Raw genomic sequence first — 134803 nt, forward strand, 5'->3', positions numbered from 1 at the left:
CTAAAAAAAAGAGGAGAGAGAGAAAAAGAAACATGTGGGAGAGAGAGGAGGAGAGAGATAGAGAGAATAGCACGGAAAAAGCACTGGATTGAAGAGCAGTTCATGTCTTCGTAATTTTTTATATTTAGAAATTTATTAAAAATAATATAAAAAATGAATGAATTGTAAAAAAAAAAGTTTGATTTCCTAGAAGAAATCAAATTATTGATTTGGTTTCTTTACTCACTTCCGGCCATTTTTATTAATAACCCAAAAAAAAGGTATTTACCAAAATAACCACAAAATCATAATTTTTCGAAAAATAACCAAACCGCCAGGATTACGGGCGGTCCAGTTCCATAGCAGACCGTTGTTTCAATGGTTCCATAGCAGACCGTTGTTTCGATGGTTGTCGCCACAAAATCATAATTTTTATTGATTTGGATCCTGATATTGAAATGCGCCAAGAACCCCCCCCCCCCCCCCCCCCAAAAAAAATTACGCGCATAGGGACAGCTCCACATCATATGCGCCGTTGTTTCGATGGTTGTCGAACTGAACAACTGGCATGCTGGCTGTACCCAGCAACCTCGGAACTGCAGTATCTCCTGGGTTAGGATTTTATTCTTTCTCATTAGCCATACAAAAATGTGTACCTTCATTGGAGCTCTCAACTTCCAAAGGGTCTTGTAATCCGAAGAGAGAATGCCCCCCTGGTGTAAGGTGTGATATGCCGATGCACACATGAACTGGCGCGACGAATTCCACCTCCAATCCGTTGTCCCTCCGGATCGATGCCGAGTAGAATGGTAACCGGCCTGATAGTTCTTTGAGAAATGATGATTCATCAGCATATGCCGTTAATTGAGCAGCTTCTGTGATACCATAGAGTCTGTGTAGTGTAGAGCCCCACAACCCCATTGGTTTCGCTTCCAGTTCCCAAAGCCACTTCGTGAGGAGTGCATCATTTTGGACCGCCAAATCAATGATACCAAGTCCTCCATTTTATTTCAGTGTACATACTGTTTCCTAATTTACTAGGCAATTGATTCCTTTATAGACTTGCAAGAATCTTATCTTATTGCATGCCCTGAAAAATAGCTTGTTGCAAGGAGATACCCTTACAACAAACTCAAAAACACTTATTGCATGCGTTTACCCTTGCAACAATGCCCTTGTAACAACTTCTCTCATAACTGCTAAGTAGTTGCAAGGACTCCCTTGCAACAGACTTGTTGCAAGCCTATATACCCTTGCAACAAGGGCGCGTGCAACTATTTTCAGAGTTTACCCCGTTTGTAGTATTTGCAAGGGGAGGCAGCATGGGCCCCATCTGGTTATTTGTAAGGGGAGCTTTAGCGGGTCCCACCTAACTATTTGCAAGGATAAGAATCGTGGATCCTACTGGACTATATGCAAGGCTAATAATTGTGGATCCTACTTATAAGAAAACGATCGATTATTCACATCAAGTTGATGAAGGTGGGTAGTTAAGAGTGGTGGCAATTGAATGCATCAATGATTATTAGTAGCAGTAAATAAGGAAGATGGATGGTGTCACACCTCGCGGCCACGGGTCGTAACAGTCCCCCGCCGTAAGCATACAATACCGTGTATGGTTACAATGCAATTAACAATTCAGTCCAAACAATAAGCAATATAAAACAAGTTTCTAAATATATATAAAATCAGAGTACACAGTCTGGTCAGAATATAATACAACAAAAGTATCTCCTCCGGATACCAACCATGAGGTTTACCCTAAAACTATACAACAATATATATATATATATATATATATATATATATATATATATTGTTGTATATATCTAGGGTCATGTGATGGTAACTATAAGGCCTACTACTCGCGTGCCTCTTCGGAATCAATCGCGCCCTTACCTGTAAAATAACTCGAAGGTTGGGGGTGAGAATAAATTCTTAGTGCGAATTTGCCACAGTTTAGACTATTGGACTTGCAATCAAACTCCATATTCAAAAATGAAACCCAAACCATAACAATTCAAACAGATATATTTTCATAAATAACAGAATGCCAATGCTCGACAACAAGTAATCAAATTGAATCACAGTTTACGGAATTTCCAAGATGAATTTCAAACACAACACATATTTGGCTTAACTCGACTCATTAGGGCTTGTAGCAACTACAGATGTTCTTTCGAGCTGGACCCTTTATCAAACCCTCGTCTGTAGGGTTACTGACACCTACAGACGCTCCACCGAGCTGGACCCTTTATCTGACACCCATATGTAATCGCTTGGCCTAACCGTTTATTAAGGTCTAGTTCAAATCATATAAAAAAATCCTCTTTGGAATCATTCCAATGTTCATAATATTCAATTGACCGTCCAAATGCATTAACACGTAGGAGAATGCCACCGAGCCACAGACGTTACACATGTCACCCACGATTTCCAATTCACACATCATAACATAATCACCCTCCCTCGTCCCAACCGGTACTGGGAAACTGATACCTCGCATATTTAGCCTATATTTGACTTGATTTCGTACCAAATTCACGTTCTAAATTGTCAAAATCATGTGCATTTCATTGATATATCCTTAGAATTTGGTACTGCTGAGAGTTTGTTTTTTTCTGCAGGATTGGAGCAAAATAAACGAAGATACGGCGTTTTTGGACTCTCTGGTACGGCCCTTACCAGGCTTGGTACGGCCCTTACCAGGTTTGGTACGGCCCTTACCAGACTTAGCCGATCCAACCTCCCTCCCATCTTGTACGGCCTAGCCGTACCACTTTGGTACGGGCCGTACATAGATGCCGCCTGGCAGAATTCAAATCTTGGCAGAGGCTATTTAAAGCGAGGGATCTCTCCATTTTCGGTAGACACATATTCCATTCCATTCTAGATTGAGAACTGAGAGAAAGAGAGAAAGAGAGCAAAGGAGCAAGGAGAGAAGAAGAAGGAAGAGGAAGAGGCGAAAATCGACGGATCAACCCCTTCTCCACTCCCGATCTTCGATCTAGTTCTATCATGCCTCTCTTTATCTCTTTATTTGTATTTCTGGACAGATCTATGACTTGTGAGTAGTTGATCATTGTTTCTAGGGTTTGTAGATGGATTTTCTTGATTTGTGTTGCTTTTCTTGATTTGGATCTTGTATGAACTCTTTTGATTGTATTGATTGTGTATTTTCTTGTCTTGATTGCTTTGTCTTTCTGTGATTGCATATGGTGTGCCTATAGTGGTAGATCAACCCTAACAAGGTCATGTGACCATTGCATTCTCTCAACCAAACCAATCCCTTTAGGTAGACTTGTTCGAATTGAAGCCGAAAGGTTGAATTCTCCCCTAATTGACAGATTAGAGGATACCTTAGATCTTCAATCAATCAACTAGAGGATCTGGACCAAAACACGAGAGTTGAGGTTTAGAAACCCTAGAAGGTGAAGAATTGACTCCAAAACCTAGATCTTGAACCAACAAACGAGAGTTGAGGTTTAGGAACCTTAGGTATGGTCAATTGAACCTTTCTCAAGAGTTTAATACAAGGTACCAGCAAGAAATGCATCAACTCGAACTTGTAAGCTCTGTTCTGGTAAATCAGTACGGGTCTTACAAGAGTGGTGCAGCCTACCCGTACCAAGCCCCACTCGGCTTGGTTGGACCAGGTTGGTGCGGCCTAGCCGTACCAACTTGGTAAGACCCGTACCACTAGAGGCAAATCAGAGATGAAGTCTGAAACCCTTGAAACATCTTTTATCCTAAATCAAAACACAGTTTATACCTTTCCTTGCACAGTTACTATTCTATTGCATTGTTTGATTGCTTGAGTTGATTCTTTAGGAAGATTAAGTACCAAAACTCTCTCTTTCTCACTTCTAGTTTTTAGTCGAGATAAGTAGATTCTAGATAAAGAAACCGTCCCTGTGGATCGATACCCGATTATACTCCTCGATAGGGTTGTGCACTTGCAACCCTAATCGGAAGGTGTAACCGCGGTTTTAAAAGGTACGCTCCCAAGCGTACCGAAACTTGCGTTGCGCTTTCACGCGAACAAAAACATTGAGGGCCGTTCACCTAATGCGCCAGAAGGATCCTAAGAATCAAAGTCAGCATACAGCCCGACTTTGCAAATTCATTGGATCCAAGTGCTTAACTTCGTAAATCCATTCACATGCATAGTTCGTGGTGACTTTCAAACAAAATCAGATCATAATAGATCGACACAACCAACAACCATACCAGCATGCAAATCACTCAAGTCACATCAATTCGAGTTTAATTTGATTGGGCTATGCAAATGATTTACACAATTTAATGATGCAATCAATCAGATATTCAACATGACAAACGAATAAACAGTTTAATTCCTGAAAATAAAGTATCAAACAAGTCCAAGAATCCCTCACCTGGTTACAACGAGCGTACCGCTTAATTAAGGATCGGGCGTCTCGAATTGCCTCGCGAAGTCTTGCTCGACCGAGCCTACACCTATATTACACATATACTAGGTTTAACCTTGGTTCATAGTCGAGGTGTTTACTCGAGTTGTATTAGGGCTCGTACTTTTCTCAACAACTCCCTATACTTTAGTATCGATTCCTCTATTCCTTACTTCTTACTTAAAACCTTTAAAATTCACACAATTTACTTCTGGGTCCTTTAAACCCTACACAATTCCAATTAGGTAACAAATCATTCACCGTTTCACTACTTTGGTTCTCAGAACGATTCGATTAACCGATTGGTTAAACTCTAATTTGGTCAAAACCTCAAATTAACCGTTAAACGTTCTAGAAATTCAAGATCAAGGGGTAACCTTACCGATTATAAGTCTAATCGGTTGGATTAAACTAGTCAATTCACGATTATGCTCAATTTAGGTTTTGGCACGAAAACCCTAAAAATTGAAATCCCAAATCGAAGGAAAATCGGGAAAAATATTGACAAATAAACAAGCAAGAGGTGTAAAGGAACTAATCCTCGATCAATTCGAACACAAATCTCGAGTTTAAAACGAAAATCTGAGAAATCGAGAAATCTGAGTTTTTCGAGAGAGAGAATGAGAGAAAAGAATACCAAATGGAGGGACTAGACGAGATCCACGTCCAATTTCTCGCTCCCACCTTCGATTTCCCGAGCTTTAGCGTGATTTATAGTGACTTGGAGCTTTCTCTCTCTCTTTGGCTTAATCACACAAGAAATGGGGGTTTGTGGCTGTGGGGAAGAGAGAGAAGATTGGATTTGAGTTTTAGGGTTAAAATCACCCCGAGTGTGGATGCACCCATCCGCAGTGCGGGTCACTTCACCCGCACTCGGCACTTAGTCAGTTTTCGGAGAATACAAATTAACACAGAAATCTCTGAGTGCAGACGCACTCATCCGCAGTGCGGGTCACTTCACCCGCACTCGGCACTTAGTAAATTTTCGACAGAATTTCAGAAAAAGTCTGAGCCTAATGCGTCTGCATTTGAGACGCAGTGCGGGTCAATCCATCCGCACTCAGCACTTAGCCGATTTCAGGAATTTCAGTTCAACACAGAAAAATTCATGAGTGCGGACGCACCCACCCGTAGTGCGGGTCAACCCATCCGCACTCACACCGAATTTCAAAAAATAATCAAAGAAAAATAAAGGCCAGTGCGGGTCAGCCACCCGCACTCACCACCAGTGCGGATGCACTGGACCTATAAAGGTTTAGAACTTTGAAATTTCGACGCGGTTTTGATTCACACTTGACTTACTTATTTAGATAAGTATTATTTAAGGTTTAAATTACTATTTGATCAGCACGATTTTCTATTCTTGCCTTTAAACATTTAGAATTTAATTGTTAAAAATTCTGTAACGTAACAGATGGTGGTAACACTGTTAGTGTTGACGAAGTGTTTGTAGCTAGGAATGTTAGTATTTGAGAAGGAGGATCAAACTGAGTTAAAGGGGTAAATATAGACCCATTCAATGGGAATATCAAGACAACAATAGCCTTTGTGAAAGGATGAGTATCCCATGAAAACAAATGAAAGGGCACAAGATTGATGTGCTTTGTCAACAGATTATATTTCTCACAAATCAGCAGAGAGAAACAAGACAAAAGAAGAATGGGGAAGGAAAAAGATCACAAAGTTCGTTTTGTATTGTGCCATGCAAAAAAGTCTAAAGCCTTGTTCGCTCCTTGATAATAAATAAAGAGGAAAGTATGTCAGAGGTTGGACAATGAAGCTTAGAGAATTTAAGCTGTGCTAAAAAAGAGTTGTGCAAAAGTAAAGATCAAGGAGGCTTAGGGGTTTTAGACCTTAAGCTTATGAATAAGGCCCTTCTGGCTAAATGGTGGTATCGGTTTCTAGATAATTCTATTTCTGGTAGATGAAAAAATATTTTACTTAGTAAATATGAAACTAGAACTACTATTTCTCTTTGTTCACCATTTTGGCGATCAATCCTAAAAGATCATGTGGTTATCAATTTAGGACTAAATAAAGAAATAGGTAACGGTAAAACAACATCTTTTTGGTTAGATAGATGGTGTAGCGAACATACCTTAAAAATCAATTTCCAAATCTTTATTCTATTGTTATTGATAAGTTTATTTCTGTAGCTGCGGCATTTTCTACTTCTCATTTAAGTTTGTCTTTTCAAAGACAAATAACTGGTATTTATAGGGATGAATTGATTACCTTGCACCACAAGTTTCAACATTTTACTTTGTCTTCTCATTTGGAAGATATATTGATATGGCGATGGTCACAAGATGATCATTTCACTGTTCATTCTTTTTATAAATGGTTAGAGTACGGTGGTATTCCAAATTCTGATTATGATACCATTTGGAAATCTCACATCCCTTTAAAAATCAAAATCTTTCTTTGACTCGTCCGACGTGATAAAATTCTCACTAAAGTTAACTTGGCAAAAAAAGAATGGCCAGGAGATCTTACTTGTGTATTTTGTGACCAACATGAGAGTGCTGACCATTTATTTATACATTGTTCATATGTACGCTTAATATGAGATTGGATTGCAACATATAATTCATTCCCCTTTACATGTAATTATCTAGATGATTTATGGTTACTTGATGCTTCTCTCCCCTTAAAGGATAGACTTCTCGTAGAATTGTTAAGGGGAGCTATCTTATGGAATGTATGGTTAGAAAGAAATAGAGTTATTTTTAATGATAATACTACTCCCATTTCTGCTAAATCATTAGTGTTTAAGATAATCTCTTTAGCTACTTTTTGGTGTAAGTCTAGCTCTGATAATTCATACTTAAAATTAAGTCTAATACTTCCATGTGATGTTAAGGACCTTCCAGATCAGATACTAGGAGAGGAAAAGGAGTCCACCCAAGCTCTTAGAGCCAGCAACCCTCCAGATCATATGTCTGGAGGCGAGATGTTGGATGAAGATTTATTGGATTACTAGTCTCCTAGGATATGATTGTTTTTTGAGAATTTTACTTTGCTTGGTATTCATTTTGTTTCCATTTTAACTTTTGATGTGGTACTATCTCTACTTGTATGCTTTTATGTTTGTTGATGGTGACTTGATGTAAGACCTTTCATATTTGATTTTGGTACCTATTTTAGATACCATATCAGGTATGCTTGATGTCTATGAAATCGGTGGTAATACCACTATTTTTCAAAAAAAAAAAAAGAGTTGTTCATCAGACAAAGGATTAGAACAATGATTTTTTTTTTAAATACATATTAATTGTTACATGAGATATTATATGTTAAAGATGAAACTACTCTTTCTATTTAAAAATAGGTAGTTTGACTACGGGATGGGAAGAACATGTACTCAAAATATTTTTTTTATCGTGAGTAGAATGGAAAAAAATATGCCGTGTTGTGCCGTACCATGCCATAACTAATATATTAAGGAGTGGTCATGGCACACATTTGGTCACACCACGTGAGTCACGCCGTGCCTAAACATGCCGTGACCAAATGTGTCTCTCGTGACTCACATAACCATTTAATCATAATTTAAGTTAGTTTATTCAAGATTCATCATTTCATCAATATCTAATGGTCATAATTACACGTGACTTGTGTGACTACGTGCCGTGCCATGACTAGATCTTTCACGTGACGTGCCGTGCCCAAAGTTTTAAAAGATGGTTAAGGCACGGGAATAATCACGACACGGAGCACGCAAGTCACGGCACGTATCTAACACGGATGTCATGCCATTCCGTACTATAACGGTACTATTCCGTGACGTACCCAGCTCCGTCATGCCATTTTTCTCACTCTAGTGTTTCTGATAGAATTCAATTTTTGGAGCAGAGGAAAAGAAAATATGTGAATCAATCATATAGTCGGTCATATCTGGTTCGACACGTGATGGAGCACAGATTTAGTGGATTCTGGGATCCCATGTGACCTTCTTCGCGAGGCCTTTTGTATTGAAGTACAAATTAACTAATAAAAATAACGGCATCATCATGATTACTTTTTTTTTTCTATGAAGCCTTAAGAGAGTTTTTTTATAAACCATAATTAGAAAAACAAAATTTATGAAACTAACATGATTACTTCTTTTTTTTACAAAAACAATAAGAACCGAAATGTTTGGGTTTCATTTCTAGCCTACCCCAACTTGTTTGGAACTAAAGGCTTAGTTGTTGTTGTTGTTGTAAAAACAATAAGAACCGAAATGTCATTTTGGTCTCTTTTTTTTTTTTTGGGACCCCAGCCATTTTCACAGATTTTGAAAAAAAAATACGTCAAAAAATTGTAAAAATATCTAGGACTAAAATGTCATTTTGGTCCAAAAAAAAAAATTCGAAACCGAAGTACCATTTCAGTCCTTATGATTTTTGAACAAAAAAAAAAGTAATCATATTAGTTTCATAAAAAAAAAAATTCTAATTATGGTTTATAAAAAAATTCGCCTTAAGAAGTTGAGAAGGCAGTATTTGATTTGTTATTTTGCTTACTAGCCGACTACTCTATTTAAAATCGCAGAAAATAGTACAGTACACGTTATTATTAGTCCTCCTGGTTTGGTGCATGCATTAAATATTTAAATTGGTCACAACACCCAACCGTGATTTCATCAGCACGAGAACGTCGTTTTTTTTGTTTTGTTTTTTTTTATAAACGACAATTAAAGAAAAATAAAATAACAAAAGGAGATGATTGTATGGTTTTTTATAAAAACTATCATTATAAAATTTAAATTTCGGTACACTTTGGAGGATATCAAATCTAACATTCGGTACACCGAAAACTACGTAGAAAAAAAAAATCCATGCATTAATTGAAGTTAAGATTCCGGATTCAGAATTTTCGTTGGAGATAAAAAAAAAACTAATTAGATTATTCATTAATTAATTAGATACTCGATAAAAAATAATATTTTAACTTATATTTTTTAATACTTAGACTTATAATTTATGATAATCTAACTTGTAATTATAATTACTAATCATAATTTAAGAAGTTTATTTTAATTTTAATTCTAAATTTAATTCAAATTTCAAATCAGAAATTTAAAGAGGGGCAAAAGAATTTGTAAGGAAGAACAAAGTATGTCATGACCGATAGATCTCCATTAAAACTCAAAATTCATGTGGATTCGCATTATTGCAAGATATTTAAAACACCCAAACAATGACGTCAATAAAGCATTATTGCAAGATAAATAATGATGTCAATAAAGCATAAAAGAAATGTAATGTGACTAATCAATAAAAGAAAAATAAAAATTAACAAGGAAAAAAACAAGACTGACAAAAATTAAAAAATAATTAGAGTAACAAAATTGCAATTGCAAATCGAGCAAAATAATTCCTTTTTGATAGCTACATTTAATTTATAACTTAATACCTACTCAAATATTAAATGGTATCCAGTCAAGCGCCCTTTGGGCTGATTCATTTTAAATGAATTTTGATCAGAAAAAGTTAACGTAATTCAACAATTCAGAAATTGGATTTTTTTTCAATATAACCCTTAAGTTTACAGATATTACAAATGATGATGAAATTATGAGTTTTCTAAACATTCTCTCTGCATTTGGGCCCAATAATCAGTGTGCATATGCGTATACTTCTGTTGAAACCAACTCTTAATCTCATTCTACAAAAAGATTGGATTATTGCACCAAATTTCTCTCAAAGGAGATCTACTATCCACTGTCCTCGTACCAGTACCTGCCTTTATTCTAAATAGGTTCCCAACCCTTGTCTGATTCTATGACTCTGGCCTCAAAATAGCAGATGGAGGTCCCACAGAGCAAATTTAACACATGGTAGAACATCACCTTTGATCAGTGCACATGCAAAGACTAGCTCAGCGTATAACAGAAATTCAGTAGCAGAGCAGGAAACTAAAGATGAACTGTGAAGATATACTGGCTCTTTCAAAGCACAACATAGGTAGCGCACTGCCCGAGTTTTTCTATCTTCCTCGGGCAGGCCACGTATCTCACTAAACTTGACCCGTTTTGCAACACGGTCAGCCCACCCGGCAAGATAGGCACATTGCTTGCATTCCGGCTAAAGTTGTAAATTCAATTAAAAGAAAAATAAAATACAAAACCATTAAATTTAAATTATTGATGTATATTATTTTACTTTAAAATATTAAAAAAAATAGTAAATTTTAATGTATATTTTATTTTTATTTTTTAAAATTGCAAAGGTTTTTAACAATCTGAATTAAATTAGCAAACTAAGAATAATTATCAAATGATGCTGATGAAACAACTTTTGAAGCTACTTCACTTATCCTCAAGTTCACTTAATATTGAGACCAAGAATTTTAAGAAATATATTTTTTAGAGAAAATTAAAATAAATAAAAAGTGCGATAATATGATAATATTTTTCTAAGTAAAATAAAATGTTTTTCTAAAAACCATCTATTAGTAAAATATAACAAAGTAGTGTACCTTTTATCATTGCTATTGGTAATTTGGGTGATCCTCTGTTGTTGTTGTTCTTTTATTCTGAAATAAACATGTCAATACTTTTTGTATTAAATAATTGCGGGGAGCAAAATATGACAACTGAATAAGATAACAAACAAATCTAGCTATGAAGTTATTGGCACTAAAAGTTTTTTACCATTGGATTATTTTAAGAGAGTATAAATAATATCTTGGAATACTAATCTTAGTAAACAAAATTAAATTAAATATTCACATTCATCCAATTATTAGTAAGAAATATTACGATCAGTTGGTCTTTGATTCTTAGTACGTCTACCTTAAATTAATTTTTCTTGAATGAATTTTTAATAATTAAATATAGTCACACAAAAAAAGTTAGTAACTTCATGGAAATAAGTAACTAATTTTTCTCTTACCATTTTCTATCAAATCTCTTAATTATATAATTGAGGATATGATTATGTTGATTTTCTCTAATATCTTATTGTTATTATTATGTAATATAAATTTAACGTGTTGATTTTATTTGAAGTTAGTTATTATTTTTACATACATCAAATAGCCAAAGGAGTTGTTAAATATGCACATATATAGTAAATACATCACACAAATAAAGTGAATTACAGTTAAGAGTTGACACAAAATACTCATTGTAAGAAGTGACAATGTATGAATACTAACAAAATTCAAATTTTTTAATTGATGCTAAGTTCTCCTTTAATCCTTTAGTCTTTGAGTTTTTTTGTTTAAGTCCTTCCGCGCACATTCTCTCGAACTTTTTAAAAATTGAGATTTAAATTTTTTTTACAATAATATTTTTTATTGTGAAAATTTGAGAATATTATGCATTTTTTTTTAACTAGTGTATATTTAGACAACTTAAAAAACTGAAAAAAGAACTCCAAGTATCAAGATACACAATCTAAATGCTGGATACTAAATGCATGCGCATAGAATGAACTAACTGTGAATGCATTCTTTTAGATTTCAATCTAATTAAGCACATACATTAATTTATGTTGAACTGAAGACACCGCATTCACTGATTATTATTTATATGAAAATATACATTTGAGATTGCCTTTGGCGGAGGCGAATTCAGAATTTTCGTCAAATATCGAATCGGATTTAAATAGCTAATTGGATTTAAACCCATTAACTAATTAGTCCACCCTTGACCTTTGTTACCTGAATGCATGAGTTTAGAACTTGTAAATGCTTGCATTCAGAAAGTAGATAAATATTGTTAAACTCTTAAAAACAAAAATAATATTGTTAAAAAAAATCATAATAGGACCAAAAAAAAAAACTCAGAATGATTTTAATTGAAAAAATAATTGTCGGGCAAATTTTTTTTTAATATAAACTTCAATCTTTAATTGTCTGCCGAAGATTAATGACTATTTTTTAAATGTAACCTTGTTAATTCTTTTTTTTTATTGTTTGGAGAAAAATTGTCTCAGACTCATCCATCAGTAGGACATGCACCATATGTAAATTATGTATAAAATTTTAAGAAAACGTAAATTATATTTAAAAATAAAAAAACATGATTTACATTATTCTGAGGCCATTTTGAGGCCAGAGTAGGGGTGAAAACGGAGCGGATAATGCTGATACCATATCCACATCCGTCGGATAATGAGCAGATACGAATACGGATACGGATAGTAAACGGATATCAAAATTCAAAACCAAATCCGCCTTAAACGGATACGGATACGGAACGGATAGTCCACGGATACGGATTCGAATACGGATATAAAACGAATAATGGTCGGATAATTAAGATATATGAACTTCTAAGATACAAATATTAATTAAAACATTAAATATAAATATTAATGAACTTATAAGAGATGAGAGATAATCTATTAATATAATATATATATCAAATAAATGAATGGTAACCAAAGATGTTGTGATCCAATGGTTTGAAGCTTAGTGCAAAGACCTTGAGATGGGAGGAAATGGGTTCAAATCTCATCTATAGCAAATTTTAATTCCTCTTTTATATGGATCCAGCCAAACTATCCGAATCCGGATATCCGCTCCGTTTAGGACTCCGTATCCGAATCCGGATCTTCTATAGATTTCCGAAAATTATCCGAATCCGTATCCGGAAATTATCCGAATCCGAATCATCCGGATTCGAATAATTCCCGGATACGGAGTGGATATCCGCCGGATAATCCGTCTCCGTTTTCACCCCTAGGCCAGAGTCATAGGGTCAGACAAGGGTTGGGAACTAATTGAGTAGAATGAATGCATGTACTGGTACGAGGGCAGTGGATAGTAGATCGCCATTGAGAGAAATTTGGTGCAATAATCCCAACTTTTTGTACAAATTAAGAGATTAAGAATTGGTTTCAACAGAAGTATACGCATATGTACGCTGACTATTGGGCCCGAGAGAAATGTTGAAACCTATGTTTAGGAAAAGTCATAATTTCATCATCATTTGTAATATCTGTAAACTTAAGGGTTATATTGACAAAATCCAAATTCTTAATGGTTGAACTACGTTACTTTTTTTTCTTATCAAAATTCATTTAAAATGAATTATCAGCCCAAATGGCGCTTGACTGGATACCGTTTAATATTTGATTATTCATTAATTGTTCCAAATTCCAAGTACCGTATCTATCTAGTATTTAGGGATTCAAATATGCTCCTTTTCTTAAGAAAAGGAGCACCCTCCTATTCCTCCATCTGAACCGTTCAAAATTGATCGGACGACTTCAATTACTTTTTCTTTTATATCAATATAATCTATTAAAATAAATCAGATATAATTGAAGCCGTACGATCGATTTTGAACGGTTCAGATGAAGAATAGGAGGGTGCTCCTTTTCTTAAGAAAAGGAGCAGATTTGAATCCTAGTATCTAGTATCCTTGCAGCTCATTGATTTGTACAACCGAAGCATAAAAGCAAAGAAACAACTCGAATTAAAACTTGAAGGAAACAGCTTGGGTCCGATTGGCTATCGGACTCAAAGTGATTCTAACGGGTTCTCTCACCGTCGGATCTGCTTTAAAATTCGCGTATCCTTGTAGCTCATTGATTTGTACACCCGTACTGAAGCAATGAAGCATAAAAGCAAAGAAACAACTCGAATTAAAACTTGAAAAGCTAAACACAAAAGTAAACTTCCATATGGTGCCTGTGCACTCTGGGCGTGTACCATTATTATCTCTTATGAGTAGTATAATGTATGTTTACCTTCAGGAGCGGATCTAGGATTTTTGTCAGGAGGGGGAACAAGAAAATATTGAATCGGATTTAAATAACTAATTGGATTTAAAACTATTAACTAATTGGTACTCGATAAAAAAATAATATTTTAACTTATATTTTTCAATGTTTTGACTTGTAATTCTGATGATTTAACTTATAATTCTAATTACCAATCATAATTCAAGAAATTTGTTTGATTTTTAACACTAAATTTAATCCGGATTACAAATCAAACATTTAGAGGGGGGCAAAAATATTTCCGGAGATGACAAAGTCGATCAATACCGATAGATCACCACCAAAATTCAAAATCCAGAAAAAACGGCTGGCCCCCCTGTTACATGCTGGGTCCGCCCCTGTTTACCTTCATGGTATGCTTTGACATATATAATATTAAATGTAGGTATGATGTAAGGCTTCCACGAAGCAGCCTTAAAATTGAACCACATTCAAATTGAATTTGAGAAGTCTTAAAACTGGTGCTGCCCTTGTAACAAATATAAAACTGTACCAGATTCATACTTGTACCAGATTATGAAACACCAGAATAATGTCTGCCCCTATGACTCTGGCCTCAAAATAACTAATTTCTCTCATCTTACCTCTTTTTATCGAATCACTTAATTATATAATTGAGGATATGATTATGTTGATTTTCTCTAATATCTTATTGTTATTATTATGTAATATAAATTTAACGTGTTGATTTTATTTGAAGTTAGTTATTATTTTTGCATACTTCAAATAGCCAAAGGAGTTGTTAAATATGCACATATATAGTAAATACATCACACAAATAAAGTGAATTACAGTTAGAGTTGTCACAAAATACTCATTGTAAGAAGTGACAATGTATGAATATTAACAAAATTCAGATTTTTGATTTGATGTTAAGTTCTCCTTTAATCCTTGAGTCTTTGAGTTTTTTTATTTAAGTCCTTCTGCACACTTTCTCTCAAACTTTTTAAAAATTCAGATTTTAAAATTTTTGACAATAATATTTTTATTGTGAAAATTTGAGAATATTATGCATTTTTTTTTAACTCGTGTATTCAGACAACTTAAAAAACTGAAAAAAAAATTCCAAGTATCAAAATACACAATCTAATGCTGGACACTAAATGCACGCACATAGAATGAACTAACTGTGAATGCATTCTTTTAGATATCAATCTAATTAAACACATGCATTAATTCATGTTGAACTGAAGGCACTGCATTCACTGATTATTATTTATACGAAAACATACATTTGAGATTGCCTGTGTTCGGTCAATTGCAATGATACTAATGGCAATAATGATGACCTATAAATATACATTTGGTTAATTATGTATAAAATGATGATGACCATGATGATAAGAACAAGAAGAAGAACAGTTGCAATGATACTAATGGCAATAATGAAACCTATAAATAAAATCAAAGTTAACTTGAGTAAGAGAACAGACCTTGAGGCGTGCAAGTTCGCGCAGAGTGACTATGAACGATGTATCAGGTTCTGGAAATTTGTTTCCATATGGCTCACCATCATTCTCTTATTGGGAGGATGATGAATCAGATTCATACCTGATCATTGGCACGAAAAACATAAAGGTAATAGTTATTCACTAAAATGTTATTACCATATGGAACTTTCCTTCTTTGTGTTTAGCTTTTCAAGTTTTAATTTCAGTTGTTTCTTTGCTTTTATGCTGCACTGCTTCAGTTAGGGTGTACAAGTCAATAAGATGCAAGAATACTAGATATAGTACCGGGAACAATTGATTTTCCGGTATTGAAAGAGAGGAGATAAATGAAAAGAATCTGAAATTCCTTAAATATATCTCACCTAATAGCATTAATTCTATTCCTCTATAACTGACAATCACCTCCATCATAGTCCATACAAAGCTACTTCCTACTACATTTCTTAGCTCTTTTGGGGAAGAGCTCTCGGCCTTCTAGAAGAATTTCTCTCTGCATCTGGGCCCAATAGTCAGCAAACAAATGTATATACTTCTGTTGAAACCAGTTTTTAATCTCAATGCACAAAAAGTTTGGATTATTGCACCAAATTTCTCTCAAAACAGATCTACTATCCACTGACCTCGTACCAGTACCCCCCTTCATTGTACTCAACAAGTTCCCAACCCTTGTCTGGCCCTGTGATTCTGGCCTTAAAATAGCAGATGGAGGTCCCACGAGGTACTTATGAGCAGCTTTAAGACATGGAAGAACATCCTCTTCGAGTAATGCACATGCAAAAACTAAAACCCTAAGGCTTTTTTTCTCTATCTGTGAGCTGTGCAAGGGAATCGACCAGTTGTGAAGCCCGAAACTTGGGCTGACCCAATTGAAGACCTGATCTTTTAATGGATCATAGAATGGTTTCGGGTCTGTTAATGGTGCAGAGAAAGTACAGAGTGCAGTAGCATATTTAACAAGCCATTCTGGCTTGATAGTTGTGACCCCATGCATGTACAGCCTTTTCTTGTGTACTAGCTCAGTATATACCAGAAATTCAGTAGCAGAGCGAGAAACTGAAGATGAGCGGTGAAGATATACTGGCTCTTTCAAAGCACAAGATAGGTGGTGCACAGCCAGGGGCGGACGCAGGATTTTTGTCAGGGCGGGGCAATAATCGGATGCAAATAGCTTATCGGGTTCAAATCCAATAGCTTATCGGGTACAAATCAACATAAAAAAAAATACCAATCAATATAATAAAAATGCTAAATTACCTAAAAAAAATCAACAATTCAACATTTATAGGGAATTTGAAATCAACATTTTGGTTCAACTTGGCAGCCTCTGCCTTTGAATTCAAAAAAAATAAAATAAATAAAAACATTTTGGTTCAACTAATTTTCGCTATTTGGGATCAGCGCCTATTTGGGCTCCACTAATTTGTTTCGCTCAGAGTTTATATAGGCTCCGTTCGGTTTATTAAAATTCCAGAATGGGGTACAGGGGGGCAATTTGAATTCCAGGGAGGGGCAGAGGTCCGAAAAGTAGATTTTTAGCACTATTTTTGAAAATCCAGCAGGGGGCAGCTGACCCCCCCTGTGCTACAGTAAATCCGCCCCTGTGCACAGCCCGAGTTTTCCTATCTTCCTCAGGCAGGTCACATATTTCACTAAACTTGACCCGTTTAGCAACATGGTCAGCCCACCCAGCACACACTGCCTGGGCTATGACCTCCTCTTCTTCTATCTTTAACGGGTTCTTATCAGGTCGGGTCTCCCACCAAGCCATCTCTACCTCCTCTATGGACCCGCCTCTCCATGTGAACTCTTTGCATGATTTACTATTGTGAAACACCAGTTGCAACAGTTGCTTTCTAAGCTTTGACATGTCATCCATGGTCTTTAGATGGAGCGAATTATCTTTACAAAACCCAACCTGGTTTCCTGACAGCTCAAATTGGTGCAAGGAAAAAGCAACTGTTAAAGCATTTGGCAGCTCAAATTGGTTTCCTGACAGCTCAAATTCCACCTTCTGGAAGCCTCTTATGGATTGAAAGAACCTTTTTATAGGCCTGTCCAAGGTAATCTTCACGGGTGCTTTTGGAGAAGTGGATTGTTACAGGGAACTGCCTTACAGGGACCTCTATGACTGGCGGAGCTGTGTCAAAGAGCTTTTTGTTTGAAATGAAATCCTCGACTCGAAGTGTGGCACTCATCAGTATGAGCTTCAATTTTGTAATTTGTTTATCCACAGGAATGCTGGCACCTGAGCATATCTTCTGTTGTTGTTCTTCAAATAATTCCTGGAGAGTGAATGAGTTGGAATAAATTATGAAGAAAAAAACAATAAAGATACTTTATTTTCTCGGGAAGAACACAAATATAGTCTAACGAAAATTTAGCAGAGCATCTTGAAATCTTGTTTATTGGATCGGTGATTTAATGTCAAAAATAAATAAATAGAACATGTTACATTGCTTAGTCAGCATCGGCGTTGACTATACCACCCAACTATTACATGGGGATAGCAAGTAAATACCAATACTGCTGGTTCTACTATTGCTTACTAGGCCAAAAATGCACATTTGAGGTCACAATAAAGCTCTATCAAGTTTTAGTTAATAAAAAAAAAAAAAAACTAGATTTGCTCGCAATTCCGGCCTTTTTCATATTGAAAGACATGTATTCACTACAATTAATTCTGGCTTTTTACAAAACTAATTAGTCATAGGATCTGTCTATTCAAAACAAGGAACATTGTTTGGAACAAAGTGCAACCTGGCAGCAGGCCTTTATAATACGCGATAGCACGCCAATTAGTATGTCCGTGTTTAAGCTCCTCTCATGAGCCTCATCCAAGATGATCACAGAGTACCTCTTCAGCAAAATGTCACTCTGAGAAAAGACAAAAGAAGTTAATGTCAGGAGGAAGAGAAATGATAAAGGCACATCATATGTATGAGTATCAGGTATATATGTACGAATATTAACCAAGTTTATGTCACACATTAGTCTTTGCACCGAGTCAACTGGCAATTACTATTTTTCATATTAACATGGTTTGAAGGAACAAGAAAACAAAGAGTCTGGTCTGCGAAGTTGTGAGGGGAAATCGAACTCTCGACCTTTGGATACAACAACTCTATGACTTTTTCCTAGCCAATTGTGCTACCTCCCCTTTCGGTATATTTGCACTTGCATCCCACTTTTTAGTTGTAGGGTTTAATTTTATTAGCACTTTTTATGGTACAAAGTGTTTTTACTTGGCTTTCTTAATTACAAGGTAAATTTAATATTTATACTGACATGGTAAAATGTACTCTGAGAAGAATCTAAATTAACTGAAATATTATTAAAATTGCACATTAATTTTGATATCAATTGAGATCAAATTGGATATAACAAATTACTTCCATATGTTACATTGAATTTCTTTTTAAAACAGTGAACCGCCAGGCCCATGGGCGGCCCAAAACAAAAGCGGACCGCCCGTCCCACTGGCGGGTCACTTTAACTAGCGGGGCGCCCGTGGCACGGGCGGTTCACTGTTCACAATTTTTTTTTTTTTTTTTAGTATTTTGATTTGAATAATTTTGTGAAAAAAAAGTTTTCTTATTTATAGTGTATACCAAAAAATAAAATATTTGATATAAGTGATGTCGTAAATTTTTATAACTTTGATTTTGTGATTTTTATTTTTTTGGTGAACTTTGATTTTATTTGTCAGTTGGATATCACAAGTCTAAATATAACACTAATTAAGGACTTGACCTTTATTCTGATTTTTATAATATATGTATAATATACACATATACATATACACATATAAACATATACACATATACACATATACACATATACACATATAAACATATACACATATACACATATACACATATATACAATTTTTTTTTATAAACTCATTTATTTATAATATATATATATATAGGAGATGGGCTACGGTGAGTTGTGAAGTAAAGCGACTATTTTACTTCACGTTCATATTTTGTGATTTTAAAGTTCAAAATGTCGATCCGAACCGTTCATCTTGTTCTCCAATATTGAAATGTGCTTGGAGACCAAATTTTACATTTTTTGGAATTTTTTTACTATTTATTAAGCAATTTTGAAAGTCATTGATCTGATGGTCCAGAAAATTTTACTGTTTTTCACTGTTCACAGCAAAACAACAATTTTCAAATATGCTTAATAAATAGTAAACAAATTCCAAAAAATGTAAAATTTGGTCTCCAAGCACATTTCAATATGGATTAAACATATAACGATTCGGATCGGTCGTTTGGACTTTCAAAATAAAAATACAGCGTGAAGTAGAAACGCGTTTTACTTCGCAACTCACTGTAGCCCATCTCTCTCTCTCTATATATATATATATATATATATATATATATATATATAATATACATATATATACATGTAGAGTAAGGCTACGCTACTTCATGAATTAAACGGAGCACTAGTGGAGCGCCCGTGGGATGGATGGTTCTCTAGTTTTGAAGTTCAAATAGCCGATCCAAACCGTTAGATGTTTAATCTATATTAAAATGTGCTTGGAAACCAAATTTTACATTTTTTTGAATTTTTTTACTATTTATTAAGATGGTTTGAAAATCGCTGTTTTTTAATGCCTACCATCGAACGAAAACTTAAACTAAATTTTTGAGATCCTAAACGATATTTTTTTGAAATTCTGATGCTTCTGATACGACGATGTCTGGTGTTCCACCGGGGCAAAACGGATCCGTCTCGTTCTCCCCTTTCCAAAAAGTGCTCATACGCGTAAATCCGAGTTTCTTAGTCAAAGTTACAGCTGTTTAAAGTTTTTTCAAAAATTAAACTTTGAAAATTCTTAACTAATTGTAGAAAAATGCAAATAAGTTGAAATTTATATCAATTATGTGTATTTTTGAATGCTCTACATGTGTATATGTGTAAATGCATATGTGTATATTATACATATATTATAAAAGCAGAATAAATGCCAAGTCCTTAATTATTGTTATATTTAGACTTGTGATATCCAACTGACAAATAAAATCAAAGTTCACCAAAAAAATAAAAATAAAAAAAATCAAAGTTATAAAGATTTACGACATCACTTCGTAAATATATCAAATATTTTATTTTTTGGCATACACTCTAAATAAGAAAACTTTTTTTCACAAAATTATTCAAATCAAAATACTAAGATCTAAAAAAAAAAAAATTAAAATTGTGAACAGTGAACCGCCCGTGCCACGGGCGCCCCGCTAGTTAAAGTGACCCGCCAGTGGCACGGGCGGTCCGCTTTTGTTTTGGGCCGCCCGTGGGCCTGGCGGTTGGGGCATTTTTAAAAAGAAATTCAATGTGGGGGTATTTTTAAAATTAATTTTTTTTTTAAGGATATTAATAAAAATGGCCGCATATGTTATGTTATCACTTAAACAACATTTTTATATGTTATGCTGACCAGAAAAAGATTTTTATGAGTTTCTGCTTGTATCAAGATATAATTGTAATTTAGCCCAATAATTTACATATATAATTTGCAAATAGCACTCAGCTTTTGCCTTCCGTTTTTCCCCAGCTTGCACAAGAGAGAGAGGCAGGATGGTACTGAGGGGATGCCACTTAATTTCTAGAATAGGCACCGAAGTCTAACAACCAGTCTAACATTTATACTGTGATCGGAATGGGAGCATAATAAAAATTCAATTCATTTCAGTAGAATAGAGTTGAAAAGAGACGATTTTAAATTGAATTTTAGTGATCGGAATGGTTCAGTTAAAAAATAAAATTGATTTGAAGATAAATTAAAATAGTCATAAAGTTCATCTTATTTACAGTGATGCCATTGAGTAGTTTTCCTGCCTCCTTCCCATTCGATTCATCTCTTCCTTGTTCTCTCTGTGTACCTTTTTCTCTCCACTTCTCCCCTCCTTTCCTGCTCAAGATCTCTCTCCCTCTCTCTCAAGTACTCTTCTAGTACTCTCAAATAGTCTATTGTTCTCCCGTTCGAACTTTCTCTCTTCACTGCTCTGCTTCAGCACTCACCCCGGGTTAGAGAAGACAAGGGTATAAGAGACTTATCACATCAGCGAATTCAATTCTCGTGAAATACCTTCCTTTTTCATGTGATTTCTCCACGGGATTTAGAGCTCTTGAAATCCCGTCGAATCATTTCTATTTTCTCTTTTCTTTGTGTTCCGATCAGCAAATTGAAAATGAATTCTAATTCTATTTCTTGTTTGAGAGAAAATTACCCGTTCCGATCAGGGGGTTACAGGATGTCACTTTTCTAGAAAAAATTTCAGAGGCATTGAGGGGATTTTGTTTATGATGCAGCCTAGTATTGGCAAAGGAAAAACTTTCTTAGAATGGAAGGGTTTTTTTTTTCTTTTTAAATTGGTGAATTATTGGCGAAGTGAATAAGATCAGGGGTGGATTTTGATTTAACAAAGGGATGATTAGCCACGTGATGATTTTCAAAAATTTCATCATGTGCATAGTAACTTAGATAAATATTAGATTTGTAGTACTTAGTTTTATGCATGTTATAATGTTTTTGTGTTTTTCTATGATTGTTGTCTTCTTGAGTTGTGGACATGATAAGATGTTTTAGTTTTTTCTATTGTTTTTGCTTATGTTTTGAACAACTGTAAAGACTTGACATATTTGATTTTGGTATCAATTTTAGGTACTAGGTCAAATATGCTATGATTCTTGATTTCAATAAAATCGGTGGTCAAATGCCACTATTTTTCAAAAAAAAAAATATATAGTTCAACTTCTCATAAAATGTTAAATGTGTATTTGTAGCCTAGTAATTAGAATTTTATTTTGTAGTTGTAGAGACTTAGATTAAAATCCCAATCTGTCCCTAATAAAATGTTGACCAAGCATGATGGTGCTCTTTTGTGCTTCAATTAGAAACATGTTACTTTGCCCTGTGTTTGTACCTTTTTTTAAATCTTGTTTTTGGTTTTTCCACCTTTTATTTTTGGAAATTCCGGATCTAGTTTGATGAAATTAGTTAGTAGACAAGGCCTACTACTTTTTCCCAAAAAAATAATAATTTTTTTTCTAACCTGGGACCATCAAATTGCTAACAAAAAAACAAGTTCTTCCTTGGGACCATGAAATTGTCCAAATGTATTAGCAAACTATCGGGTTAAGATATTAACAGAGTTATTTTGACTTCACGCAGCACATAAGATATATATTTTTTATTTCATTTTGTTAAGTTGCTTAAAGTTAAAATAATTAACTATGTCAATATCTTTACCTAAAATGCCTCGTCCAATTTTTAGCCATTAGCATTGACTATCAACTACATCGAGGTAGTTTCAAAGAAACTAATTTGTTGTAATCAGATGATGAGTATTTTTGATATACGTAATTGTGCTTGACCTATACTCTTTTTGTTTTTAAATTTATTATTCTCAATACTCAAAGAAAGATTTGTTGCAAGCGCAAAACCTATCAATGTAGTACTTAGGATGTCGAACCACAGAGAGTATGGTAAATACTTAGCTTAAACTTTAACAATTAATTTCAGAAAATAAAAGAAAACTAAAGTGCAAATAAAGTAAATGGGGGGGGGGGGGGGGGGGGGGGGAGTTGTTCTAATAATCCTAAGTTTGGATTCAATACCCGAAAGAAAAGAGATTTAAACAATAGATGAAAATAAAACAAAGAAAAGAAATATTGGTTTGCTTTCCATTTTAGGAGATCTAGGGGTATTCGGTCTACAATCCCTTGATAATTCCATCTATTCGGTATTTATTTAAGTTCATGTATGATTTGATGAGGTTTCTAACCTAATATGTCATTAAGAGTCACTTTCATGAATTAATAATGTGTCTAAGTAATTCAGACTCCACGATTAAGTCCTTCACCCTAGTTACCTAGACCACAAGCTCTTGTTAGTCTTTCATCTTCTCAAATATTGGTACTTCACGATTAAGTCCATCATACCAATATCTGATTCGATTTGAGATGTCCTAATTAGGGTTTGACTTCACGGTTAGGTCCTTCACTAAGTCTCTAACCTTAATTTCTGTAGTTCCAGCTTAGATTACAAATTGGTTAGATCCTAATCCAAATCACATTTCTGTAGTTCCAACTTAGATTACCACATTTGGTTGTCAAAACCGTGTTGAAAACGTGTAATTTTGGCTGTCTGTGGATCCAGTGCGTCCGCACTGATTCCAAATTTCCTTTTTTAGTTTCTTATGTTGTAGATCTTCTTGCTAACTTTCCGAAAAGTGGTCAAATGTCCAAAACGGAGTTGGGAGTCAAAAGTTATGGCTATTTTAAGTTCAGGCTCCAGTTATGCGTTCTGCTACAGTGTGGCCAAGCACCCACACTGACTGCTAAGGACGCACTGAGCTCGAACTTTTCTTGCGCGACCAGATTTTGGCTGCATCGAAATACGTGCGTTCGCACGGATTTTGATGCATAGCTTATTATATCTTTTTAAAATTGGCACGCGTCCAAAAATTCATCTAAGTACTTAGTGCGGCTATATCGCAAATAGTGTATCCACACTGGACATTTTTCTTCATTTCTGCAAATTAAAATCAAACAAACGCAATAACTTAATCCTAAGTGTATTTTATTGACTTTATATTCAAAATATAAGATATTTGATGTTATTTCGTGGTTAAAATCAGATCGAATATGTATATAATTTAAGCCTTTCATCATATTGTCAAATTTTTCCGAATGGCCAAAAATTATCTCTTTCAATCTTTAGCGATTAGAATTGACTATCATCTACATCGTGGAAGTTTCAAAAGACTAATTTGTGGAAGGCGCAGATGGTCAAATTTTTCCAAATGGCCAAAAATTCTCTTTCAATCTTTAGCGATTAGCATTGGCTATCATCTACACCTTTTCCAAATGGCCAAAAATTGTCTCTTTCAATCTTTAGGTATTAGCATTGATTGTCATCTACACCATGGAAGTTTCAAAGGACTAATTTGTGGAAGGCACAAATGGTCAAATTTTTCCAAATGGCCAAAAATTGTCTCTTTCAATCTTTAGCAATTAGCATTGCCAGTCATCTACACCGAATTTTTTATTAATAGAAATAAAATAATAAAAATATTTAAAAAGAACATTACTTTTGAATATTTTCCAAAACTAAGTAGAACGGGTTGTGAGGACCCGTCCCACCGGACGGGATTATATAACCCGTCCCAACTCCCTAATTAAATCCCCGTTATCCAACTCCCTAATTAAATTCGCTAAAAAAAAAAAAAAGGCGGACGGGTTTAAGCATCCCGTCCCGGGCCTGAAAAAAAAATATATTCTCAGGCCGGGTTTAAGCAGCCCGTCCCACCCCGTATAAAAAAAAAAAAAAATTCTGGACGGGTCCTCTTAACCCGTCCCGGGTTTAAAAAAAAAATTAATAGTCCAGTCGGTTTTGTTAAACCCGTCCCGTCCACTTATTAACACCCACAACGAGCAAATTCTTCATTCTCCTCCACGCAGAAAGCAGAAGACGTTCGGACAGAGACAGAATGAAGTTGTTAATTGCAAAATCAAATTTCAAACAGGTAACTCAATTATATTTTATGCTATATCATTCAGTAATTTTTATAAAATAATTTAATTAATATTAGTTTTTATTAACATAATAATAATAATAATAATATGTAATTTATTCATTATGGTGTAGGTTATGTAATTTTTATTTAATGGTATCACTAAAATGTTATCAAAATTAATTTGTTTTTACGTAACTATTGAATTTTATGTTTGTTCAATTAAATAATTTTGTTATTTTCTGATATGTCATTTAGTAACTCTTGTAGAATAATTTAATTAATATTAGTTATTATTATTATAATAATAATAATATGTGATTTATTTATTATTGTGCAGGTTAATTTATAAAAATAATTAATCATGTTGATGTTGAGGATTTATTTTGGTGGTGAAATACGACAGGGTCGTAAAGGAGTAGAGTATAGTATTAGTCCTCAATTTTCATTGAGTGTGACTGATGAACACGGTTGGTATGATGTGAAAGGTGAAATTTATCGCCAACTTGGATATTCCGAGAATGAGTATAACCTAAAAGCACATGCATGGGTTAATGTTGGTACAACAACCCGACGTTATTATGAGAAAATTGAAATCGTGTGCGATCAGAGTTGGAGAGGTATTTATATCCAAAGTATGCGTGCCCAAACCCAGTATACTTTTCTTGATTTATACATTGAGTTGGTTCCAATCATTGGTGAAATGCAACCGCAGTTATTTGTTAATAGTATGGTACCAGAACCAAATTCAGAACCTCGACAGACCCAACATAGTGATAACTATGCGGGTCCCAATTTCTTCGAACCCTATCAGACACAACAAACACCGAGGCAAGACCCTCAACAGACCCAATATAGTGGCAACTATGCGGGTCTCAGTTTCTTCGAACCCTATCCAACACAACAAACACCGAGGCGAGACCTTTATCTACATCCTTATCCCAATATGAACGAGTTGTCACCGTCTGTTCAGACAGAATACAGTAATCAGAATAGCCCATGGATCGATCCACCGGAGGCAGCTGATCCTAATGCTGATTTTGATGATGTGTCGCAAAGTGATGATGAAGAGGACGCTGACTCATGTGAATCAAGATTTTCTAGAACAACCCCACCCCAGTTTTTGATGATGTGCCACAAAATGGAACCGCAACACAAAGGCTTCTGTAGAGATAAGCTAGAACAGCCCCACCCCAGTTGTACTGTTCCGGGGAATCAAGATTTTTTAGAAATTGCAAATACATTGCCGGAACCGAATCTCCCGACGAATCAGCAAAAAACATAGACCCGAACAAATCGAGTACATATGCCCTTGTGTACTGGCGTATCTGCTCCTCTGTCGGCTCACCCGGGTTCGTATTTGCCATTGCAGCAAATCGAATACGCAACTCCTTCAAACTTATAGCATACCCAGAAATTGTTCGAACCTCTTGCGTTTCGTTTGTCCCTGATCTCTTTTTCTTTTTAAGCACCGCACTTGCGGTCCCATTTCCAAGAAGTTGATCCACTAAGATAGACCAAGTACGGTCTGAAGGACCTGTCACCGGTAACCCTATGATCGGCAGCGCCCAGAGACAAGAAACATCCTGTAGCGTAATTGTCATCTCTCCCACGGGAAGATGAAAACTGTGGGTCTCTGGTCTCCATCGCTCCACGAGACCAGCGAGGAGTGATGGGTCAATTTTTATGTGAGCCATTTGAGAAACCTGATACAAACCGAGACTAAGCAAAAATGGTTTGCAAAGGTCATTGTACTTAATCCCAGTCCAGACACCTCGAGGGTCCACTCCTACATCTCTGTAATCCTGTCAATGTCATACAATTTAATTAAAGTAAAATATTGTAATTCAAATACTTATATCATTCTATAAAAAAAAAATTATATGATTCATGGAGTAACTTACATCATCATGAATTCGTGAGACCTTATGTTGGTCATGCGGCATCCATAATAATTTGCTAAAATTATTTGCTGACCATGCTGATTCAAAACCAAAATCTTCATGTGCAGCTGCAGCATGTGAAGGGCCACCCGGATCACGACTACTTGACATTCTGCATGCATGATATTTAAAAAAAAATAATAACAATCTAAATTTACTAACCACTAACATTATTAAATAAATTACTAAATTAAGCAATTACCTATGAACTCTAAAACTCACAAGAATAAATAAATTGAGAAATAAATAAAATACAAGATGAATAAATTATCTAATTTATCACTTCTTGCAAAATACACTTACCAAACTAATAAAATGAAATCTAATTAATTCAATTCATTTTCAGAATAGATTAGGAAAATAAGTACCTACATTACCTAAATTACTTGTATTACCAAAAAATCTAAAATTAATGAACTATGAACTTTAGGCTAGAATATTGTCCAAATAATCCTATGAATTATTTATATCTAATAAATTGCAACTACTAATTGAGAGTAGATAGTTAATCTCAAAAATAATTAAACTAATGCTATCAATAATAGGGGTGTTCATCGGTTTAGTTCGGTTGAAACCGATCCGAACTTGGCAAACCAAAGTTTTCATTCAGTTTTACAAATAGAACCGAACCGATCCGAATTAGCATTGCAATCGAATCGAACTAAAGTTTTATTTCGGTTTGCTCGGTTTGTTCGGTTCAAACCGAAATATATTAATTTTTTTAATTAAAACAATTGATTATAAACCGGACTATTAAGAAATAAACTAAGATAACAATTGATTAAGAAATAAACCGGAGTATTAACAAATAAAAGGGTGTGGTTCCGATCAAATTCATATTATATGCAAGTTCGGTTGGTTCAGTTATTTTGGTTTTAAATTTTTTCCAAATCGAACCGAAATGAAGTTATAATTCGATTTTGAAAAATCAACCGAATTGATCCAATAAACTGAAATAACCGAACCGATCCAATAAACCAAAATAACCGAACTAATTCGGTTTAGTCTAAAACCGAACTAATTCGGTTTAGTCTAAAACCGAACTAATTCGGTTTAGTCTAAAACCGAACCGTTTGAACACTTCTAATCAAATATTTTAAAATGCAATTAATAAAATTCACTATAATCAATAATTTGATAACAAATCAAATTAGAAATTACTATAAATTAACATACTTTATACTAATTGATTTTAATTATATTTTAAAAAAAAAAAAACCTGAAGGCGGGTCTGATGGAGAAGGGCGAAATTAACCCAGCCGGACGGGTTGCCGCAGTCCGTCCCAGAGATTCGGGATCGCCTTCGCTGTCTCTGTTTTTTTTCAGCGTGCGGAGTGGAGACGGGAGACACCAGAGACAGCGAAAGGGAAGGGTAAAACAGTTGTGGGACGGGTCCTCTTAACCCGTCCAAGCTTTTTTTTTTTTTTTTGGGTCGGGACGGGCTCTCTTAACCCGGCCAGTAATTTTTTTTTTTTTTTTGGGGTCGGGACGGGATCTCTTAACCCGGCCAGCATTTTTTTTTTTTTGGGTCGGGACGGGATTCCTTAACCCGGCTTTTTTTTTAAATTTCGCTAAACTCTATCGCGTAATCGGATATTAAGGAACGGGTTAATTGAACCCGTCCGGTGGGACGGGTTATCATAATCCGGTCTACCTAGTTTTCGCAAAAATTCAAAAGTATTATTCTTTTTCGATATTTAATTTAATTTATTTCTATTAATAAAAAATTCGGGTCATCTACACCGTGGAAGTTTCAAAGGACTCATTTGTGGAAGGCGCAAATGGTCAAATTTTTCCAAATGGCCAAAAATTGTCTCTTTCAATCTTTAGCGACTATCAAGTGGTAGTTTTAAAGTGACTAATTTGATGAAATCAGATGGTCAATTTTTTTCCAAATGACCAAAAATTTATACATCGAAGTTTGTATTTTTTTTTTTTTTTACCTCCAACACCTCTGAGTTCATGTTTATCACATCTCAATTACTAGAATTTATTATGCCCATTAACTTCTCGCACTCAAAACATTAGAAACTCCTACTCCTAAAAATTAACCAAATCCAAATCCAATATTCATTGGCAAATATATCCCAACCTATCTGCATTTGATTCCACTGGTGAGGTTGAACAGATATCCAAACTCTTTTTTTTTAGTTGAACACATTCAATTACCATAAAGTAATACTGACTAATTCTAACTGAAAAAGTGACAGAGTGACTAAATCGGAACAAATACAAAGTTTAGTGGCTAACGGGAGGACAAATCAAAGTTGATTGACAAATTCGTGACAGAGCAAAGTTCCTCCCATAAAAATTACCCTTTTTTTTACCTCCAACACCTCAGAGTTCATGTTTATCACATCTCAATTACCAGAATTTATTATGCCGATTAAATTCTCGCCATCAAAACATTATAAACCCCTACTCTTAAAAATTAACCAAATCCAAATCCAATTTTCATTGACACACTTTACACAGCTTGCTACTAACCTCCCCAAAACAGTACAAAATCTCTTTAAATATAGTCCATGTCTCTGGTACCAACACTGTCCTGCTCTGCTCCAAAGCACGACTTAACAGACACAATCCTGAAGAAAAAAAAAAGATGTACACAAGTGAAGCAAAAGAGCACAGAATCAAGTTCAGAACAGAAAGAATTTTAAGTTGAAATTAAAGAAGATATCACACTAGCAAGATCTACTATGTCAAAAAAGTCTAAAGAAAAGAGAACACCCTCTAGTGACCATATCACAGATGAAAGCATCTTATCATCAGTTGGAACTTGGAAGAACTTTATTACATGAAGTCAAAAGAGACTGTTGAAAACTCTATTATACTAATTTCAATGATGTCAGTTGAAATTTCACCAATACCAGACAAAAATTTCACTATGTTGACGGTCTGGAAAGTGACATAACCTATAAAACTGGTTGATAACTGTGATGATCTCTCTCCCTATAAAAACCCAGAACTTATCGATATAATATCTAAAGAGCTTCTCCTCGAAAGCCAATACGCTCTAGCTAACTCGTGATGCTCTTTTGAGGTACGCTGGAAATTTCACTCTCCAAGCCATTTTACATTTTTTTTCTGACAAAAGTGACCTCAAAATTCCACTGATTTCATTGAAATCATTCAAATTAGAGCGAAAAGGAAAACTAATAATATAGGGTGTTTGGCACCTATTTTTTCTTTCTTTTTTTTTTCCAGATTTTAGAAAAAGAAGTTTTTGTTTTTCTTGTTTTATTTATAAAACTTCCATTTTTGTTCTGAAAGTTAATATGGGACTCTATAAGGATGGCATATTTCTTGTTAGAACTAGAGGTGCTACTTTTACCCGATTACCCGGATCCGATCCGGAACCGAACCGGATCCGACCCGGAACCGACCCGGATCCGATTAATTTGGATAGGGTATGGTTTAAAAAATATAACCGATTAAATTATGGGTATGGGTACAAAATTAATAATTTAATATCCGACCCAGATCCGAACCGGAACCAATACTGTAATGGGTAGAATATGGGTATCATTTAATTATCCGACCCATAACCGGAACCGACCCGATACCCGTATAAATACCCGATAAAATATATATTAATAACTCTGCATCAAGTTTTTGTGTTAGATAATATATTTCAGCTGAGCTATAATTTGATAAAACTTAACCAAATTTATACTACTGTTTTACACTATCCTTTAATTACATCCTTAACTAGCCCTTTAATTACGCCTTTTAATTTTTGTTCTATATTATACACATGTGACACATGATTGTCAAATTTATTCTTCCATAACCAACTTATTTTATACCTTTTTTCTTCTATTACATTCATTTCATAGATTTTTTTTAATTATAGAAAAGGAAATCATCATCTCTAATATTTTACTTTCTAAAAATTATCTCTCCTCTATCCTCCTGAATTCAAAAGCTATTAACAAAAAATTAAATTCAATATTTTTTGTTACACCATGAGTACTCCAAACAACCAACAACCAACAACCAACTAATAATTTAGAGTTATTATTTTTATTTTGCTATGTAGCATGATATATTTTATTATTTATAAACATGATTAATAGTATAATTTTTATTTTGCAGTAGTTTTTAATTTATATTGTAATGATTTATTATATGAGATGTTTAAGAAATTATAATTATATTTAAATGTAAATAATTTCTCGAATACTTTGGAGTTGTGACCTATACCTGCTCTAGATCCGGAACCGCCCCGTATCCGAACCGGACCCGATAATCCACAAACAAGTTACGGGTATCTATCTACCCGGAACCGAAAGACTGGACCCGAAATATCTACGGGTAGATAGGTATCCGGATCCGGACCCGGCCCGATTTGAAACAAATAAGTATATGGATCGAAATTTGGACCCGAACACTTTTTGGGTCCGGGTCCAAATATAATAGTACCCGGACCCGACCCGACCCGATAGCACCTCTAGTTAGAACTGATGAATTTTCTTCTTCTTTTTTAACGTTTTTGTTTCCAATAACATAGCTAGTTCAATTAAAGAACAGTTGATAGCTGTTGGTTAGTTTAGTTACCTGACAGAGGAGTTCTGATTGGCATCGGACCTACTTTGGGTCGATAAGCTCCAAGTCCGTCTCTACTTTATGATCTGTGCACTTCGCTTTAATATTTGTGCATGATCACTTCAATATTTGTGCATGGATCGTAAAGTAGATCGGGCGGACTTGTAGTCCATATAAACCAAAAGTAGGTATGATGCTCATCGGACCTCCTCGCTCTATATAGTTACCTTAGTACTTCATTAAAGGGAAGAGCTATTTTAAGTGCTTCAATCACAATATTAAGAACTGAGAAAAAAATTAATTTCTTTATACAGATTTTGCCCCTATTAATTCCCTTATTTATTTGCTAAGTTCCAGTGCTTATTAACGCATTGTTAGTAAATAAGTAGCTTAATAAGAACTGGCATATATGTTTTTTCATATAAATATTTTGTTGATTAGTTAGATTATTTATGTTCTTTGTAATGCTTCTTATACTTTATTACTAAACTAATCATAAATAGCCAATTGTTAATGGTGAAATTGAAAAGAAAAAAAAAATCACATAACAATGTTATTCAATAGTTTCACTTCACTAATTGGTTTCATTTATAAAATTTCTAGATCAAATATTCTGTCAATCAAATTTTGGAAGTTGCAAGCAGCATGGCTTCGTCGAAAGATAACAACTCATGGTCTTTGAAATCAAACGAAAAGCACGGTTCCATTGATAATTGTAATCACACAAACTCTTCACAAATTATCCACGAAATAGAACCACACCACAACCTTTCTTTGAACCAACATGAGAAGTCTGGTATACTTTTAGATCCAACACTAGACTACATAAGCCGGTATTTATTGGAGGAAGATAAAGATGAAAAAATTAATGGTTATCAAGATGAAACTCTCAGGGACATGGAGAAACCCTTTTATGATATCCTTGGGGAAAAGTATCCACCTCCACAAGAAAATCAATTGGTATCAAAACAATCAAAGGTTAATCCTGATTTTGCAACCTATGTTTTAAAAGATCAATTGGGCCCAACTTTTAGTGAGAGTTTGAAAGAACACCCCCATATAGAAAACTTGTCAGCTATTGAATTTCAGAGAGGTTTAGAAGAAGGATTGAAGTTCCTTCCAAATCACAATAGATTGTCTATTAATTTGCAAGTGAGCAATAGTTTTCTTAATCCAACAAAGAAACGTGATAGCAACTCACTAGTGATTAGATCAGGGGAAGAGCAAGGAAGTGATTTGCTAAATAAATATAAGGGTAAAAAGAATACAAATGATGCAGATTTGTACCTTTTGGAGGGGCGAAATTGCAAAATAACCATGGTCTCTATTGGGGAAACAATTAGAGATAAGGTGTTTGATGAAGTACTACTATACCAAGGGGAAAACTGTCCAAGAGAAAAAATATCTAGCCTAAGAGAAATCAAGAAGCTCGAAGCAAACTCATATAGAGAGTATCAAAACCGACACGGCCATGTCAATCTCAAAAAACACCTCATATCCTGCGCAGACGCGATATCTAAGAATGATAACAAAATAGCAAGTGAACTTATAAAACAAATAAGGAAGGAAGCATCTCCTATTGGAGATGGGATCCAAAGGCTTGCATGCATTCTTGTTGATGGACTAGATGCACGCTTGGCTGGTACAGGAAATGCAGCCTATCGTCAATATTTCACAAGGCAGGTACGTACCGACGACTATCTGAAGGCCTATTATAATTGCTTAAGGGCATCCCCCGTTATGAGAGTTTCATATCATTTTGCTAATGAGAGCATTCTCAGTGCCACAGGCAATGCATCAAAAGTCCATGTAGTTGATTTTGGCATTACTTTTGGATTCCAATGGCCATCTCTAATTCAATCACTTGCAAAAAGAAATGGTGGGCCCCCAAAACTGCGAATTACTGGGATAGATTTGCCTCAGCCAGGATTTCACCCTGCTGAAAGAATCAATGAGACAGGAAGGAGGTTGGAAGATTACGCTAGAAGTTTTGGAGTTCCTTTTGCGTATCAAGGGATCGCCTCACAGTGGGAGTCCATATGTATTGATGATCTTGGTATCAATGATGATGAAGTGCTTGTAATTAATAGTATCTATAGCTTATCTAGACTAAGGGATGAACCTCTATCAAACAAGAATAATCCTAGGAATAAATTCCTCAATCTGATTCAAGAGACCAAACCGAAGGTTTTCGTTCAAGGAATATTGAACTTATCCTTCAGTCCCTTCTTCATCACACGGTTTAGACATGCTTTGTTGCAGTTCTCTAGGTTCTTCGACATGTTTGACATGTTGTTCCCACGAGACAACAACCAAAGGCAACTTATGGAAGAAGAAATGTTTGGTCCTCCTATAATTAATCTGATAGCATGTGAAGGATCAGATTTGGTCGTAACACTGGAGTCCTACAAGCAATGGCACATAATAACTTTGCAGACCGGCTTTGAACAGCTTCCCGTAGATCCACGTGTAGTGAAAGAATGTCGTGAAATCGTTAGAAATGATTATAGTGAGGCATTTTTCATTGAAGAAGATTGCAATTGGTTACTTGTGGGTTGGAAGGGTAACATATTGTATGCTATTTCATTGTGGAAACCTAAAGTAGAATAAACTTCGAGGTCAACTACTAGTTTACTATAAACTTAGAAATTCTTAATACATGTACTTCTCTTACAAAGCACTCATTTATGTACCAAAATCGAGACCATGAATTTAACCACTCTACAATTTATCATCTTATAATTCTGCTTGTCACTTTTCCCTTATTATTTGTAGACTGGGATTTTAACATTCCTTAAGGCAATTGATCTTTGAAAAGAAATGCTAATGTACCAATGCCCTTGAGGAACACCCAAACCAAACCGACGTTGAGTGCATGTCATGACCTAAATGAGTTGGCCATCTCAGTTTGAGGGCAATTGGAGAATCTTTAGTGAATTGTGAAATTTTGGTATTTTAATATAAAATGGATAGAAGATTGTAGAGAGAAAGGAAGAGTGACAGTAGAAAGAAGGGAAGAGTGACACTAGAAAGAAGAGAAAGACAAATCATTTCATTCAAGACGTTGATTTTAAGATTTACATGGATATTTATACTAAAATTGTCACACCCCAAACCGAAAATTCCGGATTAAGGTGTGATTAGTCCTCACCTCGTGTTTATTAATCATAAAACACGCAAGGCTAAATAAACATAATAGAATAACAAAAGCAGAAGTGTGAATAATATCAAAAGTGCATCAGTCATCACTACAGCAGAACAGATTTTCTGCGACCGGTGCTGACGCCGGTCACAGAATATCTATTTTTTTTTTTAAAATAAATAAATAACTGACTTTTCTGGCGATCAAGAATTTCTGCGACAGGATCAGCGACTGGCGAAATGACCGGTCGCAGAAAGGTTTTTTTTTTTTTTTTTAATCGCTGAAATTTTAGAATTAAAAAAATAAGGCGCCAGACCCTTCTTTCTGTCTCCGCGCGAACCCAAACCCTCGTCCCTGCGCAAGCCCCAAACCCTATCTTTCCGCCTCCGCTCCACCTCTCCACTCCGCCTCTCCCAAACCCTACACACCAGTCTACTCTCCACTCCGCCTTTCCCTTCTTCTCGCCTTCTTCTCCACTCCACCTCTCCTTTCCTCTCCTCTCCGATTCCTCCTCTCTTCTCTTCCGTTCCAGTACATAATTATTAGTCTTATAGAGGATAAACTGGGAAGATGACCAATTTGAGCGTTCTTAGTGTGGCATTGATTGTTTTTGGAGCATTTGTTGCTGGCGCCCGTGATCTTTCATTTGATGTGCGTGGCTATAGCTAGTGTCGTTTTCCTCGCCAATATCACAACTGCACTTTATCTCGCCACCATAAACAGAATTGGTATGCTTTTTTTTATTCTATGTGATCTGTGGACTGGTATGTCATTGGTACTAGCTGATAATTCCCAAATTTAATCGTAATCACTGTTGTAATCAAATTTATGGTTAACTTTTACTAGAAAAAATTTCAATTAGCGCATGATGTACTATAAATTTGTGTGAATACATTGGGTGAGTTCAAATGAATAATTTAAGTAATGTATTTGACTTAAACTAAAATTTGATGGTTAGTTATCCAATTGGCCTTGTTATTGCTGAGTTGTACAACTAAGCTTTAATTCAACTCCACCAGTCTTAGTTACCCATCAATGCTTTAACAACCTTCGCTTGACCTGATTCTGTCTGTTGTTATGAATTGATCCTTAGCTGCAATAAAGTGGAGAAACAAAAGATAAAATAAATTTTTGCATGTGGCTTATGTGCTTTAACTTACAGGGAAGTCAAGCGGCTTGAATAGCTTTGGTCTCATGTGGTGCAATGGTACAATTTTATTTTATGTCAACAAAATATGTTGCCTTAAATATGAGTGAGTCTATGGTACTATGCATATTACGATTTGTTACCGTGCTACGGCTCTATATTCGAGTTTTCAAATCCTAACGGTCGATCCGAACCATTCATCTTGTTCTCCATATTAATGTGTTTGGAGACCAAATTTTACATTTTTTGATCTTTTTTACTATTTTTTTAGATTTATTGAAAATCACTGTTTTTGGATGGTACAGAATTTTCAGATCAAGTGATTTTCTAAATATCTAAAAAAATAGTAAAAATTTTTCAAAAAATATAAAATTTGGTCTGCAAACACATATTAATATGGAGAACAAGATGAACGGTTCGGATCGACCGTTAGGATTTGAAAACTCAAATATAGAGCCATAGCACGGTAACAACCCATAATATGCATAGTACCATAGACTCACTCCTTAAATATTATAGCATATAAACTCTTATCTAATGTTGTTGATTTTTCAGGGTTGGTATGTGGGCCAATTTTGCTACTTTGGACATTTATATGGGGTGATATGCAACTTACCATGAATTTCCCTGACCTCTATTCCCCTGGATTTATGGTAATTTTTTTATTTACTAAAATAGAGATATAAAAGTAGTCAATGCAATTAGAATAAATAAAGCTCTGTGTTGTGCCAGTACTGCTTAGGTACTGAATCTCAAAATTGGATATCTTAAGATAAATGGATATAAATGTTTGTATTTTAAAAAGGAAAAGTTGTAAAATATCATTACTGAAATTGGCTATAATTCTTCCCTTTTTTTAAATTTACAGGTAGTGATGCTTTTCTCATGCATTCTTGCATTTTTCTTGAATTATTTCATATTTCTGAATACAACTCTCAACTCTGCACTGACTCAGACAATGTGTGGTAATCTCAAGGTAGATTTTGCATATTTATGTGCCTTATTCAATTTGTATGCTGTTAATTAGAAAGGGAAGGTGCTAATCTAGAAATTACCTTATATGCTTGGTACCTGTTTCCTGCTAAATGAGAAACATCTATGAATTTTTTTTTTTTTTTCAGGATTTACAGAATTGGAGGGTAAAGCTGGATACACAGGTCAAGACATACAAAGATGTAAGTTGCTTTCTTTTGTTATATTTTGTTTCTAAATACTTGATACTTAAATGATTGATGATTGGGAGTAGTACTGTATGCATCAGTTTGAGTCATAAATTATTTTTACTGTAGTTAATGTCATAGATTCATTTAATCAATTTTTCTGGTTTGATGTTTGAGGCTTGCTTATGTTGATGGAAGCAAACTATTTTGAAAAAAATTTGAAAACTAGTTTGAAAATAAGTTTTGATTTATATTTTACCTTATATTTGTTATCCAGGCAAGTGATAAATCCTTTGATCCAATTGCTCCACTTTATTCATATTGCGGCATATCACTGATTAATGTATTGACTACTACTTGCCAGTATGAGGTCAATTTTTTTATCCTGTGAGATTTAAATCTGTTCAAGCTAAAAGGATAAATATAGTAACATTTAAGTATTCTTTCAGGCTCTGAAATATGTCAGCTTCCCTGTTCAGACACTTGCTAAATGCGCAAAAATGATTCCTGTTATGGTAACTTTTCTTTAGATACAAAAAAAAAAAAAAAATGAAAACACTTAGATACAGTGAAATACTCTAAATGCTCTTGTCATATTCCTTATTTTTTCAGCTATGGAGCACAGTTATAATGCAAAAGAAATATAATGGAAGGGATTATGTACTTTCTGTGGTTGTAACAGTCGGCTGCTTCATTTTCATTCTTTACCCGGTGCTTAATTTCTCTTCATTTCTCCTATGCATTGTCCTTTGGTAGATTGGTTATTTGATTATGTAAATCTAAACTCTTCCAAATGTAGGGATCGGCCGGTGTAAATTAAATCTCTATGACTATATGGTTAAGAACTTTGTTTCGATTCAAGTTATGAATTAAATCATAGTTCTTTGTACCTCTTTTTTTTTTATGCTTAGCTACTGTTGTTACAATTGAATCGATCTATTGTGTATGTTTTGAGAAAAGTAAAATGAAAAAAATCCAAAAAAACTGACAGAAAAAGCAAATAACAAAAACAAAAAACTGACATAATAGTATCAGTGACTGGATTTAACTATCAGTGACCGTTTTTTGGTCGCAGAAAGTCTTTCATGACGTCAGCAAAAAAACAATAGCGACCAAAAAAAATGGTCGTAGAAAAAATATCAGCGACCGGGTGACGTCTTTTAGCGACCGGTGACGTCATCGATTGAGTATCTGCGACAATGCTTTCAGCGACCTGAGTATCAGCGACCAGAATCGGCTTTCTGTGACCGGGTGGACTATCAGCAACCAGTGCCTGGACTTTCTGCGACCGAAAAACCGGTCGCAGAAAGTCGGATCTGCTGTAGTGCATACATCCATAAATAAACATATACATATAGTATCCATACATTCCACAACAAAATAGGACATAGTCTAAAGAAGGGAATACATGATCAATCGAGTCCCATGTATAAAACACGAACATAGAAACTCGTAAACCTACTCAAAAGCTCTAAAAGCATAAAGTCAAACGAGGTGGTCATTGGGGATAGCTCCTGCCATCTCCTGCTGCAAAACGCCAGTATCTAAAATCCACGAAATAACTTGTGGGTGAGTGACTAATCGCCAATATGTGACGCAGGATATTCCTCCAGGGATCCTCTTGGTCAAAGCACTTTTAATTATAACTTTACGTACAGTGTATAACGGCAATTTATGTGCACATGAGTTATTGTAATATCCTATCTTAATAACTATTGAAAAGAAAATATTTATTATAGATGGCATGATGCGATTAATCTATTATGCCAACATACAAATATACCCAAAAGGAAAATATAAGGAGAGTGTTATATTTACATCCAAATTGGAGTCCAGGACATGAGTACTGTGTGTAGAAATAAATATAATAATAATACGGATAGAAAATCACTCCGTGTCGTGCCAATCGGATATAATCCAAGTACTGTGATCAGGGAATGCAATGATACACGTTGCCTAGTGACATAGAGCATTGCCCCCACAAGATACTAGTACATTAGCAGATGGTTATATCTAAATTTTGGGTATCATCTCGCCTAAACGATTCTTCAACCAAACATATAAAATAGGAAAAATCATACAAGCACGACGTAAGAATATAATCAATCTCATCGCTCATGAGCAGAAGAGAACTCCATTCGCCTAGTCAGACTAACGGGAAATAGTAACCAGTGCCATAGAACTCGAGATCGGAATTGTGCACTAAATATGTCACGGAACTTGAAATCGGAATTATGCAGAAGTGTAAAATAAGCTAACACAAAACTTGAGATCAGAACTGTGCAACCTTATAATAAAAAACATGCCACCACAGAACTCGAGATTGGAACCGTGGTGGGATAACCCTTTCTAGGCATGTAGCTCCTCATGTAGGTGGGGAAAAATCCCGAATTGTTTCGTGCCACAGAACTCGAGATCAGAACTGCGCACTGGAAATGGTAAAATGAACGAAAAGAATATATAGTTCCAAAATTATACATATAATAAATTCCTAGAAGACTTCTTGAGAGATCAAGTAATCACTCAGCTCAGTGGCTATCGGGCTGGCTTGTACCCCATCCTACGAGACGAAACGAAGTCACTCGGTCTTTTCTCAGCACTCACAAATGCATGTGTGCGACTACATAATATTATATTGCCTTCTACGAGAAGAAGACAAACTAATAATGTAATATATTGTAATTATAATATAATATCTATATAATATATTGTCTTCTACGAGAAGAAGACAAACTAATAACCTAACTAATAACCCAGTCGGGGAGAGAACTTGGAAAGAGAGGTCGGTTTGAGTGCGTATCCTCTAAGATATCTCATATTTTGCGTGACCAACGTGTCCGATGCCCATTCGGGGATACCGCAGGGGCCAGTATTATTTGAGCTTTGAGATTTGTGTAGAACGTATTTAAACATCTGAAATTTCCTGAAAAGTCACGCAAAATATGAGGTATCTCAAAGGATACGAATTCGATGGGTTTGGGATTTAGAGCGGAAGCCCGATTTTTTTTATTTATATCCAAAAAAATAATCGAAGCTGAACGGGATTTTGAAATCTACCCAAACCAGAAAAAAAATTTCTGGTAATTCAGTCCAAAATCAAAAAAAAAAAATTTCGGTTTCAACATTCCAAAACAGCGGCTAAAAAAAAAGAGAGAAACCGTAAAATAATTTTCCAGTTTCGACATTTTTTTATTTAAATAGAAATATTTATAAATTATTTATTTATGAGTTAATATATTTCTTTATGAGTTATTGGAAAAAAAAATGCTTGAATTCTGAGTTATTGATCCCGGTTTAAAAGTCACTTCTAGGTAATACAAAAAATATTGGGATCCTTCTAGTACATTTAATTTATAAAAAGATGTATCTATTTTGAGAATTCTTTTTAATAACAATCATTAAATAACTTAAATTTTTTGTTTTTTTTTAAAATAGATACCACATTTTAAAAATTAAATGTACTAGAAAGATAACAATATTTTATGTATTTACTTAGAAGTGACTTTTGAACCGGGATCAATAACTGAGAATCCAAACATTTTTATTTTTTTTCAATAACACAAAGAAATATATTAATTTTTCTTACAACCGCAAAAAATCCGGCATGAAAAATGTTGATCCAGATTATTTGTAGCAGTATTTCTAATAAATCAAATTATATAGTATTTCATCTATTTTCAAATAAACATATTAAATATTTCTAATATTTTAATACAAAAAATAAATAAATTATCAATATTTCTATTTAAATAAAAAAAATCTCAAAAAAGAAAAAAATGTTCAAACCGGAACAATTTTTTACGGTTTCTCTTTTTTTTTTCTTTTTTTTTTGGATGTGATGTTTTATAATGTTGAAACCAGAAAAAATATTTCCGGTTTTGGACTGAATTACCGAAAAAAAAATTTCCGGTTTGGGTAGATTTCGATATCCCGTTCAGCTTCGGTTATTTTTTAAAATTTAATTTTTTTTTTAATATAAATAAAAAAATCAGGCGGAAGCTGCGGAGGGAAAGAAACAGTCCAAAGGAGGACTTTTTTAGGAAGGCGTCGTCTCCATTTTTACAGGCACTAAATTTGAAAGATATATTTAGTACTGAAGCAGTATCTATCCAAAATTAATACTATAATAAAAAAAATGTATTTATCATCTATTTTTATTTTTTTAATGTAGGTATATTTAATTAACAAGATATATTTAACTCACAGCTTATTTTAAAGTTAGTAATGTTGTTCACTATTATGATTGAATATATTAGAAATTAGCTTATTTATAATAGCATTTATATTTATTTATAGATGTTTGTACTAAAAATATTATTTCTAATAAATTTAACGCATTATTTGAGATATGAACCTGGTTCATTTAGCTTTGTTTATACATGTTGAATGGTTCATTGAACCATCTTTGTTTAAATATTCGAATTATATTTGTATATATATTCATATTTGTTCAGTATTCAATTCGTCCATATTCATTTATTATCTAAGAGAAGGGTTCCAATGCGTCATGACTTCTATACCTCATCATACCTCATATTTTATATCTGCGTTTTCAAAATCTAAATCGTTGAAACCCGCCTACTTAATTTACGAGTGATGCTTCTACATGTAAAAAAAAAAACAAAAATTGTATAGAGTCAAGTGGTTAAAATACGTTCAAAAAATGAATGCATTAAAATTAATTTATTAACCTTCTAATTTTGACTGCTTGACTTTAAACTAAATTTATTCGAATGTTTAAAATTTTCACATGTAGATGCATCACTCGTAAGGTAGGCGGGTTTCAATGGTTCGGATTCGTCATTTGAAGCCGATTTGACAGGTTTTAGACTTGAGTTTACCAAAGGACTTGATGAACTTAAGAACACTCTAGTTGTACTCTAATTTACATTTACTTCTTCAAAATTGAAATTTCCTGTTGTCACACCCCGGAACAGGGGGTCGCGCAGTTTTGTTTTAAAATGCGGTTTCGTTCATGCAGATCTATATATATATCGTTATATTTTTATGTGGGTGGGCCTGATTCTATTAGTATGCGGGGGGTGGCAGGGGGGCGGCAGCCCCCTGCGAGCGTTGTCTGAGGTTACGAAGCAAATCCTTTAACCGACGGACCAGATTAGTCAAATTATCATATGATTTGATTTAAAACAATTTTGGTTCAAATCCGATTTAATTTGGCTAAGTTATACCCAAAACAGCATTTTTCAGAATCCCCATTGCGGCCCGCAATAGGACTGTTGCGGCCCGCAACAACTTCCAAATTTCCAGCCTCTGCAAATCGCCTCTGCCTCAATTCATTGCGGCCCGCAATGAATTTATTGCGACCCGCAACAAATTCCAAAATTCCCAGCCTCTGCAAAGCGCTTCTGCCTCCATTCATTGCGGCCCGCAATGAATTTATTGCGGCCCGCAATGACCTGGTTGGCTTTTTAATCTGCGAATTTTTCTCTGTCTACTCTCATTGCGGCCCGCAATAGGGTTATTGCGGCCCGCAATAAGGGTACTGTTTTTCATTCCTTTGCCCATTTTCGTGAAATTTCACCCTGTTTTCAAACCCGATCAAATCCCCGTATAACTAAACAATTATTCCCCATTCACTAGAAATTTTAATGACGTTTAACATGCAATTTCAACATTTAAATCATAACAACCATTTAAAACATACCGTTAGGGTTTTATAACATAATACGGTTCGATAATAACCTATACATCAAAATAACCGACTACGGGTTCAACTACACATTCAAAATGGCATAAAAAGGGTTTGGCATAACCTATTAGCCCGGCCTATACTCACGTGTCGAGCCCGAGTCCCACTTCACTCGCGTTTACCTGCACATATCAATTCAAAGGGGAAAAATTCTCCGAGGGGAGGGGGTGAGAAAACCTGTCATCCGTTTTCTCAGTGCGGAATTTAAAGGGCTACTGGATTTGTGAGAAATCCATCACCAGAACTAAATACACTAGCAAAAGGGTATCTATTTATTTATTCACCAATAATAATAAATGCACATGTACCGGGAATAGATTCAAACGGATTTCAATTCACATCTCATCAACATCAATCAACGAATTTCCAGAAAGATTTGGTTTCACAGATATAATATATATACGTCTGGTTATGAGGTACAGATATCAACTATCGATCACCTCCGGCTTAACAGTTCTAATTTATGGTTTCAAGTCATACAATTTCATCAATTCATCACTTAAAATATACGCGGGCATATTCCGCGAATATGCAACAGAATATCAATTTTCTCAAAAAGACATAACTGACACTTTCACTGAATCACTGAACCACAGTTCTACCTAAAATTACACTGCACTTTCCTTACCCAACCGGTACTGGGTTCACTAGGGCCATTCTCCAGATGCGCATAAGGGTCCTGGATGAAAGTCTAGTAGCTAGCTAGACTTTCCACTATGATACACTGTTCACTTCACACAATCAATCCAAGTCATACTGTGGTTCCACTCACTTATTCAAAACGACAGATCAACAATCGATAAACCGTACCAACATGAGAATCATAACAGTTATACAATTTAATTACACTAATATCACAATTAATGCAATGCGGCAACAAATGCTTTCAATCAGAGATTCAACATGCTATGCACAGTTTATTTAAATCAAGCAATCAACATAAATATAATAATATGCACCGTTATTTAGTTCTACGAATAAACCCCAAAACAGATCCCGTGAACCCCCGCACCTGGTTACGTAAGGCACGTAGAGGGTCCGCGATCTCGCGACTCGGTAAGCTCGTCAATCCCGCTAGCCGTGCTCGTTAGGATCTATACATAGGTCAATTTATTAAATTCCGGCACTTTTACAATTTAAACCCTAATCAATTTTTTTTGGGAAAATCCGTAAATTGGAAATTTGGTCGCACTTTGGAACACGGAATCAGTCAATTTACACTATAGAAACAACAAAGGCACGGAATAATCAGTTTGGTACGATTCTACGGGTTTTCACCGAAACCCTAAAAACACGGAAATCAAGAAATGAGCGAGAAATAGAAAGGAGAATTACCAATGGAACGGATGGATGTGCGAGGTTTGAGCTCCTCTTCCTAAATCTCCGTTTTCGGGCAATACGGTCACCGGGGGATCTCTCTCTCACTCTCTCGTTGTCTCTCTCTCTTGGCGAAAACAAAGGAAAAGAAAAGAGAAAGAGATGGGGGCGCAGGAAAGGAAAGGGAGGAGGGGAAGAAAAGAATGACAAGGGGCCCCACTTGTAAGTGGTATTTTTGCAAAATAAACCCTCCACTTATTCGATATTGATTAAATGATTTATATAACACCTGTTGCTCCTCTTCCTTAACACAATTAATTGTATAATTATTGTTCACCATCCACGTCACTAATTTTGTATACACGTATATAGAGTTAGGCTGGGGTGCTATGGATAGCATAGTGGCCTCCCGTGCTACGGCTCAATATTCAAGTTTTCAAAATCCAAATGGTCGATCCGAACCGTTCATCTTATTCTCCATATTAATATCTGCTTGGAGACCAAATTTTATAATTTTCTGAATTTTTTTACTATTTATTAAGCCACTTTGAAAATCGCTAATCCAACGGTTTTACTGTTTTGTGCAGCCACCGTTGGATCAACAATTTTGTAAAATACTTAATAAATAGTAAAAAAATTCAGAAAAATGTAAAATTTGGTCTCCAAGCAGATATTAATATCGAGAATAAGATGAACGGTTCGGATCGACCGTTTGGATTTTGAAAACTCGAATATTGAGCCGTAGCATAGAGGCCTCTATGCTATCCATAGCACCCCAGCCTAACTCCACGTATATATATATATATTATTCGATTTAACCACATATTATTTTCATTAATCTGAATTTTAAAAGTTCACAGTGTTACACCTGTAGATCAAAATTGCACAGCTCGATATGCTTTTCCTGGATAGTCTCTAATCTACAATGTTGTAATTTATATATTACATATAATGCAATGGTTCTTAATCATAGTGACAAATAAATTATTCCGGTTCGGTTTGGCAATGTCAAAAATTTGTGATTCGGAAATAATTCGGATATAATTTGGGAATGATTCGAAATTATCCGGACGATAGATCTCAGTCCTACAAGAAAGAAAAAATAAAATTTCTGGAAAAAATTCGCAAATAATTCATAAAATTCGGGAAAAAAATTGTAAAATTTCCGAATTATTCGGGTTTAATTCGGTCAACCAAATAATTCAGCATTTGATTCGACATCACCAAAAAAATAAATTATTCAAGTTTAATTCTGATTTAATTCGCGAATCTTATGACTATGGTTCTTAACTCCATAAAGTAAAACAAAATACAGCTTGAAAATTAAGTAGCATATACTTGGCCTATAGTCCCAGAAGAACGGAGAACTGAATATGCCACATCAGATATTTTGTATTTTCTGTGTTTGTTAAGGTAAACTTTTAATTTGATAAATTATAACTAATATAAAGACAAAGTATGTGACCATAATAAGGTAGACAGAGATTCAAACCCAAATAGCTCAATGCTTTTAGGTTATAGAAGCTTTTGCAGCTTTTCCTCCTATAGATACAGTCAAGAAAATAAACAAAAATAGAAGAAATAATGAATGGAACAATAGACCCATCAAAGAAAATAGCTGAACAAAGACATAGAACCAAAGGTTTTTTACTAATACATAATCAAGGACAAACAGATAAACAAATGATGATTCAAAAGAGCTTCTTTCTTTCTCTTTAAATCCCGAATAGATTTAACAGATGATGTTTCCAATCCAATATAAAAATGTAGAATGAAAGAAATTAATTAAAGTTCAATGATTAAGTACCTTATTTCTTATTTTCCCTCCTCTGATTTATTTTTCTTACTATCAAGCAAAATAGGCGCATTGCTTGAATCCCACCTAGAGTTTGTAAATTTAATTAAAAGAAACAAATACAAGCAAACCCATTAAATTTAAATTATTGATGTATATTTTGTACTTAAAAATATTAAAAAATATTAAATTTTAATGTAAATTTTATTATTTTTTTAAAAAATTTGCAAAGGCTTTCGACAATCAGAGTTAAATTAGCAAAGTAAAAATAATTATCAAATGATGCTGATGGAACACCTTTTGAAGCCACTTCACTGTATGCTCAAGTGCACTTAATATTGAGACCAAGAATTTAAAAATATATATATATATATATATATATATATATATATATAGAGTACGGCTAACGCGCTTCCTCTAGCGTATGGGCCGAAATGCTTCCGGTGGAAATTTGAAATTTCAAAATTCAAAAAGTCGATCTGAACCGTTCATCTCCTTCTCCATATTAATATCTGCTTGGAGAACAAATTTTACATTTTTCTGAATTTTTTTACTATTTATTAAGCCACTTTGAAAATCGCTGATCCAACGGTGGCTTAACAAAACAGTAAAACCATTGGATCAGCGATTTTCAAAGTGGCTTAATAAATAGTAAAAAATTTCAGAAAAATGTAAAATTTGGTCTCCAAGCAGATATTAATATGGAGAAGAAGATGAACGGTTCAGATCGACTTTTTGGATTTTGAAATTTCAAATTTCCACCGGAAGCATTTCGGCCCATATGCTAGAGGAAGCGCGTTAGCCGTACTCTATATATATATATAGAGAGAGAGAGAGAGAGAGAGAGATGGGCTATGGTGCATTGCAATGCATAGGCCATGGTGTGCATTGGACCATAAATCACCGATTCAAAGTCCAAATGACTGATCCAAACCGTTCATCTTGTTCTCCATATTAATATGTGCTTGGAGACCAAATTTTATATTTTTTGGAAATTTTTTACTATTTATTAAGCCACTTTGAAAATCGCTGATCCTACGGTGGCTTCTGATTTTACTGTTCCAAACAGTCACCGTTGGATCAGCGATTTTCAAAGTGGCTTAATAAATAGTAAAAAAATTCCAAAAAATATAAAATTTGGTCTCCAAGCACATATTAATATGGAGAACAAGATGAACGGTTTGGATCGGTCATTTGAATTTTGAATCGGTGATTTATGGTCCAATGCACACCATGGCCTATGCATTGCAATGCACCATAGCCCATTATTAGTCAAAACAGTTAGTTGACTGATTAGTTAAGATGTTAGTTAGTTAAAGCTGTTATGTTAGTTAGTGGTTAAAGCTGTTCGAACTAAACAGACTTTCTAGAATTGATTAGAAGCTTGTAACAGGGATTGTAATCACTCCTATAAATAGGAGATGTACTTGATTGATGAAGAAATAATAAAAATAACAGAATTCCTTTTCTCATACTATCCATTTCTTTACCAGTATATAGAATTCTATCATGGTATCAAGAGCTTAGATCCATTTTTTTTTTTCTTCTATCATGGCATTGCCTGATCCTACTTCCTCTACCGTGACTCCTCTGCCTACCACTGTTGCTTCTACACCGGTTGTTCACATTACGATTCCGGTTTCTACCAAGTTAGATCGTACCAATTTCCTCACATGGCGGTCGCAAATCGAACCAATTGTTGATGGCTACGGTCTCACACACCATCTTGATTCCTCAGCTCCTGTTCCTGATCAGCTGATCGAGAGTGGTGGCCGACTTGTTCCCAACCCGGCTTTCACTCCTTGGCGCATGCAGGACAGACTTCTTCTAGGGTGGCTCCGATCCACTATCTCTGGCGAGATTCTATCTCAGCATGTCACCTGTCAGACTACCTCTTCTCTCTGGTCGGCCCTTCATCGCATCTATTCTGCTATCTCTGCCGCTCGGGTGATGGAGCTGCGTCGGACACTTCAAACCACCACTAGAGGCGGCCAGAGTTGCAACGAATTCTTTGAGACTATGCGCCGCATTGCTGATCAACTGTCCGCCGTTGGTGAACCTGTCTCCGATTCGGATCTTGTCCGCTACATCCTTAACGGGTTAGGATCCGACTTCAATTCTTTTATTGTTGCTGTCACTACCCGATCTGATCCGATCTCCCTCTCTGATCTCCATGGCTTCTTGCTCACTCACGAGTCTCTTCTAATGGCGCAACATCAATCCCCTGATCCAATGGCGATGTATGCACATTCTTAATTTGAAGAAAATGATATATACTCCTTAATCTCTTTTTTTTTATAAAAAAAAAAACAAAAACAAAAATCGATCCCGTATGAGTTATTGCTATATGTTAATTTATTTTTAGAGAATAATAAACAAATAAAAAGTGCAATAATATGATAATATTTTCTAAGTAAAATAATATGATTGTTTAAAAAATAACTATTAGGAAATATAACAAAGTAGATGTACCTTTTACCATTGCTATTGATAATTTGGGCGATCCTTTGTTATTGTTATCTCTTTCTGAACAAAGAAATAAACATATCAATACTTTTTGTATCAAATAATCGCGGTGAATACTAAATATGACAAAAGAATAAAATAACAAACAAAACTACCAAGTTATTTGCACTAAAGATTTTTTATTATTGAATTATTTTAGAAGAATGTATAAATAGTATTTTGGAATACTAATCTTAGTGAACAAAATTATAATAAAATATTCACATTCATCTATATTGCTTCATGCCTCAATCGTACCCTAACATTTTTATTTTTAATTTTAAAGTCCAAATAAAACATCTGAATCGCTCAACATGATATCTATGTTAAAATGTGCTTAGAGATCAAATTTTATATTTTTTGAAATTTTTTATTATTTTTAAGATAGGTAAAAAAAACACTGTTTTAACAAAGTAGCTTCAAAAGTAGTTCTAATCCAGCAAAACACCAGACAAAAACACAAAAAAATAATAGTAGGTTGAAACTGATTGTATCGCTCCAATTAGGTGAATAGGAAAACTTTTAAGTGATTTTTTTTTTCTGAATTTTAGACTGATTAATAATATACCTGAAACACATGAGCTTCTCTAGGATGCAACACACTTTTGACACTACTACAAAAGACATCTCTATCGACTTTCAAACACCGACGGTTTTAATGTGTCACAGTAAGTGTAGAGATTATGTGACAAAATAGTAATTAATAGGAACTCAACACTGACGGTTCACTTTTAACCAACCGATGGTGCACTAATACTGACGACAATTCTTTTATTATTAAGGAATAGTCAGTGTTGATAGATTAGTCTATATTGTTAATTTATATACACTGAACTGTCAAATTTGATTTGATTCTATACTATTTTTCTTACTGCCTGTATTGATGGGAAAAAAATATGTGCGGTAGACTGTTTTTCTCGAGTACTAAGTTGCATTGTGACAGAAATATAAATTAAATGATAAAATGTGATGTTTTGATTGCAATGTTATTTTCATTCTTTCTAATTTCCCGGATAAATTTATTTCATATCCTTATATGTGTGAAATTTTATTCATGAAATTAACAGAACATAATTGGCATGTACATGCAGTAGCGAATGGCAAAAAATTAATCTGATGGAATGGGACATTATAAGTATATAGATCTGTGCTATAAATTCTCCAAATTATCACTTACAGTGACCATAGCGACAAATGAATTATTTGAATTCGGTTCGATGAGGTCAAAAATTCGTGATTCGGGAATAATTCGGGAATGATTTGGAATTATCCGTACCAGAAATCTCAGTTCTGCAAGAGAGAAAAAAAAACCAAAAAAATATATATTATGGGAAAAATTCGGAAAAAGTTTGTAAAATTCACAAATTATTCGGGTTTAATTCGGTCAAAGTTCGGTCAACCGAATAATTTGACGTTCAGTTCAACATCACAAAAAAATGAATTATTCGGATATAATACGAGAATTAATCTTGTCACTATGACAGTGACAGTGTGCTGTATATATTTGTGAAACATTTGCCTCTATATATATATTTATCGGTTGAAGTACACAAATTAATTGCTTCACCTTGTAATGAGAAACCATAAAATTAATATACACTTTCTCATGCCAAACGTATCTTACCATAAAACGGAAGGGAAAACATATAAAATAAAATCAAATAAAACAAATAATGATGTCAATATAGCTTTATTGCAAGACAAATAAAAACACACCCAAATAATTATGTCAATGACAATAAGGCATTATTGCAAGACAAATAATGATGTCAATAAAGCATTATTGCATGGAATATTTCTAATGCATTTTTTTTTTGTTTTCTTGTTTATTTAGATTTTACATCAGCCTATTGACTGAAAAGTTACAAAAGCTCTATACAAGTAGATTAAGTTCGATTTTGTTGCCTTCAAAAATAATATTATCATGAGCATTTTGAATTAGTGTCATCTGCCAAGTGTCGATTTACGTGGAGTTCCGGTAGCACGATGCGTCTTCTTGGTATGCCATTTCTCCTCATCACAGTCATATTTTGCACGCTGAAATAATAAAAATAAGCATGTTTGCTTAGTATGAATGCTGTGTTCATTGATTCGGTTGGGTTTAGGGTTTACCGAACCGATCTAGGCAAATCAAAGTTATAATTCGGTTTTAAAAATAGAACCAAACCAGACCGATTTAACATTGCAACCGAATCAAACTGAACCAAAGTTTTATTTCGATTTGTTCAATTTATTCGGTTCAAACCGAAATATATTATTTTTTTTAATTTAAAGCAATTGATTTATAATAAACCGAAGTATATATATTAAGAAACAAACTAGGGTATTAAGAAATAAATTGGAATTATAAGGAATAAACCAAAGTATTTAAAGCAATTAATTAAGAAATAAATCGGGGTATTAAGAAATAAACCGGGACGGTCCAGACGAAATTCATAATATATAAAAGTTCAGTCGGTTCGGTTATTTTGGTTTTGAAAATTTCCAAACCGAACCGAACTGAAGTTATAATTCGGTTTTAAAAATCAAACCGAACCAAACCATTAAACCAAAAAAACCAAACCGTTTAGTCCAAACTAATTCGGTTCAGTTCAAAACCGAATAAACCGGACCCAATGAACACCCCTAGTACCAACAGAGCATTTTACAAGTATTTGAATTTTCGGTACATCACATCAGCATATGAAATATAAATCTCATATACTCATCCGAACACAGGCCATTATATTTCTTCTATCCTCTTTTTTTTTTTTTTTTCTTTTTCACAGTGATAACCCACCCCAGTAACACACCTTTTCACAGCAATAATGGAAGCTTGAAAATGTTATGCATAAAACAGGGTGAGTTCTATTTTTCTTTAGCATTTTTTAATTTCAACAGGATATGTGTGAGAATTCCTATGAATCTGCATTTTTATGCAATGTAAATCTTTTCGCAAGGATATAGGATTCGCATGAAATTGCTAATTAAAATATCAAAGCCACTAGTAATATTGCTTAAAAATCAAAAGCAAGACTTCAAAGATGATTTCCTCAGAGACGAAGAAAAGAAGAAAATATATAGCATCATAGGTCATATAGTAAAACCTTGGAGGTGTCAGAAAGCACGGCATAAGCGTCGCCAATAATTTTCAACAAATGATCGGCATCCTTTTGAACCCTTCCAGTTGCCTCTATCCACATTGCATCGCCGTCTGTCTTTTCATTCTTTGGTAAAGACTGAATAGCCTGAAATGAAAAAAAATTATGAATATATGTATTATGGATAATTGGATACAACGATTTCTATTTAGAATTAACAGTGCATATAATTTTGCAATGCATTAATAAAGGTAATTTGCTTAGGAATAAAAGATGTTCGCCAAGAAAAGAACAGAAAAATTGAAAGGCATGTGTTTTTGTTAATTCTTAGTACCTTATCAGGATGATGCCTAAGTGCAGCTTTCTCATACGCCTTCTCCACATCATCTACTGAAGCAGATTCTTCAACCCCTCTACAAAAAGTAAGGTGAAACAGTTAACTGGCCAAATTATGAAATGCTATTCATGGAATACAACAGTGTTGTAAAAAACGTCCGTTTAGGCCGATTAATCGGCCGATTAGTCGTTGGCGGTGACCAAACCGTCATGAATTTTTCCGACTAATCGACTGATTATTCCTGACTATGGCCAATTATTTCCGATTATTCCCGATTAATCACTTGGCAGTATCCGGTCCGTATGACAACCGCATACCATTATTTACAACACTGGAATACAATACCCCCAAATTGAGCTGCACCAGTAGTGTACCAAGTTTGTTCAGTACCGTACATTGTGCAATTGTATTATAGTGCTCAAAAGATAAGATAATAATACAAAACTAAATAGCTGCATGTCAAGGGCATACAATATCAAGTATTGATTTAACGGAATTCTCTTTTGGGCTGATTCTTCAGCAGACAAAAGCCGGTGGTGGGCCCGGTTTAAGTCATCAGCGATATTGGTCTTGCTAGGTATCCCTGCCTGATTTTCTTGTTGTTGCTTCTCAAGTAGAGAAATTAACACGCGTAGGTCATTAGCTGCTTGATTGTAGTCTCTAATCATGTTGTACAGTGCAGCTCTTCTGGAAAACACCTAAAACGCAGCAATCATAACTAAGATGGGAAGAACTTTATAATGTAAAACTAAATTTTCTTTCCAGAGAAATTTGCACGATTGAAAACTCTAGTACTTTTCGCTTTTAAATTTTTGTCTAATTATATTAATAATAAAATAAAAATAAACAGAGGCCTATTGAAACAATCTAATCATATCAAGATATTCAAAAATCACAGCTTCAGGTTAAAGACCTTTGTGTAGGTAGGATCAAGTGCAATGGCAAGAGAACAATCAGCAATGGCATCAACAATTTGACCTAGAGCTTGATAGGTAGCTGCACGGTTGCATAAGCAAACTGCAGTGAAAAAACGGGATTCTGTACTGCAAGCAATAGCAGCACTGTAGTGCTCCACTGCCTCAGTGTATCGACCAGCATGAAAGGCTTCATTTCCGGCAGCCTGGCCAAGAAAAAGAAAAGAAAGTAAAGTCGTAGAAGCATGTGATGATGCAGCAAATTTGTGTTCATACATTACTGAAGTCACATTAGTATGGACATATGATGATAAGAACAAGAAGAAGAACAGTTGCAATGATACTAATGGCAATAATGAAACCAATAAAAATAAAATCAAAGTAAAATCGAGTACGAGAACAGACCTTGAGGCGTGCAAGTTCACGCAGAGTGACTATGAATGATGTATCGGGTTCTGGAAATTTGTTTTCATATGGCTTGATGTCGTTCTCTGTTTCAGAGGATGATGAATCAGATTCATACCTGATCAATATTGACACCATAGAAAAATGTAATAGACATTCTCTAAAATGTTATTGCCATTAATAGGTCAACACAATTTGTAACAGCAATATCTCTTATGATCATCCCTTTTAAATCTGTTTTAAAAATTAATTCTTCCTTCATAGAAACTTAGAGTGAATTAGTACCATTCAGAATCAACTGCTGCTTGTTCATTTCTTTTTATCACTTCAAGCGCCTCGTCAAGTTTTCCCAAATAGAAATAAGACTTGGCAATAATATTTAATCTCCATTGCTTGCTAATATAATCTTTTCCATCTGAATCAGGGATCTGTTCGCAATACTGAATGGCGTCTTCATATCTCCGCAGCTTTTCATAGAAACAGTTTACAGAGAATGAGACACTGATGATTTGTACGAACGTATTTATACTTTTCATCAAACACTATCATAAGGCCGTTATATAACTTGTATAGAACAGTAGAGAAGGAAAAATTATGTACATAGAAACTCCACAAGAGACCAAGACAAGAAAAGACAAAAAAGAAAAGAAAAAAGAATGAAAGAAATATTCAAAACTGACCTTCAAAATATACATGACCCGAAATCAAAATATATATATATATATATATATATATACATGACCTAAAATATATTCAGTAATAACCTAATGGTGTACTGTACCTAGCATTATACTAAAATCAGAGCCAACGATCTTTCATCTGTACTTGGTAAAGTACATACCTTTAGCAGTGCATTTGCTTTCATCTCCATCAATCTATCAGAATGACAACTCATTGACAGTGCATCAGAAATCAGGTCCAATGCTTTTGGTACTTGATCTGAATCCCGTTTCATTAGATCTTCGGCCAGAGATATGTACTCCACAACTTTCTGTGATTAGCAAATAAAGAAAACAATATTACTATTTAACAGCGTTGGTTGAAGTATGGTTTACCATAAAACTAAGAACCACTAAATAACTGTTTTGGATATCAAGGCTCTCAGGTTAATTCTTCCAATCTAGCCTAAAGGATATAATCAGGGGACAAAATTGATGTAACCAAGTGAAGCCAAAGAAATAAGCATAAGAATGAACAAAAAGTAAAAATTTAGAACATCAAATTGAACTGCTTGCAGCTTCTATCTGATTTCAAGAAATAAGATTTGATGGAAGCACCTTAGCACAATTCACCTTCAGTATATTTCAGGTAAATCCACTTGGGTACCACATACTGAAAGTGAATAGTGCTGGTGTCAACCAGTAAAAGCATCAATACCCCATTATAGAGTGTTTGTCTGTTTGACATAAGGCATATATTTTAGAAAAAAAAAACAATAGACTCTGCAAGGAGGGAGTACATGAACTTTGTTAAGACCACTAGAAGCCTCTGACAAGATTGCAGGGTCTAAATTATCATAGTTATTCGACTCCAAGCACTTGTTGAACTGCTTGACTGCTTCTTCAAGATCACCCAAACCAACAAGGCAGCTGGATCAATTACGTAATAGGTTATACAATGACAAAGAATATGCAAAAAGGATGCAATAAGAAAAGTAAAAGAATACATTTTAAATCCCTCTCTGGGAAATAACATTTGCATGGTGAAAGCTTTCTATTAGAAATGAGTTTTCTTAATTGAGATTGAAGACCACTAATAATTATTTTTCACAGATCAATTATATTATTATTTTTTCTTGTCATTTGATATCAATTGTGTTATTTTCCTTCCGTTGGGCTTGGTTAGGATCAAAATAAAACAAAAGTTAGCTTTTATTATGCGTTTGAACTACATAGGAAGTCTGTGATGTAATATTATTATACTGTTAACTAACAAACCCAGTAGGTTCACTGAGAGAGAAAGAGAGAGAGAGAGTAAAAGATTCATTTACAGCCACTGCCAAATTTTCGAAGAGAGATAATAAAAGAAAATGAAAAACAGCCCAAGTGGCAGCCACCACTTTAGACCGACCAACGGCTCAATTTCAAAAATATTTTTACAAAGGTACAGGTAGACCATTCAAGCCATTTCAATTAACAAATAATCATATGAACATCTGCTCGGGCAATGTTAGACTAAACTACAAAAATATATGGAGGGAAAGCTACAATGATAGAATTAAACTAAACAAATAACATACTTTGCAATTTGAAGTTGCACCTTGGGAAAGGCAGGGTCAATTTTGGAGGCAGCCAAACAGTCTCTCAAGGCTTCTCTTATCTGTCCAAGGGACATTCGAACAGCTGCTCGGTTGCTGTAGCAGAGTACGAGCGGTCGATTCCTACTTTGATAGGTTTCACCAGAGGCCAGAGATTTTATGCCACGAGTGTAGAATTCCTCGGCTGATTTCATGTCACCCTTTTCATACACTTCATTGCCCCTGATACAAAAAAAAAAAAAATACAAAATTTTGGTCAAGGGAGAAAAGGCTTGAACTCAACTACTATGATTCATAAATGCCAAGTAAAATTATGATTCTTTCATTATTTTTTGGCTTCCTTCGTTTGGACAAAGCCTCAGTTCAGCCTAAACCTGACTAAACCCCCGAATAAACACACCAAAAACCATGAATAAAAATTACAAAGGGAATCAAATCATTGCTGGACCAACCAGTAAAATATATAGAGATCAGACATTGTCAAGCTTTAAGCAAAAAAGTATATAAAAAATAAAAATAAATCCTTAAAATATATATAATCAGATAAATGACAACCTGGCATGCCATTTCTCACCATCATTCTCCATCTCAGAACTTCTAGAGGTGCCATATCTACCGATGTTTGGAAATTCATGAACTTCCTTGCTACTCAATCTAGGCAAAGAAAAACTCTTCACAAGTTCGGGACCTTTCAATTGCATAGGTGCACTTCTGGCTATAAAAGAGGAGTGGCCAATCTTTGACAGGTTTTTTTTTCCATAGTACGATTCTGATACTGAAAATGGCATCTGATCAGAATTTTTAGACCCAGAGAAGGAACTGGGTGCAACAGTCCTGGCCCCTGTGAAAGAACTGTCAAGTGGTGTAGTTTCACCGTTTCTTTTAATAAGATCTGGATCCAAATAAGTTGCTTCAGAAAATATAAGGTTGGTTCCATTGATTTTTGCATCCCCCATAGATGTACTAAACAAGGGAGTATTTTCACTGTTTCGATTTGAATAGCTTGCATCACCTCTAGTATTCTCAGGTTTAGAACCAAAGCTCTCTTCAAAATTAAACTGCCTTTCCTCACTAATTTCACCAATTTTCTTTGCTCGTGTTTTTTGCTCACCCTTTTTCTGAATTTTGATATATCTGCGCCGAGGGCCTTTACTTTCCTTTTTTGTAATTTCAGACCCACCATATTTGCTGGTGAAAGCAAAATTGCCAACAGGAAATGGAAAACTAGACTCAATAGATGTAGAATTGAAGTTTCTTCCCTTTTCATATGGAGTAAACCTTGTTTCTTCATCTTGACCAGCACTACTAAAAATGAAACGGTCATCTTTACCCTTACTGTGTACATCTACATCCCCAAATTGCTCCCCCATTTTAATATTTCTCGACTCCTGTGTTGTCTCGGGAAGAAAATCATCAAATTTAAAACCTGACAGAAGAGATTCCAAATGTAAAGTTTCAGTAAAATTCGTAGGTAGCATTTCATTAAATTCTTTAAACCTATCTCCAAATTTTGTATTATGGTGACGGGCCTTAATTTTTTCACCTTCACCAGCATTACCAAAAAGAAACAAGTCTTCTTTATTTTTTGCTTCTTCATAGGGTATTTCAAGATGTTTCCCCAGATGATTTGTGTTCGAATTTTGGGTTATTTCAGGAAGATATTTATCAAAATTAGAACCTAACCCAAGAGACTGGGTGCCTAATTTTTCTGTAGAATTTGTTGGGGGCATTCCAAATACTTTATCAGATTTCTCTTCGAGATTTACGTAATCCTTAAAGAACAGGCTTTCATTCTGTTCATCTCCAGTACCAGTACCAAAAACTAAACCATCACTACTCAGATTATGTACACTTAATTTCTCAACTCGTTCTCCCAACTTATTGGCATTTAACCCAAGGGATTGTGTTCCGACAGATTGTATAGAACTTACTACCGGCATTTCATGAGACCCACCAAATTGATTTTTGAATTTAACGTAATTCCCAAGAGACAGGCTATCAGTGTTTTTACCTCCTGTGCCAGTAGTAGAACTGAAGAGACCATGTATACTCTGATTTTGTATATCATCCTTTCCAGCCTGTTTCCCCAGCTTAACCCTGCTAGCATCTTGGGTTACTTCACTAGTAAATTCCTGAAAGTTAAAACCAGACCCAAGAGACTGTGCACCAAAAGACTCCGTAGAATTTTCTCGTGGCCTTGCATGAAAATCACCAAATTGATCATCACTGTTAATATAATCACTAAAAGAGAACTCATCTGTATTTTCACCTTCGTTACCTGTACCTTGCTTGCTCTCCTCCTGGGTCTTTTCAGGAATATATTCATGTAAATTGAAAACTGATCCAAAAGATTGTGCCGAATCTGTGCGAGGCATTCTATAAGAACCTTTAAATTGATGTTTGATATCTGTATTTGGGTCTTTACTCTCATTTTCTACATTACTTTTCACAGACTGTCCCCCCAAATTAACCCTGCGCACCTCCCGGTTCATTTCAGGAATATAATCTTTCCAGGAAATAGGAGCCATGTCGGATGACGAACCGGCATTTTCCTTCCTGGCCTGAGATGGGTTTTCACTGTGTAATGCAAATGGGTCTGGTATGTTAGAACGGGCCGACCGAGGCGAGAATCGGAGTTCTGAGCTCTTACCGGGATCATTGGAGGAATTGGGGGAACGTGAGGCAAACCCGGTAAATGAGGTGGTTGCCAGGGGCATTTTGGTCTTTGTGCGCACCTGGTGAAGGTGAAGCTCAGAGGAAGAGGTGGGGGTCTCCATCGGTGAAGAAAGGGAAGAAATATATAGAAGGGAAAATTTTAGTTTGCTTTGATGCTCTTTTGCTGTACCGTGTGGTGTGCCTTCTGATTATGTGATCGTGAGGGTTTGAATTTTGAAGTTGATTTCGTCTGGGAAAATTAGTTTTTTTATTTATTTTAAAAAATGTTATCTTATTTCCATGGAAAAATGTAAAAAATTACTAAAACTTTCTTCTGGCTGAAAGCTGGACTCGATCGTGATTTCAACCCAGTCGTTTTGGCGCGCGTGAGGCGCGCTTCCAGAACTTGGGAGCTATTTTGTAGAATTCACATCCTCCAGAACTGAGTACAATTGAATCGGATGGTTCAAAATTGTTCTTTTTAACTTGGCACGAATAATACTGCCCTCCCAGTCATTGCTCGTCATTCTGAGCAAGGATGAAATTAAATCTTGACCGTCCTTTTCAATTGTATTGAATCAGGTACCTAGGAGGATACGGATCCTATTTTGCATGGGAGATCATTTTAAAAATGTTACATTGAAAAAATTTGGCAAAATTGGCTGTGTAGCCCTCGAAATTTTTCTAATTAGAAATTTCATCATCAAATCTCAGGTAATGAATATATCGCCATTTCGATATAAAAAAAAAAAGAATATATCGCCATTAAAATTTTAAGAATCTTCTATGTTTCTTCATTTGATTATGCTAATTAAATGAAATTTAATTTATAACTGATATTAGATTAAATATTAAAATGAGTATTTTGACTCTAGTATCTTTTCTTTTAATAAACTTATTCATTTAAAACAAAAAAAATCTAGCACTATCTGTCTATCTCTGGGATGAAGCTTTCCGTTGTCAGATTTTCAAAAAAAATTTCTTTTTATTATTATGTAACTTCCATGTTTTCTTTCTAATGGGAGAGTACAGAATTCAGATCCAGTTCAGTATCGGATGGTAGAATTTTTAAATTCAGATTGTTCTTTAACTTGCACGAATCTCAAAACAGACCCTCTATATCTACAATATGCATCGAATTTTAATTGCTCAGCTAGGATCGCGCCATGTTTTATGTGTAATTTGATACGGTACCGGAGAGAATACAAACTCAAGCCTAGAGCAGTTAGAAAGAGTGGGAAAGAGAGGAACAAGACCGAGATGTGATTTAGGGGCAAAATTGTCATTTTTAACATTTTTCAAATGAAATTGTAAATTACACTTATTTAATTAGCATACTCAATTAATGTGAAAATATGAGAGGTTTTTCCAATTTGGATGGAGATAAAAAATTGATGGGGAAATTTCTAATTAAAAAAGTTTTGATGGGTGTCCATCCAATTTCGCCCACAAACTTTACATGTTTTCCCTTCAAGATATTTATATTTTTGCATCTCTCTGTTTCAAAATACACGTCATGTAATACTATTTTTTAAAGAGAAAAGAATGACACGTCTTTGACTTCGTTACATGTATATTTTAAATAAACGATTTTCTAAACATGAAAATTAAAAAAGAAAGAAAATAAAGGAATGACCTTTAAGAAAACCAAAAGGGAACTGAAGTTTATTATTCATAATCAAGTAGCAGAATGCATGGTATTTTCTAGATAATATTAAATTTTTGAAGAGAAGGGATTCAATTACATTTTTTTTAGTGACACCGAATTACCTCTATTTTCAAAGTTTTCAAAATTCAAATAGTCGATCCATACCGTTCAACATAATGGATATATTAAAATGTGCTTGCAAATCAAATTTTATATTTTTTTCAAAAAAATTTACTATTTATTAAGTATTTAACACAATCGTTATATTCAGACCATTGAATTTTTGTACTCGTCTTAATAAATAGTAAAAAAATTCAAAAAAAATGTAAAATTTGATCATGTGGAACGGCTTGGATCAATTGCTTTGACTTTAAAAATATAGGGTGTAATTTGGTGTCACCGAAAAAGAATGTAATTGCATCCCTCCTCATTTTTGAAATATGAAAGAAACGGAAATTATTAGTTAAATTTTGACCAGATATGTGCAAATACAAGGTTTTATGAGATGACATAATCTCCAAAATGTATACTTGCACCAAAGTGAGGTACTAAAAAATCAATTTTGCATGAATTCATAGGGAGTCGGTCTCTAATTGTGCAGATTTTATTAGAATAATTTTATTGGATTGTTTTAGATTAAGCCGTCTAATTCTAAATTTATAATTAAATATCTACCTCCACGTGTCTGTTTCATTCATGACATATTTTGTCATTAATCCCCGATAAAAAAAATTCAAAATTATATTTTTTATTTGTATGTTTTTTTTATAAAAAAATGTAAAATATATTAGTATATAAAAAAATTATAAAATTGTGTCGTTGTCCAAAAAAATTTCTTTGAAATAAAAATTATTATAAAATATTTCTATTTTTATATATATTTTTTTCAGACAATATAAACATATACCTAATTTTCAAAATAATTATAAAATTATGTCTTATTCTAAAATTTTAACACAACTATTAAATTCTTGACTCCTATGCTAAAAAATAACAATCAAATTTATCTAAAACGTTCCAATGAAAACCACAGCATTATAAAAGATGCAGCCATTACATGAATCTTTAAGGAATTGGTATGGACGGATCTACGTATATGTCAGGGGGTGCTAAGGCACCCTATAATTTTAAAAATTTTAATTATGTATATTAAATTTTAATTATACTTTTGAGTTTTTTAATGTTTATATAGTCTAGCTCTCCTCATAAAATAACAGAAGTGTGTTGGTAGTCTAGTAGTTTGAGTTCTAGTTAATATGTGTAAGGTCATATATTTAATTCCCACTAACCACACTATTTTTATCTTTTTTTACATATTCTATTTTATAAATTAGCCTCCTCTATTTAAATTTTCTAGTTCCGCCCTTGAAAATTGGTATCTAACTGTACATATTTTATTGGAACGAAAAGTTTAATTGATTAATTCATATAACTATTTATATTTGATCAAATAGTCTAAACCAATTTTAAATTTCCGTCTGTATATATACCTCCACTTGTTCATTTTACTCATATTTGATTTGTCTAAATATTACTGTATATTTTTATGACGGTTCACAATTGAAATAATCGACCAAATTCAAACTGTAAACCCGCAATTCAAACGCAATTCAAGCAATTCAAAATCCCAAACCCTAATTCAAGCGTAATTCAAGCAATTCAAACCATAAACCCTAATTCAAGCACAAACTCAAGCAATTCAAACCCTAAACCTGCAATTCAACAATCATTTCAAGCAATTAAAACCCTAAACCCTAATTCAAGCGCAATTCAAGCAATTCAAATTGTAAACCCGCAATTCAACAATCACACAATTCAAGTACAATTTAATCGCATTGACTTATCCAATTGAGGTTCCAAAGACATACTAAACGATAGATCCAATTTCAACTAACAATTTAGAATTTTCTGTGTTAATCTAGCATCTACAACGGCAATTGTTTTAAAAGATTGTTAATCTGATGTGTTAATTGCTAACATAATTGCTGGGATGTATTATAATTGCTAAATTAACAAATTTGTTTTATAAGAAAACGTTTGTTTAGTAACACGTTGTCTAATTGATTGGCTTAAAATATTTCTTAGTGCTCTCTCTTCAATAAAAAAGAAAGATGCACTGATGTGTCATAAAAAAAAAATTAATTTAATTGTACTAATGCAGTAGATTAATTCCTAAAATTTTCATAACTGTTTTTAGCAATTAATTTCAATTGCTGGATTGGAGATGCTCTGAATCATCCAATGTATTATGTTACTTGTGTACAAAAGGAGGGATACGATATTGTCTTCTGTAGAATATGCTTTGAATTTTGAATATTTTTTTACAAAAAAATTATCAAAATTTGTTCTCATATAATAAATTTGCCAATAAACTTTAATTTGTCTATCATAAAGCCAACAATAGCTTTATGATCTTCGACAGTTCTATTTTGTATCCAAAACTATAATATAAATTATAAAGGTCCTCTGTTAATAAAAGTTACGTTTACGTCACCAGAGATAAGTTGTATATTCATATTATCAGACTCTTTAGTTTATCTAATTTATAGTTTTATCGTCGAAACTCGAAACTAAAACTATAATTGTTGTGAAAGACAAATCAGGCCAAGTCGTAACATAAAGTAAAAGTTACTGGTTTTTTATTTTCATCCTTTTTTTTAAATTGAATCTAAAATATTTTCTCTCTTTTCTTTTCTCATGCATCGAGAATTTGGTTCGCTGTCTGATGATATCCGTCCGATCACGCCACGATTCGTGCGAACCGTTTAGATCGAACCAGAAAACCGTCAATCTAAACCGTCCGCACGAATTGTACCACGATCGGACGGTTTATATCTGGCATCGTAACCCCGTTGCCAAACTTAAACCGTACCTTCCCTTCGCTTCTACCTCTCCGTCCCTCCCTCGTCCCCCTTGGAACTAAAAACCCTAAATTTGGGTTTTAACTTTTACATTGATTTATCCACCAATACCTTGTGGGAATTCACTGATGTCTGGCGAGGAGAAAGGCCGTGGCGGCGCCAATGGCAAAGGGAAGAAGAGGAAGTTTCTCCCTCACGGGAAACCTGTGAGAAAGGGGCTGTATCCGCTCCGACCTGGCGTGCAAGGTTTCTTTCTCACTTGTGATGGCGGTCGCGAGAGGCAAGCCACTAACGAAGCTCTTAATCTCCTTGACACGGTATTATTTGTTAATTATATTACGTTATATCAGTGTTTACAGCAGAATAATTAATTAACTTAAAAAGCAAGCCGAGAAAAGAAACATTGAATCTCATCGGTACACAATCAAATGCAAGGTTTACGATTTTGATTTGTTAACTAAACAATATAATTTCTCTGGGAATTATGTTGTTAGTTACTTAACTGAACTTGAGCAGTCTAGTTCCAAATAAGAGTTTTAAAAAAACTCAGTACTGACACCATTTATGTTGGTTTCCGATGTACTGATCAGGTTTAGTGTGGGCTTTATTACCGGACATTAAGAAAATGTGGCATTTTGGTGGATTGTTCTTATTAGAGTTTGGTTTTTTTGTCATTTGATTTCAGTTTTATGAAGAGCTAGTGTACAAAAAAGATTCAAAAGCAGCACTTGGGATTAACCTTCACAAGCCCTCAAATAAGAAGATCACATTTGCTGATTCTGATTCAGAATCTGATTCTGATTCTGGCTCCTCTGCTGAGAAAGGTGAAAAGGAGGAACAAAAAGAGGCTCCTAAATCAGAGACTGGTGTCCATAATTCTGAAGAAAAGAGCGAAACAGTACCAACTCAGCAAGACGAACATCTTGATACACCTGAAAATGGAGAAAAGGAAAGTGAGCAAAATAAAGATGAAAAGGAGGAACAAAAAGAGGCTCCTAAATCAGAGACTGATGTCCATAATTCTGAAGAAAAGAGCGAAACAGTACCAACTCAGCAAGACGAACATCTTGATACACCCGAAAATGGAGAAAAGGAAAGTGAGCAAAATAAAGAGGAAAATGAGGAATCTCAACCCAAGAAGGCACGGATTGAAAATGAAAAACCAATTGACGAGTTAATCAATGAGGAGCTTAAAGAAATGGGAGACCGTAAAAAGGCGAGTGTGTTTCAAAAGAATTTGTCAATTCTAACTTTTCTCTTTTTTATTTATTTAGGGTCGTAGTACTGGTTGCTGACAGTTCACCCTGGATTGATACCCATATGCTATCAATTTTCTATAGTAAATTTATGTGATTCGCTTTTTGTTGTTTCATTTCTTAGTTGAACCTCGACATGAATTGCAGCTTAAATACACAAAGCATCAGGAATTGAGTGTTGATAATGTTGTAGTCCTAGTACCAGAAATTATGATAATCCTTGTTTCTGCCTAGCTGAAATATGTACTTACAATGGTTCAAATTTAAACACAACAGAGGAAATTTGTGGCTCTCGATTCAGGATGTAATGGTGTCATATTCATCCAAATGCAAAAGCACGAAGGGGACACAAGCCCTGTGGAAATAGTTCAACATATGATGAATTCAGCCTATACAACCAAAAAGCATATGTCAAGGTTATTTATCCATAGCCTGTTAATGTTTTCATATTTGGGTTTTTGGTGTTTTATCAAAAGTTCTCTTAAAATTTCAGCAGATCCTAAATAACATTTGTAGATTAGAAAGTTTGATAATTGGGGGTATTTCTTATATTTATTTTTAGCAATTTAAAGTTTAGGAGGATATGGGAGTTGCACTCAGATTATTTTGTATAATTCCATACCATATCATCCTATCATATGTTGGTAGTCTACTGGTTCAATTTTAATGCCAACTCTGTCTAGGAAAAACATTTTTAGTACTATTTTTTCATTTTTGTTTTTGTTTTGGTTTGTGTTTATTTGAAGTGTTAATTAAATAGGCACACATTGTTGTTGTAAATTAGATTCATCCTGAGAGTGCTGCCAGTTGAGATTGTTTGTTATGCGTCTGAAGAGGAAATTACTAAAGCCATCAAGCCCCTGTTTGAAAAGCATTTCCCAGAGGATTCGTCCTCTCCCAAGAAGGTAGTTCAATTATTTCTGTTAATACTTGTATGCTTCTTCGCCAATGTTTAGTCACAAATTGAGATGATCTATCACTACATTTGGGAACCAAATCTACTGCCCACATGTGGGCAGGAAAATCCTTCCAACAGGTCTATCCGTCCATCCATCCATGATCTGAACGGTCATAATTGAAGTTCGGAGAATATTGGATTTTGAGATGATACAACTCATACTTCAATTATGACCGTCCAGATCATGGATGGATGGACGGATGTACCATGTTGGCAGGATTTTCCTACCCACATGTGGGAAGGAGATTCAGTTCCCTACATTTGGGAAAAATGAGGCTTTTCTTTTTGCATGCATTTACCCGAGCATTGGTCTTGACTGTTTGCACTATTTGTTTAATATATAAATGATGGAGATTCCTGTATACCAGTGCAAACACAGATATTATATGATGTACTTGTGTAAAAAAGAGAAACAATCTCACCAAACTGGGAGTATTAATCCTCTTTTCCTTCATTTACTTAATAATTTCAAAAAATGTGCACAAAATGCCCCTCTTTCAGTTATTGGTGGGAATTTAAATGAAAGGAAGTTAACTGGGGTTTTCTTCAAATCAAATGAGAAATTGGAGCATATGGCATTATGTATAACATTTCCAGTTTTGTGAGTTAAAAATTGATATGTTCATAGGTTTTGTAGTTCTATAGCAGAGAATTTTGTTTTATTTAGTGTTTTTTTTTTTGAAGTGTAAACTTAAGAAAATGATAATTTGGTTGTGCAGTTTGCAGTGTTGTATGATGCAAGGGCAAACACAGGAATTGACAGGATGAAAATAATAAATGCTGTTGCAAAGTCTGTCCCAAAAGAACACAAGGTTGACCTAAGTAATCCCGACAAGACCATCGTAGTTCAGATAGCTAAGGTATGTTACTCCAATCTCTGATCAATCTCCCTTTAATTCCTATGGAAGTGATCCTTTATGCCCCTTGAAATCTCACATTATCCATGAACTTCTACTGAAATGAGAAATATCTTGTCCCACTGGAAAAGGTGGGAAAACCTTGATCAGTTAATTTCCATCTATAATGGAAAATTGGAAATGTTTCAACATAACTGGAAATTTTTTTGAGATTTAGATTGCAATTTCAATATTTTAGCATCATAATTAAGTTTATCTTTGTTTGTTTCAATGCCAGACTAATTGCTTGGTGGGGGTTGTAGAAAGGTACAAGGAGCTCTCCAAATTCAACTTGAGACAGTTGACATCTCAGGAATAAACTTTAGGCTGTATTATTTCTGTTTGGTTATTTATTTCGGAGATGGGTTGTTATTTCTCTTTAATCATAAATTTAATCAAATTTTATATTTAATAATTTTGTCCCTTTTTAGTACTGTTGTGATTTTCTTGCTTACCTAAGTTCTGTGCATTATTTTTTTGTGATGGGGTTTTCGTTGTTACTGGCGACATGTTTAGTATCACCAATACATGTTCTGTTAGCCATATGGTTCACACGAGGTGAAATAGAAGGGAGGTGAAGAGCACGAGGGGAAGGACAAGGAAAGGAATATTACTATATTTAACTATATTAAATTGGTATCAAAATAATTAGAATACTAAAATAAGAAGATTTAAATACTAATATGGACCCATCCATGAATCCGTATGTCTAACAGGATATTTCTGTTTAGAGTTAGAATGTCCGATTGGAATTCAGACTAATCCGGGCCGAGGTAAAATGCACGACCGCCTTTAATATTTGTGCACTCCGAAATATTTCTCTCTTTACGAATTCAGACCATTGGAACACTCCGAAATAATTTGGAACAGAATTAGAACAACACAAAGGATCGACTGGCAATTCAAAAAGTACAATCAAAGATGCTTTATATTAACAAAATATGCCTAAAGAGAGAATGTGGACAATCTTTTCCTCGTGAAATTACAAAAATGGACTGGCACGCAACTCTATTAATACGCTCCTCTTAAGCAAGGAACGGGATGATGTCAACTGTCTTGCTCCATTAATAACCACTGACAAAGGTTTCTAAAAAGGTTTAGAGATTGCTAACAACTACCACTATATATAATATATTACAAGTCAGCATCCTTTTCTATGGAAAAGGCCAGAATAAAACGCTATATGGGATATGCTGGTAGATGCAAATCAAACACATATGAGATAGGTGAAGACACTTGCATCGGTCTTGCTGGCCCAAAGACAGAAGAGAAAGTGCACAAATTTTCTTCATCAAAAGGAAATGACTCGCTAAGAAAGAAGAAAACTTCTCTTGCCAATCTCTCCACCTGCAATGAAAAGGCGTCATTAGATAACTAGTACCAGTTGGTTGTATAAATACATAATTCTCAAGCCAAAGATTAGGTAAAACATACCTGAAGTTGTGCAAAATTGATGTTGTTCATAGTCAATACAACCCTAAGATTGTATAATTTGTCAACCAAAGATCTGACAGCAAGCCGCTCAAAGAATTCCTGCACTTCCTGAAGTTTCCAGCTTATTTCATTCACCGCAAAATCTACACACCACACGACACAGCCTACCTCACTCCAAGGCACAGGTAATTTTTGCCCGTTAGTCCCAGTTATAACACTGGAAATATCTATGACATTCCAAATTACACTTGTGCCCGGGACCAGAGAAGCCAGTTCAGGCGAGAAGGCACGCGGTGTTGCAGTGATTAGCTTTCTTGAGTTGTGATAACGAGAAAGCTTAGAAGAAAATGTCAGATCCTTGTCAGACAATATGAGTATGTAGGCATCCTTGCTTCTTAACAAGGAATTGACGAAGGTGTGAGGTGAGGCTGGTTTATCTTCTTGCAAAGATGCTTTGGCTGAAGAGTGGACACTAGGCGAGGGAGAACTGCCACGTGCACAAGCACTGAGGTCATGGCTATAAAAGCAGAACTCACCATTCCTACAACCCTAAATTTACACAATAAAAAAAAAAAAGGTAAGTGTTATGAACAGAAGGGGAGAAAAAAAATAACTTCTGTTCCTTTGTGGTGTTATTGGAAGATTATCCACATGGACTGGTAACTAGGGCCAATCTCAAGCTGATGAAACATCATTTGCCAAGGTAATTACGTTCCTTTGTCTTCTTTGCTCTTTTTTTTTTTTCCAGATCAATGCGTAGGCCACAGTAAGAGTTCATGCCTGAATAAGACCTCATTTAAACTGCTAAAGTCGAGAACAAACTAAAATTAAATGAAGAGGAAATGATCAAGTAGGTACTAAGCTAATAAAGGTCCTTAAAGTCAACTGGCATAATAACACTATATATTGGTGACCTCCCTGACTAGCCCAAATTTTAACCCATAAAATAAATATACCTCAATTGCAAGGAAAAATTTGCACAGAGGTCTTTCCGCTTGAAGCGAGTGAGAAAACTGGCACCACATGCCTTTGTTGCACATCCCATTGGCAAAGAACCTACACATTGTAGTACTTGTATCACTTTCTCTGAGTTCTGGGACTCCGTCAGTATGTCCATCATCAAAAATTAAAGGGGTTTGTGATTCTCTAGCTTGCTCAACCTTCATCTGATATAACATGAGAATGATATATGTAATGTAAAGAAGAACTAGTCATTAAAAAGAATAACAGATCTCTGCATTGTAAGATATCATCTCCTAACCCTCATTTCCTGATTCTAGTCCTTTGGTGATTCTTTAATTTATTTATCTATCATTTATTTTCCTCCAAAATTGCTGCTTTGGCCCTCTAGACTTAAAGGTGAATGCAGTTATCTTCTATTATCTTTCAAAATTTCTATCATAGATACCCTTGCATAAATGAAAGAGGTGCATAGCTAACATATTTATAACAAACTAGGAGAAATGCTGTGAAATTGACATATTAAAAGTCTGGCATGAAATGCTTAAGAGGGTCATACAATATTTTCCAAAATGTAATAAATAAGGTAATTCCAAAACAATAACATGCATTTTTTATATTTTGATACCAAATAAAACCATGTCTAGGATTCTACAGCATCACCTCTTTCAGAAGCTTCCGGAATGTTTCTGCAATCATCAAGGTCTTAAAATCACTGGGGCCTACATAAGGTACAGCCCGGCAAGTCTTTTCATCCTTCAAGTTAACAGAACTGAATGCTTCCACAAGTTCCAGTTGTTCCAAATGAGCTGGACATTGGCAAGTGTGGTAGAAATTGGGAGGCTCAACATATGAAGGTAGGTCAATTTTTGTTATGATTGTCGGCCGGTACCGGTGCAGTGCGCTTACAACATCATCATCTGTGACATGAAAATACAATCAAGGACTACTGAATAAACACCAAAGATTGCCTGTTACTGTCTGGAAATTTTCTGGGAACTGGAATTATCTTTTTTCGGGTCCAGAGATGGATGCCTTCTACTTCCACCAATTTGCAAAATTGCCCATTTGAACAGAGGTTATAGCTTTTTTTAAGGAAAAAAAAAAGACTTGTGAAAAGATGCCTTACATTTAAAAAATTGCAAGGAAGACCTTCTACTTCCACTAATTTCAAAAGGAGAAGGAAACACACCATGATTTAATTGAAGGATTCAATTTTGAAACCTTTAATTTCTTCCTCAAAAATTACAGGTTTCAAAATTGAGTCCCCTATTAACAAAGAAAAAAGCACTATGCTAAGGCGAGATGAGAGCTTAGGAAGGGAAGATTTGACATACAAATTTCAGAGATATTATTGAGTGCAGATTGCACGAGATTGTGAAGTACACACCACTCATCTTCAAGCCGACTATTAAGAATAAGAGAATCTGACAAAAATGTCTTGTTTTTGTTCGCCATTTGCTTCATTCGCTCGAGACGGTGCTTGTCCTATTACAGAAAAAATTAATATTACATAATAGAATAATATGAACTATTTTTTAACTCTTTTAATAGAAATAACTACATAAGCCTGCTATATATTACTCATTAAAATGCTTAACATTACAATAGCAAATATTGATAAAATGGAATTCTTGTGAGCTGTTTTTCTGTGAAATTGATCTTTCTCACCAGATCATATTATCCTAAACCCTAATCCTTAAACTGTAATTTATTTATTTTATTTAGGATCTTGGCAGTTTCATTACGTTCTTCTGAAGGAAGTAGAAAGAATTTGGGATAGAAGCCGCAGCCGTCTGGGTTGGGAAGGAAGGGAATATCATTTGATGGTTTAAATACACCTGGTTTAGGGTTTAGTGTTCGTGCTGAATCGTAATCAGCTCAACACAGGTCATGTTGAAGAGATTTTTAAGGCCCAATCAACTTTACTATTATGTTGTCCAAAGATTCATTGTTAGATTGCTATGCAACCAAGCATGTAGTAAAAAAAAAAAACACACTATGACGATAATAATCTATGACAACAACATTACTATATAAGATACAAAATATTACATCTTGATAATTGATAAATTTATAGCAACTGTGATTTAATTTGAATATATATATATAGATGGGCTACGGTGAGTTGCGAAGTAAAGCGACTATTTTACTTCAAACTCATATTTTGCGATTTGAAAATCCAAACGACCGATCCGAACCGCTCAACATGATCTCCATATTGAAATGTGCTTGGAGACCAAATTTTACATTTTTTGGAATTTTTTTACTATTTATTAAGCAATTTTGAAAATCACTGATCCGATGATCCAGAAATTTTTACTGTTCCCAGCAAAACAGTAGTTTTCAAAATTGCTTAATGAATAGTAAAAAAATTCCAAAAAATGTAAAATTTGGTCTCCAAGCACATTTCAATATGGAGATCACATCTAACGGTTCAGATCGGTCGTTTGGACTTTCAAAATAAAAATACGGTGTGAAGTAGAAACGCGTTTTACTTCGCAACTCACCGTAGCTCATCTCATATATATATACACTCATGATACAGAAATTATGTCATTATCTATGAGACTAAAAACACATCCTTATAAATTAAATTTCACTCCTAATAATTGTATTTCATTCCAACCCAGTCATTCTGACTCACTATCCAGACCTTTCGTTGTTACATAGGAGGTAGTGTACCATGCACCATGTTATTGTTCCTATTCCTTTGTTCCCACTCCCCCAGTAACCCTGGGAGTAGACCTGGCACTACACGTTTGGTTTGTTATTTGCACAGTAGAATCACATGACCTACGGACAACTACCATACTGAAACTCGAAGCATCTAATGTTTTTAGTGAAGTAATAAATAGATACCAAAAGAAAGGTTGTACCTTAAATATCCGTTGCCAAAATTGAAAAGCACATAAATTTCCCATATAGATATCTTCTTTCTTGAGTGGCAACAAGCCACGACTCTCATCTTCAAAGACACGACTCTCATCTTCAAAGAAGTTGTCAATATAGCTAGAAAACTGCAAAAATAGGAAAAATTATACTGAGTTGATAACTGTTGTAAGATTATGTTTAACCAGTATTGCATCAGAATGTCTCATTTACGCCTATATATTTTTTATCCCACATCAAAGGAGAATACATTAAAATATCTTATTCAGTTTGGGCATGTTTGTAAAGAAGGATAGATATATTCTCCTATTTTTTAAAGGCAAACATGCAATAATTTTATTTGAGTTTTTTAATGTGTACACAGTTTTATTTCTTTAGAAAATACTCAAGAGAGTAATAACTTTCTTTCAGTGATGGTACAATTTTTCCAAAAAAAAAAAAAGATTCCTAACTAATCTTGCCTTATTCTGTCCTATGAATGAGGAAAAGGAACCATTCATTTGACATCCCTTGAGAATCTCACTTCCCATGTCACCTTGAGAAACAAGTGTAACCTCTTCTGTTTGAAATGGGTAAGGCAAGTTGTACGAGAAAAAAAAAAAGTACTCACCAAACCTTGATTCCCAAAAGGATGAAGAATGGGAAGCGGCTGAATATCTTGCATAATGCCAATCAGGCTTCCCTCTCGAATCAAGCCAACCTCACCGAACTTAAGAGTTAGCACCGAGGCTTCAAATGACAATGGGAGGCCATCAATTAACCGGCCATAGAATGTGGGCTCATATCGAGGCCTTGTAGATTGCAATTTCTCGAGTGCATTGATGTCGACTAGGTGTTTGAGGGCTTCTTCAACTAATTCTGAGTCAGGAGGATCAAGAGCCTTCCTCAAGAGAACTAGTATGCATTACACAAATTTAAAACATAAGATGAAGTTCAGTTAACAGCAATTAATATACTTTCAAAATACAATAGCAAACAAGCATGATTTGAGACGAATAGGGTTTAGTTCTGACCAATAGACATAACATTCCTGAAAGGTGAATACAAGGTTTACCTTTTGGATCGTTGATAGCTTTCGAATCTGCACAGCATACCATAAGCACTTGCTCCCTTAAAGATAGTCTCAAAATTGCAGGAGATTCATGGTCTTCTAGGCTATTGTAAAATGAGCTGGTGACCAATCGGTACACCTCACCGTCACAAGTTCTACCAGTTCTGCCTCTTCTCTGTTCAGCCTATATTCATTTCGTTTTATATGAATCAACATAAATCATGAAGATATGTCAATAAAAACTAACCCCAATAAAGCCTTCTAGCTAAAAAATTTCCAATTTCACACAAAATAAACAAACAAGCGAAGCAAAGATTGGTTCAAGGATTACTTAGTCTTGTGCAATTAAGCGCCAACAGACCCCAAAAAGATGGGCAGATGCAATAAACCTACCTAAAGAAGTATACTAAGGTGTTTGTATCTGATGCTAAAAATCTTTCATCAAAAACAAAAAAATGGGTTTCCAAGAAAGTAACAGCCAAGGCATTAGTATCTGCATGCAATGTTATAAACCTCTCAAGGAGCATGAATGAATCGGCATGTTACTAACCTGAGACTTGGAGACCCACACGAGCTGTGACATGTTTGTTGTTTTGTTGTGATCCCAGTACACTTGCAGAGACCTACATGAATCGATCACATATGCTACATCTGGAATTGTTACTGATGATTCAGCAATATTTGTTGCTAGTATGACCTGTAATGGAAAAGACGAAATGGGAATTATAAAGATCTCATTTATTAGGAAATACTGATTTTTCCGTAGCATTAATTTTCCTAATAAATGATATCTTTATTCAGCAATATTTGTTGCTATTATTTTTTAATTTTTTAATGCCAAATCATCATCAAAATAGAGGTGAAAATACTGATTTTTTTTCCGTAGCATTAAAAAAATAATAAATTAAATTGGTAGCATCATTTTTCCGAAATTTCCAAAATCACAAAGGGTGAACCACAATGAATCAGGTTTGCTTATATGTTCAGCCGCGCTGAGAGATGGAGAGACAGAAAATTAAAAACAAGCCTGAGCCGCAATGATTCATTGCGGCACACCCCTTGTGGGTCCATGGGCATTGCATTGCGGTCCTGCTACTTGTAGAAATTTTGTAAAAATGATGTTACCAATTTAATTTATTATTTTTAATGCTATAAATAAAAGTAATATACTAGCACTAGTGGTAGTACTTTCAGAAGAAAAAATAACAAATTCTACACGCAAAAAAACTCGGTCAGCAAGGTTACAAGGGAGTAATTTACTAAATATTGAAAAAAGGTTAAGATGGGTTTTCCTGCCACTCACTATACTTTTGAGACTGATGAACCTTCAATAAGCCTAACTATGTAATGAAAACTGTACAAAAGGTTAGGATGGTGTCCAACAGCTATAGTTCTACAAAGTGGTATGGCAATCCATGGTACTTTCAAACAGGGAAAAGTTAATATGAAAGAACTGCAAAGAGAATAGTTTTACCTTTCTGCGAGTCTTCGAAGCTTTCATAGCTTGTAGAGCTTGATTTATGTCAATGCTTCGGTGAAGAATGTGCACCTCAAAAATGGATGCCAAATTTTTTAAATGATTCCATTGTTCCTCCAGTGCAAAGTATGTCGGGAGAAAGACCAATATGCCCTTTTCTTTGTCCATCTCCTTATTGTGCAGATGTAATATGAGCTTGTGTATGAGCCGGTGCTCCTCAACACTTATCTTTGCATCAGCAATCATCCCATTATAGAATTTACTTGAGATGGAACTGATGTTCATCTCTAGAATATCACCGACCTGGTACAATTTAGTATGGTATTACGAAAGAAAACAATATTTGTTTATGAAATGTTTTGCAGAGAGATAGATTACTGCAGAGCAAATGGAACTATAGTATATTAGTAAATAAATGGAAATAAATTAAATATTAAATTTTTGCTCATTAAATTAATTTTCAAGTTGAAGTTCCAAATATAGAAGCCAAAGAGGTTCAAATGATATCTACACTATAGAGAAGTTAATTATTTCCCCCTTTTTATACCAACCAATCAAATTAAGCACATGTCAAATCTAAAAATAGTTTCTTGTGTAAACAGGTAAACTATTCTTTAGTTGGATTGAGCAAGTGTTAGTGCTATTCTCTTCACATATGCGCTTGCTGGTTGGTTGGTTTCGTTCTTTACTGCTTGAAATAGATGGCCAGAAGCCGAGTCCCTTATTGCACCTATAGTAAGCTTTGATTGTAGAATATGTTCCAAAAATATATGTTTTCGGTAATTTTTTCAACCTTTTAACATCAATTAAAGACAATATAGAAAAGCAAGGTAAACAGCAGGAGATATATATAGGCTTTTATCTCATTCCTTTCTTTTATTCTTTTTATTAAGTGTATAAAGACAGACATTAAATTACAGAATACATTAGTTCAATTATCGTGACAAAAAGAAATATACAATAATGAGATTGGGTAAGAAGAATTACGTATGAGTTTACCTGCTCAAGGTAGGATACATTCCTTTGGTAAATTGCATGTTGTGGAGAGCTCGGGATTGCAATTACTTCAACTCTTTCACCCCTTCCCAAACCTCTGAAATAATCCCTGTATCTTCCAATTTCAGCTGTAGCAGACATCAGCACTAACCTACGTAGAGATATGAAATCTGGTTTTTAAGGAATTCAGTGAACTATACTGATTTCATTCAAGTAACCATCACGAATTACCATATTGACATGGAAATCTTACTACTGGACAAGAGCTGAACAGACGCCATGTTGAGACCAGACATGCATTTAATAGATAGGGTCACAAGCTTCGTTTAATGAAATTTTAAAAAAAAAAAAAATAATAATAGATGGCAAGCTGGCCAAGGAAACTATTTTAACAGAAATGGTAAAAAAAAATTGGCAAAACAAGATTCCATCAGGAATAATGCGAAAAGCCACTGGCGGTCTCGTGTTGTGTTCTTGTTTCGATGGTGTCTATGGATTCCTTCTAAATCAAGCAAAGGATAGTGATTTTTTTTAAAAAGTTCGACCAGTATAGACAGTGATTTGACAAAAAACCCATGCGAAGTCAGGTCTGGCTCCTCTGGATTAATTTTGAATAAAATTACTGAAGTCGTTAGAATTTCACAATGCTACAGAAAAAGAGTAAAATTCTAAAGATGAACACAGATATGATAAACATAGAATAGTAACAAAATGAGAAATTACCTAAAATCTTGTTTCTTCATCATAAATTGCTTCACACATGCAAGGACAAGATCAGATTCAACAGATCGCTCATGAACCTCGTCAAGTATTATGACCTTGTATTGGAGAGCTGCCGTCCCCTTATCTCGCATTTGCTCTAATAAAACACCAGCTGTCTTGAAGACAATTCTCGACCTAGTTTCATTAAGGTTCAGTAAAACAATGTCAAAGATTGTCCATCCACCTCCTCTAATTTTCACAAATAACGTGACATTAAATGGCAATTACAACATCAACTAGCTAAACACAGCTTATTTCAAACACTGCATTTCTGATTTAACTAACATCAAATTACTATATCTTAGATCTATAGCTTTCAAGCAATCACTCAAATAGTAATTTATCATGTCAGACTCAAAAAAAAAAAAAAATGAAAAGCATCACAATTATATTAAAAACAAAAAGAAAATTATAACTACCTTTTAGAGTTATGATCGGAGACATTAGAATGGCCAATGTGGTACCCCACATCCCCTCCAACCTCACAATCAAGGGCTTTTGCAACAGTTCTAGCTATGGCAACAACAGCAAGCCTTCTAGGTTGTGTGCATAAAATCGGTTCCATGTTTTCTTCCAGAAGAAATCTCGGTATCTGAGAGCTCTTTCCTGCATCCCACAAAAATTATCATTAAATAAATAAAATATTTATCAGGAAACAAACAATAAAAGTAACATCTTAATAATTTTCTTCGTAATAGTGTCAACTTTCAATCAGTATTTCAAGCTTTAGACATAAAATTCCCAAAAACAAAAGAAGAGGAAAGAAAAACATGTCTTTCGCTTTGTATTTTCAACAAAAGTAAAAAAAAGAAGTTAGAAATCTTTTTTCTGCACGCACACATAAGAGATTAAAAAGAGGGGGGAAAGAGGAACGAAGTGGTGACAAACAAGGGCTTTACCGCATCCTGTTTCGCCTACGATTAGTGTAACGCGATTGTCCTTTATCTTCTCGACGATTCTCTCGCGAAATGCCACGACAGGAAGCAACGCCATAGTCGCTTTCTCTTCGAGATTTCTCTCTCGAGAAAATCAGAGAAAATGGGAAAGAAAGAGCAAGCTTTTGCTCCAGTAAGCAATTAACGTTTCTTTCCGTCGTTTTGCTTTCTATAGTTGGTCATGCTCGCTCGCTTCTTTCCAAAATAGTACCTTGCTTAGTGCCAAAGATATTCCAAGTGAGCTCAGGCGGGGTCACTGGGTCAGTGACCGAGTCCGGATCCTCTGCGATCACTCAAATTTTAGATTCCGGATCTGGACCGTCCGATCAGAAGAACAAATGCACGGACCCTTTTAATATTCGTGCCAAAACAAACCGACGGTCTAGATCTAAACTCAAATTGCCCGAATGTCACGTGTTCCTCTAGTAGCAAGGCACCGTTTCCAGGTGGTCTGCGAGGCTGCCAGATGTCAGAATGCTCCGATGCTTCTCTTTCTCTGAGTTCGGACCCCAGAGAAAGGACGCGGAGCTGGAGCATATGCACCGAGCGTATCCATTCTGAAATAGGGATTAGGTCGTCACAATTGGGTCCAGTCATTTCGACTGTTTTTTTCTTGTCGGACTCAAAAGTAAAATTTCCCATTAATCATGACCTGCACTGAGCAAAGAATATATAAATAGGAGTAAATAGGGAGGAGAAAGTGAGAGAGAGAGAGAAAATAAGTGAAGTCGACAATGACATTTTGTTAACAATTTCGAAATAAAGATATTTTGTTCTATATTTTTAAAAAGAATGATACTTTATAAAAAAAAATTCATAATTAATAAGCATCATTTTTTCTTTTCTAAAAGTAAATTGTCTATTGGAAGTTACCATTTTTGTAAAGAAAAATGTATTTGTCAAATTAAGAAAATACTTATATTTAAGAGTAATGCAAGGTTGATATTTTTTTAGGACATGATTTACGAGTAATTACATTTAAAAGTAATTAAAGTTGGGCATGATTTGAGAATATCAAAACTATAATATATTGACAAACTTAGTATATTAATTTTTTTAGTTATTGATGGGCAAAGTTAATATTTTGATTACAACTAAAAAGGAGATCATATATGGTTGCAATTTTTTTTTCGGTACATGTCATAATTTAGGAGTTTTCACATGGATTGATCAATTTCAAATTTAATTGATAAATTGGTACGTGTACAAATTCAAGCGAATTTCTGACCTGTCTGCTATTTTATGTTCAGATTTTCTTTCTAAAACGCATTTTTAAAAAAGAAAAGAAAAAGGTGCATCAACTAACTAACAGAGAACAACGGGCAGTTAAAAAATTAATATATGCATCAATTTAAAATAAATATCTTAAACCAAGTCTAGTTAACAAATTGGTACGTCAACTAAGTAACATTTTAAAAAAATTGGTACATTTTCTAAATTATAAATCACATTTTTAAAAAATAGGGTTAAGTTTGAAGGCGGTACTAATGAGCATAGGCATGGTTAGAGAAGGAAATTAGTCACGCTATTAATTACCAATTACATCACGTCACGTTACGTTTGTCAATCATGTGACGTGAATATCCTCCATCACCTTAATCATATCACGTCGCGTCATATCACATGACACATTACGTGACCGACTTTTTTTTTTGAAAATTACATCTTAATTATAATTTATTTTGTAACAATTTATTATTTTTTTGTACATGTTATTTTGCTTTCTTTGAACTAACTTAAACTTGAAAACAGTAATTAAACACGATCAATCACGTCACATGAATAGTGGTTTGACCACACGTGATATGATTATGCTCCCTTATTTTCGTCACGTCACTTCACATCATATCACGTAAAAATATATTTTTTACACATGACATGACGCGACCAAGTCATGGCATGTTAGACACATCACGTCATGTTTTTTCTTCTCTAGGTATGACAGTCGACAATACAGAGGTGAAGAGGAGAGCTTCTCTTCCGCAATCTCCTATGTGTTTCTAAATTGGACGAGTCGGATATAGGCAAATCTAATTTCAGGGACAGACAAAGACCAGTTTTTCCACTGAATTTCAGGGATAGGCGGCTGCCTACTTCTGTTACATGTTAGCGTTGCCATTGAGTCCCAATGCATGAATGTACAAATATTTCTATAATGCGACTAAAAATTTATATTTGGATAATTATTTAAACGATGAGCATTATTAACTCATTATTTAGTATGCATTATTGAAATGAGGGAATCCGTAAATTAAATTTTATTTGAGAATTGTTTTATTAGTATTGATTAGTTGCCAAAATCTCTTACATGAGTTCTCCCTTCTTTAACATTACATATCGTCGTGACAATTTTCGAGCAAGAAAATGTACATAGACTTGCATATGCTATAACTTTAAGAGAAAATAAACTCAATTCACGGGATAAAATTCGTATATTTAAAAAAAAAAAAAAAAAATTAGCGTGTCAACTAAAAAAAATAAAAATAAATAAATACTAGTGTGAACAATTTTTTCTCCTCCCAAGACACTTGTAATACTCTCCTACAGAGAGACTCACAAAATAAGTTGCAATTAATAAATCAGTATCTCTCTTCTTGATTCTAATTAATAACATACATAAATCATATCTAATTAATTTTTTTGAGTGGTTAGCAGCGGCTGCCAATCATATCTAATTAATTAATTATATAAATCTCATCTCAGTAGCTGCTATCAAACTTAAAAAAATAAAAATAAAAGAATGATGGTTGGCATACATAAACAGATAAATCTGAAACGTCTCATACAATTGAAATTGATAAATGGAGGATGAATGACATGTCGTTGACGGTGTCTTTCCGTCATGATATATATCGCTGACGATATCACATCATATCATCAAATGATAAGTAAATTATTAAGAACCGATGAATTAGGTCAGACACATGGGTCCCCTATTCCATTGTTAGATTAGCTACCTATAAAAAGTGAACTCAAATCTGCTGAAATTCACCGTTAGAGACGGTGAGAGGATTTTAGATTTGAGGAGAGAGACAGAGATAGTGAGAGGATTTCTTTTTTTGAAAATCTTCGCAGAAGTTGTTAAGTCCTGAGTGGAAATCGAACTCTCAATCTTTGGGTACAACAACTCTAGAATTTATTTCTAGCCAATTGTGTTACCTCCCCTTTCGATAGTGAGAGGATTTCAAGACTCAGAAATATGACTGAGTATTTCAGCCGAGTCGGACTCATAAAAAGTTGAGTTGAGATCCAGTGAAGTAATCTAACTCTTGAATTTTAGATCCGGACCATCCGATTATATAATCCGTGATAATTCATCTGAAGTGAAACTCACACATCTCAAGTAATGAATTTGAATCCCAAAGTGTTCTCAAGCAATGGATTTAAATTAGACAGTCCTGATCCAAAATCCAAAAGTTGAGTTACTTTAGAGGATCGGACCCTAGAAAGTCAGTGTTTGAGTTCTAGTCCACGCGATCCATTCCAAAGTCTGAGTTTTTAGAAAATTCCTTCCGTAGTCTTCTTGGCCCTCAAAAGGAGACAGCCGAGTATAGGTTAAGAATTTCTTTTTGTCCATATAAAATATTAAAAAAAGAAATAAATAAAAAGAATACCAACATATTTAAATATTAGTAGAAAAATCAGTAAGAATTTTACTGATCCTAAGTTTGAATTAGTTCAAATCAGTATAATTCTACCAATTTAAACTAGTTATTTTTTCTCTCTATTAAAATATTAAAAGTGTTTAAAAATTTAGATAGTCTTTCTAGTACATCTAAATTTTAAAACACTTCATCTATCTTATTAAAAACTTTTTATAATTTAGTAGAGAAAATAAAAAAAAATAACCGGTTTGGATGGCACAAATTCTAACAATTTCATCTTATTTATTGATACCTTTTCTATTTCTCTCTCCTTTTTAATATTTTCTATAGACAAAAAATTCTCACATGTTAATATTGGTTTACCATTATCCTCTCTCTCCAATTCAGCACTGGCACAACGGAATAGTATTCTCTACGGAGTTGTTTCGTGCGGAGCTTTTAATCTGGTCCGTTCGTTTCGGATCGGATGAAACAAATCAGATCTTATCCGAATTGAAAAAAAAATTCTCAAAATTGACGGAGCTTTTAATTTGATCCGTCCGATTCGAAATGAATGAACCAGATTAAAGCTCCGCACGGAACGACTCCGCAGAGGATACGCTTCCCAGGTACGGCGGTAGTTGACCCAATCCAATTTATTTAAAATTCAAAAATAATTTAATTAAGTTTTTGCTGCATGCCCACAGCCTACGTATTGATAACAAAAGAGTACTAGTAAACGTTAAAAAATGATTTGAATCTTGCTTGCCATGCATCCAGAGATGGCGGGAGTTTGAATCCCAGGCCTTTGTAGAATTTGTCTCTTCCAGTTATCTGATTGAGAACAATTATGAAGGGTCCGAATCCTCTAAAGTAACTCAATCTTTGAATTTTGAATTGGAACCGTTTGATACGAATCCGTTGCTCAAGATTATTTCGCGATTCAAATTCATCTCTCCAGATGTGTGTGCTCCACTTCGAATAAATTATCGCGGATTCGAATTGAACGGTCCCGATTTAAAACTCAAAGATTGGGTTACTTCACTAAATCTGAATTCTATTGAGATTTGTATCATGTTGAAAAATAGGTCCAAATTTAATAATTATATCTCAGAAACCTAGGACTAGGGAGTCCGCATCGTCTGTATTTACTCAAAAGAGCATCTTTTGAATTAACGCATTTCGATCGTCTGATTTTAAACAGAGTTAATTTGAGATTTTGATCACATATTGTAATTCAAGGATCCTTTAATATTAGTGTGATTTTAGTTCACGGATTTTAAAGCGAATTGAACGGTCCTGGTTCATTAACTCAAAAGATTCGTTTTTGAGTTAACGGAGAGGATATGAATTCGGGACTCGGAGCTTTAGAATTCCAACTTTCTATGTGTATCTGACGTCAGCTTCTTTTTTTTTATTTCCTCGTGTGTTTGTTTTTTTTTTTTTTTTTGAGGAAAAGCCCGTAGGCATCCTCGTGTGTTTGTTCGACATTCAAGAGCATCTCGTCCTCACAGCTGTAAAAGTATAAATTTTCATCCCATCATCAATTTCAGCGTGTCATGCCACGATTTGAACCGACCTACCGTGGAATTCGTATCCTCTGAGATATCTCAAACTTTGCACGACTTTATGGAAACTCCCAACCGTTTAAATACGTTCTGCACGAATCTGAAAGCACACATAATACTGACCCTACATCACCCCCGAATAGGCACCGGACACGTCGGTCACGCAAAAGTTGAGGTATCTCAGAGGATACGCACGACCCTCCAAAATCTGCGATATGAGAAACTGTGAATAATATAGTGTTAGGTCTTAGGAGTAGGGCAATGGCCTATCTGCCAATGGCCTGGGAAAATGACAATACTCTTTTGGCGCAGTTCAAATCAAAAGAAGAGCCATGAGAGAGAGCTTGGATGTGTACCATGTAAGGCATGTTGGGTGAAAACGCAGCGGATGAGATTTGTGTCATGGTCACAAACAAACAGGCTGCTTCGTCTTGTCGCTTTGCCCTTGTATTTATCCCAATAATGAATAATTCGATATTAGCGTGTCTTACAGACGAAGCCTTCCTTCAGCCGTTGACTAGTTAATATCTGGAATTTTTTTTTAAATAAATAAAAAATAATTTTTAATTGCTTTGGATTTAAAAATAATAATAACAGATGTTATTTCAGTCCGAAATTTTTTTTTTAAGATCGAATTGTCATTTTGATTTGAGCCAATTGTACAAATTTCGAAAAAAAATGATGTTATAAAATTTGTGAAAATATATCGGATTAAATTACTATTTTGGTCTGAAAAAAACAATTCGGATCAAAATGACATTTCAGTTCTTATAGTTTTTGCAAAAAAAAATAGTAATCATGTTGGTTCCATAATTTTTTTTTAATTATGGTTTATAAAAAAAATTATAATATCCGTATCACCTATTTTTACTTTCAAAATAATACTTTAATATTTTAAATTGGAAGTGAGTATCGAAACCAACGAAAATAGAAGAGACGAATCTGATCCGCTCATTCTAAATCAATAACTCAAATTAAAATTAAATATTTTTTTTTTATAAAAAAATAGCAGAGACGAATTCTAAGCCGTTAGCACGGATTGCAGGGTTTGCGGAGGCCAATAATTAAGGTGATATTCTTGCGGTACAAAAATTTGAATTTTTTTTATAAATCATAATTAGAAAAAAGATTTTTGCGAAACTAATATAATTTTTTTTTTACAAAAATTATAAGAACTGAAATATTATTTTGGTTTCATTTTTTTTTCTTTAGGACCAAATTGTCATGTCGGTCCCATATATTTTCACAGATTTTGAGAAAAAAATATGTTGAATTGTTTTTTTTAAATGTTTGAGATCGAATTGTCATTTCGGTCTAAAAAAAATCAAGAAATTTTTGACTTTTTGTAAAAGAAAAAATAATCATGTTAGTTTTATAAAAGTCTTTCTTCTAATTATGGTTTATAAAAAAATTCCAAAAAGTAGGTCAAACGAATTTCTTCGATGGTGGACCCCACGGTCATTAAATGGTTTTGCTGTTTGAAATAATCAGGTTGGTAAATATCGATCGAAGATTTTTAAAGGAAAGATAGCTTTTACCTTAAAAAGCTTTTAACAAATAATATTCTGGGGTCTTTGAGGCAGCATAGAAAAAAAGCAGCAGCAGTATTTCAAATGTCAATCTGACATCCGCTCGAATTTGATTTAAGTCCACCAATTTTGTTATGTGCCTGATTTTTAACGTGTTAGATTTTTTTTTTTTAACAAATTTAAGTTTAAATGTTTTATTTTTGTGTCTTCATCCTGACTTTACTTAAAAAATTTTAATAATAATTTTTTAAAAATTATATGTCAAAATAAAACTTAGATGTGATATATGTTATTTTTTTTAAATGCATATAAAAATATATTTTTTTATTTTAATTTTATATGAATCAATATGTTGAAAATTAATGTCCATAATTTATCTTAATCAGTGTATTTTTGCAAATTCTTAATACGAATCAAACAAAATTTAAATATGGCGATCTTTTATGTGTGCATAAATAAAATGATATAAACCATATCTAATAGCTTTATTTTGACATTTAACTTTTAAATTTGAAGTTATTATAGTTCTAAAAATGAGAACATAATAGCACATAAAATGAAACATTTGAATCCACATTTTACAAATATTATATGCACGTGTCAACTTTAGACAAATTTATATAATGTCACACTTAATCTTTTTTCAATTTATACATTGTTTGAAACTACATATATATAAAGTTATACATTGTTTGAAACAAAATTCATATCTAAATGAAAACTTTATATATAAAAAGTTAATTTTATTAGAAACTCTACTAAATTGGGTAAATACGAAGTTTTTAAAAATTTAAAATAAAAAATATGATATTACGTGATTTAGAAAAGTATGTAATTTTAAGATTTTTGGTCATGTTCGGCAACAAGGCTTTAGCCTCCTTAGAGTGGCTTTAGCTTTCTTAGTTGCTTAAGCTAGCCGAACAACAATTCCTTAGACAAGCTTAGAGCACCTTTCTTAAGCTTCCTTAGAGCAAATTCTTAAGCAAAAAAAAACATAGGCTTAGGAAAAAGTGTCTCCTTAGAGCCTTTCTTTAGCATCTTTATACACTTAAGCTTCATTACTCTAAGCCTTTGTTAGCCGAACATCTCCTCCTTAGCACAACTTAAACTCTTAAGCTGCAACACTCTAATCTTCGTTGCCGAACATGACCTTTAAGATTAAGTTGTCAGGTTCCATCCCAGGCAGGAGAGAATTCCACGCGCTATTTATTTGGGAGCAGTGTTCTAAATAGCTAGTTATAGCTGCACTATAGCTTTTTCGGACCTTAAAATCTATGGCGCTATGGGCGATATATAGCTAGTTATCGGCGCTATACCTAGCTACTTAGTGCAATCACTTATTTTTTTTTTAACCGTCTCGCTATACTGCTATAATCACTATTTAAACCATTGCTTTGCTTAGGAGTAATGCAATTCTAGTGCGGTAAGCTAAGTATAAGCGCTGGCCAGCACACCACTTTTGCTTTTGGAAAACTCACTTTTGAATTGTTTTTCTCTGCTTTTTTTAATTTTGATGAATGATAATATACAAGGGAGAAAGTAAAAGACAAGCTTTGCGCTTCGCTTCTCCGCTGTTTCCTTTTTGGTATTTAATAATTGCAGATTTTTAAAATATATACGTGTGGGCCCAACAAAAAAGTTCTACAGTGCATAGACCTGGGGTCAATGTTAGAGTCAAGTCATGCACGCCATAATTTAGGCATGTAATCACATCGGTTGTGACAACTAGTTCTACAATACTTGAATAAAAAAGTTTTTAGAAGTTACAGGTCTAATACGAGGGTCTAACCACAGGCTGACAGTCAGTTAATAACTCGTTAACCTAAAAATGTCAAATGGAAACAACACAAGTTAAAAACTCAGTGAGGCTGTTTGGCAACAAGGAATTAAGTCTCTTTAAAGTATATCTGTTTCTCTTAGCTTCCTTAACCGCTTAATCTTGCCGAACACCGATTTCTTAGTGCGGATTAAGACTATCTCCTCTAACCTCCTTTTGTCCAAATCTTAATCCTCTACTATGTCCTAATCTTAAGACACCTTTACCTTTTCTTTTAACTTCCTTAACTTTTATCCACGGATTAAAACAACAGAACATCGATTTCTTAATGCTCCTTAAACTCTTAATCTCTTGTCGCGGAATGACCTCTTTTGGTTGGTTTACTAGTCTAACCAAGCAAAAGATTTCAAGCAAAAAATGCAATCAAATTTATTTGGCATGTTCTCTGTACACACTACACAGTAAAAACTACGCTTCTAATACATGTGGAAGTCAACACGACAGTACAAACACTTGATGTTGAGATACTCATCTTTCCACTTAATGAAATACAACATCAGATTTCCGACAGCTTCGAGTTGAAGCGTTCATTTGCATATTTCCATAATTGAAGATGGCCTCAACATAGAATTCATAACCAATTCATAACCAATTCTTTGTGACCTTGGTTGATGTTTTAATCGATGGAGGAGTCTTGCTGACGTCAGTCAAATCTGTAATAGGAAATTGAAGCAAATCAAGTCAAAGAAAGCTTACTGGCCAAATTATGCAATTTTTAAGTTAAAAGTTCTGGAAGGACCAGATTGATTTTGCATTTTAATGCACAATCAGTAAACAACATAGTAAATTCTTTCATGAAACAGCCAGTAGAAATTGCCTTGTACGATTGTACCGAACATATTTTTCTTTACCAAGAAAGAACATTCTTTTAATAGATTCTCCTGTCTGACCCTATGAGAAAGAAATATATTTATGAGTAACACAGCCCTCCTCATAATGGCCATTTTTCTTCAAAAACCCCTTCATATTTTCCTTTTATGAGAGTGAGGTTAAAAACAAATATCTCCAAATTCGAGGATATGCATGAACATTTCCATTGTCATAGGCATAAAAATACACTTTCGAAAATTTCAAAACATGAAACTAGACTACTTACTTGTGTCTGATTTTCCACCCAGTGAGGACCTACGCGAAAAATTTGAACTTGCTAGCAGAGGATTTGTCAATGACTGTCTCCGCATCGTCCTGGAGTCAGTTTTAGAACTGACAGGAGATTTGGCATCTAAGTTTGATCTATTCTTGGAGACCGGCTTTTCTATCGGGCTCTGATTACTCCTGTAAAAGAAGAACCAAATACAGTGAGAGCCTATGCCAGTTGTAACTTCCAGTACTCAAGCAGCAAAAAGCTGATCCAACATCTCATTTTTAAGCCTCTGAATCATGCAAAATTAAACACATTAATTTATATAATTTTACTTTTGCTTAAGCAGCACTTTTTTGGTTTGAGAGACTATAAGAGAACTATTATTGAAGAACTGAAGTACCTTTTCTCCGATGCATTAATCAACTTCCCTAAGCTCTGAATGGATTTTCTTATATTAGATCCTTTAGAAACCACACTAGCTCGCACGCTTTTCTGTGCACTTCTACTGGTGGAAGAAAAGCTGAAATCATCCTGACCATTGATGGCCACACTAGCTCGCACACTTTTCTGTACACTACTACTACTGGTGGAAGAAAAGCTGAAATCATCCAGACCATTGATCGCCACATCACGTTTCATCTTATCAGGTGACTTCTCTTGAGCATGAAATCCAAATTGTGATTGAGATGTTTTTGTTGGTGCACCAGGGATTTTCGTGTAAGTTGGAGTCTCAAGACTGAATCTTCTAGGCCGTGGTGGGGTCCGCTCTGCAGCTTGTTTAGAAGAACTTTCCATTGTAGGCACATTTTCCTTCATTTTGGATGAGAATGGCACACGTTCCGTTTCCTTACTTGCTAATGCCTTCTTGAGATTGTCAATCTAAATAACAAAAAGAAACAAATATCATGCCTCTACAACTACTTAAGTAACAAAGTGAAGGAGCATTATATCAGTGCAAGAGTAAATCCTGTGTATAAGTGGAAGGATAGGGGTACAGAAAACATTTCTGAGGTTTTGAAACTATGTAAAGATATTTGCACAAATTTCCAAGAGATGCATGGAAATTTTTGGAGGGTATATCAATAGTAGCTGTGGCTCAGAAAAGAAGACAAAGGCAAGCAGTAAATACATTTTACCTGATTCTTGAGATCCCTTATTTCGTTGCTTTCTTTGTTGGCACAGGCAGCTCCTAATTCAACAGTGGACGCCCTTTGAGCAAACTTGAGCGTGCTAACAGTCTCTGAGTACGAGTCAATCTCGGGACTTATATGTGCAAACATCAACGTCTTTGCATTCCCACCTGTCAGAGTATTCTTTATTCATTTTTTTTGTTTATTCGAAAAAAAATTAAGCAAGATGAAAACAAAAAAAGGCCAATATATTAACCAGCTATAATCAAACCAGATGGTTTGCAGCTTTGTTGGTGCCTCCCTCTTTACACCATGCTTGATTATTTCAATAGTTCAGGTCAATTGAGGAAGCTCTTTGTTTAACTTTTGTTTGGGGTCCAAAGTATAAAAAGGGATCACAAAAAAAGCACCTAGAGACTTTTGCAGGAGTTGCGTAAGCTTGCTGTTTCGGTATGGGATGTGGGAGTTCTTCTGGGCCAAGGCTGTGATGACATCTCCCAAGCAAGAAAGGCTCTTGTTAATATGTTGCGCCTCCTTCAGTCTATCTCCAGTAGCTTCTGATCGGTCAACTCTTTCGCTTCCTGCCAGGTCAACCAAATATAAGCAGCTATGTGTAGCCTCCCCTGAATCTTCCTCTCCATGCACATGCACTATTAAGATACTGCAGAAGCATATTGGGTGTAAGTGGGTTAAATAGTGTGCAACAGAATAATATTGGGTGTAAGTGGATTAAATTGGGTTAAATAGTGTGCAACAAATTATGGGGCTTTTTGGAAAATAAATTTTGCAAAACCCTACATTCGTAGAGCTTTTAGCATCTTTGAAAGTGTGATGCAAAACTTTGCATAGCATACCAATTTAAGATCCTTTTGATAAAGATCTTCTGCAAAACCCTACCTTTTTAGGGCCCTTGTCAACTTTAAATGCATGAAAGCAAAATGGAATTCTAGAATTATGTTCGTTAAAAATTCTGCTTGTTTCACATAGATTTTTAGCAGAGGATGTATAAATTGTTTTGCCTAGAATGTGGTGTGCAATAACTAAGACTAATCTTCTATTACATACACAATTTCCTTTTACCTGTGAGATCGGCTGCTCCTGTCATTCATAGCAGTAGAACTAGAAGCACGATTAATCTCTCCCAATTTCATTACATTTATCACATCTTCCGTGGACCCCACTGGGAGAATCTTAGCATCCGGGAGGCTCGTCTGGCCATTTCCTGTGCAAGTTCTTATTTCTAATGTAAGCTTTATAGTTAAGGTAAACATGATACAAATTTACACCAATCATTAGACTGAGAAGAGTTTAATTCCATAAATATCAGGAAAGTGCAATTGGATTTATTGAATGTGCAATTTGGACAGAGTAGAGACCAGGGACCACTCGTTCTCTGCTAGGCTCGTCTGGCCATTACCTATAAATTTACTTTTAATTTATTTGATTTTTTTTTAAAAACCATTTGTCAAGATTGTCAAAATATATATTGTCAAGTGATTCCTCATAATAATTATCCAAAAGAAAGGATATCTGGTTGTTGATGAATCTTCAACAAGAAGGTCTCGAACTTGCTCGTTATAGATTTCTACCATCTGTACATTGATCTGGTACTTGACATTCTCTCTAGTGCTAGAAATAGAGAAGAGGTCATTCAATGCCATGTAATTTATCCCATTGTCTTGGGCTGATCCTCCCGACGGACCACACTAACAACGAATAGAGTACAAGAAATTTATCATCAAAGTTAATTCAGCTGAGTACAAAAATTTTGCATTTAGTTAACTACTGTTTCTTTCAGTTCCACCACCCAGTATTTGTTGGATTGAGCCTCAATTTTGCAGAATTTAGAACATTTAAGGCTACAAATAGGTTAAGTGGAAGTTCAACTACACAATCTAGGGCTTAAGTGGCTATATGCAAAGTCAAAATCCATGGAATTGAAACAACTTTAAACTACTACCAGAAGTAAGAGCCATACCATGGTGTGGGTCTTCCCAGAACCAGTCTGGCCATATGCAAAGATGCACACGTTGTAGCCATCCACGACAGATCTTATCAAAGATTGAGTCTCCTTGTACACATCACCTAAACATATAAAGGACCCATCAGATTCAGTACTTGTTCATTACCAAGCCAAAGATACAAGCAGTTTTTAGTTCTTCTGTTTGTCTTTAATGGGATGCATAAATAGGTTGTCCTTGCTAGCTTACAAATTAGTAATAAGCTGCCTCCTCCTCCCTCCCCCACCCGGCCAACACACACAAAAGGGAAGAGTGAATTCACACACAGAAAGAAGGAAATAGAAACTTCATTTTCAATGCAAAACCTTAAACAAGCAACACTTATTGATCTATATAAAACTGAATTAACAAATATCATCCATGGCCCACCTTCCTCGGTATCTATCACTAGATCTATGAGAGAAAAGGCACAATTTTGACGAGGGGGGTCATCACACTTGCTGCAGTTTGCAAGAAATATGATATGTCTCATTTCCCACGTGAAATATGATTGTGGTTTACAAATGGGAAAAGAAAGGTAATTTGATAAGTGCAAAACCCACTTAAACCTAACTTTCATCATAGAAAACTGCTATGCAGGTACAAAAGCAATACTGAGTTTACCCTGAGTAGCCTTGGGACTGAAGACTTTGTTGAATTGGAAAACTTTTCGAGTAGATTGTGGTTTTAATGGATCAAATACCATTACAGACCCATCTTCACCAATGTACTCAATAGAGCTCCTTGATGTTGAGTTGAAAGTAGGTCTGATTCTACAAAACACCCGAATATTCCCTACAAAAGTACGATATATTAGCAGCAAAATTATTAGGCAACTATTTGTACCAAGAGCTTAAGTTTTTTTGACAGGAGATAAAACCCTACCCAATATCACCTTTTTGTGAACTGCCCCTTTGTTATCAACAACAATTTTTAATAAGTCCAAATAGTTTTACAAGATTTTATATTAACCTAGGGTAAACAAAAAATCAGCCTAATAACCCCAATCAGGGAGAAACTGTTACTTCAATCCTGAAAAATTTACAAGAAGGCCTAATGTCCCCAATTCAAAGTTTCAAATTGTCATTTTCTTTAAGGATATGAAAGAAATATAGTAATAAGGTGAGGAACGTTAGCAAGTTACAAAAAAGTTTATTCCTGTAAGTAAACAAAAGGTAGATCTTACCTCTTAACTCTTGAAGCATGTTATACAGATTCCTATTTTCTTTGACAGCTTCATTGTATCGACTAGCAGCAGTTGAGAGCCCTTGTATCTCATGCACTACATTACCCGGAGCAATTTATGTGATCAGAAATTTAGAAATAGCATGAATTTACTGATTCATAGTCAAATGTTCGAAAGAAGTGATTAATTTATTTTACAACCTAAAGTCACATAGTCATTTTGGACTTGATTGTGAAGTGCTCGGTATTCTGATTTGACACCCTCAAGCATTAACCTTAGTTCCTGAAAGATGATTCAAATGTTAAAACATTTTCATCGAAGCAATGGAATTTTTTTTTTTTTACTTTACCCTAATTTCTTGCTCTTGTGCTTCCAAAATATTCATGTGGTCGGATCTATCTTTGTCAGAAGTATAATGATCCTACAAAATAATTTCTTGAGGAGTTAGAGATGGAACTAACATATTTTCTAATTTATGATTATAAAATGATTTTATGTTTGTTTGTTCAAAATTTCTTTCCGTACATTTATCGAGGAATTGACAACACATTTATTTAACACATCAAATCTTTGCAGGGACACCCAGTCACCAACACATCCCATGCACCAATGATGCAAAAAAGGTTAAAAAAGAATTGCTCCAAAAGTTATCTTTTAGTAGAATAATCTTTCACCTAAATTAGGTCCAAAGATGAAATGTCATTTTAAAGTTGGTCCATAAACCTAAGACAATTGACACATTTCCCTGTCATTGCTTGAGCTTAATTTCTTCCATTCAAATAATTAGAGCATCATAACTCATACCTTGTTTTGTAGTGGTGAAATATCACTTGATACTTTTCCTTCTTTGGAAGACCAATGAACAGCTGATTTGAACTACATTTTGAGAAATGTTAGAATAAAAAATGATATTATATGGTCATTTTTAATAAAATATATTTTTTTTACATATATACTCACTTTATCTAAATTATTTTCTTTTTCAAAGCAACTGATGATAATCTTATTGAATAGCTTCACAGGATCCTGCAGTACCAGACAGATTGGCGACCAGCTAACTCAATTTCCAATCATTTACATTTAACAGAACTCAGAAGAATGCAATTAAATATCAAAAACAGTTACCTCTCTCTCTTGTCTAGTCACATTTGTTGCAAGTACTTGGTTGATGTTTTCCTTAGCATCTACCAAACACTGACATATTATCCTTACAACTTCATCTTTAGCCTCTGCAAAAAAAAAGGTGGGTATTAAATTACAAATAATAAGGTTTAGCTTCAAAAAAGACCAGACAAGACACAAACCTGCATATTGAGGATGCAAAAGGGAATTGCAACTTGCTCTTACTTTTGGCAACAACAAGGTTTCTTATTACTGTGGATCCTTTTTCAAGAGCTTAATTGATAAAATAAAGCATTTTCATTCTACTGAAATTTGTCTTTATCTATTTCATATAAGCAACAGCAGAAGAAAACTATACCGAGTATCAGATTAATACAAATATTCACAAGATCTAGTTGAAAACAAATTAGACAACAAGAAAAAGCATACTGCACCTTCAGTGTTTTTGTTTTCATTCTTAGAAGGTTTACTCTCTGTGTCAGATGTGTGGTTGAGGCGCCTCCTTTGCACAAAAGACCCTGAGGGGGTCATGTGGCTTTGTGCACGTGTAACAGACAGCTTGAATGGAGGCGATTTAATGCTCTTCAGAGATCCGTTGATTTCAGCTTCTTTCTTCCACTCATGGTAGCTTTTCAGTGAGAGAATGCAATCTACTAATCTACTAACTGATGCAGTATCTAGCATCTCCTGTAGGACAAAAATATAATAATGACTACTACAGTGCTGCTGCTGCTTAGTGAAACAATTAACAAAATATCAAGAAACAAAGGAAATTAATAAGTTATTTTACAAAATTGTAAGGAGTTCTTTAGTATTCTGCATAGATATTCACATTCCTATGCTTCATCTACTTTAAGTTAGTAGCAAGATAATTTAGGTTATATGTTCAGAGTATAATTTTAAGGTCACACTATAAAAAAGGATATATGTTACAAATGTTCAAGATCTCTTTGCTTGAGTTCTTTGTTCAAATCCAAAAAACTTTTTCCTAATAATAATTATAATTAATGTGAATTGTGAATTTATAGCTATGAGATATGCCAACAGAATGCAAGTTTGAATATGTGAAAATAAGTAGCAATTTACCCTTTCTAGATCAGAGGCTTCGAAAGTTGGCAGTTTGAGCTCCTCGACCGCAACTAAGAAATTGCGGATATTCTCAAAGTATTGATAAGCAGGCAAAGGATTTTGGTTGTCCGAGGCAGGGCTTCCCATTAGAGCATTCGACACAACCTTTGTTAACAATTTCAAATTGTATATCAACAGGATAAATACCACTACAAATTTGATTGAACTTGCGTTCTAGAAGGTGTATTTAAAATCAAATTAAACAATAAACTAACCTTTGGTACTGAACCAGGTTGAATTTTGTTAATGGCGTTGCAAAGGACGAGGCCATTTCTCAGACAAGAAACAAATTCGTGATCTGATGGCTTCTGAGGAAGACATAGAGGACCAGCAATGCTCTCAAGCCACGCTGCAGCTTCATAACGCCTCAAGGCTGTATGAAAGGGAGGAAAAGTATCAAGCTTAGGTTTTGGGATTTGTCTGGTAAAAAATTAACTGAGAAAATTAAAAAGAAATGCCGGAATGGAGGAAAGTTTTAGCTCCGGAATCTTGATCTTTTTTTGAGAAAAATAACGAAGTAATGGATTTTTCAAAATCTAAGAACACAACCTCTTTCGATGTAAGCGATAAAACAAGAATAACAGCGATTACTTCAAAAAACACCGATATTGGTAAAATTAAAGGGATGTCACAGTAATACTGAAATGTGAAATCTTGATTCGAGACTAAAAGGAAGGAAGGTGGAGCGAGACTAACCAGTTTCTTCAGCTTTTCTTGATAAGCACCCTTGTCTGAACGAAATCCTCTTCGGCTCCATTTTTCTCCTTCCCTTCCGTTTGAGCGAGTAGAGAGAGAGAGTGTGCGTGTGTCGGCGTGTCCGTGAGGGGAGGGATTGAGAGAGAGAGAGGAGAGAGGAGAGAGTGGGAGAGACTCCGGACTCGGGAATCGAGGATCTGGGATCGGACCGTTAAACTAAGGAAAGAAATGAAAGATTTGAAATTGAAATGACACTAGATTAGACTATAACGTAGACCGTGCAACGAAGTGTATAGTGATTTGATTGAGTCTACTGCTCTAGCAAACGAAAGCACAAAACAAGTTGTGAAGAACCATATGACATACGTGACTACACAGAGCGATTCGCAAATAAATTATATATTTTAAAATTGAATCGCGAATAGGCAAGGACCATCGACAGTGCCGTTAATTAATTTGATCTTATGGTTGTTCCCGGAGCAGAAGAATATGACAACCTGCAATTAGGTCCCACAAGTTAGCCAATCTGTGAACCGCGAGCATGCTTTGGGGTTGAGGGTTTTGACTTGAAAGCCAGGTGGAGCAATGTGGTTCCTTTCTCTTATCGGGACAAGTGGGGTCCAGATCACTAAAGTAACTCAATTTTTGAGTTTAGATGGAATGCACGGGATACTTTAATATACGTGCTAAAATAGATCTCACGGTCCTGATGTAACCTCAAAATTCGAGTTACTTAAGGATTTGAATTCGATGAGGAGTGGGGACTGAGTGGGTCGTACACTTTTGGTCGGAGTCATGGAGTAAAAATTTCTAAGCCTATTAAATTTCTAGGGGGAACCTCACGTACACCCCTCAAAAACTTCAAAATTACGTATTGCACCTTCTAAGTTTTAAAATTACATATTTTTCCCTCTAAACTTCAAAAATTCACATATTTAACAATTTTACTGTCTTTTATATTAGAACACATTCTAAATTTATAAAATATCTATTTTACCATTTTATTAAAAAACATAAAACGCCCATCTGACTCCAATTTGAATATGAAAATTCCTCAACCGTCAATATAAAAGACAATCGAATGGGTAAAAATGTGAGTTTTTGAAGTTTAGACGGAGAAATATGTAATTTCAGAATTTAGAGGAGGGAATGCGTAATTTCAAAGTTTTTGAGGGATATACGTGAAATTCCCCCAAATTTGTAAGATGAAATGAGAATCAAGCCTATAGACAAACTGTATTTATTATCCATAACCCTATTAATTCAGACAACTTAATTCATAAAATAGTTCAGATTAATTTTACACTTCCAATATACCTGAACGACAAAAGAATAAAAATCATAAACTTTACTTTAAATATCACTGGGTTAGAATTAAATAACGAATTCTAACGGCTGATGTTTAAGTTTCACAGTTAATTTTTTAATTTCATTTTGTAAAATATTCAAAAGATAATTTATTTTTTATTTTTTTAAGGTATTTACTTTTTAACAGTTTTAGACCTCAACTAAGGCAAAATGCAAAATTTATTTTACACGAGATGAAGGGTCAAAAATCTGACCTCATACACAGACATTGAATTTTGAACATGTAACTTTTCATTATGAAATTAAAAATAAACTACAAATTTAATTATAAATACATTACTTGTATCAATTAAGAACAATAGTCAGAATTTATCATTTAGAATCGATCCAACTGTATTTTGAAGTCGAACACTTTTTGTTTCACCAAGAGAACCTTTTTTGTTATGCAAATATGTTGGAGCTATGCATATGCGATTAGGGGTGTTCATTGGGTCCGGTTTATTCGGTTTTGAACTAAACCGAATTAGTTTGAATCAAACAGTACAGTTTTTTCAGTTTAATGGTTTAATTAGTTTTGAACCGAACCGGACATACTCTGAACCACATTCAATGCGCTGAATCATTATTTATGACACCACATCCAGCCCATTAAAGAATTGACACCTTGGTGCCATTATTATATCAGAGCTGCTCCGACAATTAAAATAAAATGAAATAATTTTCTTTAAAAAAAAAATGTACTAGTACATGCTTGTTTGCAGTGTTGTAAAATGCGGTATGCGGAAGGTATGCGGAAGAGCACCGCATACCGCATATACGGTATGCGGCCGCATATGCGGATTTTTATGCGGACTTATATATGCGGAATAGAACATTCAAATTAGACTAATTCAGAAGACTACATCTAAAATTAGAGGCATGATATTTTCAAAATTTCAAAATGTATGGTATTGTATTTTTAAAATAGAAAAAAAAAATAGGAATTTTTTAAGGAAACGTTTGCTGGATGATTTGTATTCTTGGGTAAAGCCGTAAAGCAAATTCATGTTTTTTTAAGTCAAACATTTTATAAATTTCATAGGCTCAAGCCCAAAGAAGACCGCGTGATTACTAGTGGGTGACTTGTATTATATGATTTGTATTCTGTGAATGACTAGATGCGTGGCCCAAAATCTATGAAGCCCAATTCCAAATCAAAAGAAGACCACGTGGGCACGTGATGATTCCGGTATATAGAATCAATACAATTGTCCCACAATCCCAAACAAAGAGAAACATTGCTCTTGAGCGCCTATAAAAGAGGCTGGGGTCCTTTGTTAACTTTGCAAATCAACTTAACAGACCATGGAGTCTGGATGAGGATTAAGAACTGGGTTTCGGTTTTATACTGGAATCAGGATCCGAATCCGTTGTTTTTTTAAATAAATAAAAATAATTTTTTTAAGTGGATTGTATTTGGTTTTGGTTAATATCGAGACTGAATAGAATCTGCATATTAAACCGCATAGTTAGATTTTATGCGGTTGTGGACCGCAAACGCATATGCGGCCGCATATGCGCCGCATAGGACCGCATTTTACAACACTGCTTGTTTGTAATGAAATTATATGAGATGAGATTTTATGAATTCGATAACTTATAAATTAATTTATGGAAATTCATAATGTGTTGAATTGAATGTTTGGTTATATCATGGTAATAGTTGTGGAGAATCCTTATTTTTTTAAATATGTATATTTATTAAAATAATATTAAATCAATTTAAATGTTTAGTATGTTATTAGTTAGTGTCTTGTATTTATTTACAAGCTAATTATCACTTATTTAAAACAAAAAAAATGAAATTACTTGAATTCCTTTCTAAACTCTTGACAATTTATAATTATTACATATTAGTGTTGTCTCTTAAAAGAGACTTGCAGAGAGAATACAAAGTAACAACGGGTGTGAAAAAAATTCAGTCCGATCAAATATATATGTATATAGAGTAAGGCTAGGGTGTGATGAGCTCACCAAAATGGTTTGGTGAGCACAACTTTAAAAGTTCATCGGATCGACTCCATATGCCGAATCCAAACCGTTGAAATCCATGTACTTCATGAGTGATGCATATACATGCAAAATTTTGAAAGTTTCGAGTGTGTATTTGCTACATGGTCAAGCGGTCAAAGAAATGAACATTTTATAAGTTAATTTATAAGTTATTTTGTATATTTAATTTTTATTATTTCTTTGACCGCTTGACCTTGTAGCAAATAAACTTGAAACTTTCAAAATTTTGCATGTATATGCATCATTCATGAATTACATGGATTTCAACGGTTTGGATTCTGCATTTGACATTAATCCGATATACTTTTGGAGTTGTGCTCATCAAACACTTTTGGTGAGCACATCACACCCTAGCTTTACTCATATATATATATTTCATGAAATAACAAAGGATGAGAAATAAAATGAAATTAATATCCAATCTTATCTAAAAAAAAAAAATTAACCGTGTTCAAAATCTTGCAAATTCCCACAAGTTGGGATTGGAATTGGAAGACAATCTTCTTCATGTTGTTAAGTTTATTTGGAAAAGCGATTGGAAGCAGTTTTGAACATTGGGGCTAGGGGTGGCAACAAGCTGGCTCCGTTCTAGATAGATTTTCCTTATCTTTCAATTTAAATAATACATGTATCGAATATGTACAAGCAAACAATTAATGATATAAATAATTATTTCAGATTTTGAAGTTTGCATTAGTGGAGACGATAAAAGAGGGAGTGACATACATGTAGCTGAATTTTATTTTGTTATTGTACCAAATTTCTTCAACTATTGTACTTTTTTTTGTGTTTCATGAATTTTATTTTGTGTTTTTAATTGGTTTTGAGCTCCAATAAATCAATGATAAATAAAAAAATATATTTTATGCTGGCCAGCAAATATATGGAAGCTGGCCAAATAAAAAAATATTTTTTTTAGATCCAATATAACATCAGGATCGGTTGTTTAACCAAAAATTCGATCTTGATAGTAACTATCTGGATCGGTTAAATAACCGATTCAGATTAGTGTAATATCAGTATCGCCTTCATTAGAATCGGTTGTATTCCGATACTAATATGCCTATATAACTGATCCTGATTCCATATTTTCTACTAGGGGGTTATGCACAATTCTTTCAAATGGTTGTAGTAGATTTGTTCCATTTATTTAGAATAGCATATCTGCATCAACTAAAAATAACACTACTGGTACATGAAAAACGGTGCATGTACTGGTACCATTAGTAGAACAAATATAAGACACAGTGGTAATGCTGGTAGATTCATTCCTATATATATATATACAAGTGATCGCCCAAATTGATAAATGAAAAAAAAAACATTATGAGTGGAGACGAGAAAAGGCAAAAGAAAAAATAATACAGAAGAAAGAAGTTACATCGCTAGAAATAATTAAGGAAATGTTGGAAAGTGTAACTTTAAAAAAATGGGAGAAACAAAAGATATAAACAGAGATCAAATAAAAGGCCGGGAGAACTAAGAAAACAAAGGTCAAACATAAAACAAAAGTAAAACTTCAAAATACTGAGGTTAAAAGTTGGGTTATGTGATTAGTTATTTTTTTTAGAACGTTGAACATAATTAATCTAAATTTTGTGGTATAATATAGTACATATTACTTAAACAATTTCTCTTCAGATTTATAAAATAATCATATAACAAAACCAATCTAATTGATTCGGTTTCCATAACGTAGAATTTTCAGATTAATCTAATTAACTTAAATTCGAACCAATTCAATTGTTTCAATTCTATCAGAACAATTCAATTGATATGATTATTTACTTACTCCATAACCCACATAGAATCTGCCATGTAAATTCGTATAATTTAACCAATCCAATTAATTAAATTCAGATGTTAATCTAATTAACAACTAGTCATTCAGAATTAACTCTACACAAGTGGCTCTGATACCACTGTTGGGTTTTCTGATAGGTTATAGTGCAACAATTCGAATCAGTTCAACTTTTGTTCACTATCCGAAATCTAGAATCCATGTATAAAATTAATTCCAAGATTAATATAGAGTTTACCACTAGACACGCAGTGGAAATCTTCGTTTAGTTGCTCCAGCAGTTGTCCTCTTCTTCTCATTTAACGCGTCAGATATACACACCAGATAGCAGATGCGTCTCTATTAGTATCCACACGAACAAGTTGACAAACTACTATAATTCGGTATGCTAGTACCGAACTGACAGCCCCCTTCTTTCTCTCTGTCTCTCTTTCGTTTTCTGAAATAAAGTGGAATAGAATGGCCAACCAAAAAATGAACTGTTGTTATATATTTATAACAAATTGCACCAGTTCGTTTGAGCCTATTCAATGGCACTAATTCTCTGAGCCTTTTTGAAAAACCTTATCTGATATCATCAGATGAGAACAAAAAATTCGAGCCCAGCCCAATAAGAACTGATCCAATATTGATTATTAATATGGCCCAACATATTACGGCCTTTAGTACATTTCTAACAACATGTTGGTCAAAATTGAAATTTTCTCTGATATTGAATTTACATTAATAGAATATTTGCATATTTACATTAATAGAACATTTGCATTACAAATAAAATAACGACATCCATGCACATATATATACTAAAGAGGGAGAAGCAAACCAACATACTACATACATAGATAATATTGCTAGAAAAAAATAGTTTTCATTTATGACAAGCAGGCAAATACAATACAATTAAGGAACAATAAAACTTCAATTTTTTATTATACAAATTAAATTAAATGCAGGATCTGCATAATTAATTACTTGTTCATAGCGTTAATTTTTTTTTTTTATTTCAGTGATCGATGAGCTAGCAGTCACAATAACATAACTTTTTCTCGATCCTACATTTGCATTTATATTGGCAGCTTCGTGAGTGGTATTGTCCTAAACATTGTAGAGCACCATATAATTTGCACTGTTCCAGAGACGAAATATCTCCTCCCGCAATATATGTAGCGTCATTTATTGTTGGACCTAATTAAATTTAATCGGTAAAAAATAATAATTAATGATATCAAAATAGTACCATTTAGTTAATTAAAAAGCATTAGCTAGATGTAATAATTAACAACACACGAAATCAAACTAATTAGCAAAAAAAAAAATACCGAAAGAGAGCAAAACGAGAACGAGGACAAAAACAATCGTCATCTCAATGGCTTTGTTTGTTTTGAACATATATAAAGTTAGAACAAATTATTTATAGTGTTCTCTTCATGTTCTCCTTTTTCTAAATAAAGATTTGTTTACTTTGTCACTTCCAGTCTATATATGCGCGTCTCCATAGATATTAATTAATTGCCAGATCAATATATAATTGTCAAACAAGAAGTTAAGCAAATTACTATTATTAAGGATTAAATTTTGTGGAGGTTTATTTAAGAACATTTTTTCTATATTAGACGAGGTCTGTCTAATTACATGATAAGTTGAAATATGTAGGCTTCTTTCGGAAAATTAAGAATTCTTGTATGAAACGATATTGTTTTGGCTTCAAAAAATGCATCTAAGTAAATATAAGCTCATACAACTTTGAACAATTAATTGAAGAGGTGATGAACCATTATCCATCTCAGAAATGTTGTGGATACATCTCAATCCTCTATCCCATCATAATTCGGTACCTCTCAACAAGCATCTCAACTTCTCAAGCATCCACCAGTAAAAGATAATTGAGCTTATTTATACATGATCTTGAAAATTTATGATTTAAAAAAAATGAAGAATTAGAGGGTTGATTCGTGTATAGATGCCCTTCAACTCAGTTCTGACTTATCATATATAAGCAAAACGGATTGCAAGGATATTAAAGAAAAATAGTGCTGATTTATAAATTAACCACATACCAAAAAAACCAGCACTGAACTCTGAGAAATTGAGCTGAACTCTGAAAAATTGAATTTGGATAGTGGATTACATGTTGGTAGCAGTGTGCTGATACTGCTCTTTGTTGTTTTTATTTAATTTTTTAATTTTTTTAATTTCCTTGATATTTTTCAATTTCCAAATTAAGTTCATTCCTCTGATGATACGTTTCTTTTATAGTTCTTTTTATTATTATTTTCCTTTTGTTTTACATAGTATAACCCTGATACAATCTTGTATCTTTTTTGTTAGTGGAGGAGAAAAGAATCAAAAAGCACATCAGGGTAATAAGTTGAAAAGAATCAAAAAGCACATCAAAAAATTAAGAACATTTTTTCTATATGAGATGAGGTCTGCCTAATTACAGGATAAGTTGAAATATGTAGGCTTCTTTCGGAAAATTAAGAATTCTTGTAGGAAACGATATTGTTTTTGCTTCTAAAAATGCATCTAAATAAATATAAGCTCATACAACTTTGAACAATTAATTGAAGAGGTGACAAACCATTATCCATCTCAGAAATGTTGTGGATACATCTCAATCCTCTAACCATCATAATTCGATACCTCTCAAAATGCATCTCAACTTCTCAAGCATCGACCAGTAAAGGATAATTGAGCTTATTTGTACATGCCCTTGAAAATTTATCATTTAAAAAATATGTGAAGAATTAGAGGGTTGATTCGTGTATAGATGCCCTTCAACTCAGTTCTGACTTATCATATATAAGCAAAACATATTGCAAGGATATTAAAGAAAAATAGTGCTAATTCATAAATTAACCACATACCAAAAAAACCAGCACTGAACTCTGAGAAATTGAGCTTAACTCTGAAAAATTGAATTTGGATAGTGAATTACATGTTGGTAGCAGTGGGCTGATACTGCTCTTTGTTGTTTTTATTTAATTTTTTTAATTTTTTTTCATTTCCTTGATATTTTTCAATTTCCAAATTCAGTTTCCTCTTATGATATATTTCTTTTATAGTTCTTTTTATTATTATTTTTCTTTTGTTTTACATACTGTAACCCTGACACAATCTTGTATTTTTTTGTTAGTGGAGGAGAAAAGAATCAAAAAGCACATCAGGGTAATAAGTTGAAGTCGTGCAATGTCAAGCAATATCAAGTTCAAATGCAAGATAATGTTTGATTTATTTATTAGTTCTGAATAGTGTTCACACTAAAGTGTATCAGAAAGTTTCAGTACAACAAGCTGTACCTTTTAACTTTAAATACGCTTTTCGGTTCAGACTGCAAGTACACAGTCCTATCGAATAATATATTGTCGGGTATCGATCACATGGACGGTTCAAATCTAAACCGGACTCTACTTAAATCAGTTAGGTACTATAAGTGAGAAAATGTTGGTTTGGTTGTTTAAGTTTCCTAAACAGTTCAATTGCAATAATTAAATGACAGAAAATAAAGTTTGATTTTGAATCAATCATAAAAGGCGTTTCCAGGGTTTCAGACTCATCTCAGTTCTGCCTCTCAGTCCCTGATACGGGTCGTACAGCTTCCTGTACGAGTCGTATTAGGTGATACGGGTCGTACAGCTTCCTGTCCAACCCGTACTGACTTCGAGTTAACGCACCAATTACTGTTTCCTTGTGTTGTTCCTTCGTGTAGGGTTCTACTGACCAGACCTAATGTTTCTAAACCTCAACTCTCATATATTGGTTCATAAAACTTGGTATGGAGTTGCAATATTTACCCTCTTCGGATTCTAGACTTCTACTTTCGTGTTAGTCCGAATTACCTAGTTGGTTGATTGGTATTCTAAAGGTATTCTCTTATCTGTCGATAAGAGGAAATGTTCACCTTTTGGATCACTAAACCTACCTCAGGTACTTAACTTTGGTTGAGAGATTTTAAAGGGGAGAATGTGCTTTAGATGTGATCATGCATCTAGTGACAAACCAATAAAAATGAAACAACTTAATTTAAGCAATTAAAATCAAACACAATCAATCAAACACAAATTTCAACACAATAATAAATAACTTTCATGCAAAACAAAACATTCGAATATATCTTAACCCTAGAAACAAAGAAAACTACTCAAACATAGTTCTAAAACAAATAAAAGAAATGAATAATAAAATAGCCATGACAAAACCCGAAGTACTAAGAAGATCCGTCGAAAACTCGCGTCTTTCGCTTCTCAACTTCGTCTCCAAGCTTAGCCGCTAAGTCCCAAACCCTAGACTGTGCTCCTCTGGTTCAGAATATCCCCCCAGGTGCAAGAATTCCCGTCTATGTAGCCTCTGGACCGACCTTCCTTCTTTCCGGATTTGTTTCCAAAACAGTTATGTTTCCGGATCTGTCTGATACGACCCGTACATAAGTCTGTACGACCCGTATTCTTGTGTCACTTCTGGAGTCGAGTTAGCAGTCGTGTCTGTGGTTGAGTCGAGGTTGATACGACCCGCACAAGGTGCTACACGGGTCGTGTCAGGACTTCTCAAATTCCAGATTCTCCTCGATTTTGTCTCATTCCTGCAAAATAAGAACAAACTTGAAGCAGTACCACATTCTAAGGATATTTTAATGAAATACGACCGATTTAATGCTTTAAACAAAGGTTTTGATACAAGATATGGGTCGGAATATAGATATGTTTACGAGATATCAAATAGTGTTCTAAATATCTAGCTATAGCGGCGCTATAGCTTTTGCGGACCACAAACGCTAACCTATGATATAAAAGTGCGCTAACTTAGCTACGACCGCTATAGGTATATTAGCTGACCGCTATTACCGCTATAGATGACCCACTATTGCTACCGCTATGCTACATGGGTTTTTTCTTTGCAATTTAATTATATGAATTTCTATACTTCTATTTTTATTTCTAATGCTACATGGTCTTCTACGATAAGTGTGCTAAACCAAACTATGTGCTTCTGTTTTTATTTGTGATTTATTCTCTCATTCTATAACGAGAAATATTCAAATATTAATTCTTCATTATGATTGCTCTTCACATAGTATTCATTTGTAAAATTAATTGATTATTATTATAATATATAAAACGTATCAATATGTATATTGACTTCATTTACCTTATAAAATTTATAAAATTAACTGCTCTTTGTCTATTATAATATGTAATACTATGAAGTATGAACTATTAAATAATGTTACTTTTTAGATCTTTTGTTTTCCTTATTATTTGCGTAATTGATAGAAAGTATAGACTTAGATTAGTTGTCATTTAGTTGTTACATCAATTCTCTAATATTGATTATATTGATAATTAGTAGAAATATAGAATATAAAATTTGAAAAGGAAAAATCGCTATGTATGATAGCTTCCGCTATAGCTATGCTATTTGCAATAGCTTTTATTTTTTTGTCTCCCCGCTATGCCGCTATAATCGCTATTTAGAACCTTGATATGATCTCACTTTTATCAATAGTTAGTATGTTTTCTTTTGATAAAAGTATTCACGAGAGCTAACTTCTGTTATATGACAATGAGGATAATGTTTAATTTGGCTAATAATATTGTATAGTTTATGCACAATATATTATGAATAAATTTGGCTAATGATTTTGTTTGGGTTATGCACAATATATTATGAATAAATTTGGCTAATGATTTTGTTTGGGTTATGCACAATTCTTTCAAATGGTTGTAGTAGATTTGTTCCATTTATTTAGAATAGCATATCTGCATCAACTAAAAATAACACTACTGGTACATGAAAAACGGTGCATGTACTGGTACCATTAGTAGAACAAATATAAGACACAGTGGTAATGCTGGTAGATTCATTCCTATATATATATATACAAGTGATCGCCCAAATTGATAAATGAAAAAAAAAAACATTATGAGTGGAGACGAGAAAAGGCAAAAGAAAAAATAATACAGAAGAAAGAAGTTACATCGCTAGAAATAATTAAGGAAATGTTGGAAAGTGTAACTTTAAAAAAATGGGAGAAACAAAAGATATAAACAGAGATCAAATAAAAGGCCGGGAGAACTAAGAAAACAAAGGTCAAACATAAAACAAAAGTAAAACTTCAAAATACTGAGGTTAAAAGTTGGGTTATGTGATTAGTTATTTTTTTTAGAACGTTGAACATAATTAATCTAAATTTTGTGGTATAATATAGTACATATTACTTAAACAATTTCTCTTCAGATTTATAAAATAATCATATAACAAAACCAATCTAATTGATTCGGTTTCCATAACGTAGAATTTTCAGATTAATCTAATTAACTTAAATTCGAACCAATTCAATTGTTTCAATTCTATCAGAACAATTCAATTGATATGATTATTTACTTACTCCATAACCCACATAGAATCTGCCATGTAAATTCGTATAATTTAACCAATCCAATTAATTAAATTCAGATGTTAATCTAATTAACAACTAGTCATTCAGAATTAACTCTACACAAGTGGCTCTGATACCACTGTTGGGTTTTCTGATAGGTTATAGTGCAACAATTCGAATCAGTTCAACTTTTGTTCACTATCCGAAATCTAGAATCCATGTATAAAATTAATTCCAAGATTAATATAGAGTTTACCACTAGACACGCAGTGGAAATCTTCGTTTAGTTGCTCCAGCAGTTGTCCTCTTCTTCTCATTTAACGCGTCAGATATACACACCAGATAGCAGATGCGTCTCTATTAGTATCCACACGAACAAGTTGACAAACTACTATAATTCGGTATGCTAGTACCGAACTGACAGCCCCCTTCTTTCTCTCTGTCTCTCTTTCGTTTTCTGAAATAAAGTGGAATAGAATGGCCAACCAAAAAATGAACTGTTGTTATATATTTATAACAAATTGCACCAGTTCGTTTGAGCCTATTCAATGGCACTAATTCTCTGAGCCTTTTTGAAAAACCTTATCTGATATCATCAGATGAGAACAAAAAATTCGAGCCCAGCCCAATAAGAACTGATCCAATATTGATTATTAATATGGCCCAACATATTACGGCCTTTAGTACATTTCTAACAACATGTTGGTCAAAATTGAAATTTTCTCTGATATTGAATTTACATTAATAGAATATTTGCATATTTACATTAATAGAACATTTGCATTACAAATAAAATAACGACATCCATGCACATATATATACTAAAGAGGGAGAAGCAAACCAACATACTACATACATAGATAATATTGCTAGAAAAAAATAGTTTTCATTTATGACAAGCAGGCAAATACAATACAATTAAGGAACAATAAAACTTCAATTTTTTATTATACAAATTAAATTAAATGCAGGATCTGCATAATTAATTACTTGTTCATAGCGTTAATTTTTTTTTTTTATTTCAGTGATCGATGAGCTAGCAGTCACAATAACATAACTTTTTCTCGATCCTACATTTGCATTTATATTGGCAGCTTCGTGAGTGGTATTGTCCTAAACATTGTAGAGCACCATATAATTTGCACTGTTCCAGAGACGAAATATCTCCTCCCGCAATATATGTAGCGTCATTTATTGTTGGACCTAATTAAATTTAATCGGTAAAAAATAATAATTAATGATATCAAAATAGTACCATTTAGTTAATTAAAAAGCATTAGCTAGATGTAATAATTAACAACACACGAAATCAAACTAATTAGCAAAAAAAAAAATACCGAAAGAGAGCAAAACGAGAACGAGGACAAAAACAATCGTCATCTCAATGGCTTTGTTTGTTTTGAACATATATAAAGTTAGAACAAATTATTTATAGTGTTCTCTTCATGTTCTCCTTTTTCTAAATAAAGATTTGTTTACTTTGTCACTTCCAGTCTATATATGCGCGTCTCCATAGATATTAATTAATTGCCAGATCAATATATAATTGTCAAACAAGAAGTTAAGCAAATTACTATTATTAAGGATTAAATTTTGTGGAGGTTTATTTAAGAACATTTTTTCTATATTAGACGAGGTCTGTCTAATTACATGATAAGTTGAAATATGTAGGCTTCTTTCGGAAAATTAAGAATTCTTGTATGAAACGATATTGTTTTGGCTTCAAAAAATGCATCTAAGTAAATATAAGCTCATACAACTTTGAACAATTAATTGAAGAGGTGATGAACCATTATCCATCTCAGAAATGTTGTGGATACATCTCAATCCTCTATCCCATCATAATTCGGTACCTCTCAACAAGCATCTCAACTTCTCAAGCATCCACCAGTAAAAGATAATTGAGCTTATTTATACATGCTCTTGAAAATTTATGATTTAAAAAAAATGAAGAATTAGAGGGTTGATTCGTGTATAGATGCCCTTAAACTCAGTTCTGACTTATCATATATAAGCAAAACGGATTGCAAGGATATTAAAGAAAAATAGTGCTGATTCATAAATTAACCACATACCAAAAAAACCAGCACTGAACTCTGAGAAATTGAGCTGAACTCTGAAAAATTGAATTTGGATAGTGGATTACATGTTGGTAGCAGTGTGCTGATACTGCTCTTTGTTGTTTTTATTTAATTTTTTAATTTTTTTAATTTCCTTGATATTTTTCAATTTCCAAATTAAGTTCATTCCTCTGATGATACGTTTCTTTTATAGTTCTTTTTATTATTATTTTCCTTTTGTTTTACATAGTATAACCCTGACACAATCTTGTATCTTTTTTGTTAGTGGAGGAGAAAAGAATCAAAAAGCACATCAGGGTAATAAGTTGAAGTCAGTGGAGAACATACAATTAGTGTCGCCTTAAAAAACCGACACTAATACTTTAGTATCGGTCGTTTACAAAAAACCGACACTAATAATATTAGTGTCGGCTGTTTATATGTAGGCGACACTTATAACTGAGAATTAGTGTCGGCTATTTATAAAAAGGCGACACTAATGTATTAGTGTCGGCTATTTATAAACAACCGACACTAATACTTAACAATTAGTGTCGGCTATTTATAAACAGCCGACACTAATTCTCAGTTATTAGTGTCGCCTACATATAAACAGCCGACACTAAAGCTAAAAAAATTTCATTTTAAGTCCCGCGCACCTCTTTCAAACGCACGCCTAGGGTTTAAAACATAGCCTTCACTTCGCTTCACGCTTCTCTCCGATCTGATCTTCTCAAACCTAGCCGCTTCTTCTAGGCGAATTGTTCGCGTGAAAGTGCAACGCAAGTTTCGGTACGCTTGGGGGCGTACCTTTTAAAACCGCGGTTACACCTTCCGATTAGGGTTGCAAGTGTACAACCCTATCGAGGAGTATAATCGGGTATCGATCCACAGGGACGGTTCCTTTATCTAGATATTTACTTATCTCGACTAAATACTAGAAGTGAGAAAAAGGGAGTTTTGGTACTTAATTTTCCTAAAGAATCAACTCAAGCAATCAAACAATGCAATAGAATAGTAAATGTGCAAGGAAAGGTATAAACTGTGTTTTGATTTGGGATAAAAGATGTTTCAAGGGTTTCAGACTTCATCTCTGATTTGCCTCTAGTGGTACGGGTTTTACCAAGTTGGTACGGCTAGGCCGCACCAACCTGGTCCGACCAAGCCGAGTGGGGCTTGGTACGGGTAGGCCGCACCACTCTTGTAAGACCCGTACCGATGTACCAGTACAGAGCTTACAAGTTCGAGTTGATGCATTTCTTGCTGGTACCTCGTATTAAACTCTTCAGAAAGGTTCAATTGACCATACCTAAGGTTCCTAAACCTCAACTCTCGTTTGTTGGCTCAAGATCTAGGTTTTGGAGTCAATTCTTCACCTTCTAGGGTTTCTAAACCTCAACTCTCGTGTTTTGGTCCAGATCCTCTAGTTGATTGATTGGAGATCTAAGGTATCCTCTAATCTGTCAATTAGAGGAGAATTCAACCTCTCGGCTTCAATTCGAACAAGTCTACCTAAAGGGATTGGTTTGGTTGAGAGAAAGCAATGGTCACATGACCTTGTTAGGGTTGATCTACCACTATAGGCACACCATATGCAATCACAGAGAGACAAAGCAATCAAGACAAGCAAATTCACAATCAATTCAATCAAAAGAGTTCATACAAGATCCAAATCAAGAAAAGCAACACAAATCAAGAAAATCCATCTACAAACCCTAGAAACAATGATCAACTACTCACAAGTCATAGATCTGTCCAGAAATACAAATAAAGAGATAAAGAGAGGCATGATAGAACTAGATCGAAGATCGGATGTGGAGAAGAGGTTGATCCGTCGATTCTCGCCTCTTCCTCTTCCTTCTTCTTCTCTCCTTGCTCCTTTTCTCTCTTTCTCTCTTTCTCTGAGCTCTCAATCTGGAATGGAAATGGAATCCTCGAAAATGGAGAGATCCCTCGCTTTAAATAGCCTCTGCCAAGATTTGAATTCTGTCAGGCGGCATCTATGTACGGCCCGTACCAAGGTGGTACGGCCAAGCCGTACAAGATGGGAGATGGGCTGAATCGGCTAAGTCTGGTAAGGGCCGTACCAAGCTTGGTAAGGGCCGTACCAGAAAGTCCAAAAACACCATTTCTTCGTTTATTTTGCTCCAATCCTGCAGAAAACAAACAAACTCTCAGCAGTACCAAATTCTAAAGATATATCAATGAAATGCACATGATTTTGACAATTTAGAACGTGAATTTGGTTCGAAATCAAGTCAAATATAGGCTAAATATGCGAGGTATCAAATTCCCCCAAGCTAAACCCTTGCTTGTCCTCAAGCAAAAAGATTCAAACTTGGGTCTGAGGCTAGACAACTAAACCTAAATGCAATTACAAATCTACTTGTGAAAACTTACGTGAATCTGCTATAGTCAAGAATTTCTAGAACCATTTTAGTTGTAATTTGGACGTTTCTTTATAAATCTTAATTCACTCCATCAATTGGTCGATTGGACTTCATATTTTGAGATGCTTCTAATGATTGTAAAGGCTACATAATTAGGTTTGATCAAAACAATTTTATTCTTTTACCGAGTCTATGCCTTTATTCATAGTGATTTTTAACTTCCCCCAAGCTTGAAACAAACTTGGGTAAGAAAATTGCGAACGATGTGTGTTGGTACAAGCAAAATTATTTTTATTCATTTTTCTAATTTCCTAGGTTGGGAGGCGAGCTCAAAGGCGCCTAATTCATTTTGAATCAGACTTATTGCCAGTACTCGCTTATTGCTCCTCTTTTCATCATCATTCGTTTTTTTTTTTTTTTTTTTTTTTTTTTTTTTTTTTTTTTTTTTTTTTTTTTTTTAAGACAAGTACCATGAATACACACATCTATTGGTATTCATTCATACCAACAGATATTCCAAACTTTCTTAATTGAAAATCTCAATTTCCTAAAGGCATAGTTCAGTTTATTCAAATAATTTCGTTCGATGCAATCCTAAATTTTTCATCTTTTTCAATTATTAAAAACATCTCAACCTAAGCAGTTCAACAACCAATAATGGGTTAGTTCCAATTCATTCAGGGCTACCCTTATTACAACTAAAAATGTTTCAAAGTTACTCTTAATTCTAACAGTTCACGCAAATTTTCACCTAACAATGCAAGAAAATACGAAAAAGATGCAAATAGTAAAATGACGATAAAGTAAACATGTCCTACATGCAAATGTCTCCCCCCAAGCTTGTCCTGAGCATTGCCCTCAATGCTTCAAGACATAAAGATAAAAGAAGTGTAAAAGCTCGGGTAAAAGAAAGCGAACCTGAGAAGTCTAGGGTGGTGGGAGGTCAGGCCAGTGGCCGTGGTACATGAAGAATCGCCAATCAGTCATCTGTCGCTCCATACTCTGAATACTCTGGCGCTGCTGAGTCACATCCGCCTGAATGTCAAAAATAGCGTCCCCCTGAGCGGTCTGAGTCTCTCCTGTAGGGCGAGCTGAGACTGGAGCAAGCTCGACTGAGTCTCCTGGATGGCCAGCTGCGAGGCCTGAATGGAGATCTGGGTGGCCTGCATGGAGGTGATGAGGGTGTACAACTCGCGCATGGTGGGCTCATGAGTGGGACCAGCGGTGGAAGTGGACGGGCCAGCCTGAAATGTAGAAGTGGATGGGCCAGTCTGGAAGGTGGGAGGAAATGGTCCAGGCTGGAATGTGGAAGGTCTAGCACCGAAAGCGGATGTGGCTGCAGCAGGAGAGGGGAAAGGTCCATGCGGGGAGAAGGGAGGGACCTGACCAGGAGATAGAGGCATATGGAGGGGAGAGTGAGGAAGCATATGCTCATCCTGATCCTGGTCGGGTATGTCAGGCATCTCCACATCGTCCGTAGGTGGTGGTGGTGGTGGTGCGAGAACCTGCTGGGTGCGAGGCGGGCGAGTAAACAGCCAGGTGCTCCGGTCGTCAAAGGAGATAGTGACCGGGAAAGGCATGACATAGCTGGCCTGGTCGCCGATGCGCCATGCCCAAACACCTCGTCCATCACGTGCTGCAGCTGGCTGGATGAACTTGTAGGAGTGCAAGGCGGTCAAAGTGAAATAGCGGGGGCCCTTGCACTCCTCATCTCCAATGATCTGAACACCTAGTCGCTCTGCGATCAGTGTGACGTAGGCGGAGATAGAGACAATGCCACCAACCTTGGTGGCACGCTGGAGACCGAGCCAGTGATGGATCATCGCGAGCATCAGATCGGGCCGCTCGAGTGCGTCATCAGGGCGCAGCATATGATCCAACAACTGCAGATCCTCGATATTGGCACGGGTCATCGTCTCACCACGTGCAAAGAAGGTGCCACCGAGGATCCGCAGTATACAGCGGAGGACGGGATGTGGGACGTTGAGCTGCTTGAATTCCGGGTTGAATGCAGAGCCCGCTTTCTTGCCAGAGATCAACTCCCAGAAATGATTGCGGTCGAGGTCCTCAGAGAATGAGATGAAGGCCGTCGTCGGGTTTGGTGCAAAACCAAACCACTCGCGCATCTGGGAGAGCCACACCCGGTAAACCACCTTACGAAGGCGGAACTTGATGTAAGGAGTGTCCTTCTTGTTATACCTGAGCTCCAGAGAGGAGAGGAACTCAAGGGTGAGACCCGAGTATCCTCTCTGGGCGATGTTCCAGAAGGAAGGGGATATCCCAATCCGACTGGTAAGACGTAGGAACTCCTGCTCAAGTCCCAGAGTCTGGAGTGCAGAGAAGTCTACAATCCGAGTGTTTGTAAACTTTCTCTGACGGAGAGTCTGGTGGAACTGCGCTGCGCGCTGGGTGGAGTCAGAGGCACCCTCATCAGTGCCGTAGGAGTGTGAGGCATGGTCACTGGAGGGTGAACCAGAAGGCTGGTAGGATGGACTCTCGTGTCCATCTCCAGAACCAGCCTGAGAGGCATGCTCAGACGAGGGCTCTCCTCCATCACCAGACTGAGAAGCGCTCCTGGAGCTGCGACTGCTGGAGCGACGAGAAGACGTGGGGCCAGAAGCGGAGGGGACGGAGGACTCAGAGTCAGACCCAGAAGGCGTGGGGGTGTGCGAGAGTTGCCGACGCATCTCGCGAAGACGCTCTTGGCGTTGTTGTTGAGCGTACTTGCGTTGGCGTTCGGTGTAAGGGTCAGACATGCACGCCCCACACAAGACCTAAGCAGATAAGGGTCTGACTGGAATGGTGCGGGTAAGGTGTACAAGGCTGATACGGTCAGGCCGTATCAACTAGTACGGGTAAGGTGTACAAGCCTGGTACGGGTGGGTTGGACAAATCAGGTACGGGCAGGCCGTACCAACTGGTACGGGTAGGCCGTACTGGACTTGGGACCTGTACTGGTACAAGGTCTGGTACCTGTTCTGGTGTTGGTACGGGTCGTACAACCTGGTACGGATAGGCCGTACCAGGGTTAGGGTTTGCAGAAAAAGGTGGCAGAAACGATGGTTGAAAGGAAAAACGAAAAAGAAAAGGAAGAAAACTGAAAAGAAAGAGAAAAGAAGAAAACTTACCCGAAGAGAAGAAAGAAGAAAATGGTGCGGCCTGTGCAGGTACGGGGCTGGACCTGGTGCGGGGCCGTACGAGGGAAACTGAGGCGGCAGGGAAAAAGGAGAAGGAGGCGGAGAGGAAGGAGGGAAGGCGGGAGGGAAGAAAAACAGAAGACTTGGCTGAGGGAGAGAGAGAAGAGAAGGAGTTCGGCTGAGGGAGGATGAGGGAGAAGAAGGGGTGCGGGGGGTTTAAAAAGGAAAAAGGGCGGCATTTAATGCGCCTCTGCGTCGTCCAGCCCTAGGTACGGCCTGGCCGTACCAATCTGGTACGGGCCGTACCTGCCTTTCCTGAGCCGTGCCAACCTTGATACGGCCTAGCTGTGCCAAGTTGGTGCGGCCTAGCCGTACCAAGTTAGTGCGGCCTAGCCGTACCAAGGAAGGTTGCTGTTGTTTAGCCCTCGAAGACTCCTCAAACTCGCTCGTGATGCAGAAAAAGAAATATGAATGCATGTCTAATCGTTCCTAAGATGCAAGCAAATAAATGGGCTTGGGCTGCCTCCCAAGGAGCGCTTGTTTAAGGTCTTGAGCTCGACCATCTCTCTATCATGCTTCAACTGGGGCGGAATCAGAGAGATCCAAGTTGACGCGCATTTCGTGGGGATGATCAGCAATGTAATGCTTGAGACGCTGACCATTGACCTTGAAAGTCTGCCCCTCCTTGTTCTCAAGTTCCATTGCGCCAAACGGGAACACTGTTTTAACCCGAAATGGACCAGACCATCTGGACTTCAGTTTTCCTGGAAAGAGCCTCAGTCGAGAATTAAACAGAAGGACAAGGTTTCCCTCACTGAACTCACGAGGCACGATGCGCTTGTCGTGAATCCGTTTGGTCTTTTCCTTGTAAATTCTCGCGTTTTCGTAGGCATTCAGGCGCATCTCATCCAACTCGTGCAAGTCAAGGATGCGTTTCTCTCCAGCTGGAAGCAAGTCCATGTTGATTGCCCGCGTGGCCCAGTATGCTTTGTGCTCGATTTCCACGGGCAAGTGGCAGGACTTTCCGTACACCAGTTTGAAAGGGCTCATCCCAATTGGCGTTTTAAAGGCTGTACGGTAGGCCCACAGTGCGTCACTCAGCTTAAGCGACCAATCCTTCCTCGTTTTAGCAACTGTCTTTTCCAAGATAGACTTGATCTCCTTGTTGGAAATCTCAGCTTGACCGTTAGCTTGAGGATGGTAGGAAGTGGTCACCTTGTGAGTTACTCCGTGACGACTGAGAAGATTGTCGAACTGGCGGTTGATGAAGTGCTTGCCACCATCACTGATGACGGCTCTCGGAACTCCAAAGCGAGGGAAGATGATGTCAGTGAATAGTCTTTTCACTGCATTGGAGTCCGCATTCTTGCACGCCACTGCCTCCACCCACTTGGAGACATAGTCAACTGCCACCAGGATGTACTCGTTCCCACAAGAGGGTGGAAACGGTCCCATGAAGTCAATGCCCCAGACATCAAAGATGTCTACCTCAAGAATAGAGTGGAAGGGCATCTCATTCCTCTTGGTGATGTTCCCAGTGCGCTGACATTTGTCACAAGCTGCAACGAAGGACCTAGCGTCTCTGAAAAGGGTAGGCCAGAAGAAGCCGGATTGCAGGATCTTTGAAGCAGTCTTGGAGAATGAAGCGTGTCCTCCGTATGATGAGGAATGACAGTGCTCAAGAATGGAGCGCGTCTCGTCGTATGGCACACAACGTCTGTAGATGCCATCAACGCCTGTTTTGAATAGGAAGGGGTCATCCCAGAAGTAAAACTTGGCGTCCGATCGAAGCTTCTTCTTTTGCTGGTAGGACATGGTAGGAGGGAGTACTCCTGAAGCGAGAAAGTTCGCAATGTCCGCATACCAGGGCACAGATTGGGTGTTTACTCGGTCTGCGGCATGGAATGTCCGATCTTGCACAACATGAGTCGTGTGCATCGATGTGCCGACCGAGTTGATCACCTCCATGGCAGAGATCGAATGGAATTGATCATCAGGGAATGAGTCATTGATTGGCAGGTTAGCAGAGTCCTCATCTTTCCAGCGAAGCCGGGATAGATGGTCAGCCACAGTGTTGTCGACTCCCTTTTTGTCCCTGATTTCAATGTCAAACTCTTGCAGGAGGAGGATCCACCTGATCAGGCGAGGTTTGGCATCCTGCTTGCTCACCAGATACCTGAGTGCGGCGTGGTCAGTGTAGATCACTATCTTGGAACCGACCAAGTAGGATCTGAACTTGTCGAGAGCGAAAACAACAGCCAGAAGCTCCTTCTCGGTTGTCGTGTAGTTCATCTGGGCAGGATCTAGCACCTTGCTAGCATAGTAGATAGCACATGGCTTGTTCTCCTTTCTCTGCCCGAGAACTGCTCCCACAGCATAGTCGCTCGCGTCGCACATCAGCTCGAATGGCAAGGTCCAGTCTGGTGGCTGTAGGATGGGTGCTGAGGTAAGAGCTTCCTTCAATCGACGAAACGAGTCGACACAATCTTCTGAGAAGACAAAATCAGAGTCCTTGATGAGCAGATTGGTCAATGGTTTCGCGATCTTGGAGAAGTCCTTGATGAATCTGCGGTAGAAGCCAGCGTGTCCCAGAAAGCTTCGGACTGCTTTGACATTTGTTGGGATCTCCAGCTTCTCGATCACCTCCACCTTGGCTTTATCAACCTCAATTCCCTTGGATGTCACCACATGTCCAAGGACAACTCCTTCTTGGACCATGAAGTGACATTTCTCCCAGTTTAGGATCAGGTTGACCTCTTCACACTTCTCCAGGATTTTGCAGAGGTTGATTAGACATGAGTCAAAGCTGGCTCCATAGACGGAGAAGTCGTCCATGAAGACCTCAACCTCATTCTCGATGAAATCCGAGAAGATAGCCATCATGGCTCTCTTGAAGGTGGCAGGTGCATTGCACAGACCGAATGACATCCTACGGTACGCGAACGTACCGTAGGGACATGTGAAAGTGGTCTTGTCTTGATCGTTCGGGTGAATGGGGATCTGGAAGAATCCTGAGTACCCGTCAAGATAGCAAAAATGAGAATGATTGGCCAGCCTCTCAAGAAGTTGGTCGACAAATGGCAGTGGGAAATGATCTTTGCGCGTGGCAGCATTGAGCTTCCTGTAGTCGATACACATGCGGTACCCAGATACCACACGAGTCTGGACTAGCTCGTTCTTTTCATTTCTCACCACTGTTGTGCCTCCCTTCTTGGGCACCACATGGATGGGACTCACCCACTTGCTATCGGAGATGGGGTAGATGATGCCTGCATCTAGGAGCTTGAGGATCTCCTTTTTCACCACCTCCTTTAGATTGGGGTTGAGTCGCCGCTGGTGCTCCACAGACGGCTTGTGATCATCCTCGAGCAGGATCCGATGCGAGCAGATTGCTGGGTTGATCCCTTTCAAGTCCTTGATTGAGTACCCGATGGCGCCCTTGTGAAGCCTCAGCTTCTCCAGAAGTCTGGCAGTTTGATCGGGGTTTAAACTCGCGTTGACAATCACAGGACAGACTTTATCTGGGTCGAGGAACTCGTATCTGAGATTAGCTGGTAGAGGTTTGAGTTTGGGAGTTGGATGTTTAGGCTGATCGTTGACACAAGTCGTGTCGGGGTGATCTGACTCGTGCAACGTCAAGATGTCAGCCTTGTCAAACTCTGCTCCGCCACTCGTCTCAGGGTGTGTCGTACGGTCCTCGTGTGATCCATCCGACTTGCATCGGAGATCCTCCAGATCGTCAGGAATCACATTTGCTGCACAGATTGACTCGCTCGCTTCACTTGGCAGCTGAGATAAGAATTCAGAGTGATGGCGCAGCGAGTTGTTGACTTGGTCAAGAAAGTAGTCCTCAGCTAGATCAGCTAAGAGCTCTTCTATCCCATCAACCCGGAAACATGTCTCAGATTGTGACGGATACTTCATGGCACGTTCAATTTGGAATTTCACCTTCTCCCCTCCAAAGTTCAAAGTCAGGGTTCCTTGTCTCACGTCGATTATCGCGCCAGCTGTTCTTAGAAAAGGTCGTCCCAGAATGATGGGGACTTCCTTGTCTTCTTCCATCTCCATGACTACGAAATCGACGGGTACGAAGTACTTCCCGACTTGGACTGGCAGATCCTCCACTATGCCAAGTGGGAGTCGCACTGAAGAGTCCGCCAATTGCAACGTCATCCTTGTGGGCTTGAGCTCCCCCACTCCTATGCGATCATAGATGGTGCGTGGCATGAGACTCACGCTCGATCCAAGATCACATAGAGCTTTCTTGATTGTGGCCTTCCCAATGGTGCATGGAATGGAGAACTTTCCAGGGTCGTCCAGTTTGGGGGGTAGCTCGCTCTTCAGAATTGCGCTGCACTGCTCCGTCAGCTTGACCGTCTCGTGCCCCTCTAAGCTTCGCTTGTTGGATAAGATGTCTTTCAGAAACTTGGCGTAGGTGGGCATTTGAGTCAGAGCGTCGGTGAAAGGAATGGTGATGTGCAGCTGCTTGATGACGTTTGCAAAGTTGGCGAATTGTTCGTTCAATCTGGTCTCGGCTAATCTCTGGGGGAAAGGAACGGGTGGCCGGTATGGGGGTGGTTTCTCGTTTCCTTTCTTCTTCTGACTCTCTGACGCTTCAGATGAAGGTTGTACAGGCTTCGCTGAGCTGGTACAATCCGTACTCGCTTGAGGTGGAATGGGGTCAGCACGTCTTGGATTTACCTCGCTTGCTGGAGTCTGCACAGGGGTCAGGGTCGCGTCAGGTGCCGGATCAGCTGCGATGTCACTTGGCATTGGTGGTTCATCGTAGTGGGTTCCACTTCTCAGAGTAATCGCCTTAGCCTCTCCTCTCGGGTTGGGTTCTGGTTGAGCTGGAAGCTTCCCAGGTTGAGGTTGGCTTGAGGTGACCATCTGGCTCAGCTGCTCCAACAACTTGCTTTGGGCAGCCATCTGAGTCGTCATGCTTTGCATCTGCTCCCACATCATTTGATTCATCTTGCCCTGCTCATGGGTGAAATCATTCACTCCGGTAGGCGCATGTGACTTTGGGGGATCAGATGGAGCTGCTCGGTTGCCTTGATTGGGAAAGGAAGCGTTCTGGTAGAAGTTCCTGTTGCCGTTGTTGTTGCTGTTGCTCGAAGATGGGTTACCCCAGTTATTGTTGTTGGGAGGGGGGTTGTTCCAGTTGTTGTTCGCTCGATTGTTCCATGTGTTGTTGTTGAAGGATGGTCTCTGAAAGTTGTTGTTGTTGAAGGGCGGTCTGGAAGAAGAGTTGTTGAATGGTGCAGGGTTGTTCTGGTTCGACCTCCAATGCTGCTGCTCAACTGGATCTTTGGAATAAGACCGGCTGAAAGGAGGTCTCGGAAAGAAGGAAGGTCCGCTGTTGAGAGAGTTGACCTGCTCGCTTTCCTCGTCTTGTTGCGCCAGCGGGCACTGCTCGTAAGCGTGCCTCTCATCTCCGCACATGACGCAGGCTTGAGGTTGCTGTTCGACTGCCTTGACGCTGAGCTTGTCCATCGCTCTCTGCATGGCGTCCATCTTGGCGGTGAGAGCAGTGATGTGATCCACCTCGTACTTGCCACCTCCTTGGTTACCTCCTTGGCCTCCTCTTCGTCGTGAGTTTTCACGGCCGGACCACTGTTGGTTCTGCGCCATGCTGTCTATCAAGTTCATAGCCTCTAAAGGCTCCCTTGACATCAGCGCGCCTCCCGCAAAAGCGTCGACGTAAGCACGAGTGCTCTCGTTCAAGCCGTCGTAAAACGTTTGGATCAAGAGCCAGTCTGGTATACCGTGGTGTGGACAAGAGTATTGCAATTCTCTAAACCTTTCCCATGCCTCATTCAGGGGTTCATCAAAAATTTGATTAAAGCTGGTCAGGTCATGTCTTACCTTGGCAGTTCGTTTATGAGGGAAAAATCTGGTCAAAAACAATTTGGACAGTTCCCTCCAAGTCAAAACCGAGTCCCTAGGTAAAGATCCTAACCATTTCTTTGCTTTGTCCCTAAGAGTGAAAGGAAATAGAGCAAGCTTGGTGTAATCAGAATTCTCACCGTTGGTCTTGATGGTCGTGATGCACTCGAGGAAAGTCTGGAGATGGGAGTGCGGGTCCTCGTGGTCGAGTCCATGGAAGGTGTTTTGCTGCACCATGTTGACAACCCCTGGATTGAAGTTAGGTTGTTGTCCTGGAATGCGTGGCAGCCGGATTGCACCTCTCACATCTTCAGCCCTTGGCACATTGAACTCTCTCAAGGTTCGGGGCATGAAGTCATCCATCTCGTGGTCAGACTGATCGGTCAGCTCTGCTTCTCTGTCTTTGTCCTCCTCTCGCTCACGCCTGTCCTCTCTGCTCGGATGTTCGGACATCTTTTCTTTAATGCGGGTCGCGTCTGATGTGACTCGAGTCGCATCGAGAGAGGTCTGGGCAGGGACAGTGTCGTCTGGAGGAGTGTCGTCGAAGAGTGGCCCTCTGCTCCTCAGTTGGTATTTCAATCTGAACTTTCCTGCAGGAGGTTGTTCGAGAGCCAGTTTTTAGTAATAGGAAAGGGTAGCGTAAAGGAAAAGATACAAGTTAAAATCTAGATTAGCTAGGATAAGCAAAAATCCAGAGAATGATAGCCGTCCCCGGCAACGGCGCCAAAAACTTGTTCGCGTGAAAGCGCAACGCAAGTTTCGGTACGCTTGGGGGCGTACCTTTTAAAACCGCGGTTACACCTTCCGATTAGGGTTGCAAGTGTACAACCCTATCGAGGAGTATAATCGGGTATCGATCCACAGGGACGGTTCCTTTATCTAGATATTTACTTATCTCGACTAAAGACTAGAAGTGAGAAAAAGGGAGTTTTGGTACTTAATTTTCCTAAAGAATCAACTCAAGCAATCAAACAATGCAATAGAATAGTAAATGTGCAAGGAAAGGTATAAACTGTGTTTTGATTTGGGATAAAAGATGTTTCAAGGGTTTCAGACTTCATCTCTGATTTGCCTCTAGTGGTACGGGTCTTACCAAGTTGGTACGGCTAGGCCGCACCAACCTGGTCCGACCAAGCCGAGTGGGGCTTGGTACGGGTAGGCCGCACCACTCTTGTAAGACCCGTACCGATGTACCAGTACAGAGCTTACAAGTTCGAGTTGATGCATTTCTTGCTGGTACTCGTATTAAACTCTTCAGAAAGGTTCAATTGACCATACCTAAGGTTCCTAAACCTCAACTCTCGTTTGTTGGCTCAAGATCTAGGTTTTGGAGTCAATTCTTCACCTTCTAGGGTTTCTAAACCTCAACTCTCGTGTTTTGGTCCAGATCCTCTAGTTGATTGATTGGAGATCTAAGGTATCCTCTAATCTGTCAATTAGAGGAGAATTCAACCTTTCGGCTTCAATTCGAACAAGTCTACCTAAAGGGATTGGTTTGGTTGAGAGAAAGCAATTGTCACATGACCTTGTTAGGGTTGATCTACCACTATAGGCACACCATATGCAATCACAGAGAGACAAAGCAATCAAGACAAGCAAATTCACAATCAATTCAATCAAAAGAGTTCATACAAGATCCAAATCAAGAAAAGCAACACAAATCAAGAAAATCCATCTACAAACCCTAGAAACAATGATCAACTACTCACAAGTCATAGATCTGTCCAGAAATACAAATAAAGAGATAAAGAGAGGCATGATAGAACTAGATCGAAGATCGGATGTGGAGAAGAGGTTGATCCGTCGATTCTCGCCTCTTCCTCTTCCTTCTTCTTCTCTCCTTGCTCCTTTTCTCTCTTTCTCTCTTTCTCTGAGCTCTCAATCTGGAATGGAAATGGAATCCTCGAAAATGGAGAGATCCCTCGCTTTAAATAGCCTCTGCCAAGATTTGAATTCTGTCAGGCGGCATCTATGTACGGCCCGTACCAAGGTGGTACGGCCAGGCCGTACAAGATGGGAGATGGGCTGAATCGGCTAAGTCTGGTAAGGGCCGTACCAAGCTTGGTAAGGGCCGTACCAGAAAGTCCAAAAACACCATTTCTTCGTTTATTTTGCTCCAATCCTGCAGAAAACAAACAAACTCTCAGCAGTACCAAATTCTAAAGATATATCAATGAAATGCACATGATTTTGACAATTTAGAACGTGAATTTGGTACGAAATCAAGTCAAATATAGGCTAAATATGCGAGGTATCACGAATATCAGAAGATGTGATGCAATATGGTCCTGCGCATGCTTCACAAAAAAGGGAGTAACTTTTTATCCGTCCGTCGGATCGGGCTGAAATTTTGACAGGAACTCCACAGCCCAAAACCGGATCCGAAACAAATCTATGATTCATTTCATCATTTTGCAGGCTCAGATTCGCGATCCGAGTCTTCCTGCATGGACTTTTGGACCTTTCTTTATAATTTTAGAGTTTTTAGAGTTTTTAGGGTCTTTTATGTATCTTTTATGTATTTTCTGTTTTAGGGTTTGTATTTAAACAGACGTTATGTCTTTTAAGTATTTTCTGTTTTAGGGTTTGCACAAACCATTTATAAGAATAACAATAAATGAGCAATTTGGATGATATTTTATTTAGTGAGTGTTATTTGTAAATTATGATGAATTATTTGATATCTTTGTTTTATATATAGTTCAGCAAAAATATATGAGCATTTCAGAACAAAAATTTTCATTTTTAGAATTTTCTATGATTTATAGTGAATTTTTGAAATTAAAAAAAAAAAAAAAAAAAAACATTAGTGTCGGCTATTTATTAAAAAGCCGACACTAATAAGTATTAGTGTCGGCTTTTTAATAAATAGCCGACACTAATACTTATTAGTGTCGGCTTTTTAATAAATAGCCGACACTAATGTCTTACTTTTAGTGTCGGCTATTTACAAAGTATTAGTATCAGCCCGATTAGTGTCGCCTAATGTCCGACACTAATACCCATAAACAGCCGACACTTCTAAATATCTAGCTATAGCGGCGCTATAGTTATGCTGTAGCTTTTGCGGACCATAAACGCTAACCTATGATATAAAAGTGCGCTAACTTAGCTACGACCGCTATAGCTATATTAGCTGACCGCTATTACTGCTATAGATGACCCACTATAGCTACCGCTATGCTACATGGGTTTTTTTTTTTTTGCAATTTAATTATATGACTTTCTGTACTTCTATTCTTATTTCTAATGCTACATGGTCTTCTACAATAAGTGTGCTAAACCAAACTATGTGCTTCTATTTTTATTTGTGATTTATTCTCTCATTATATAACGAGAAATATTCAAATATTAATTCTTCATTATGACTCTTCGCATAGTATTCATTTGTAAAATTATTATCGTTCGTTTCAATTGAAAGCTGATTTTCATTATTATTATAATATATAAAACGTATCAATATGTATATTGGCTTCATTTACCTGATAAAATTTATAAAATTAATTGCTCTTTGTTTATTATAATATGTAATACTATGAAGTATGAACTATTAAATAATGTTACTTTTTAGATTTTTTTTCCTTATTTATTTGCGTAATTGATAAAAAGTATAGACTTAGATTAGTTGTCATTTAGTTGTTACATCAATTCTCTAATATTGATTATATTGATAATTAGTAGAAATATAGAATATAAAATTTAAAAAGGAAAAATCGCTATGTATGATAGCTTTCGCTATAGCTACGTTATTTGCAATAGCTTTTTTTTTTGTCTCCACGCTATGCCACTATAATCGCTATTTAGAACCTTGATATGATCTCACTTTTATCAATAGTTAGTATGTTTTCTTTTGATAAAAGTATTCATGAGAGCTAACTTCTGTTATATGACAATGAGGATAATGTTTAATTTGGCTAATGATATTGTATAGTTTATGCACAATATATTATGAATAAATTTGGCTAATGATTATGAATAAATTTGGCTAATGATTATGAATAAATTTGGCTAATGATTTTGTTTGGGTTATGCACAATATATTATGAATAAATTTGGCTAATGATTTTGTTTGGGTTATGCACAATTCTTTCAAATGGTTGTAGTAGATTTGTTTCATTTTATTTAGAATAGCATATATGCATCAACTAAAAATAACACTACTGGTACATGAAAAACGGTGCATGTACTGGTACCATTAGTAGAACAAATATAAGACACAGTGGTAATGCTGGTAGATTCATTCCTATATATATATTAAAGTGATCGCCCAAATTGATAAATGAAAAAAAAAAACATTATGAGTGGAGTTGAAAAAAGGTAAAAGAAAAAATAATACAGAAGAAAGAAGTTACATTGCTAGAAATAATTAAGGAAATGTTGGAAAGAGTAACTTAAAAAAAACGGGAGAAACAAAAGATATAAACAGAGATCAAATAAAAGGCTGGGAGAACTAAGAAAACAAAGGTCAAACATGAAACAAAAGTAAAACTTGAAGATACTGAGGTTAAAAGTTGGGTTATGTGATTAGTTATATTTTTTTAGAACGTTGAACATAATTAATCTAAATTTTGAGTATAATATAGTACATATTACTTAAACAATTTCTCTTCAGATTTATAAAATAATCATATAACAAAACCAATCTAATTGATTCGGTTTCCATAACGTAGAATTTTCAGATTAATCTAATTAACTTAAATTCGAACCAATTCAATTGTTTCAATTCTATCAGAACAATTCAATTGATATGATTATTTACTTACTCCATAACCCACATAGAAACTGCCATGTAAATTCGTATAATTTAACCAATCCAATTAATTAAATTCAGATGTTAATCTAATTAACAATTAGTCATTCAGAATTAACTCTACACAAGTGGCTCTGATACCACTGTTGGGTTTTCTGATAGGTTATAGTGCAACAATTTGAATCAGTTCAAGTTTTGTTCACTATCCGAAATCTAGAATCCATGTATAAAATTAATTCCAAGATTAATATAGAGTTTACCACTAGACACGCAGTGGAAATCTTCGTTTAGTTGCTCCAGCAGTTGTCCTCTTCTTCTCATTTAACGCGTCAGATATACACACCAGATAGCAGATGCGTCTGTATTAGTATCCACACGAACAAGTTGACAAACTACTATAATTCGGTATGCTAGTACCGAACTGACAGCCCCCTTCTTTCTCTCTGTCTCTCTTTCGTTTTCTGAAATAAAGTGGAATAGAATGGCCAACCAAAAAATGAACTGTTGTTATATATTTATAACAAATTGCACCAGTTCGTTTGAGCCTATTCAATGGCACTAATTCTCTGAGCCTTTTTGAAAAACCTTATCTGATATCATCAGATGAGAACAAAAAATTCGAGCCCAGCCCAATAAGAACTGATCCAATATTGATTATTAATATGACCCAACATATTACAGCCTTTAGTACATTTCTAACAACATGTTGGTCAAAATTGAAATTTGCTCTGATATTGAATTTACATTAATAGAATATTTGCATATTTACATTAATAGAACATTTGCATTACAAATAAAATAACGACATCCATGCACATATATATACTAAAGAGGGAGAAGCAAACCAACATACTACATACATAGATAATATTGCTAGAAAAAAATAGTTTTCATTTATGACAAGCAGGCAAATACAATACAATTAAGGAACAATAAAACTTCAATTTTTTATTATACAAATTAAATTAAATGCAGGATCTGCATAATTAATTACTTGTTCATAGCGTTAATTTTTTTTTTTTATTTCAGTGATCGATGAGCTAGCAGTCACAATAACATAACTTTTTCTCGATCCTACATTTGCATTTATATTGGCAGCTTCGTGAGTGGTATTGTCCTAAACATTGTAGAGCACCATATAATTTGCACTGTTCCAGAGACGAAATATCTCCTCCCGCAATATATGTAGCGTCATTTATTGTTGGACCTAATTAAATTTAATCGGTAAAAAATAATAATTAATGATATCAAAATAGTACCATTTAGTTAATTAAAAAAGCATTAGCTAGATGTAATAATTAACAACACACGAAATCAAACTAATTAGCAAAAAAAACATACCGAAAGAGAGCAAAACGAGAACGAGGACAAAAACAATCGTCATCTCAATGGCTTTGTTTGTTTTGAACATATATAAAGTTAGAACAAATTATTTATAGTGTTCTCTTCATGTTCTCCTTTTTCTAAATAAAGATTTGTTTACTTTGTCACTTCCAGTCTATATATGCGCGTCTCCATAGATATTAATTAATTGCCAGATCAATATATAATTGTCAAACAAGAAGTTAAGCAAATTACTATTATTAAGGATTAAATTTTGTGGAGGTTTATTTAAGAACATTTTTTCTATATTAGACGAGGTCTGTCTAATTACATGATAAGTTGAAATATGTAGGCTTCTTTCGGAAAATTAAGAATTCTTGTATGAAACGATATTGTTTTGGCTTCAAAAAATGCATCTAAGTAAATATAAGCTCATACAACTTTGAACAATTAATTGAAGAGGTGATGAACCATTATCCATCTCAGAAATGTTGTGGATACATCTCAATCCTCTATCCCTTCATAATTCGGTACCTCTCAACAAGCATCTCAACTTCTCAAGCATCCACCAGTAAAAGATAATTGAGCTTATTTATACATGCTCTTGAAAATTTATCATTTAAAAAAAATGAAGAATTAGAGGGTTGATTCGTGTATAGATGCCCTTCAACTCAGTTCTGACTTATCATATATAAGCAAAACGGATTGCAAGGATATTAAAGAAAAATAGTGCTGATTCATAAATTAACCACATACCAAAAAAACCAACACTGAACTCTGAGAAATTGAGCTGAACTCTGAAAAATTGAATTTGGATAGTGGATTACATGTTGGTAGTAGTGTGCTGATACTGCTCTTTGTTGTTTTTATTTAATTTTTTAATTTTTTTAATTTCCTTGATATTTTTCAATTTCCAAATTAAGTTCATTCCTCTGATGATACGTTTCTTTTATAGTTCTTTTTATTATTATTTTCCTTTTGTTTTAGATACTATAACCCTGACACAATCTTGTATCTTTTTTGTTAGTGGAGGAGAAAAGAATCAAAAAGCACATCAGGGTAATAAGTTGAAGAGAATCAAAAAGCACATCAAAAAATTAAGAACATTTTTTCTATATTAGATGAGGTCTGCCTAATTACAGGATAAGTTGAAATATGTAGGCTTCTTTCGGAAAATTAAGAATTCTTGTAGGAAACGATATTGTTTTGGCTTCTAAAAATGCATCTAAATAAATATAAGCTCATACAACTTTGAACAATTAATTGAAGAGGTGACAAACCATTATCCATCTCAGAAATGTTGTGGATACATCTCAATCCTCTAACCATCATAATTCGATACCTCTCAAAATGCATCTCAACTTCTCAAGCATCGACCAGTAAAGGATAATTGAGCTTATTTGTACATGCCCTTGAAAATTTATCATTTAAAAAATATGTGAAGAATTAGAGGGTTGATTCGTGTATAGATGCCCTTCAACTCAGTTCTGACTTATCATATATAAGCAAAACATATTGCAAGGATATTAAAGAAAAATAGTGTTGATTCATAAATTAACCACATACCAAAAAAACCAGCACTGAACTCTGAGAAATTGAGCTTAACTCTGAAAAATTGAATTTGGATAGTGAATTACATGTTGGTAGCAGTGGGCTGATACTGCTCTTTGTTGTTTTTATTTAATTTTTTTAATTTTTTTTCATTTCCTTGATATTTTTCAATTTCCAAATTCAGTTCATTCCTCTGATGATACGTTTCTTTTATAGTTCTTTTTATTATTATTTTCCTTTTGTTTTACATACTGTAACCCTGACACAATCTTGTATCTTTTTTGTTAGTGGAGGAGAAAAGAATCAAAAAGCACATCAGGGTAATAAGTTGAAGTCGTGCAATGTCAAGCAATATCAAGTTCAAATGCAAGATAATGTTTGATTTATTTATTAGTTCTGAATAGTGTTCACACTAAAGTGTATCAGAAAGTTTCAGTACAACAAGCTGTACCTTTTAACTTTAAATACGTTTTTCGGTTCAGACTGCAAGTACACAGTCCTATCGAATAATATATGTTAGTTTGTAATAATCTAGAAGTCAATAATACAATAATTTATCATAAAGCTTTGTTCATGAATTGGATGATTAATATCATTTTGTTGCCTTGAGTATTATTGAATTTATGGATCATTTCGAGTTCATGACTGAAATTGTGAAACTCCATAATATAGATGATATATACTCTTAATCTTAAAAGGTCACTAACCAAGGTAATTAGCAGGAACACTAATTACCGCTATAAGGTTAGTATGTGGATTAAAAGATGGTTAAGTTTTACAAACCACCTGACACGAGATGTCATTTTAATCACATAGATACATGTTCTAGAAACATGGTATTTGACAGACCCCGAATGAAACATTAAATAGAATTGTGTTCGTGTCATTTATGTTTTCATTCAGTGTCACGTTCTAAAGTATGAGGTATTCATCTTTCCCACTAAGAAATGTATATGTGTGATTGTTATCAAACGCTGTCGGTAAAATGCAGTTATAACGGTAGCTCTTCGGTATACATGGCTTAGCTGAGGTAGTGATGGTTTACCAAGAATACTATTTGTCCCTCGTATCTCTATACGAGCTATAGCATCACTGGGCCCCTTGATAGAGTAAGATTATCAGCGCGCGGTATGATTACAAGAGTAATCATATTTGATAATCTGCTCAAGATCAAGAAAAGATTCAGTTAGCAAGGATGACACACATCTACCTTGAAACTAATCTGATAGCTATGAGACAGAAGAACAGACACAAGTAAATTGTTTACTGGATCGTGATATTGTACAGTACAGCATCATCTGTGTAATTGGATGGTCATGATGTGTTGCCAGATGCCGCTCATGATTATAGAAGTTAAAATGGTTTTAACTCTGTTTACCAACATAACACATATCCTATTGGGTCACACCATATAGGAGTTAATTAGAGAATCTTATTTTGATTGATTATAAATTGGTTATGATCAATGATAAGATGGTTATAATTAATTATACGTGTTATAATTAAATTATAAATGTTATGTAAAAATAACAAGCAAAAACATTGGTTAATTTATAAACGTGTGTGACACGTTGTATAAAAGTTAACCGGTTAATTTATAAATGTGCAGGACACATTGTATAAATTATCGAAACAACAACCGCAAGAAAAATATATATAATTATTCAGAATAATTATACGAATATTATTTGTGTTCGGGCCGAGGGCATTCGGATCTTTTCAGATTCGACCTTATCCGCATGACACGTCATCGATCCTATCCAGATGACATGTCATCCATACCGAAACAAATAACCGAAAGAAAAATATATATATTATTGTTCAGAATAATTATACGAATATTATTTGTGTTCGGGCCGAGGGCATTCGGGTCTTTTCAGATTCGACCTTATCCGCATGACACGTCATTGATCCTATCCAGATGACATGTCATCAATCCTATCCACAAGGGCAAAATGGTCATTTCACACCTATGCCACCTTGCATGTGTAGAAGCATGGAGAAGAATGTGGAAGGGTGTGGAAGGGGTATTTTGGTCATTTCACATATAAAAGGATGAGGTGTCAATGGCATATCTTGTAAATAGGCCGAACTTGGAGGGCATTTTGGTCTTTTGCAACCAACTCTAAACACTATAAATAGGGGGGGAGGGGTAGAGAGAGAAATATATATTCACATATATACATATGCACATTCACATGTATCTTTTCGTGCAGAAACGAATCGGTATTTTCTCTCTTTCTCGGTTTCTCTCCCAAATAGTGTTTCGGTTGAGAAAAGAAAGTTATACGTAGTTGACGTATAATCTTGCGGGTTGTTGTGGAGAATATTTACGGGATCGATGAATAGTGTTTTATCGAATTTCGCGGTATGTCAGTTTTGCATATTGATGAAACTGAGCAACCGAAAATTCGTGTTTACGGGTTTTTGTCTTATTCCTGTGAATAGTGTTTTTGCATAATTCTGCGGTTTACGGTATTTCTGGCAGAAGAAATAAACCGCTCTCCGGTTAGTCCTGGTGGATAACCGATAGAGGTATCACACGTGTGATACTCCGAGTCGACTCCTTCCCTGGTGAGGCTCTACTCGCTCGGTCTGCATTCCAACTGTGATTTGAAAACAAGGTATAAATATGTTATATTAATCTATTTAATTTGTAAGTAGATTAAAGTTTTAGAAATCAATAATGGAGTAGATCTGTAAAAAGGATTAAAAGGGTCCTTGCAATGAAAGACTTCAGAAGGAACTCTGCTTTGGTCTTTCCGGCATATCCCTTTTAATTCACGGCTTGAGTTAGAAGTAAAAATTTTTGTTTTACGTTCTTTCCGCAGCTTAAGCCTAAAAGGATTTTGGTTACCGCGAAACCCTAAAAGTGGTATCCGAAAACCCTACAATATATTGTCGGGTATCGATCACAGGGACGGTTCAAATCTAAACCGGACTCTACTTAAATCAGTTAGGTACTAGAAGTGAGAAAATGTTGGTTTGGTTGTTTAAGTTTCCTAAACAGTTCAATTGCAATAATTAAATGACAGAAAATAAAGTTTGATTTTGAATCAATCATAAAAGGCGTTTCCAGGGTTTCAGACTCATCTCAGTTCTGCCTCTCAGTCCCTGATACGGGTCGTACAGCTTCCTGTACGAGTCGTATTAGGTGATACGGGTCGTACAGCTTCCTGTCCAACCTGTACTGACTTCGAGTTAACGCACCAATTACTGTTTCCTTGTGTTGTTCCTTCATGTAGGGTTCTACTGACCATACCTAATGTTTCTAAACCTCAACTCTCATATATTGGTTCATAAAACTTGGTATGGAGTTGCAATATTTACCCTCTTCGGATTCTAGACTTCTACTTTCGTGTTAGTCCGAATTACCTAGTTGGTTGATTGGTATTCTAAAGGTATTCTCTTATCTGTCGATAAGAGGAAATGTTCACCTTTTGGATCACTAAACCTACCTCAGGTACTTAACTTTGGTTGAGAGATTTTAAAGGGGAGAATGCGCTTTAGATGTGATCATGCATCTAGTGATAAACCAATAAAAATGAAACAACTTAATTTAAGCAATTAAAATCAAACACAATCAATCAAACACAAATTTCAACACAATAATAAATAACTTTCATGCAAAATAAAACATTCGAATATATCTTAACCCTAGAAACAAAGAAAACTACTCAAACATAGTTCTAAAACAAATAAAAGAAATGAATAATAAAATAGCCATGACAAAACCCGAAGTACTAAGAAGATCCGTCGAAAACTCGCGTCTTTCGCTTCTCAACTTCGTCTCCAAGCTTAGCCGCTAAGTCCCAAACCCTAGACTGTGCTCCTCTGGTTCAGAATATCCCCCCAGGTGCAAGAATTCCCGTCTATGTAGCCTCTGGACCGACCTTCCTTCTTTCCGGATTTGTTTCCAAAACAGTTATGTTTCCGGATCTGTCTGATACGACCCGTACATAAGTCTGTACGACCCGTATTCTTGTGTCACTTCTGGAGTCGAGTTAGCAGTCGTGTCTGTGGTTGAGTCGAGGTTGATACGACCCGCACAAGGTGCTACACGGGTCGTGTCAGGACTTCTCAAATTCCAGATTCTCCTCGATTTTGTCTCATTCCTGCAAAATAAGAACAAACTTGAAGCAGTACCACATTCTAAGGATATTTTAATGAAATACGACCGATTTAATGCTTTAAACACAGGTTTTGATACAAGATATGGGTCGGAATATAGATATGTTTACGAGATATCAAATAGTGTTCTAAATATCTAACTATAGCGGCGCTATAGCTTTTGCGGACCATAAACGCTAACCTATGATATAAAAGTGCGCTAACTTAGCTACGACCGCTATTACCGCTATAGATGACCCACTATTGCTACCGCTATGCTACATGGGTTTTTTCTTTGCAATTTAATTATATGAATTTCTATACTTCTATTTTTATTTCTAATGCTACATGGTCTTCTACGATAAGTGTGCTAAACCAAACTATGTGCTTCTGTTTTTATTTGTGATTTATTCTCTCATTCTATAACGAGAAATATTCAAATATTAATTCTTCATTATGATTGCTCTTCACATAGTATTCATTTGTAAAATTAATTGATTATTATTATAATATATAAAACGTATCAATATGTATATTGACTTCATTTACCTTATAAAATTTATAAAATTAATTGCTCTTTGTCTATTATAATATGTAATACTATGAAGTATGAACTATTAAATAATGTTACTTTTTAGATCTTTTGTTTTCCTTATTATTTGCGTAATTGATAGAAAGTATAGACTTAGATTAGTTGTCATTTAGTTGTTACATCAATTCTCTAATATTGATTATATTGATAATTAGTAGAAATATAGAATATAAAATTTGAAAAGGAAAAATCGCTATGTATGATAGCTTCCGCTATAGCTACGCTATTTGCAATAGCTTTTATTTTTTTGTCTCCCCGCTATGCCGCTATAATCGCTATTTAGAACCTTGATATGATCTCACTTTTATCAATAGTTAGTATGTTTTCTTTTGATAAAAGTATTCACGAGAGCTAACTTCTGTTATATGACAATGAGGATAATGTTTAATTTGGCTAATAATATTGTATAGTTTATGCACAATATATTATGAATAAATTTGGCTAATGATTTTGTTTGGGTTATGCACAATATATTATGAATAAATTTGGCTAATGACTACTAGGGGGTTATGCACAATTCTTTCAAATGGTTGTAGTAGATTTGTTCCATTTATTTAGAATAGCATATCTGCATCAACTAAAAATAACACTACTGGTACATGAAAAACGGTGCATGTACTGGTACCATTAGTAGAACAAATATAAGACACAGTGGTAATGCTGGTAGATTCATTCCTATATATATATATATACAAGTGATCGCCCAAATTGATAAATGAAAAAAAAAACATTATGAGTGGAGACGAGAAAAGGCAAAAGAAAAAATAATACAGAAGAAAGAAGTTACATTGCTAGAAATAATTAAGGAAATGTTGGAAAGTGTAACTTAAAAAAAATGGGAGAAACAAAAGATATAAACAGAGATCAAATAAAAGGCCGGAAGAACTAAGAAAACAAAGGTCAAACATAAAACAAAAGTAAAACTTCAAAATACTGAGGTTAAAAGTTGGGTTATGTGATTAGTTATTTTTTTTAGAACGTTGAACATAATTAATCTAAATTTTGTGGTATAATATAGTACATATTACTTAAACAATTTCTCTTCAGATTTATAAAATAATCATATAACAAAACCAATCTAATTGATTCGGTTTCCATAACGTAGAATTTTCAGATTAATCTAATTAACTTAAATTCGAACCAATTCAATTGTTTCAATTCTATCAGAACAATTCAATTGATATGATTATTTACTTACTCCATAACCCACATAGAAACTGCCATGTAAATTCATATAATTTAACCAATCCAATTAATTAAATTCAGATGTTAATCTAATTAACAATTAGTCATTCAGAATTAACTCTACACAAGTGGCTCTGATACCACTGTTGGGTTTTCTGATAGGTTATAGTGCAACAATTCGAATCAGTTCAACTTTTGTTCACTATCCGAAATCTAGAATCAATGTATAAAATTAATTCCAAGATTAATATAGAGTTTACCACTAGACACGCAGTGGAAATCTTCGTTTAGTTGCTCCAGCAGTTGTCCTCTTCTTCTCATTTAACGCGTCAGATATACACACCAGATAGCAGATGCGTCTGTATTAGTATCCACACGAACAAGTTGACAAACTACTATAATTCGGTATGCTAGTACCGAACTGACAGCCCCCTTCTTTCTCTCTGTCTCTCTTTCGTTTTCTGAAATAAAGTGGAATAGAATGGCCAACCAAAAAATGAACTGTTGTTATATATTTATAACAAATTGCACCAGTTCGTTTGAGCCTATTCAATGGCACTAATTCTCTGAGCCTTTTTGAAAAACCTTATCTGATATCATCAGATGAGAACAAAAAATTCGAGCCCAGCCCAATAAGAACTGATCCAATATTGATTATTAATATGACCCAACATATTACAGCCTTTAGTACATTTCTAACAACATGTTGGTCAAAATTGAAATTTGCTCTGATATTGAATTTACATTAATAGAATATTTGCATATTTACATTAATAGAACATTTGCATTACAAATAAAATAACGACATCCATGCACATATATATACTAAAGAGGGAGAAGCAAACCAACATACTACATACATAGATAATATTGCTAGAAAAAAATAGTTTTCATTTATGACAAGCAGGCAAATACAATACAATTAAGGAACAATAAAACTTCAATTTTTTATTATACAAATTAAATTAAATGCAGGATCTGCATAATTAATTACTTGTTCATAGCGTTAATTTTTTTTTTTTATTTCAGTGATCGATGAGCTAGCAGTCACAATAACATAACTTTTTCTCGATCCTACATTTGCATTTATATTGGCAGCTTCGTGAGTGGTATTGTCCTAAACATTGTAGAGCACCATATAATTTGCACTGTTCCAGAGACGAAATATCTCCTCCCGCAATATATGTAGCGTCATTTATTGTTGGACCTAATTAAATTTAATCGGTAAAAAATAATAATTAATGATATCAAAATAGTACCATTTAGTTAATTAAAAAAGCATTAGCTAGATGTAATAATTAACAACACACGAAATCAAACTAATTAGCAAAAAAAACATACCGAAAGAGAGCAAAACGAGAACGAGGACAAAAACAATCGTCATCTCAATGGCTTTGTTTGTTTTGAACATATATAAAGTTAGAACAAATTATTTATAGTGTTCTCTTCATGTTCTCCTTTTTCTAAATAAAGATTTGTTTACTTTGTCACTTCCAGTCTATATATGCGCGTCTCCATAGATATTAATTAATTGCCAGATCAATATATAATTGTCAAACAAGAAGTTAAGCAAATTACTATTATTAAGGATTAAATTTTGTGGAGGTTTATTTAAGAACATTTTTTCTATATTAGACGAGGTCTGTCTAATTACATGATAAGTTGAAATATGTAGGCTTCTTTCGGAAAATTAAGAATTCTTGTATGAAACGATATTGTTTTGGCTTCAAAAAATGCATCTAAGCAAATATAAGCTCATACAACTTTGAACAATTAATTGAAGAGGTGATGAACCATTATCCAACTCAGAAATGTTGTGGATACATCTCAATCCTCTATCCCATCATAATTCGGTACCTCTCAACAAGCATCTCAACTTCTCAAGCATCCACCAGTAAAAGATAATTGAGCTTATTTATACATGCTCTTGAAAATTTATCATTTAAAAAAAATGAAGAATTAGAGGGTTGATTCGTGTATAGATGCCCTTCAACTCAGTTCTGACTTATCATATATAAGCAAAACGGATTGGAAGGATATTAAAGAAAAATAGTGCTGATTCATAAATTAACCACATACCAAAAAAACCAGCACTGAACTCTGAGAAATTGAGCTGAACTCTGAAAAATTGAATTTGGATAGTGGATTACATGTTGGTAGCAGTGTGCTGATACTGCTCTTTGTTGTTTTTATTTAATTTTTTAATTTTTTTAATTTCCTTGATATTTTTCAATTTTCAAATTAAGTTCATTCCTCTGATGATACGTTTCTTTTATAGTTCTTTTTATTATTATTGTCCTTTTGTTTTACATACTATAACCCTGACACAATCTTGTATCTTTTTTGTTAGTGGAGGAGAAAAGAATCAAAAAGCACATCAAGGTAATAAGTTGAAAAGAATCAAAAAGCACATCAAAAAATTAAGAACATTTTTTCTATATTAGATGAGGTCTGCCTAATTACAGGATAAGTTGAAATATGTAGGCTTCTTTCGGAAAATTAAGAATTCTTGTAGGAAACGATATTGTTTTGGCTTCTAAAAATGCATCTAAATAAAGATAAGCTCATACAACTTTGAACAATTAATTGAAGAGGTGACAAACCATTATCCATCTCAGAAATGTTGTGGATACATCTCAATCCTCTAACCATCATAATTCGATACCTCTCAAAATGCATCTCAACTTCTCAAGCATCGACCAGTAAAGGATAATTGAGCTTATTTGTACATGCCCTTGAAAATTTATCATTTAAAAAATATGTGAAGAATTAGAGGGTTGATTCGTGTATAGATGCCCTTCAACTCAGTTCTGACTTATCATATATAAGCAAAACATATAGCAAGGATATTAAAGAAAAATAGTGCTGATTCATAAATTAACCACATACCAAAAAAACCAGCACTGAACTCTGAGAAATTGAGCTGAACTCTGAAAAATTGAATTTGGATAGTGAATTACATGTTGGTAGCAGTGGGCTGATACTGCTCTTTGTTGTTTTTATTTAATTTTTTTAATTTTTTTTCATTTCCTTGATATTTTTCAATTTCCAAATTAAGTTCATTCCTCTGATGATACGTTTCTTTTATAGTTCTTTTTATTATTATTTTCCTTTTGTTTTACATACTATAACCCTGACACAATCTTGTATCTTTTTTGTTAGTGGAGGAGAAAAGAATCAAAAAGCACATCAGGGTAATAAGTTGAAGTCAGTGGAGAACATACAATTAGTGTCGCCTTAAAAAACCGACACTAATACTTTA

General features: G+C 35.2%; 5 protein-coding genes and 1 pseudogene across 6 annotated transcripts; 3 read left to right on the forward strand and 3 right to left on the reverse strand.

The window, feature by feature from the left end:
* The first annotated feature begins 29992 nt into the window (after window positions 1-29992).
* Window positions 29993-34818, forward strand: LOC144544645 (scarecrow-like protein 9). The gene is made up of 2 exons (XM_078293195.1): window positions 29993-30098; window positions 32207-34818. Exon 2 carries the CDS (start codon window positions 32249-32251, stop codon window positions 34211-34213), a length of 1965 nt encoding a protein of 654 aa, XP_078149321.1. The 5' UTR covers window positions 29993-30098; window positions 32207-32248; the 3' UTR covers window positions 34214-34818.
* Window positions 34819-35146: 328 nt separating this feature from the next.
* Window positions 35147-37887, forward strand: LOC144544646 (UDP-N-acetylglucosamine transporter UGNT1-like; annotated as a pseudogene). Its single transcript, XR_013508284.1, has 9 exons — window positions 35147-35473; window positions 35908-35952; window positions 36448-36545; window positions 36761-36868; window positions 37014-37067; window positions 37330-37422; window positions 37502-37567; window positions 37665-37763; window positions 37852-37887. The product of XR_013508284.1 is annotated as a UDP-N-acetylglucosamine transporter UGNT1-like (transcript).
* A 12247-nt stretch (window positions 37888-50134) lies between these two features.
* On the reverse strand, window positions 50135-57852 carry LOC144544447 (uncharacterized). The gene is made up of 11 exons (XM_078292957.1): window positions 55928-57852; window positions 55355-55594; window positions 54575-54704; window positions 53957-54106; window positions 53401-53582; window positions 53116-53233; window positions 52710-52916; window positions 52268-52494; window positions 51794-51872; window positions 51466-51606; window positions 50135-50416 (listed from the first exon to the last, which is right to left on the reverse strand). The coding sequence occupies exons 1-11, from the start codon at window positions 57745-57747 to the stop codon at window positions 50324-50326; spliced, it is 3387 nt and encodes a 1128-aa protein (XP_078149083.1). The 5' UTR covers window positions 57748-57852; the 3' UTR covers window positions 50135-50323.
* Window positions 57853-62570: 4718 nt separating this feature from the next.
* LOC144544167 (THUMP domain-containing protein) lies at window positions 62571-66100 on the forward strand. The gene is made up of 6 exons (XM_078292582.1): window positions 62571-62853; window positions 63222-63752; window positions 64069-64208; window positions 64577-64697; window positions 65470-65610; window positions 65885-66100. Exons 1-6 carry the CDS (start codon window positions 62665-62667, stop codon window positions 65963-65965), a joined length of 1203 nt encoding a protein of 400 aa, XP_078148708.1. The 5' UTR covers window positions 62571-62664; the 3' UTR covers window positions 65966-66100.
* A 548-nt stretch (window positions 66101-66648) lies between these two features.
* Window positions 66649-76284, reverse strand: LOC144544476 (zinc finger (CCCH type) helicase family protein). The gene is made up of 14 exons (XM_078292987.1): window positions 76118-76284; window positions 75638-75824; window positions 75180-75353; window positions 74460-74607; window positions 73458-73763; window positions 72534-72680; window positions 71987-72167; window positions 71543-71826; window positions 70920-71060; window positions 69378-69528; window positions 68704-68960; window positions 68037-68246; window positions 67081-67629; window positions 66649-66993 (listed from the first exon to the last, which is right to left on the reverse strand). Exons 1-14 carry the CDS (start codon window positions 76209-76211, stop codon window positions 66826-66828), a joined length of 2997 nt encoding a protein of 998 aa, XP_078149113.1. The 5' UTR covers window positions 76212-76284; the 3' UTR covers window positions 66649-66825.
* Window positions 76285-85024: 8740 nt separating this feature from the next.
* Window positions 85025-93204, reverse strand: LOC144544441 (P-loop nucleoside triphosphate hydrolases superfamily protein with CH (Calponin Homology) domain-containing protein). The gene is made up of 19 exons (XM_078292949.1): window positions 93018-93204; window positions 92537-92694; window positions 92280-92426; window positions 91628-91880; window positions 91197-91300; window positions 91032-91097; window positions 90876-90947; window positions 90421-90492; window positions 90272-90353; window positions 90072-90167; window positions 89510-89680; window positions 88864-88970; window positions 88416-88591; window positions 87966-88130; window positions 87296-87546; window positions 86892-87055; window positions 86156-86634; window positions 85768-85946; window positions 85025-85324 (listed from the first exon to the last, which is right to left on the reverse strand). Exons 1-19 carry the CDS (start codon window positions 93076-93078, stop codon window positions 85254-85256), a joined length of 2874 nt encoding a protein of 957 aa, XP_078149075.1. The 5' UTR covers window positions 93079-93204; the 3' UTR covers window positions 85025-85253.
* Window positions 93205-134803: the final 41599 nt, after the last annotated feature.

Source organism: Carex rostrata, chromosome 26, assembly GCF_964058835.1.
Source record: "Carex rostrata chromosome 26, lpCarRost1.2, whole genome shotgun sequence".
In the NCBI taxonomy this organism is placed as follows: Eukaryota; Viridiplantae; Streptophyta; class Magnoliopsida; order Poales; family Cyperaceae; genus Carex; species Carex rostrata.

Bases quoted from the DNA above. Each gene is read 5' to 3' on its own strand.
- LOC144544645 (XM_078293195.1), top strand. From the start codon at position 32,249: ATGGCTTCGTCGAAAGATAACAACTCATGGTCTTTGAAATCAAACGAA.
- LOC144544447 (XM_078292957.1), bottom strand. From the start codon at position 57,747: ATGCCTCGCACAGATTCGGCACAATCTTTTGGATCAGTTTTCAATTTA. The intron at 55,595-55,927 runs GTTGTCATTTAT...TTTTTGTATCAG, and splicing joins GGTGAGAAATGGCATGCCAG to GGGCAATGAAGTGTATGAAA. The intron at 50,417-51,465 runs GTTTTACTATAT...TTATTATTTCAG, and splicing joins TGCTTTCTGACACCTCCAAG to CGTGCAAAATATGACTGTGA.
- LOC144544167 (XM_078292582.1), top strand. From the start codon at position 62,665: ATGTCTGGCGAGGAGAAAGGCCGTGGCGGCGCCAATGGCAAAGGGAAG. The intron at 63,753-64,068 runs GCGAGTGTGTTT...TAAACACAACAG, and splicing joins AAATGGGAGACCGTAAAAAG to AGGAAATTTGTGGCTCTCGA. The intron at 64,209-64,576 runs GTTATTTATCCA...GTTGTAAATTAG, and splicing joins ACCAAAAAGCATATGTCAAG to ATTCATCCTGAGAGTGCTGC.
- LOC144544476 (XM_078292987.1), bottom strand. From the start codon at position 76,211: ATGGCGTTGCTTCCTGTCGTGGCATTTCGCGAGAGAATCGTCGAGAAG. The intron at 74,608-75,179 runs GTAATTTCTCAT...ATCTCTACGTAG, and splicing joins ATGAAGAAACAAGATTTTAG to GTTAGTGCTGATGTCTGCTA. The intron at 66,994-67,080 runs GTATGTTTTACC...TTTTCATTGCAG, and splicing joins TCAATTTTGCACAACTTCAG to GTGGAGAGATTGGCAAGAGA.
- LOC144544441 (XM_078292949.1), bottom strand. From the start codon at position 93,078: ATGGAGCCGAAGAGGATTTCGTTCAGACAAGGGTGCTTATCAAGAAAA. The intron at 90,168-90,271 runs GTTGTAAAATAA...CGGGTAATGTAG, and splicing joins AAATGACTATGTGACTTTAG to TGCATGAGATACAAGGGCTC. The intron at 88,131-88,415 runs ATATCCTTTCTT...TATAAAGCTTAC, and splicing joins GAAGATTCATCAACAACCAG to ATTAGAAATAAGAACTTGCA.